Source organism: Miniopterus schreibersii (genome assembly GCF_964146895.1).
Source record: "Miniopterus schreibersii genome assembly, chromosome: 19".
In the NCBI taxonomy this organism is placed as follows: Eukaryota; Metazoa; Chordata; class Mammalia; order Chiroptera; family Miniopteridae; genus Miniopterus; species Miniopterus schreibersii.
The window spans coordinates 14,068,907-14,177,412 of record NC_138119.1 but is presented as its reverse complement, the minus strand read 5'-3'; the positions used below and the strand labels follow the sequence as shown (position 1 = coordinate 14,177,412).

The 108,506-nt window shown below is 47.6% G+C and overlaps 9 protein-coding genes across 17 annotated transcripts; 4 read left to right on the top strand and 5 right to left on the bottom strand.

Annotated features, from left to right (window-relative positions):
* Positions 1–5,519: 5,519 nt before the first annotated feature.
* TSACC (TSSK6 activating cochaperone) lies at positions 5,520–10,532 on the bottom strand. The gene is made up of 4 exons (XM_081121437.1): positions 10,295–10,532; positions 9,354–9,413; positions 6,804–6,926; positions 5,520–5,743 (listed from the first exon to the last, which is right to left on the bottom strand). Exons 1-4 carry the CDS (start codon positions 10,467–10,469, stop codon positions 5,538–5,540), a joined length of 564 nt encoding a protein of 187 aa, XP_080977563.1. The 5' UTR covers positions 10,470–10,532; the 3' UTR covers positions 5,520–5,537.
* A 30-nt stretch (positions 10,533–10,562) lies between these two features.
* CCT3 (chaperonin containing TCP1 subunit 3) lies at positions 10,563–24,876 on the top strand. Its single transcript, XM_081120400.1, has 14 exons — positions 10,563–10,742; positions 13,118–13,179; positions 13,888–13,938; positions 14,030–14,092; positions 15,065–15,161; positions 17,619–17,736; positions 18,230–18,416; positions 19,125–19,274; positions 20,471–20,603; positions 20,808–20,889; positions 22,148–22,328; positions 23,125–23,370; positions 23,650–23,781; positions 24,545–24,876. The coding sequence occupies exons 1-14, from the start codon at positions 10,712–10,714 to the stop codon at positions 24,647–24,649; spliced, it is 1,638 nt and encodes a 545-aa protein (XP_080976526.1). The 5' UTR covers positions 10,563–10,711; the 3' UTR covers positions 24,650–24,876.
* A 4,006-nt stretch (positions 24,877–28,882) lies between these two features.
* GLMP (glycosylated lysosomal membrane protein) lies at positions 28,883–34,611 on the top strand. Of its 2 annotated transcripts, XM_081121664.1 has the most exons (6): positions 28,883–29,054; positions 29,501–29,758; positions 29,955–30,155; positions 30,280–30,498; positions 30,991–31,247; positions 31,353–31,846. In XM_081121664.1, the coding sequence occupies exons 1-6, from the start codon at positions 28,938–28,940 to the stop codon at positions 31,516–31,518; spliced, it is 1,218 nt and encodes a 405-aa protein (XP_080977790.1). In that variant the 5' UTR covers positions 28,883–28,937; the 3' UTR covers positions 31,519–31,846. The 2 variants fall into 2 exon arrangements, with proteins under 2 accessions (XP_080977790.1, XP_080977791.1); XM_081121665.1 differs by lacking the exon at positions 30,991–31,247 and having other exon boundaries at positions 28,902–29,054; positions 31,353–34,611.
* Positions 32,100–38,595, bottom strand: TMEM79 (transmembrane protein 79). 2 transcript variants are annotated; one of them, XM_081121667.1, is made up of 4 exons: positions 38,490–38,595; positions 36,909–37,700; positions 36,407–36,620; positions 32,100–33,124 (listed from the first exon to the last, which is right to left on the bottom strand). In XM_081121667.1, the coding sequence occupies exons 2-4, from the start codon at positions 37,657–37,659 to the stop codon at positions 32,917–32,919; spliced, it is 1,173 nt and encodes a 390-aa protein (XP_080977793.1). In that variant the 5' UTR covers positions 37,660–37,700; positions 38,490–38,595; the 3' UTR covers positions 32,100–32,916. The 2 variants fall into 2 exon arrangements, with proteins under 2 accessions (XP_080977793.1, XP_080977792.1); XM_081121666.1 differs by having other exon boundaries at positions 36,909–37,822; positions 38,490–38,592.
* Positions 38,596–39,979: 1,384 nt separating this feature from the next.
* SMG5 (SMG5 nonsense mediated mRNA decay factor) lies at positions 39,980–67,301 on the top strand. 4 transcript variants are annotated; one of them, XR_013997709.1, is made up of 23 exons: positions 39,999–40,214; positions 44,190–44,288; positions 44,812–44,935; positions 45,308–45,464; positions 47,169–47,258; positions 48,843–48,932; positions 49,627–49,705; positions 52,361–52,486; positions 52,593–52,661; positions 53,116–53,324; positions 53,951–54,088; positions 54,243–54,836; positions 56,377–56,552; positions 57,650–57,725; positions 58,433–58,608; positions 59,623–59,781; positions 63,202–63,261; positions 63,633–63,792; positions 64,218–64,308; positions 65,124–65,198; positions 65,599–65,737; positions 65,913–67,023; positions 67,139–67,291. XR_013997709.1 is itself a non-coding variant. In XM_081121327.1 (22 exons), exons 1-22 carry the CDS (start codon positions 40,141–40,143, stop codon positions 65,994–65,996), a joined length of 3,045 nt encoding a protein of 1,014 aa, XP_080977453.1. In that variant the 5' UTR covers positions 39,980–40,140; the 3' UTR covers positions 65,997–67,301. The 4 variants fall into 4 exon arrangements, 3 of the variants coding, with proteins under 3 accessions (XP_080977453.1, XP_080977455.1, XP_080977454.1); XM_081121327.1 differs by having other exon boundaries at positions 39,980–40,214; positions 65,913–67,301; XM_081121329.1 differs by lacking the exon at positions 59,623–59,781 and having other exon boundaries at positions 39,980–40,214; positions 65,913–67,291.
* A 1,399-nt stretch (positions 67,302–68,700) lies between these two features.
* Positions 68,701–72,646, top strand: PAQR6 (progestin and adipoQ receptor family member 6). The gene is made up of 8 exons (XM_081121172.1): positions 68,701–68,778; positions 69,315–69,387; positions 69,800–69,927; positions 70,029–70,234; positions 70,364–70,490; positions 70,839–70,935; positions 71,161–71,311; positions 71,676–72,646. The coding sequence occupies exons 2-8, from the start codon at positions 69,337–69,339 to the stop codon at positions 71,948–71,950; spliced, it is 1,035 nt and encodes a 344-aa protein (XP_080977298.1). The 5' UTR covers positions 68,701–68,778; positions 69,315–69,336; the 3' UTR covers positions 71,951–72,646.
* A 92-nt stretch (positions 72,647–72,738) lies between these two features.
* Positions 72,739–74,168, bottom strand: BGLAP (bone gamma-carboxyglutamate protein). Its single transcript, XM_081121185.1, has 4 exons — positions 73,638–74,168; positions 73,373–73,411; positions 73,118–73,187; positions 72,739–72,994 (listed from the first exon to the last, which is right to left on the bottom strand). The coding sequence occupies exons 1-4, from the start codon at positions 73,699–73,701 to the stop codon at positions 72,865–72,867; spliced, it is 303 nt and encodes a 100-aa protein (XP_080977311.1). The 5' UTR covers positions 73,702–74,168; the 3' UTR covers positions 72,739–72,864.
* A 1,137-nt stretch (positions 74,169–75,305) lies between these two features.
* On the bottom strand, positions 75,306–89,388 carry LOC308548980 (polyamine-modulated factor 1-like). The gene is made up of 5 exons (XM_081121184.1): positions 89,178–89,388; positions 78,790–78,895; positions 77,835–77,935; positions 76,152–76,347; positions 75,306–75,807 (listed from the first exon to the last, which is right to left on the bottom strand). The coding sequence occupies exons 1-5, from the start codon at positions 89,336–89,338 to the stop codon at positions 75,754–75,756; spliced, it is 618 nt and encodes a 205-aa protein (XP_080977310.1). The 5' UTR covers positions 89,339–89,388; the 3' UTR covers positions 75,306–75,753.
* A 186-nt stretch (positions 89,389–89,574) lies between these two features.
* Positions 89,575–106,780, bottom strand: SLC25A44 (solute carrier family 25 member 44). 4 transcript variants are annotated; one of them, XM_081121174.1, is made up of 5 exons: positions 106,495–106,639; positions 104,535–105,600; positions 99,982–100,619; positions 95,277–95,404; positions 89,575–92,362 (listed from the first exon to the last, which is right to left on the bottom strand). In XM_081121174.1, the coding sequence occupies exons 3-5, from the start codon at positions 100,604–100,606 to the stop codon at positions 92,171–92,173; spliced, it is 945 nt and encodes a 314-aa protein (XP_080977300.1). In that variant the 5' UTR covers positions 100,607–100,619; positions 104,535–105,600; positions 106,495–106,639; the 3' UTR covers positions 89,575–92,170. The 4 variants fall into 4 exon arrangements, 3 of the variants coding, with proteins under 3 accessions (XP_080977300.1, XP_080977299.1, XP_080977301.1); XM_081121175.1 differs by lacking the exon at positions 104,535–105,600 and adding an exon at positions 92,515–92,560 and having other exon boundaries at positions 92,275–92,362; positions 106,495–106,630; XM_081121173.1 differs by lacking the exon at positions 104,535–105,600 and having other exon boundaries at positions 106,495–106,780.
* Positions 106,781–108,506: the final 1,726 nt, after the last annotated feature.

Sequence of the window (108,506 nt, the reverse complement as noted above, 5' to 3'; positions counted from 1 at the left end):
CCAGCTGTGACCAGCTGAGTACCTGAAGGGTAGCCAAGGGGAACCGGCGTCTGCTGCCTGCCCTGGCCCAGCCTGGCCAGACCATCCATGGGGACCAGGGCTCGGGTTACTGAGTAACTCGGGGTTGCTCAGAGCTGCTCTTTATCAGGGTCACCTCCTCCCTGCTCTTTTAGCTTAGAAATCCCAAACCCACTTGACTCCCTTAGCTCCAATGAACAATCTTCAGTGTTATGGGGAACAAAAGAGAAAAGTAGCAAAGCACCAGAGTTGCTAAAACATTTGTTCATTCATTCATTCATTCATTCACCACATTTTTACTGGATGACCTTGAGCAAGTCATTGGGACCTTTTTGAGTCTGTTTCCTTACATATAGGAGTAATAATATTCCCTTTGTGGCAATGCTATGAGGATTCCAAATAACTGATGTAGAGTTCTAGCGTTTTGTAAGCATTCAACAGATGTGATTATTAATGTTCTTAATGGCCGAGCAGACAGGAAAAATGGGTCACTAACTGGAACACACAATGGGCACATGCCTCTGAGGACAAGGACAGATGGAGGGGGCAGACAATCTCAAAGCATTCTCCTGTCATTGACCAGAGGGGGTGAGCAACAGGGGACAGGGGCTTAGGATAAGCACATTCAAAAAGGGCCATCAGACCAACAGCTCCAGTGACATAACAGCTCTTAAGTAGAGGAGATTTGGGACAGGCAGAGCCTTCCTTCATTCGACAAACATATACTATGTGCCAGGCACTGTGCCAGGTACTGGAAATCCAGTGAAACAAGATAAAACCCCAGTTCTGGGTGGGTGGAGCTTCATCTGGGGGATATAAATGAATAGGTAGGCAGTCATTCTGCAGAGGACTACAATGGGGATACAGGTTCTGTGGGGCCTTAACCCATGGTAGGGGAGGTCAGGGGAGGCTTCTCAGAGGAAGTGATGCATACATTGAGACCTGGCTTAATTTTACAACTGGGATGGCAAAGAGGGATTCCTTTTTGTCTGACACTCTGGTGTGAAAATAGAAAAGAGATTATAGTAGAGAGCTCTTCGATGCCCATTTTTGGGGGGTAGACAAACCCCAGATCTCAATTTCTCCTGAAAGCCACTGCAGCACTATGCAAAATATTGTTGTATTTACATACATGACATGGTAAAAATAAAATGTGATTTTTTTCCTCCCCAGAGGTTCACCATATTAGTCTCCACATAAAAGATTGTCAGAATCAGATTATTTATGTAAAATAAAAATGACAGTACATTGAAAAAAGTTTGTCAGATGGCAATGATCTCAAACCAAAAATTTCATTCATTTAACACATTCCGTTTGCATTCCGGCTGTGTGCTAGGTGTTGTGCTAGTTTCGGGGGGGGGGGGGTGTCCTTCATGATCTGTCTGTCACCATCAAACGAAATAGGACTGCACTCTGTTCTCAGGATGTCAAACTGGATGAGATGTAGTCTCAGATCCTGAAGATTGACAGCACCCTGCTTCAGCTTCTTGCCTGTCCTGTTGGGGCTCTGTGGTCAATTCCTGAGCACTAAAATTTTGAAGCACAGCAAAGTGCAGAAGGTAAGAGCATGGCCTTAAATAGAGAGGGCAACAGGTGAGATTCCCAGCTTTGTCCAAAAACGATTTTGGATAAGTTACTCAGCATGCCTTGAACCAAAGTTTTCTCATCTGTTACATGGATATAATAATAGTATTTACCTTACCCCACAACCCCACAGGGGTTGTTGTGAAGACTAATGCCCACCAAAGCTCATGATGTATAGTACTATCTTCAGTAGTATAAGTCATGGCTATAATAAGGAAATTTGTAAATAAATGGTATGGCGCTTGGCCAGAGTGTCTCAGTTGGTTGGGTTTGATTCCCTGTCAGGGCACATACCTGGGTTGCAGGTTCAATTCCCAGTCGGGGAGCATATGGAAGGCAACCGATCAATGTTTCTCTCCCCCTCTCCTTCCCCCTTTCCTCTCTCTAACCATGTCCTCAGGTGGGGATTTAAAAAGCAAACAAGCAAATAAATAAATAAATGGTATCACCATTTATTTCTTTCCCTTCCGTTCATCCTGCTACTGGCCTTAGGAGAACTTTCGTTAACTGTAGAGACATGGGGAAACTGGCCCTCAGGTCTTAGTTTTGGAAATAAAAAGAAGTGTGTTCAGTTAACTCTCAAGTGCCTTGCTGGGCCCCTTAAGAGAAAAGGCCAGGAGGAAATCCAAGGTGTGGTGGGCTTGCTTCTAGGAACGGGCCATATGGATGTGACTGCAGTTAAAGGGAGTAGGGAAATAAAAAGCTACATGCCCACCCCAGCTTCCCTTCTTCAGTTCTTCCAAGGATCCTGCCACCACCACTGAGCCAACCAAAACCACACTGCACCTTGGACAAGCCAAGAGAGCTGTCTCATGCCCTACTGCTCTCCTCTGCCAGGAGCTGTTTGTTCAGGCATCCAGGGATTAGACCCTTGCTCCCTCCCTGCTTTCCCCAAACATGAGTGACACTTTTTGATGAACACTTCTCTGGAAAGGGAGCAGCTGAGCAAAAATGTTCTTCACATATGACCAGGGACAGGACAGTTATAAAGGCTGAAAGCCCATCTTCTCTTCCCAGGGCCTTGTGAGGGACCTGGCACAGCAGGGCAGGAGGACCTGGGATGAAGGTGGTGAGATGGGTCCTTGGGTCTGACAAGAGGTGCTGGCTCCAAGCAGTTCCTGGATGCAGAAAGGGACTGAACTGGACTGTGAACACAGGAGAACTTGGCTCCCTCTAGCGCACATTTAGGGAAGTGGGCTGTCTGCTCCAGCTCTCCTTCCTGCAGCTCTGCCAGCTCCTGAGACACAGGGGAGAATATGAGATCTTAACGTTGTTAAGCAAAGTCCTACCCATTCAGCTGTTCATTTCATAGCTATTTATTGAGCCATCCATTGCGAGGTCAAGCAGGCCCTACTTTCAACCCTGAACAAATAGACATTGTCCTTGCCATCAGGGAGCCACTATTCTAGTGTGGAAGACACACAATAAACACACAAATAGATAAATAGTGTCATAAAAGGTTTAAAGAAGACAAAGCTGAGTGAGAGGACAGAGTGGCAGGGGTGCTATTAGACTGTATTGCTAAGGAAGGCCTCAGGAGAGATGGGGAGGAAGTGAGGGGGGTTCTCACAGACTCTGAGGCAGAGGGAACAGCAATGAGCTGCCCCTGAGGAGGAGGGGGGCAGTCTGGCTAGAGTGAGGTGAGCACACGTAGGACTTAAGGCCTGGTAAGGAGTTTGGACTTTACTGTAAGGATTATGGGGAGAAAGTGAGTGATCAAAAGCAGAGGAATAATGTTATCTGATTAATTATTTTAAAGAATCCCTCTGGCTGCCTGGGGAGCATGGACTGTAGGGGCAAATGGAAGCAGGCAGCCAGTCCAGAGGCCACTGGAACAATCAGGCCAGAGCTGTGGTAGTGGTAACAATAGATTAGGTGAGATGCAGTCAGGTTCTGGATATACTCGGATGGTAGAACCAACAGGGTTTACTGAAGGATTGGATATGGGGATAAGAGAGAAAGGAGCTGTGATGGATTGACTTGTGTTCTCCTTAGATTCATATGTTGAAGCCCTACCCCCCAATGTGATGGTATTTGGAGATGGGGATAGAGGGCCCCCGGTGTACACCCAGTTCAACATACCCAGTCTTGGAGTTTGTCTGCTCCCCCAAAACCTGTTTCCTTTCACCAGCCAAATGTTTCAAGTGGCTGAGGCCTTGAGAAGGAGTGCAGGGCAATTCCCCGAGAAAAGCCCCCGCAGCTGCTGGGAAGCCCCCACGGCCCCGCTCTCCCGGCTCAGCCTGCTGCAGGCAGCCAGGACCCCAGCCTGAGCCCTCCAGGACTTACAGAGGTCCACACTGTCCCAGCAGAGTCACCAGAAAGTGTAACCGAACAATAAATGGAGGCTTGGCTGCCTGCCACAATGAAAGCCAAACTCGTGAGACAGGTGCTGTTGCAAGAGGGAGGACGTTTTATGCAGCAGCCACATGACCTGGGAGAATGGCCGACTCCTGTCTCAAAGACCAGTTTCTCTACCTGCTGGAGGCCACCATTCTTATAGGGATAGAGAGGGGAGGGCTTTTTTTTTTTTTTTCCTATTCAATTACCTTTCTAGCTTTTGGCACATTCAGTGTAAGAACCTTCCCCCACTGCTGTCTTGGCAAATGGGGGAGACTCCCCAGCTGTGATAACAGGTGTGACTCTAGGATGACATGTGTGAAGTGACCAGCACAGAAAAAAACAATAAAAAGAGCTATTGCTACTATATTATGACATAGTATTGTAACAAATTGTTGATGTAGCTTTCTGGGTAGGCTGTGAACTCCTCCAGGGCAGGGTCGTGCGTAACTTCCCTCTATCTGGTCCCTAGCAGGTACCAGATAGATGTTCAGTGAATGCTTGTGGAATGAATGAATGAAGAAAGAAAGAAGTAACTAAAAGGAATGCATAACTGTACAATCAGGTCCCTTGTTCTTTCATGAGCAGCCTGGAGTGTCTGTTACCAAACTCAAGAGGTTCACTGCTTGGGGTGCTCTATCCAAAGGAGATGTGGTTGGCGCAACGTTGTTTTGTTTGTAGCAAGTAAAAGGGACAGAGAATTTCATATCCAAAGCTCTGTCTCTGGGAAGGGGGGCTTAACCATTGCTTATATACACTATTTGGTCATTTACCCTTTGATTTCTTCTTTGCACTTGGCTACATTTATCCCTTGAGTTCCTGTTTACAGCTGGTCTGCAAAATACTGTGCTAAGTTTTGCCAGTTAGCAAGAATAGCATTTAGTAAGAATAGCCCAGATCTTGAGACCCTTTGACCTATCAACCTTTGACCTCCCATTCCTGAGGAACTCACCTGTGGTCAAGGAAATGCCAGAGACACACACACCACCTCTAGCTGCCAAACCTCTTCTCCAGCAGGGCATGGGAAGACCCTTGCCCACATGCAGCCAGTTTCTTCCTCCAAACTGACAGATTCCCTTCCCAAACTCTACTGCAGTTAGTACGGTTACCTGCCATACCTAAGATGAGTAATAAACAGAGAGGCAGGTTCAGATGAAAACCACAGGAGGCTATCAGAAAAACTGGGGCTGTTTTACCTGGAGAATGGAGGTCTTATTCTCAGAGATGGGGGCACAATTGGTCCCCGTTGTCACAGTGGAATTAGTTTACTAAAGGCCTACGGAAAGCTGTAGAAGTCAGGCTCAGGGTTAGGGACAAGAAGAGCTTTCTAGCACTCTAAGAGCACTTATTATGAACTTGTGAACTAACCAACCATATGTAGAATATACAGGGTGGGTCAAAAGTAGGTTTAGTTGTTCGTATGGACAGTAATACAAGAATTAATAAATAATAATACAAAAATAAACTCTGTTTCACATACAACTATAAGCCTACTTTTGACCCACCTTGTATATGCCCAAATTCCACCGAGGGTATACTTGGAAGAAAGAGGGGGGAAAACATACACAATAACTTTGTTTCACAATTCATTTACTGAATTAAGGCAGGTGATTTAACAACAGATTGCGATTTAAGGCTGGGAGAAAAGAGTTCTTGCTTTTCTTCCCAGGAGCCAGTTGTGTCATAGATGCTTGTAAATTTTCCAAAATATCCATCTGTTGTTGGGCAAGTTGTGTCTGAAGCTGGAGATTGGCATAAATACATTCTAGGAGTCCTGGGCATTCCTTGGGCTTGTGGTCAGCTCCTGAAGGAAGAGCAATGGAGATAAAAAGGAGACAAAAGAGAGATTTTGTCATTGTGAGAAGGGCTCCAATAAGATGATCCTCTCTAATCTTTCTAGGCACAAATCAACCCAAACACACTTTTGCCCAGCTGTCACCTTCTCAGTGAGGCCCACCTGACAATTCAATTTTAATTTGAAACCAATCACTGGAATTTATTACCTTTCCCCTTGTGTTATTTACCCCATAGTATTCACGATCATATGGCATATTTTGTAATTACTTTATTGTCTAAGTCCCCCTTCTAGAATGTAAGCTCCTGGAAGGTAGGGATTTTTGTCTGATATGTTCATTGCTGTATCCCCAGCACCTAGAAGAGTGCCTAGTGAGTGAATGAAATGATCTGGAAGTGAGGCCTAACTTCCCTTTCAAGAACTCTGTGAGCCTCAGCCTTCTTCTCTTGCCTGACATAGTGTCTCATTAGTAGAGACTTGAAGTTCTTCTTGTTATCTAACTTCAACCAATCTTGCTGCATCAGTCCATTTTCTTCCTAATGTTTCAACTACATTATACGCAGCCAGCTTCTCTTAAACCTTGGTAGTTATTATCTATTGTTATTGTGTTTTTTGTTAAACTCTGAGGTCCTCAAAAACAGGGATCATGACTGTCTAGTGCCCTGTTAGACACCCCACAGGTATGGTAAATACTCACCGATTTCTCCAGGGGACGATGAATAACTGAAATTCAAAGAAACTGAGCTAATAGTTACTATTTCCTTCCCTGGCTACCTTCAAACAAACATTACTAGCAAGCAATAAAATTTTCATTTCAGTCTCCTGCTTAGTCTAATAAAGGTGCTAATAAGCAAGAAAGTAACACAATCAGTAGAATCAGGAAGAAAATGAAGTCAGTTGAACTGAATAATCAATAAGCTACCAATAAAAAATCTAAAGGTGCCTTGACCCAGAGTTGGCACTAGGACATTAGGAGAAAGCTCAGGCCACCTCCTCCATTCACTGCTTCCCCACCCCCACCCTCACCCCTGAGCTGAGTCTATTTGGGAAACCCTCCCTGCATCCTTACCTGAGGGCAGCTTTGTTGCCTGGATGTTCAGGAAAGTAGGTGGTGGGGAACTTGCTTGAAGATTAATAAAGCTGGGGGAGGGTTTGGCTCGATAAAGAAGCACAGCATTACCTCCCTCTTTGGCTAAAACAAAAGCAGAGGCACTTATCAGAGCTCATTCGAACAAGGGATGGTCTTTCTAATTAAATTTTATTATTATTATTTTTTATTAATCCTCCCCCAAGGATATTTTTTCTAGTGATTTTTAGAGAGAGTGGAAGGGAGGAAGGAAGAGAGAAAAAAAAAATTGATGTGAGAGAGACACATCGATTGGCTGCCTCCCACATGCACTGCAACTGGGGCCAGGGATCCAACCTGCAACCCAGGGACATGCCTTGACCAGGAATCGGACCCGAGACCCTTCAGTGCGGGGCGGACGCTCTAACCACTGAGCAAAACCAGCTAGGGGCTGGCCTTTCTAATTAGATCCCTGCAGCTGGTCTATGAATGCAGATACTGAGGCCCTGGTCCTGAATAGCTTCAAGGAAAGATCTATAAGACACACCAAAAAGAAACCATAGTAGGCCTAAGAGAAACCAAGCAGGGATGGGGTGAACTAAAATCTAATTTGCTTACCGTTTACAAGTTCTTATTAATATCTAGTTAGGAAAACAAATCAGATGCTGAGGAAATGGTGATATAACAACACAAGGACATAAACAATGAGTCTGACACTCTGGTATGAAAATTAGGCCTTTTATCTTTCAGTTATATGAAATATGTGAGTAAATGTAAAAATGAATGTTTTTGAAAAGGGGGAAGAGATCAATATGAGTACAATAGTTAGAGATGACTCCAGGCAGGTGGAGTATATTTATTAAACTTTGAAAACAGGAAACTTTCGATGAGTGGAAAAGATATTTTAAGTGAGAGAAAAAAGGAGAGCAAGAGCAAAGGCAAGGGAGCAAGAATATTGCTGGAATGACGAGCCCTGGGAAACTGGCCAGAATTAGGGTTAGGGAGAGTGGGAAGGCAAGATGGGTCACAGAAGGCCCTTTAGGCTTTCTCTTGAACACAATGGAAAGCCATCGAACCTTTTAGGATTAGGAAATATGATTAAAATTGTATTTCAGTTAATCTACAGGCATTAAAATGAGCTGGACATTGGAAGAAATACTTAAATGGGAAAAGAGATAACCTTGGGCAAAAATAGTTAAAGTAGAAGGAAAAACTGATTTGTAGGAAGACGACGAGTCCTATAGAAGACATATGTTATTTTTGTCTACCTAGCAACTCTTCCTCTAGGATACTGTTCTTTCCCTAGATTTCAGGCCATACTAGGGGGACTGCATCAGGTCCCTCTCCCCAACAGGAAAGGGCATGTGAACTAGTTATGATATCCTGTTCCCCTTGGCAACTGTGATTGATCCAAGGGGTAAGCACATAAGGCAAGTTGGGCCAGAGTCATTCTCTATGTCAAAGAATCTTGCTTTCTTCTGATTTGCTATGCTGGGAAGATGTAAAGTTGGGGCCAGTGAAAGCTATTGAATTTGGCCAGCATGTCATGGTAAGCAGATACAAGCAAAAGATTAAAGACACGGAGAGAGATGGATAGACAGATACATACAGGCACTGAATCCCGTTTCAGTCCCCGAGGCCCTGGTTTTTGCAGCTCTTCTTCCTATTCCGTGCAGCAAAAGGTGGCAGAAAATTCCAAAGGGTGCTTTACATACCTTATCTTTTTTTAAAAAATATGCTTTTATTGATTTCAGAGAGAAGAAGGGAGAGGGAGAGATAGAAACATCTGTGATGAGAGAGTCATTGATCGCCTGCCCCTGCACGCCTCCTACTGGGGACAAGCGGGCAAGCCAGGCATGTGCCTTGACCGGAGTCCAAACTGTGACCTCCTGGTTCATGGGTTGATGCTCAACCACTGAGCCATGACAGCCGGGCTACATATATTATCTTATATATTTTTCACAATAACCCTCTGAAGTAGGTAGCTTTATCCACATTTTATTTGAAAAAACTTAAGTTAGGAAATCTGCTCAAGATTCCACCATTAGTATGTGGCAGTGATGGAATCAAATCCAAGCCTATAAACTCTGCGAAAAGAGCTAGTTCATTGATGCCCATACTATGACATAGTAGGCCTCTCAGCTGAAGTAATCTGCTCCACACAGTTAAGTGGATAGTCAGATGGCCTCAAGCATTTCCCTGGCCACCAGTGGTACTGTCCTACTCAAACTGAGTGTTCATTCCAGTCAACACTATGTGTTCTGGGATCCCTGTAAAAATCTTGTTCAAAGTATTAAGAGGAGGTACAAAGGAGAAATATTATATTCATTTGACATATATTTATTGAGCATTTATTATCTAACAGATCCAGTCCTAGGCACTGGGAATACAGTAACGTTCCCATTTAATGGGAAATGCAGAAGAAAGAAAAATACTTTCCAACTAATCAAGTAACAGGAAAAAAACATACATACAACTAGAATCAGTTTCCCAAATGCTGAGCAATTAAGGTCTGGCTTTTAAGGAAAGGGAAGCAGGGCCTCCAACACACACCTTTTCTGTTAGTAGGATGACTAGTATGTTGCTCCATCTGAACACCAACGGGTGTGGTGCCTGGGAAAGAATCATAGGATTACATGATCAACAACCTGGGCTATTATTTTACTATTGACAATTTCATAAGTTCTCTCTAGCAGATCTCAGGCTGTTCCAATTTGGGGAGGAAAAAGTGTGAAAGGGTGTGCGTTTCTATTTCATGGCCAAATATAAGTGATTCCTGAATTGTTTGTGCTCTTATGGTCCCTTCACTAGTTTGAAAAACAGCTGTTTCCATTATTATTGCTTCCGTTTTTTTCTGGAAAACACACACACACACACACACACACACACACACACACACACACAGAAACTAAACCCAAACCTTAACAGTCTCCTACGAACGGGCAATTACTCTGTGTTCTGTCCACGTTTAGCTTCTGTAGTATCAGGCCTTTTCCTTTCGTATAAGGAATCTAAAAGCTCTGGCTCCAGCCATCTCCAACGGACCAGCAGTTGAGTGGATGAAGAGGGTAGGGAAGGCAATGATCATGGAGAAAGAAAACCTCAAAGCCCTACAGGGAACTTGAGAAAATATTTTGGATAGAATAATTCGGGGGGCCAATAAGCCATCACCCTCTGGTACCACTCACAGCCTCGGTATAAAACATTTGCCTAAGAAGGGTAAGGTCCACGCACAGCAACGAGTGCAGAGGAAATAAACCACAACTCCCAGGGTGCCCACAGGAAAAGCTGGTTACCGCCTACCCCAGTCGGAGAACTGCAACTACCATCACCCCCCGCAGCCAACCAGGGAGGTCTTCCCTCAAGGGCTACTGAAGTCCCGCCCCTTGATTCCTTCACGTTGCAAAGGCTGGAAAGATTGTGAAAACTGTCACGCCTTTCTCGACTTTTGCGGCCCGAGAGAAACTGAGACGCAAGCCAGTCCACTGACCTACCTGCGTACTTTATTGAAAGCCTCCACCCCAGCACCCACCCTGTAGTTGAAATACATGCGCAGTGGCGTGCAGGCCGAGTGCCGGAGCCTTGGCGCTTGCGCCGACGTTCGCGCCGCACGCGGACGGGAGCGGCCACCTTATTGCGCAAGCGCCAGGGCTCTCCCGCTACCATCATCGCGCTCTCTCTACCTAGCTTCCCCTGCCGTTCTAGCGTAGGAGGCGGGGCTAAGGATGTCAATTGGCCTATTTTCGTGTCGGTCAATGAGGTGGGTGCGGTGATTGGTGGTGACCCGGAGAGTAGCATTTTAGGTGTAAGCCCTGAGAAGGCAACGTTTTCTGGTCTTCTCTCAGGTTCCCTCTCCAGAAGCTTCTGCCTGTTTCTTCGGCTCCGGGTACCGGGCTCCACATCGCGCCGCCATGATGGGCCATCGTCCCGTGCTCGTGCTCAGTGAGTTTTGGGGAAGCCGGGGAAGAAACCCCACTTCTTCCCCTCTCGGGCCACACTTTTCAGGGTTGCCACAGTCCAGTCCCGCCGTTGTCCGGCTACTGTGCCTTCCAGTCATCCTCCTCATTTGGGATGCCCCTTCTCCCGCTTTCCTGTCATCCCTTAACCCAGTCCCGTCATCCCAAACGCAAACTGCCCTTCCCCTCGCCCAGCTCCTTGTCTTTACCGCTGCTCGCCCCGGGATCCTTCCCGCTCGGCCTTCGTTCTTCACCCCCCCTCTCCCCTGCACTCTTCCTTACGTGATTTCCAGTGTGTATGTAAATGAATAATGGTGTTTTTAGTTTGGCCTAGCTTTATAGCCTTGGTCCATCCCTTGGTAGCCGGTGTGGCCACGGCCATATTGCTTAAGTGTTTCCGTCTTTATTATTGGGGTTAACAGCATTTCCCCGTAGGATCGCGAGGATCAAATGAATAAATAGGTGAACTGCTTAAAAGAGTGCCTGGCAAATAGCAAGTGGTATCTTTGGTCATTTTTCAGTAACAGCCCTCTTGAATTTCCGCTCAGCAATCCCTCCCTCCCTGTTCCTGAAGTAACTCTGCTTCCCTCTCGTCTGTCTGAGATGAGATGTAATTACTCCCTCAGTGTCCCCTGCGTTGTAATCGTTCCCATTAACCAACTCGAGTTTTCCCAAATTTCTTGGCTGGTTCTCTTTACCCTTTGGGAACATCCCAAATTTCATTATGACTAATAAGTACCTCCTTCATTGTCTTCCCCCGGTGTGTTTCCATTCTGTGTGTAACTTCTGTGTGACATCTGCAAGACCATCTGAGATGGCCAACTAGCCATTTTCCCTTGCTTGCCATCTTCTGTATACTGAATGCCGTTCAGAGATTTTATCCATTTTCTCTATACCTGGGAAATAACTGTTTTCAGAAAAAACTTCACTTAACCCAGAGAAAAACCTTTCTGATGAATCCATAAGAAGGGTTCACGCAGGATTTTACTTACTACTACTGCCTGAAATGGGAATCTAAGTCCTGAGAATTGTGAACGTTTAGATTTGATGGGACTGGATTGAAATTTTTACAGGTTTAAATTGTAGGGAATGTATAATTTGGGGAGAGGAGGGAAACGAGGGTATGTTGGTTTGGTTATAACCACTGGATTGTCTCCACTGAGAGGGCCCTGGGGTGAGTGGTGCTGCATTGTGAAGGCCTTTTCGGGTCTGCATTAATCCCTGGCATTAGTGACTATAACTGATTTGGCTCCCTATTAAAATATGTACACAGCTCTTAACTGATAGTGAATGGGTTACTGAGGCATTCTTCTTATATCCAAGCATTGAGTGACTGTATCTTGCAAACTGGGACACTTTAAAAGAGTGTATTCTCATTCCACAGCACAGTGGGGAGGCACTATCAATAATTGTCAGGAATGTGATTCTCCTTATCCAAGTAGGAAAGTATGAACCCCCAAACTCTTTTTACATAAAGCAGTGATTGTTTTTTGGTGTGTTTTTTTTTTAATATATCTTTATTGATTTCAGAGAGAGGAAAGGAGAGGGAGAGAGAGAGAGAAACATCGATGATGAGAGGGTCATTGATCAAGTAATATATCTTTATTGATTTCAGAGAGAGGAAAGGAGAGGGAGAGAGAGATAGAAACATTGATGATGAGAGGGTCATTGGTCAAGCCTGCAGCCGGGTATGTGCCCTGACCGGGAATTGAACCCCGATCGCCTGGATCCTAGGTCAATGCTCAACCGCTGAGCCACGCCTGGCTGGGCAGTGATTGGTATTTTTTTAGGCTCACTAGCCCTTTGAGAATTCAATGATAGCTATAGATCCTTTTTCCAGACAAAAATGCAGTATCTCCCATTTTCTCATATAATCGCAGGGATTTCACTTTCCTACTGGGGCCCATTCATGGATCTTAGGTTATGAATCCTTGCTGTAAATACATGAATGTTTGGTTAGAGGGAAAGTGATGACCATGATTCCAAAGTTGAGGGTCTATGGGTTGTTTCTTAGTATACCAGGGGTTGAAGTACAGTTTAAAAATATATATTTTTAAATTTATTGATTTTAGAGAGAGAGGAAGGGAGAGAGACAGAGAAAAACATTATTATTCCACTTATTCATTCATTCATTGGTTGATTCTTGTGTGTTCCCTGACTGGGGATCTTTGATATATCGGGACCACGTTCTAAGCACCTGAGCTACCCGGCCAGGGCTTAAAATATACAATTTCTGTAAACTTTAATCTACATATGCACCCATGAAACCTGTGTGTTTTTATTTTCAAAGGTTGGGGAATAAATAGCTTATATACAATGGGACAATCCTGGGCTGTTGTCTTTTGTTTTTACCTATTCTAGGCCAGAACACAAAGCGTGAATCTGGAAGAAAAGTTCAATCTGGAAACATCAATGCCGCCAAGGTAGCATATCTTTGAAGTTATTTAAAGTGTAGTAGTTTTTCCTCCAGCTGCCTTCCCTATTATTCTGTATCTGTTTGCAATTAGGCAGAGGAAAAATTGACTTCCCTTCCTTCAGGACAGTTCCTTGATGGAGGTAGGGAGAAGGAAGCCCTCCCATTCTGAATTAGGCCTAATAGTTTTCTCATGTTAACTTACGCATAATTCCATTGTTGTATATTGTTTTATATTCTATATGTGTTTGTCTCCCATACTGGAATAAGTTACTTGAGGGGAAGGGCTGTATTAATTCCCTTTTGTATTCTTAGTGCCACTGTAGATCCCAAATAGGTATTTAATATCTTTTGAATGAAATAGCCCTAAATCTGATTTAGTATGGTGTGGAGGCCACTATTATGGAAAGAAATACTAAGACATGGATTTCCATTTATGTGGACTACTGGAAAACTAAAGCTGTGGAAAGCATGTCTTCTTTTTTCTTGTGAAAAGTCATTTCTTTCTATATCTACCCTGAAAGCATTCCCAAAAGGGAAAAACAAGGTCTAGAATCTAGCCATAGGCATACTATATTTAAAAGGCTGCCAACCCTACTTTAGATGGGATGTTGCTAAAACACTGACTCTGTGGGTCACTGATGCCCCTTTTCTGAGCATACACACTCACATCATCCTCTGATTTGTGCTTACATATTTTTTATTTTCTTCCCAATAGACTATTGCAGATATCATCCGAACATGTTTGGGACCCAAGTCCATGATGAAGGTAGGCTTATTTCTTATTGAAACTCTTCGACTACAGATTTTCCCTTTCTGTTATCTGGAACACTGAAATATAACTTCTGCTTTTGTCCTAGATGCTTTTAGACCCAATGGGAGGCATCGTGATGACTAATGATGGCAATGCCATTCTTCGAGAGGTATGACTTTTCATTATGCTTTCTAACAATTCGATATAAAATATCCATAAAGATATATGTAGATGATTAGTTTTCTTAGGGCTGCCTGAACAAATTAACACAAACTGTGAGGCTTTAAGTAATAGAAACTTACTCTTTCATAGCCTAGAGGCTAGAAATCTGAAATCAAGGTGTCATGCTCCTTCTGAAGGCTCTAGGGAAGAATCCTTCTTTCCTTTTGTAGCTTCTGATGGTTGACCACATTCCTTGGTTTGTAAACTCAGTCTCCTCCTTAGTTGTCATATGACATTCTTCTGTGTCTCTCATTATAAGGACACCAATGGTTGGATTTAGAGCCTACACTAATATTCCTATGACCTCATCTTGTTTATATTTGCAATGACCCTATTTCCAAATATAGTCACATTTATAGTTTCCAGAGGGTAGAGCTTCCACATGTCCTTTTGGAGGACATAATTCAACCACAACAGTGGTGCTCCCAGTAAATAAGCTAAAAGATACTGTTCTCAAAAAACTTTAGTAGTTCAGTTGGCATAATACATTTTTGCCTAAAAAGAAAGGAAGTTAGAAAGGTGGTTTACTTAGATATTTGAGGGACCATTTTTAATATTTCACACTATGGTACAACAAAGGAAAGGGGAGGAAGTATGGAAGCAAGAAGCTTAAGAGTTAGGGCCAAGCCCGGCCTGGCATAGCTCAGCAGTTGAGCATCCACCTTGGATCCAGGAGATTGCAGTTCAAATCCTGGTCAGGGCACATGCCCAGGTTGCAGGCTCGATCCCCAGTTGGGGTCGTGCAGGAGGCAGCCAATCAATGACAACTCTCATCATTGATGTTTCTATCTCTCTCTCCTCTCCCTTCCTCTCTCTGAAATCTATATATTTTTAAAAAAAGAGTTAGGGTCAAGCAGAATGGATTAAAAAGTCTTTGAGTAGTGTTGTTTCTACTGGCAGTCTGCATTTTTCTTTTCAGATTCAAGTTCAGCATCCAGCAGCCAAGTCCATGATTGAAATTAGCCGGACGCAGGATGAAGAGGTTGGGGATGGGACCACATCAGTAATTATTCTTGGTAAGAGGAGAATGGAAGATTGGTTAGGAAAATTGGATTGAAATGGGAAGATTTTTGCCAGGAATAATGTCTGTGTCATATTTTAAGAAATAAATTGTTACCAATCTAATTACATATATTTAAATAACTTGATGCTAATTATGTATTCTCTCCAGCTGAGTATAAAATATTCGTCAATAGTATAGGATGAGCTGTGTAAATCTGGTTGAGTAAAATACAGTCAGTTCTCATCAGTCACAGTAAGTTGTATTCTATAAAGTCACCACAAACTGAATTAGTGAATACTAAACCATCACTCCTGGGGGAAGTAAGGGATTAGATTCCTGCGAGACATTCAGCTGATAAATATATACCTTATTTTATGTGTTTCTTGTTTTGTTTTAAAGACATTTTATCTAATGTTGACTTATTAACATTGAACTCAAGGTCAATAGCATTATAGCTCATGCCTAAACAAAGCTAATATTTTTTTTTTATAAGACACATCACACAGCCTTCTTGCATTTAAAACCTAAACAGCATTTTAGTGCTCTGCTTGGGGGCCATTCTAAACTGAATTCACCAACAAAATGCACAAAAATGTGAAAAACATGGTACTAAATATATCACATAAAAGATACTTGTTTACAGTGAGAGCTAAAACAAGGCAGAATGTTGTCTTATTCAGCCTCACCTGGGAATGAATTCATTGGGTGACTCACATTTTTCATCTCTGCACATGTCTGTGAGTGACCATTAAAGTGATGTAAATACCTATTTTGGTGTTATAAATTTTAGTGAGTAGTCAAATTGACAAATATGGAATCTTGAAAATGAATCTTGATTGTTCAACTTTTAATGACTAATCTTTCCACTTCTTAAGGGATCACTTCTGAAGACTTGGCGTATTGCTTTTACTTATTGTATAAATTTTAAGTTGGTGAAATTTTTATAACATATTTAAATATTTCTAATTGATTTTTGGAGAGAGAGACACACACAGAGAGGAACATCGACGTGAGAGAGAAACATCAACAGGCTGCCTCCTGCATATGCCCTGACTGGGGATCAAACCCAAAACCTGGGTATGTACCCTGACCGGGAATTGAACCTGCCACCATTTGGTTTACCAGATGATACTCCAGCCAACTTAGCCACACTGGCCAGGGCCAGAAGCATTCATTTTTCAAAATCTGATTGCAGCAACAATGTTAGGAAATGAGAAAAGAACTATATATTAGAGATGCCAATTTATAGCGTTGGCCTACATCCCTGAAAAATAAGAGTTCTTACAACAAAATTATTATATAAACTTTTAAAGGGGGGGACATTTTAAATTATTTCTAGAATGCCTTTGTACTGCATTTTGAGAATGGTGAGTTAAGTGGGAAATTTACTTCACCACCAACTAATCACATCTTTATTATTATTATTATTATTATTATTATTATTATTATTTTGTTTTGTTAATCCTAACCCAAGAATATTTTTCCATTGATTTCTTGGGGGTGGGGGAGAGAAACATCAATGTGTGAGAGACATTGGTTGGTTTGGTTGCCTCCTGCACATACCCCGACGGGCCAGGGATTGAACCTACAACCCAAGTACGTGCCCTTGACTGGGAATCAAACCCACAACCCTTGGGTGAGCAGACCAACGCTCTAACCACTGAGAAACACTGGCCATGGCTCTAATAAGTTAACTTATTTGAGCATCTTGTTAAATATTTTATTATCTTTCAGTATACATGGTGGTCACTTAGGAATTAGTTATAAAGTATTGAATTCAAAAATTGGAGCATATAACAAGGAGTATACATACGAACTTTGGCACATTTGTGTAAGTTTTAAAAACTAGTGCCTGTGGGCAGGTAGTATAAGCAATTTGTGAAAAGGGCTTTTTGACCAAAAATATTTACATTTCTTTTGTGAAATTTTTTTTTTTTAGAAACAAGCTTGTGTGTTTATGTATTATTTTGTGTTTCTATTACAAAGTAAAGACACATTAAAAGAAAGGGACATTTTACCAATAATTCCTCTTCCAGAGGGTAAATTTTGTACATTTTTTTTAGGTATTCTTCCAGGTGTAAGGTTTTTGTGTTTTGTTTTTATTTTTAGTATTAGCAGTTTTCATCCTAGGTGTTGAGATAGGAAGTCAATTTTTTGTTATGTATTTTTCTTTCTGTTTTAGAGTCTTTGGAAAAATGTTTTCCTTTTGTTTAGAAAATGGGTAACATATTTAGTTAGATCAAGAGAATAAGTAAATCCTAGGATCAATCTTTGATCATTTAAAATATGTATGATAAAGGTATTTTCTTTCTGAATTATCTTGTACAAAGTGTAAAATTTGGGATAGTATTAACAGCCAAATGGCCTGTCTATTTTAGGAAGAAAGGCGAGATATCTCTAGAAGCATAATGAAGTTGCCTTTATATTCAGGTACTTTTTAAAACGTTATGGTGTTTGTATCCTTTTTCAGCAGGGGAGATGCTCTCTGTGGCTGAGCACTTCCTAGAGCAGCAGATGCACCCAACAGTGGTGATCAGTGCTTACCGAAAGGCATTGGATGACATGATCAGCACCCTTAAGAAAATCAGGTATTGGGAAAGGACCAAAAACAGGTAGTATCAAATATGGGAGTCCTGAGAGAATGATCTGCCATACCAGCCAGGGCCAGTGCTGATTAATAAGAGGAACTCTCAGAATTTGCTAGGGGTCAGGTTTCAAGGACCAAACATGTCTTGACCCAAGTTCTAAAAGTTCTAGAATTTTTATTTGGTTGAAGCAGAAGGTGAAGAACAAAGTATTTTACTGTAAGGTCTATATGTAAGAGTGGAAGAGTTGTCAGAGGAGGGAACAGATTACTTGGGGATTTGATACACCTTCCAGGGATGGGTTAGTTGTAATCTTGCTGAAAAGGCAAAGGGATGGACAGGATTTCTTGATGTCACTTTCACTTTCTTACAAAGAAACAGATACTCCTGATTCTGCCTATTGGCCCATTATTATAGTTACTGAGATGTAGATGAGGGACTTTCATAAATATCCAAGGCCCTTGTTGAGCATATTACCTGTTTTTCTTTTCTCCAGTACTCCGGTCGACACCAATAACCGAGATATGATGCTGAACATTATCAACAGCTCCATTACTACCAAAGCAATCAGTCGGTGGTCCTCTTTGGCTTGCAACATTGCCCTGGATGCTGTCAAAACTGTGCAGTTTGAGGAGAATGGTCGGAAGGAGATTGACATCAAGAAATATGCAAGGGTAGAAAAGGTAAACCCTTCGAATCAGTACTTTGGAGACAAATTGTTTACTAGCATGAGTCATCCCACTTGTGGAGGAAATAGCTTTAAATCAGAGCAAGATACCTCTATAGTTAGAACTAGGAAGAAGAATATTTGCTGCCTGAAAAACTAAAACTTGGGGGTGGGGAGGGAGTATTCGTAAAATAGTTCTATTACCTTGACTGCTGTCTCAGTACAAGGTTTATAGGGGCTAGGGAAAGGTTTATTGGTTTTCACATGTTTGTGCATTTGTATACACTTGATCAGGACATAAAGAAGGGCTCTACAATATACACTGTTAATAAACCCCAGAATGCTTTCTTTGTCTACCTACTAATTTAAGGTCAAAAAGTAGCATTAAGATCTTGTGACCAGAAGATGGAGCCCCAAGCCTAAAATTCTGTTGGAATATCTTTCAGGAAGTAGAAGAGATCTGAGCCCCTTTATTAAATCTTTGTCAGTCTTTGAGTATCTGTGAATCTCAACTGATTTTCATATTAGGTGTCGTAGTCCAAGATTGATGTGCGTCCTAGAGGGGGGAAAAATGTGATTATGACAGTATTTGTTTTTGAGGTTCATGAAAGAAAGATACTTTAGAAACCCAAAATAGTGGTCCTTTGGGAAAGATGAGCTTTTGGGAAGAGAGTTGAAAAATTGTCTCGTCCTGGTTGTGGATTAAAGTGGATCTTTTGCTCAGATACCTGGGGGTATTATTGAAGACTCGTGTGTCTTACGTGGAGTCATGATTAACAAAGATGTGACCCATCCACGAATGCGGCGCTATATCAAGAACCCTCGCATTGTGCTGCTGGATTCTTCCCTGGAATACAAGAAAGGAGAAAGCCAGGTAAGGTTCCTGGTTCTATTCCTTAAAGGTGATCTAAGAACCTGACTATTAATATGTACTGGGGGAATAAAGGTATGTTTATTACATACCTACTGCGTGTCAATTACTGACCTTTACATGTAATTTCTGATTCTTACCACAACCCTTTAAAACGGTTGGTATTGACTTCCATTTTACAGATGAGGAATCTAAAGCTCAGAGAAGTTGGATTAATTGATTGAGGAATGCAGCCGATACTGGCCAAATCAGGATTTGAATCCAGCTGTGTTTGGCCTCATATCCACACTACCATGCCACCTTTCCTAATGCATCAGTGGAACATATAATAGGAATTAATTTAGTTTTCAAGTACTAAAGAAGAAATACAAGAGGGCAGGAGGCTCATAAGGCTCCATTGCTCTTGTAGAAAACAACATAGTTGGAGGTTATTAAACAAGGATTTCAAATAAGAATCAGTTCATTGATGGAAGAGTTCAGACCCAGAATTACTGTGCACACTGACAGGATAGAGGTAACATTGAACTGAGTGGTCAGAGACATTAGGCCACACTCTCCACTAATTGCCTTATGTCTTTGGATTTTATTTGCTTTATATTTAAATGAAGGAGTTAAACTAAATGATCGCTAGAGCAGTTTAGCTTATAGAAGTATCAGGTTATGGCTTTAACATTATTCTGTGATACTTGAGAGAGGTGGGTGGAGGGAGCATAGTAGCTGGAATGACCCTGATTGATCCTTAGCTGCTGTTAATGCAACTTTAGATTGCACTGATGCCTGTGCTTAGATACCAATAATTTTTAATGCTAATTATAAAGATAAGTCTGCCCCAACATCACAGAATGTATCGTAGATCCAAATAGAATTTTATACTTCAGCTTACTCTGAAATGTCATGGGCATATACTTTGTTGACTATCTACATGCCCATGAGTGGGGGGAAAGAGGGACAAATAAGAAATTAGTCCTACGTTTATTAAAATTGGGTCAGAGATATACTTATGTTCTTATTCACCATCCTCTTTGCTTGCCTTTGCATTATCTTTAGTAGAGTCCTATTATTGGCCTTGAAATCTAACTGGGTAGTACAGAATGAATTCTATCTAGAAATGGCCATTATGTGGTACGTACATTTAGATGTGTGTAAGAACTCATTTGGCCAAGATTTTTAAATCAGATTGACTTTTCTTCACCACACAGACTGACATTGAGATCACACGAGAGGAAGACTTCACCCGAATCCTCCAAATGGAAGAAGAATACATTCAACAGCTCTGTGAGGACATTATTCATATGAAGCCTGATGTGGTCATCACTGAAAAGGGCATCTCAGGTAGGACTCAATTCGTTTTTTTAGCCTACTGTTGATGTAGAAGAGGGTGGGTGATCACCCCCCCCCCCACACACACACACACACCCTATATTGGCATAGAATTAAACATGATGGTTAGGGTACATTGAGGATTTGAGAATAAAACCAGTTCAGAACCCAGGAGTTCTGGTTTTGAGCTTGACATCTCTGCTCTTGGGTTTGCAGATTTAGCTCAGCACTACCTCATGAGGGCCAATATCACAGCCATCCGCAGAGTTCGGAAGACAGACAATAATCGCATTGCCAGGTGAGTAGGCCAGGTAAAAATAAGGTTCTTCCTTTCCATTCATTTCTATTTTGTAGCTTCATAATGCTGTCATCTTACCTGAAAAGGTCTAATATAGAATATAGTCAGCCAAATCAATTATAGGTGGGAGTACCTGGGTTTAGCTGTCTGCTGTTTTCCAAAATCCTTTATCTGGTTCAACAACTGTCTACTGCATGAGTCTCTTCTATACTGCTCCTTACCAGTAGTGACCAGCTTATACTTAGACGTGTGTGATTGCTACCTTGGTAGGGGTCCATTACAGAGTACCCTGTTTTTAATTAGCTCAAAATATAGCAGAACCGTCAGTTTCCTTGATTGGTCCTCAGCGGCTGTTAATGCAACTTTAGATTGCACTCACTACTTCTGCACTGATGCCTGTGCTCAGATACCAATAATTTTTAATGCTAATTTATAAGAAAGAAAAAAAGATAAGCCTGCCCCAACATCACAGAATATATCATAGATCCAAATCAAATTTTATATTTCAGCTTGCTCTGAAATGACTCTGGGAATATGTGCACATACTTAGTCGATTCTTATCTACATGCCCATGAGTGGGGACCTACATTTATTAAAATTGGGTCAAACATATACTTATGTACTTATTCACCATCCTCCTTGCTTGCTTTTGTATCGTCTTTAGTAGAGTCCTATTATTGGCCTTGAAACCTAACTGGGTGGTACAAAATGAATCCTACCTAGAAATGGCCATTATGTGGCATGTACATGTTAGATGTGTGTAAGAACTCATTTGTCCAAACTATATCTGGTTATAGTAGTTGCCTTAGGTGTGCACACTTTTATTTATTTTAATTTTTAAAAAAATATGTCTTTATTGATTTTAGAGAGAGGTAGAGAGAGAGAAACATCAATGATGAGAGAGTCATTGATCCGCTGCCTCCTGCACACTCCCTACTGGGGATCGAGCCTGCAACCGGGGCATGTGCCCTGACTGGGAATCGAACTATGATCTGGATCATAGGTCGATGCTCAACCACTGAGCCATGCTGATCTGGCCACACTTTTATTTATAAAGCCATATTAGTTTAAGGAAACTGCTCCTATAGAGGTTTGAAAATCTATTTCATGAGGTAGCCAAGACCCCTTTAGTTAGGTAGCATTGTTTCTAGCGATCTACTTTTGCCCATATCCCCAGCCACAGACCCTAGGGACTAGGGGAATGAGTAAAAGTATCTGAAATCATCTGGTTCCTCCTTCTCCCCCATCTAATCAATAGAGCCTGTGGGGCCCGGATAGTCAGCCGACCAGAGGAACTGAGAGAGGATGATGTTGGGACAGGAGCAGGCCTGTTGGAAATCAAGAAAATTGGAGATGAGTACTTCACATTTATCACTGAGTGTAAAGACCCCAAGGCCTGTACCATTCTCCTTCGGGGGGCCAGCAAAGAGATTCTCTCGGTGAGTCACCCTTGGAAGACTGAATATCTTAAGTTTCTCAGAGGGCTTAAAATCACCCTGTTGTCCATGTATAGCTATTTAATTTTGATCTGTAGCCAAACATATCTGTCGTATTTTTTAAGTATGTTCACATTCTTGTAAAACAGATCTCCATAACTTTTCCTGGTTCACATCTTGCAAAATTGAGACAATATCCATTGAACAGTGACTCATTATTCCCCAGCCTCTGGCAACCACTGCTTTCCTATTTTTTAAGTTGAAATTTTTATAACTGTTACTTTCTTTTCTTTTGTTAATCCTCACCCGAGGATATTTTTCCCACTGCTTTTTAGAGAGAGTGAGAGTGGGAGGGAGAGAGAGAAACATCAATGTGAGAGAGACACATCAATTGGTTGCCTCCCCCACATGCCCCGACCAGGGCTGGGGATCAAACCTGCAACCCTTCGGTGCGTGGGCCGATGCGCTAGCCACTGAGCCACACCAGCCAGGGCATAAATACTATTATTTTTTTTCCCTCAGTGAGGTTAAGTAACTTACCCAAAGGAACATAGCTAGTAAGAAGCCTAACTTCACAGAGTTACATCTCCTTCCCCACTCCAGTCATTTTGCAGTTGTAGTTACTATGTTTGTCCAAGATAAATAGCATCTGCCTTGCACAGTAGGGACTCCAAGGATCTCTCTTAGTTGCCCTTCATGGTGGTTTACTGAACTTGGCAGTCAGGAAGTCCTTTGGTGCCTCTGGTTTGTCCCTGAGTCATCAAACTTTTGCTTCATGCTATCTGTTTGCTTTCCCAAGGAAGTAGAACGCAACCTCCAGGATGCCATGCAGGTGTGCCGTAATGTTCTCCTGGACCCTCAGCTGGTGCCAGGGGGTGGGGCCTGTGAGATGGCTGTGGCCCATGCCTTGACAGAAAAATCCAAGGCCATGACTGGCGTGGAGCAATGGCCATACAGGGCTGTTGCCCAAGCCTTAGAGGTCATTCCTCGTACGCTTATCCAGAACTGTGGTGCCAGCACGATTCGTCTACTTACCTCCCTTCGGGTGAGTTCCCTTCCATGCTGTTTATTCTCTTGATGGGGTAGAGAAAGCTGTGTTTGGCTTAAGGGGATGATTGACATCTGTCTATCCAAGTTCTTTATAGCTTATTTCCTTAATACCTCTGCTTCTAAATTTTGCCTTGTTTGTTGTTATTGCCATTTCCTCTTATCCCTTCCTTACCAATCCAGTGTTTTTGGTTTAGTTTTATACCTAATGTTCCCTGTTAGCTTATTTATTCCCAGTGTTTTCCTCTCTAACTGTTTATGCTTTTTCCAACTATAGGCCAAGCATACCCAGGAAAACTGTGAGACCTGGGGTGTAAATGGTGAGACAGGTACTTTGGTGGACATGAAAGAACTGGGCATCTGGGAGCCATTGGCTGTGAAACTGCAAACATATAAGACAGCAGTGGAGGTGAGGCACCCTAAGGCATATGCTATACCGTTTATTCCTAGATAACCGGAAACCATTGTGTTCGATCCCATCTTGAAGTGGCAGTGGGGTATGTGGGGTATGGAAGGCAGAGTATTCCCCCAAAAATCTCCCGAGGAATTCCATTCTCCTACTAAGCTTTAGCTCATATAAGTAGCAAGGTCCCCTGGCCACTGTGTCTCAGTGGTTAGAGCATTGGCCCATGCACCAAAGGATCACAGGTTTGATTCCCCGCCAAGGGCACATACCTGGGTTGCAGGTTCTATTCCTGTGTGGGAGGCAACCAGTCAATGTGTCTTCTCTCACATCGATGTGTCTCTCCCTTTCCCTCTCTCTCCTTCTCCCCCTACCCCCAACCCTCCTTTCCTTCCACTCTAAAAATCAGTGGAAACCTGTTACAGTGTGGGTCAGGTGTATATATTCTTTATCACATCAGAAAGACTGCTAATGTGTCAGTCTTGTGAGAGTCCTAGTAAAGAAATATATTCATACTCCACTATAATAAACAAAAACAAATATCAATGGAAAAAATATCCTCGAATAAGGATTAACAACAACAAAAAAGCAAGGTAACATCACAAGCTGCATTCCTAGCTTAGGAAGAACTGCATTTTACATTCAAAACTCTGAAAAGGTAGCTTTCAGATAAAATGGTAATTGTGTAGGAGGAGCTAGGTGATAGTGTCTAAAAGAAAACAAATGTCTTTCTCTGCTGATCTTTTTGGGGCTGTGGTTTTTCTCCTAGACTGCAGTTCTGCTGCTTCGGATTGATGACATCGTCTCAGGCCACAAAAAGAAGGGCGATGACCAGGGCCGGCAAGGTGGGGCTCCTGATGCTGGCCAGGAGTGAGTGGTGGGCAAGACGACCTCAACACACAGAGCCAACAGTCTCTCCCTTCCCTGAGCCAGACCGCCGGGGACACTGTGGATGTCTTTGTTTGGAAAGGATCAGGTTGAGGGGCAGCCCCAGTCCCTTTCTGTCCCAGCTCAGTTTGCAAAAGGCACTGACATGTAATTCTTCTCTATTGTAAGCTTTCCATTTAGTTTGCTTCCGATGATTAAATCTAAGTCATTTGAGATGGTTGTTATGTGTTTTTCAACCTTGGGTCATATCTCTGCCTCCGGGCAAAGAGGGAAGAGGCAGAACACCTTATTGGGGAGGAAGGGAGATGGGAATAGGGTCGTTAAGTGTTTTTATTTGCCTGTTGAAGGGATATTCTTCAGGCTTCTCAGTAGATGCTGGTTGGAAAGACTTGAAGTTCAAAGGATGATACTGTAAAGTTTAAAGAAGCATCACTTTGCATTCACCACCCAAAGAACAGGAGGAACCTGTCTGAACCATGAATGTTCCTCATCTGTGGTTGTATGTAGAGCAACACCCAGTTCATTCTAGGGCTCAGGCATGTGTCCTAAAGCATGTAGAGCGTCTGTTTTTCATATTGTAACCTGTAGCTTTCAGAATCTTTTCTATCTTAACCTGGAATTCTTTTTTTCTGCCTTCTCCCAATATTCTTACTGATTCTAATCTATATTTCGACCTGTTGGCTCATTGTCAGGGCATGCTTTGTCACGGTAGGACGACTCTGCCCTCCTTGCTAGCAGAAACAAAAGAATTTAAAACTCATTTTGTGCTTTGTTTTTTGTGTTTTGTTTTTAAGATTTTTAAAATTGGTTTTTGAGAGAGAGGGAGAATGGGAGAGAAACATTGATGTGAGAGCAAAACATCTTAACAGCTGCCTCCTGCAGGCCCCCTACCAGGGATCAAGCCTGCAACCTGGACATGTGCCCTGACCAGGAATTGAACTGGCAACCTTTCGGTGCATGGAACGATGCCCAACCAACTGAGCCAGACTGGCCAGGACTGTGCTTTGTTTTTATCAAGGAAAAAACTTGAGTAGTGGCCCTGGGCCTAGCCTTTGGTTTCTTCAATGTCCTTCCTCTTGGCTATTGGGCCTTCCACCCTTTGGCCTTAGAATTCATACAATCAGCCTTTATCTCCTTCCTGACCTCAGGACTTAGTTGTGTTAAGTTGAATACTAGATAGAATAATCATGTCTACTATGTAATAGGCATGTTCTAGTCACTTTGCATATATAATCCTCACACAGACGCTATAGGATATATAGGCAGTATTCCCCATATTATGATGGGGAATCTAAAGCATGGATAAAGAAGGTTGTCCAAGGGTCACAAAGCTGGTGAGTGGCAGACCTAGACTTTCTAGGTAGGCAATATGGCTGTAGAAGCCATCTGATTACAGCTGGCTGGATTGAGGTGTAAGGTGGAAAATGGCTTGTGAGAGGGCACCTCGGGTGCAGGCTTGATTCCCGGCCCCAGTTGGGGTTCATGTAGGAGGCAACGAATCATTGTGTCTGTGTCACATTGATGTTTCCCTCTTTCTCTTTCCCATCTATTCTTTCTGAAAAGCAGTGGAAAAAAATATCCTCCAGTGAGAATTTAAAAAAATTAAGTCCTCACTTAGACTTTCTTCTTCTAGCCTACCTAACCTTTTGTTGAAATCCCTGCCTCTTGTGGTGTTAATAGTTCCCTCAAGAGTTTTAAGATCTTAGATTAATTCTCAAGTAAGTAAAAAAGATCTTGAAGAAATATTGCTCGTAAGACCTGAGAAATTCTAGAGGGAGGAAGCTAGTCACACTGTGTGGATTCTTTTCCTTCCACTTGTCCCTTTACTCCTCTAGGTTTATTCTGGTTTCAATTCTTAATGGTTAAACACTTAGATAATTATACACAGTAATCTTCCTTTTAAGCACCTACAATATCTCCTAAACCTATGGAAATCACTTCTGGTATGTTAGATCAATCTGTACTCTTCAGCCTGGCTGTCAAAAAGCTCCTTTGTGCTTTCCAAAACCTAAATTTAACATAGTGATTAAATTTTGCTATCTCTGATTTTGCTTGTGGTTCTTCCTACTGTCACACTCCTAGATTCAGCCAAATTCTATTCCCCCCCATAAAAGCAGTATCTTTTGGATTGTGTGGAGATTTGAATTCCTGACTACTAGACCCTAGGCTTGTTTTTATTCTTCCTCACTGGGTCCTAGGGTTGATACCTACCTCAGAGGATACAAGTACTACTATTCCCCCCCCCCCAAGATTAAAACTTTTGAGGACACAAGTTCATCTTAGTTACTTGGGGGGGAAAATGAAATTGGATCCCTACTTTATTCATTATAGCAAAATTAGTCCCAGGCATCTGAAAGATTTAAATACATGAAAGTGAAGCCATAAGAGAGTTCTAGAAGAAAACATGATTTAAAAATAACATTAGAGTGGGGAAACATAATAAATGCAACTGCATTTTAAAAATCTGCATGGTGTCTGGCAGGCGTGGCTCAGCGGTTGGACATTGACCTAGGATCCAGGAGATCCTGGTTTGATTCCCAGCCAGGGCTCATGCCCAGGTTGCAGGCTTGATCCCCAGTGAGGGCTGTGCAAGAAGCAACCAGTCAATGATTCATCATTGATGTTTCTATCTCTCCTCCTCCCTTCCTCTCCCTCAAATCAATAAAGACATATTTTTTTAAAAAAGAACAAGATAGGGCCTAGCCCTGGCCTGGCCTGTGTGGTTTAGTTGGGCATCATCCCATGCACCAAAAAGTTACTACTTCGATTCCTGGTTAGTGCACATGCCTGGGTTGTGGGCTCGATCCCCAGGAGGGGGCATGCAGGAGGCAGCCAATTGATGTTCTGCTCCCACTTCTTCCTCTCCCTCTCTCTCTAAAAATAAATTTAAAAAAAAAATCATATATATATGTATATACATATATATATATGCAAGACGTGTAAATAGCTCCAGAAAAACAAGTTACTGTAAAATATGAGATGCTTAACCTTATTTTTAGGAAAATGCAAATTAAGTGTGATAAACACTTTCAAGGGTGTGGGGAAATGGGCCTTCTACACGTGGTATGAGCAGCAATTGATGTCTCATGGGGCAGTTTGACCCGGCAGTTCCGCTCCTGGGTATTTATCCTATGGACTTGGTTACAAATATATATGAAATGTGGCCCTGGCCGAGTAGCTCAGTTGGTTAGAGCATCATCCCAAAATGCCAAGGTTGTGGGTTCGATTTCCTATTAGGGCACGTACAAAAAGCATCCGATGAATGCATAAATAAGTGGAATAAATTGATGTTTCTCTCAAATCAATTTTTTAACATTAAAAAAACACTAATATATATGAAATGCTGTGTGTACAGGGACATTCCTTTCAGCATTGTTTGCCATAGCGAAATGTTGGAACTGAAGGTTCTGGCTAAATATACCATGGAACATCCCCCCGCAATGAAATGCTTACATCGGAAAGTGAGACTGTTCATGTGCACCGATACAGAACAGTGTTCAATGTACAAGTGAAAAAGCAAACTGAGAACAGTGGATGCCATTTTATGGTATTTTACAGATACGTATATAACATGTATTACATATTTTGAGTATGCATAGAATATCTTGGGACGGACACAAACTGGTAATGGTTGTCTCAGGAAAGGAACCAAGTTGCTAGGGAATAGGGGTGATACCCTTGGTACCTCGAGAATTTTGTGCCATATGCGTTTATTAGTGAAATTAACTTTAGGATTAAGAAAAAAGAACAACAGCACCCAAGTACAACACAAAGTGCATTCATTCAGCCAGACATGACAACGTTTTGTTCTCATATCCTATGTTCAGTTATCTTTTTTCTTCATTTCCACCTGGGGGATCAATAAATAATAATGACAAAAAGAAACTTCTAGAGTGTGCTATCTCCCCCACATAATTCCTTCAAGTTCCTCTCTGCGCCTTCCCTACCAGAGTTATTTTGGGGGATCCCATTTGGATCTTGAATCTAGACATCATGCCCACTTAGAGGTAACTAACTGTTCAGTGGGACCAGCTGGGTAGGAGAGTCGGGAATATGTCTACCTATCTATCTAGTCTGGGACGTCTTTCTTGCCAGCCCAGCCAGGGATGACAAATCTCTAACCATTCTGACTATTCTCCCTCAAGCCTAAAGCTGGGTTAAGTGAGGCGGTCTCTTTAAGAACTGCTGTGATGGCTCCTCCCTTTAAAAGAGATCAGCTGAGTCTGTAAGTCACATGACTCAGGTGTCTCTTCCGCAGTCCGAAGCTGAGCTGCATGTGCAGCTGTGAGGAACCCCGCTGGGGTTGGGGGCGCTGTGCCCCCAGCCCCATTCTCCTCCTGAGTCTTCTGTTTGCAGTTCCATTTGGCCTGCTGGGGGAGGAGACCCGCCAGGTGAGGGGCTAGAGCAGTAGAGGTTTCAGGAAATGCTACCCTTGAAGGGCGGTTGGAATCTAGGCCAACCAGGGAGTGGAGGGTGGAGGGGGGCTTGCATAAAGAAGAATTATTCAACTTGGGGGCGGGGGCAGCCGTGGGGCCGGGCGAGTATGAGGGCTTCCTGACTTAGCCCTGAGTGACACAGGTCCAGGCAATGTTAATTTTTTTTTTCCTCCTCTTAGCTCTATGCCATGATCTTTTAACCAGGGTCAGGGCAGTTCTGGCTCTTCACTCTACCTCTGCTCTTACACCAAGATTCCCTTAGCTCCCACACAAACTCTTGTCTAGGCCCCACCCTGTCCCCGGCATTGCCCAAGTCCCCTGACTCTACCCCCAAGCTTCTCCTTTGTCTTGTGTCTTTCCCTAATCCCGTTCTCTTGACCTACCCCTACTCCATGTTCCAGGTATCTCTGGAGGTCATCCATGACTCAATGGGCACCCCCCAGAACCTGCTGCATATCCGGGCAGTGGGCACCAATTCCACGTTGCACTATGTGTGGAGCAGCCTCGGGCCTCCAGCAGTACTGCTGGTGGCTACCAATACCCCCCACAGCGTCCTGAGTGTCAACTGGAGCCGTTTGCTATCTCCTGAGCCTAATGGGGGCCTGATGGTGCTCCCCAAGGACAGCATCCAGTTTTCTTCTGCCCTTGTCTTTACCAGGGTGAGGAGGTTGGGGGAGAACCAAGGGAAAGAGGAGAGGGTTCATCAAGTTAGAAAAAGAAACTGAACACTGGGTGGGTGAAGTAGAGTCAGGTATAAGAGCCTGGGCCTGGGATCTAGTGAGTGGTGGGGGCGGCGGTGATTCAGGAGAAAACTGGACTCAGGCAAGCCCAGTCCCATCCCACCCCACCCACCAGCTGTTCGAGTTTGACAGTATCAACACATCTGATGCGGCAGCAAAGCCTCCAGGAAAACCGTATCCCCCATACTCCTTGGGTGAGTTCTCCTGGAACAACATCACTGACTCACTGGATCCTGCCACCCTGAGTGCCACATTTCGAGGCCACCCCAGTCATGATGCCACTGGGGCTTTTGCCAATGGCAGCCTGGCCTTCAGGGTAAGAGTATGGGAATCAGGACTCAAAAGGCTGGTTTATGAGGGTGGGAGTTAATGATGGGGGTGGCCTTCAAGTACAGGCATCCATTTGCTTCCCACGCCCCCCCATGCCTCCTCCATCCTAGGTGCAGGCCTTCTCCAGATCCGGCCGACCAGCCCAACCACCTCGCCTCCTGCACACGATGGACACCTGCCAGCTAGAGGTGGCCCTGGTTGGGGCCTCTCCCCGAGGAAACCGCTCCCTTTTTGGGCTGGAGGTAGCCACCTTGAGCCAGGGCCCTGACTGCCCCTCAATGCAGGAGCAGCACTCCATCGATGATGAATATGCACCTGCCGTCTTCCAGGTCAGGCTTCCAGCAGAGAGACAGATAAGTGGGGGAATGTAGATGGAACCCCAATTAGTACCTCAGACAATCATTCAACCATTTACTATTTAGCAACACTTTATTCAACTCCTTTAAGTGCTGGGCACCATGCTAATAAGTTTGGCCCAGTCTCTGCCTTCAGGGGAAGACAGAAGGAAGGCAGAAGACAGTGCAGTGTGACTCAGTGCTCTGGCAAGTAGGATGTGCAAGGGCCTAGGGACCCAGAGGAGGGAGCTAAGTGTAGACGTGCAAAGAGCCAGGGTGGAAAAGCACCTAGTGTGCATCCAATCCAGCTCCCCTCTCTACAGAGGAAATATTGAAGTCCCAGTGCAAACAGCCTGTGAGTTCTAGAACCAGGCCTAGGTCTCAGGACGACTAGTGACAGATGAAGTCTGAGAAAGCATGGGGGTAACAGAAGGGTCAGGCACAGGTTGGTTCTCCTCACCCTGCATTGTCTGCCTTTCTCCACAGTTGGACCAGCTGCTCTGGGGCTCTCTCCCATCAGGTTTTGTGCAGTGGCGACCAGTGGCTTTCTCCCAGAAGCAGGGGAGCCGAGAATCAGCCCTTCCCTGCCAAGCTTCCCCTCTTCATCCCACCTTGGCATACCTTCTCCCCCAGTCACCCATTGTCCGAGCCTTCTTTGGGTCCCAGAACAACTTCTGTGCCTTCAATCTGACATTTGGGGCTTCTACAGGCCCTGGCTACTGGGACCAACACTACCTCAGCTGGTGAGTCGGGTTGTGGGCCAAGGGTTTGGGAGGTTGAAGTAGAGGAGGACTGGGCCTCTCTGTCCTAAGTGTGGTTACCTCTCTTTCTCACTCTGCTTGCTCTAGGTCGATGCTCCTTGGTGTGGGTACCCCTCCTGTGGATGCCTTGTCCCCACTAGTTCTAGGCATCATGGCGGTGGCCCTGGGTGCTCCAGTGTTCATGCTGCTGGCAGGAGGCCTGTTTCTGTTGCTGGGCCCCAAGAGGTACTCAGAGTACCAGTCCATGAATTGAGGCTCACTCTCCAGATGGAACGACATTACTGGACCTGCCATGCTGTGCCTGAAACCTCTGCGAGTTTGAGGGTCAATGTTCCCATCCAGTTACTCCTTTCTCCCATCTTGCTTTTCTGCAGAACCTCAACTCCTGGGAACCACCAGGTGGGGCTTCCTTCATACTTTGGAGAGGGACCGGGACAAGAGTTACTGCTAGAGGGAGGGTGCCCTTGGAGCCTCCCCACCCCTCCAGCCCTCATTTCTTGGATGGGATTCAGAGGCCGAAATGAAAGGCTTTCTGACTGGTTGCTGCCTTGCGGGCATGAAATAGACTTATTTTTTCCACAGGGCTTGTCTCTCTGTATGCGAGTATTGTTGGCTTGGTTCAAGGAATGAGAGGGCTAAGAGATGTGCGTGGAAGGCAGCTTTCTGTGAATGGCCCCATATTTCCCAGGTCTGGTTCTGTCTCTTGACATGAGACCAGAGTTCCTGCTAGCCATTCTCCATCATGTGAAGCAGGGAGGTTTCAGGTGCAGTATGAATCAAACAAGAAAGGGACACTTGAGACTAGGGTACCAACAGAAAGAAAGAACCAAGTAAGACTGTAGTAGTCATTTATTGTTATACCTGTCCAACCCCACACACACATATTCACATGGGGTTAACAGCAGCCATTGTATCTTCCAACCACTCCCCAGCTGCCACATACGTGAACATGGACGGACGTACACACACACATACACACACACACACACACACCTCTTGGGAGGCAGGTTTCCCTGTCCGCTTCTCTCTTCTGGGCAGGTTGGAGGTGGGAAGTTACAGGGGCCTAATTGGTCAGAAGGGAGGAGGCAGCAGCTCTGTGCTGGGGCAGTTGTAATAGTCTTGATTGAGGCTAAAGGGCTTGTGAGGGTCAGTCACGGAGGGTCCTCAACCCAGGCCCCCAGGACAGTTTTGCCCAACGTGAAAGTCCTATTTGATGCCAAGCCTTTATCTTTAGGCATGAACAATATTTCCAGTCTCCTTGAGGCCCTCGGCTTAGACAACTGGCACAGAAAAGGCCATTGTTTTTGCTGTGGCTCTGCCCCACTGCCTCACAGGAGGCTGGAGAGTCCAGCAGAGTCCAGCAGTGGTGGGTGGCTGCTCAGGAAGGAACCATGCTTCTCCTGGTCCTGGCCCCATGCCCTCTGCACCCTTAAAGAACATGACTGCCTACCTCGTTCCCTGCAAGAAAACATCTGCTCTACCTCCCTCCCTCATAACTATCCTGGGCTTCGAAGGTAAAGGGCAGCCCTGACTGGGAGACAGCGGGAGTGGGAGGGGCAGCCCAAGCTCTGATTGGATGGGACCCTGTTGGGTCAGAAGTGGGGTACATCTCACCGAGGTACCCAGGCTGGGGGCAAGAGGATAGAGCAGCTCAGCCCCAGGGGCGGGGCCTGTAGTCTGAGCGGGCGTAGTCGGGGTAGTCCAGGCGGCTCTCGGTGGCAGTGAACATGCGCTCAGGCTCCACCAGGAACATGTAATAGAGGTTCCACACTAGCATGGACAGCAGGGGCAGGAATGTCAAGCCGTAGCCAAAGCCTCGGAAGGAGCGGCCCACGGCAAAGGTCAGCCAATATATCAACCTGCAGGGTGAGAAAAGGTCAGGCTACCCCCAGGGTAGCTAACTCAAGGAGATGGGGGTTGGTGGATACAACTGATACTTCTAAAGACAGTAAATGTTTATGTACTATGTGCCAGGCACACTGCTAGGGGCACTATTTAATTTAGACTTCCCCACATTGCTATGAGGTGACTTTATTATTTCCTTCCCTCTTTTATTTTTTACTTTTCAAATTTTAATTAAAATTTTTGAGTAGGTAGCATACAGTCACATGGTTCAAAATTCAAAGGTACCAATGCATATAGTAAAATGTCTTCCTCTACTGATCCCCAGCCACCCTATTTTATATATATATATATCTTTTATTGATTTCAAAGAGGGGAAGGGAGAGGGGGAGAGAGAGATAGGAACATCAATGATGAGAGAGTCATCATTGATCGGCTACCTCCTGCATGGCCCTGACTGGGCATTGAGCCCGCAATTGAACCTTGATCTCCTGGACCCTAGCTGGGCCCCAGCTACCCTATTTGTTCTCTTCTCTCACCTCCCCACCTTTACTCTACTCCCACCATAGGCATCCTATATTATGGTTTCTTATGCAACAGTGATTTTTTTATGTATATATGAGCAAAAAGATTTATGTTTTCCTCCCCATCCCCTTTTGAAGTTTGGTAGCGTAGTATTTAGACTGTTCTGCACATTGATTTTTTCCCCCATTTTATTATACTTTGGAGGTTATTTTTATCAGTATATAAACAGTTTCCTCATTCTTTTCTAACTGTAGTACATTCCATTGTCTTTATCTCCCCTTTTGCAGATGAAGAAACTAAGATTCCAAAGAGATTAAGTAAGACTGGTCCAAGGTCAAGGTCACATATCTGGGAAATAGTAAAACTGATTTGAACCCATGCCTGTTCATTACCCCTTCTCCTGCCATTTCAGAGAGGCAGAGGAAAAGGAGAATAAGGAAGGCAGCTTCCGGAGGGCCTGAAGCACAGAGGGAGGGGTAAGCTACAACCAAAGTTCTTTTGGAAGATCTACTAAAAATATGTATCCCTCCATGGGGGAAACAGCTTCCTCTTAATATATAAAGGACAACTTATAAAGTTGACGTGCCTTTATGTTTTTACCTGTTAAACAGAAGGAAGAGTAACCGCTGCTTCTCTACTGCACCAGGAGGCAACATGTTATAATAATAAAAGTTCACATTTAGCAAACCCTTACCAAGTGCCAGGCTGTTCTACATACTCTATATGAATTAACTCATTTAATCCTCACAACAACTCCATTTTATAGATGAAATGGGTGATGAAACTGAGATAAAAATGCTTGCCCAGCCGGGTGTGGCTCAGTGGTTAAGCATCGACCTAGGATCCAGGCGATCAGGGTTCGATTCCCGGTCAGGGCACATGCCCGGGTTGTGGGCTGCAGCCGATCAATGACTCTCTCATCATTGATGTTTCTACCTCTCTCTCCCTCTCCTTTCCTCTCTCTGAAATCAATAAAGATATATTTTAAAAAGAAAAAGAAAAAAAGAAATAAAATGCTTAACTGGCCCTGGCCAGGTGGTTCAGTTGGTTGGAGCATTGCCCTGTACCCCAAAAGGTTGTGGGTTTGACCCCTGGTCAGGACATATGCCTTTGTTTCAGGTTTGATCCCCAGCTGGCGCGCATGTGGAAAGAAACAGATCGATATTTCTCACATCCATGTCTATCTCTCTCCCCCTCCCTTTCTATCTCTCTCAAATCAATAAAAACATATCCTCACGTGAGGATAAAAAAAAAAAAGTTTAAGTCACTTGCCCATGGTAAAAAAGAAAGGACCTTAGGTGAGGGAGGGGAAGGGACATGGATTCTAGTCATGCCACTTCTGCTGACTGACCTGAGTGGCTCTTCTCCCCCAATCTGTTGTGATTTCCTCTGTATAAAATGGGTCAGATGGCCTGGCCGGGCGTGGCTCAGCGGTTGAGCATCAACCTAGGATCCAGGAGATCTCGGTTCGATTTCCGGTCTGGGCACATGCCCAGGTTGTGGGCTCGATCCCCAGTTGCGGGTATGCGGGAGGCAGCTGATCAATGACAGCTCTTTCATCATTGATGTTTCAACTCTCTCTCTCTCTCTCTCTCTCCCTTCCTCTCTCTGAAATCAATAAAGATATATTGGGGAAAAAAAGTGGGTCAGATGGACCAGACAATCACTGAGTCTTCTTTAGCTCCCTGATTGTTCTTACTGCTTAAGCCAACTTGTATCTGAAACCAGCATCCCCCTAGAAGGAGGTGGGAGGTACAGTTACATGAGTGGGAACATTTATCTTAGGAAACATCTACTGGGAGAAAATGCAGGACTGTGTCATGGGAGGCTGGTGGGACAGCTGACCTCTGGGCTACAATCAGAGGTAACAGGAAGACAAATTTTAGCTCAATAGGAATAATGTTTTAGCAGTTAAAGCAACCTGGAATCATACATTGAAACTGACAAAAGGAAATGTATTAGGGAAAAAAATGTAAAGACCTGCATTTATTTGGTTTCAGAAATTCAAAGGTGCCTTCTGGGTTAACGGTAGTTCACATGAAAGCACCCCGTAGGATTTCAGGTGACTAAATTCTAAATGAGAGTAATGAGGCTGCCATGAGAACTAATGTGGCCTTGGTTTGTATGAATAGGACAATACCCTTGACTAGCCCCCCCCCCCATATGACAAGCAGGAGAATTTCCTGCCCAGAGTGAAGGACCCACGACAGTATAGGGATCAGAGCCACTTAGCAAGTAAACACGAGGCAAGCAGGGTGTTGGAGTGGGGGAATTGAGAGCTGTTGTCAAATATCGAAATTTGTCCTAGGTAATTCCTGAGATTAGAGCTAGGGCAGCAATTCCTAGCACAACATAAGGAACTTTGTAATAATTGGGACCTTTGAAAAATGAAACAGACTGCCTTATAAAGAACTGACTGAGTACTTGGTTATAGGGGGGGTTCAACTAGAGGCTACCGGCTCCTTGGCCAGAGTGTCAGAGGAGTGGCTGCAATGGGTGGGAGGTTGGGTCTCCATGACACCTGAAAGTCCTTCCAGTTCTAGATGGTATAAGGGTCTCTGAAATCAGCTTCTCGTGAGAAGATATACGAGCTGATCACCTGCCACCAAGTGAGGGAAGGTGCAAGGGAGAAAGTAGACTCATCACCTTTCCAGGGCACACATTTGGGCTGATGCAGGATCCAGAAAGCTCCTGTCCCTGCTCTCCAGACATTCAGACCTGGGTCCCTCTAGCACCATTACCTGCCTTGTGCCCCACCTCCAGCCCCAACTCACCGGGAGACTGCGAAGAGGCCAGTGAGCAGAGGGAGCAGCTTGAGGGTATCTTGGGGCAGGTAGGTGGAAAGCACAGCCAGGTTGAAGAAGTAGAGAATGAAGAGCTGGACCGACTGGGACACGTACTGCCGGTGGATCTCCACCTCCCGCCGTGGCTCCCCAAAGGGCCGCAGGGCAGAAAAGCACAACAGGCTCAGCCCGTACACGAGGAGCCCTGGGCGGGGGGCGAGGGGTGGGATGGGGGGGTAGAGAACACAAGGTCAGAGTAGAACCGTAGGCAGGAAGCAGGGGCAGGGTCTGTAGTGGACAGCTCACAGGCAGGGGCTCTCCACAGTGGGACTCGGGGGCCTGGGAGGGGACGGGCACACAGGGCGGCAGGGTGTGTGAGGCCCTGAGGGTCCAGGCTGAGTGAAGGGAAACCCCTGCTCCCCAGGCCAGGCAGGCCCTGACCTCAAGTGCGGCTCCCAGATACCCCCTTCATTCTCACAGGGCCCCGGCTCACCCAGCACGATGGGGAAGGTGGCGAAGACTCCGCAGCGCAGCGTGTAGACGAGGCGGGAACTCATGGTGGGCAGCCGAGGGGCATCGAAGGGCAGGAAGGTGTACGCCCCGTACAGCAGGCAGGGGAAGAGAATGAGAGCGGCTCCCACCGAGGCCACGGCCTTTAACCCCTCGTGGCCCCCACAGCTCCCGCAGGAGTGGCCGGGTGGCCGCGCCACGGCCTCGGCCCACTTGCACTCGGAAGGCTCAGGCTGGATGGTCCGGGCGGGCAGGAAGGCCCGGCGGCGCTCCCCCTCGGCCGCCTCACAGCGCACAACAACGTCCTCCTGGGGCCGCCGCTCGATGCACTGTGGGTCGATGGGCACGAAGGTCCGGGCCGCCTTCTCGGGCAGCAGGTTGGCATCATCTTCAGGCAACTCCTCTAGCTTGCTGAGTGGCTCCGACTCAAGGGGCTCGGGCTCAATGTCCCGCCAGCCAGGGGGATCCGGGAACTGGGCACCTGGCTGGGGGCCAGTCCCCCAGGGCAAGGTGGCAGCCTCGCTTACTGTGCTGTCTAGACCGTCTTCAGCCCCCTCTTCAGCTGTGGGAGACCCAACTGAAGAGCCCACTCTAGAGGACTCAGCACCGGGGGACTCGGCCCCACCTTCCCCTTCCGGCTGCCTGCCATTGGGGACCAAGGCCTGGGGTGGGCTCTTTTCCAGGGCCTCGGGCCTCTTCACTTCCAGCAGGACCAGGGTTTCGGGTTCTGTCATCCTGGGGCCTCAGTTCTGGAATCTACCCTGAGGTCATGTCACTGTGGAGGTTAGCAGAGGAAAGCTCTGTCAGAAGCTCCTGTCCTCTGGCCCTTAGGATGGGTTGACAGAACTGGAATGCTCCAGGGCAGCTGACCTCATGGGCTTTCGCCCCTCCTGGGACCTTAGGGAGAACATTGTACAGAGGACAGTGTTGAAAGAGAGGGAGGCAGGAGGGAAGTGAGCAGCTAAAATGGAGGAACCCTTTTGACATCAAATTCAGTCCAGCAGGAAAGGGTGAGTCAGGGGGCACAGGCCCTGTCAGCTATGGCCTAGCCAGTCCCCACCCACGCCTTCTACCGGCCTCCACCAAAACCCCTGGGGTCATTGCCACCCTAATGCAGGAATGGGAGGTACCTAGAATTTTGTTAAGACCTTCCTAACCACTAAGAATCTCCTTGTGGACAGAGAGGCTGCCCCTTCACCTTCAAACCTTCCCTTCTCTCTGCAGATCCCTGCTTGGAACTCTACTAGCAACTAATACCAGCGATTTACTGACAAATATGTTCAAAGGAACTGGCAGTAGCAGTGCACCCTGTCTTTAGTCTCCAGTCTGGGTACTTGGGCAACTTCTAAACACCTCACTAGCACACCTCATCCATCTCCGGAGGGTCTATGTGCATTCTGATTTCTAGGTCCAATCATGGCTGTTTTCTGTGACTCTTCCCCTGTCTTTCTCCTCTCCCTGCCATCCTTCCTGTCTGACTGCTTCTTGATGGGGCTGATCCCCTCCCTTCACCTCCTCAAGGGCCTCCTACCCCTTGCCATTTGGACCCATGACACCCTCTTACTTTCCATCTGGAGAGACGTGGAGGGTCCCCAGCTTCCGAGAAGGAGCTGTTCAGCTCCCTGCTGGCTCTGCAAGTATTCCTTTCTCTCTCTCCCTTTACCTGTGTCTCCAAACCAGTCTGACCAGAGCAGGTGGGGCCCAGATTAAAGGGGCAGGCCCTGCTCTGCTGAATCTGCCTGCCGACAGAAAAAGCATTAGAGGACGTCATCCTTCCTGAAAGTTGGGGTGCGGTTGGGCATAGAATTGTGTGTTCTAGGCAAATGGGATGTACAGGAGCTCAGGGCAACAGAGGGGGACCATCGGGTTTGTGCATCAAAGGGTTCTTGGAGGAGGTTGGAATACCCAGAAGAGAGGTGGAATTTGTGCACTTATTCATTCAATATTTATTGAGCACCTATTATTAGCTAGGCACTATTCTAGGCACAGATAGGGAAGAGAAAAAGATGACAGGCAAGGTCTCTGCTCTTGAGGAGCTTGTTCTATTGGAGTAACAGATAATGAAGTCTAGCAAATAAATCAATAAGGCAATTTCATTACTGAAAACCTCTTTGCCAAGGTGCCATTTGAGCTGAGACCTGAAGGGAAATGAGGAGTATGAATGTTCCAGGCAGAGGAATAGAAAGTGAAAGATGAATGAATGGGAAAGACTTAGGCTGTTTCAGGAACAGAAAGGTCAGTGATTGGAACCAGGATCATAGTGGTTGAAGGGGAATTTGTTCCCATTACAACGTGTACACAGCTCCCCCTCCCCCCCAATCCTTTGCTTTTTAGCTTAGGTTTAAGGTAAAGAAAGCAGTAGGGATCCAAGGTGATACTTCCAGTGGGAGGACCAGGGGGGCAGAAACGTGAGGGAGTGGTTTATCATTCCTGTGGGACCTTACCTCTAAAGTAATTTGAGCTTTGTGAGGGAGGGAGTGTCTGGGTTGCTCATTTTTGTGTCCCCAGAACCCAGCATTGCTGCTGGAAAACAGCGGTGTGCAATAAATGTTTGCGGGACTGGAAATCTTTGGGAGGGAGAGCTGAAGGGCCGAGGCGTTTGTACAAGAGTCATGTTCTGGAAGGCCTCACTCTTACAAGAACACTGTCATGTACACTTTTTTTGTTTAAACCATGGAAAAAAGGGAGGCTTGGAATCACTCTAACCAGCGATCTGAAAGAGACTTGGTTCAAATGGGGGGGAGGGGGAGGAGCAGAATGATGGACTAAATAACCACTGTAGGACAAAGCAAAGTCACGTTCCTAGCTCCCAGCTCCCAGCATGAGCCCATCTGCCCCATCCAGCTTAGCTTCAGCCCGCTGTCTGGGTCCACTGTCCGTTTTCCAATAGCTTTATCAATAAAGTTTTTCTTAAGGGCTTGAAGAAGCCTGAAAGAGGTTACACCGCCCAGAGTTAGTTCGGGCAACTTCCCGGGAGGGAAAACAAGTCTCGCGAGATTTGGTAGCAGTAGGTCACTGGCGTGCAAATGTGCAGCTGCTATCGCGAGATTTGGCAGGCGGAGGAGGAGCTGTCGCGGGCAGCCGCCTCACAGCGATGGCGGCCGAGCAGGGCCGACCGTGGTGGTGGCTGCGGCTACGGTCGGAGGCTGCAGTTGTGGCTGTAGCGGTGGGCGGCGGGGGCCTGTGACCGGGAACCATCCCCGGATCCGGGCACCATGAGCCAAGGCCCTGCCGCAGGGGAGAGCAGCGAACCCGAAGCAAAAGTCCTTCACACTAAGCGGCTTTACCGGTGAGAGGGGCCGGGGCGTGAGTGCAGCTGCGGAGGGAAGTAGGGGTCAGCGAGGGGTGGGGCCTCTGGGCGGGCGGTCCCGGGTGCGGGGCTGGGGTGCGGGCGAAGGAGGAGGTGCAGTTTTGGAGGGAGCTGGGGGCGGGGGCGGGGCCCCAACTGGGTTTGGAGCTGAAAGAAGGAATTGGGTGGGTGGGAGGTTTGATGGAAACACGTGGAGGAATCCCCTCCGCGGTGCGCGGCGAGCTCGGGGCGGGCACCCAGCCTTGCGAATTTGGAGTAAGAAGGTGGGAATGGAGGGGTTGGGAAGGTAAAGGGTGAGGTCAGAGATGGAGAAAAACCCAGAGGAGTGTGGTGCTAAAAACTCTGTAGGACTTACTGGGAAGAGCCCTGAACTGAAATCAAGAGAACCAGGTTCTCTTGCCATCTCTCACTGTGTGACCTTGGGCGTGAGCTTCCTCATCCTTAAAAGGAGAGATTTGGATTTGATATTCTCTGAAGCCCCTTATGGCTCTAATTTTGGGGAATCTGAATGAAAAGAAAGGCCGGAATACTGTGTTGGACTGGAAGAGCCATGAAGGACTTTGAGTTCAGAGTGTTCTTAGGTCATGAGAGCCCATTTTGGGGCACCTGATTCCTGCCTTCCTCCCAACCTCATGACTACAGTCTTTGGCCAGGCAGCTTACATTCTTGGTTTCTGATTTCCACAGTGCCACTCATACTCCTCAACATCTTCAGCCCTCTGTTGGGAACAGGCCGGTATGAACTTTTCCCACCCTGGGTCCAGGATTTTTTGTGTGGGGCAGCTGGAACATGGGCTCTAGAACTGGATCGAAATAGAGTGAAGCATAGAGATCAAGTTGAGTTTTCTGCTTTCTAGTAGGGAGTGCAGTTTTCATTTGACTCAGGCTCTACTGAACAGAACTGTTTGCATGAGAAGACTACCCTCAGAGCCCTTGGCCCCATCTTCACAGTGAAAGAGTCAAGAGCATGTTGTCTTTTCCTTCTTTGAGTAGGCAAACTGTCTGCTCTGGCTTTATAAGTCAGAAGATGAGGGAGTATAGGCTACTTTCAGAATAGAAAAGTGATCCAATCCAGCAACCCCTGGGCTCCCACTATGAGCTGCCCCAAGCAGTCCTGGCTGGGGGGTGGCACATGTGCCTTGTCATGCTGCTGATCGTCAGCATTGCCTGTCAGTGTTTGCAGGATTCCTTGTCTCCAGCTTTTGGTATTGGCTCTGGTCATCCTTTTAATCATTCTCAAATGTAGTTCTTTCTCAAGTCAGTACCTTCACAGGACTGACTGATTTGATTTAATGTGTTGGCATGTGTGCTTATATGTGTGCATATGGGTATCTCTGCCTATAATTGTGTGTTTTTGGCTTTGAGCAGGGTGGAAATGTGGGCAGCAGATCTGTTTTTATTCTTTATTACAGCAATGGTGATTGGTAGAAGGAAGTGGAAGAGGAAGGTCTGATTTCTCTGCCCACTATAAATGTGTTGTTAGACTATGAAATTGTCACTTTGAGCTTTAGTAAATTTGGGGCATTCCCATAGTGTAACTGTTTACAGAAATGAATTTCTGAAATGTTTTAAGCCCCTCAGAAGAAAAGGCAGCTAGAGAAGAGATGCTGGAAGGGATACAAGCACCAATTAATTAATTAGGCCAATTAACTTTATTTTTAATTATTTTTTAAAAGTATCTTTATTGATTTCAGAGAGAGGAAGGGAGACGGAGAGAGAGAGATAGAAACATCAATGATGAGAGAGTTGTCATGGATCGGCTGCCTCCTGCAGACCCCCCAACTGGGAATTGAGCCCGCTGCCCAGACATGTGCCCTCACCAGGAATCGAACTGTGATCTCCTGGATCCTAGGTTGATGCTCAATTGCTGAGCCACGCCCGGCTGGGTGCCAATTAACTTTTTAAAATATTTTTTTCCCTTTTTATTGATTTTAGAGAGAGGAAGGGAGAGGGAGAGAGAAACATCAATGATGAGAGAATCATTGATTGGCTGCCTCCTGCACTCCCCCTACTGGGGGGGATTGGAGCCCACAACCCAGGCATGTTCCTTGACCCAGAATCAAACCCTGACCTCCTGGTTCACACTTGTCAACGCTAAACCACTGTGAGCCACACTGGTCAGGGTGTTTTTATTTTTTAACACTGTGTTTGGCCTGGGATTACAATAGTGAATGAGACACAGGACAGTTTTTGTGATTTTGTTCTAAAGGAGATTACAATTTAGTGGAAGAGTCTGTGGTCTGATGGAGAATGGAGAAGAAAGTCCTGAGTCCTTTCAGGTTTTATAATTTGCAATTAGAACTTGTTAGAGTAGTGGTTATTAACCTTTTTTGGATTGAGAATCTAAGGAGAGCTCTGGAACCTGTCCATAAAAATGCCCACACATATATACACTCCTTACATCTGCTTATGGCACTTAAGTTAAAAGCCCTGCCCCTGGGGACTGAGCTGGTGTAGAATAACGGTTGCCTGATGCTGCCCTGGCATCAAGGGCCAGGCTGGCTAAAAGGGTTTGGCTCCCATCTCTAGGCAGCCCAGAAGGTGTTTGGAGAAATGCTGAGCTCTCGAGGTTGCCTGTTAGAAGGCCTTGATTACCATCCCACTCATTCATCTGGGTTCTGGTGATCACTTTTCCCTGGAAAAGGCAGCTTTTGGTGGTGTATCACCTGAGCCACCACAGGGTGCTCACCTGCTGTGGCCCACTTTCCTCAGCCCAGGAGCATGTTTCAGTATTCTGAAACAATCTTGGTTTTAGGAATCATCACTCCTTGGTTTTGGTTGCTTTTGTGTCCAGAGCTATGCCTGATTTATCTGTTCTCACAGCTGCTGTTTGTCATCCTCTGGGTTTTACCCTTCCAGAGATGACACCTACCTCTGATACTTCTTAGCCATCCATAGAGTTTCCTTGGCCTTTTCTGTTAGTGTCTGCAGTCTCCTCCTCAGCCTCATATCAAGAAGGATGGGGATTCATACTTACCTAACACAACTATGTGTGAGGCACTGTTATGAATGTTTTCTGTATTAACTAATTTAATCCTCACAAAGTAGGTGATAATGTTATTTCCATTTTATAGATGAGAGAACTGAGACATAAGGAAGTTAGGTATTTTGCCCAGGACCACATAGCTGGTAAGGATTAGAGCCAGGATTTGAACCCAGGCAGTCTGGTTCCAGAGCCTACATTCTTTATTAAATAATTCCTTCAGCAGAATCCAGGAGACCTTAAGACAACCCTCCACCCTACTTTTACATACCCCACTATTCCAAAGCAGAATTTTATACTAGGAATGCCTTTCCTTTGTGTCAGAGATAGTAAGCCCGTACATAATAATTTATTCATTCCTCCATTATTTATTGAATGCCCACCATGTACCGATACTGTATATAAATTATTTTATTTAGTTCTCACAACAGTTCTCTGAGGTAGCTGCTGTTATTTTCTCCATTTTTATGGATGTGGTAACAGAGGCTTAAAGAAGTCAGGTAATTTGCTGCCCAAAGTTACAGAATTAGTAAGGCACAGCCTGGGTTCAAACCCTAGATTTTCTGCCTGGGATCACAACCTATGCTCTTTCCATGGAGAGGGTCTACCTTTCCATATCACAGGATTTCTCTTCCTTGACACTGTTGACATTTTGGGTGGGATAGTTATTGTGGTGGACTGTCCTGTGTATTATGGGGTATCTAGCAACACCCACTAAATGATGCTAGCAACTCCTGTCCCTCCTACCCTGAGCTGTGACAATCAGAAATGTCTCTGTCATTTCCAGATATCCCCTGGGCAGGCTGCTGTATCAGGATGGAGACTGTTCATCTTGTTTTGTACAGAGCCCAACCTGCAGCCTTCTCATTTCCCCACCCCTAATTCTTTAGCTTTTCCTCTAGGTCAGTGCCTTAGCATCCTAGGTGGACGATACACATGACTCAGGGGCTGTTCACCTGTATGTCTCTGCAGGGCTGTGGTGGAGGCTGTGCATCGACTTGACCTCATCCTTTGCAACAAAACCGCTTATCAAGAAGTGTTCAAACCAGAGAACATTAGCCTGAGGAACAAGTAAGCTGGAGACTCTAAATCACAGATCCTTACAGTTTCTCTATCTCCTGAAACCCTGTCACACAGACACATGTTATCTCTTACCTCATGTCCTCCTCATGGTACAGTAATGGACTCTGAAGTCTCTGGCCCTCCTAAGAGAGGAGATGGGGTCCCTCACTCTGTTTTCAGCTTCTACATCTAATACACTGGGGCCATAGAGTGGCATTTGAGTTGGGGAATTGGCCGTACTGCACAGTGAAAGGAAAAAAGGGGGAGACAGAAAAGCAGAGAATAAAGGAGAGATGGATGCAGGGAAAGAGAATGAAGCTTATTAAAATTCTTACTGCTCCTGTGTATCTTTTGGGGCTCCTACTGCCTTCTAGCACTGCTATTGTCCTGGGTATTACTGACTGAACCTGGATGTCTCTTGGGGGGCAGAGATTTGTCAGTAGGGTGTTGACAAATGCCTCCTTGCCCTCAGTTCTTGTGCCCTTCACCAAGGAATGGGCAGTCTCTCTCATGCTCCTGTGCACCCTTCCAGGCTGCGTGAGCTCTGCGTCAAGCTTATGTTCCTGCACCCGGTGGACTATGGGAGGAAGGCTGAGGAGCTGCTATGGAGAAAGGTATACTACGAAGTTATCCAGCTTATCAAGACTAACAAAAAGGTAAGGGAAGATCCTCGGTCTTGGGAAGAAATTTGTCTAAAGAGGGGAAGCTAAGGAAGGAAGAGACAGATAGGAATGTGGGCCAGAGCATGGTTGGAGATGGGGGAGCCAAGGAAGAGATGTCAAAATGAGGAAGGGCATTAGATAGAATTAGGATTGGGGAAGGAGGAAAGTCTGATCCCAGATGGGGAGACCTCAGGGAGAAGTAGATGTAAGGGTGTGGGGGTAATTTGTGATTGAGAGGAGATGTGGATAAAGTTCCAGAGCTAAGAAGAGACGTTTATTTTCTCAGTGCGATGAAAAAGGTTATGGGGGTGGAGTGGTACTCTGAGCTTGTTGCTTAGCCAGCCCCTTCTCTTTCCAAATCTCTAGCATATCCACAGCCGGAGCACCTTGGAATGTGCCTACCGGACACACCTGGTTGCTGGTATTGGCTTCTACCAGCATCTCCTTCTCTACATCCAGTCCCACTACCAGCTTGAACTGCAATGCTGCATCGACTGGACTCATGTCACCGACCCCCTCATAGGTTAGTGATGTCTGCAAGGTGGACTTCCGGAGCAAGTTCATATGCCTCCACCTCTGTTCTTATCCCTCAGGGTTCATGTAGCTTGTGACCCAGCCAGACAGAAAGCATTTTGGCAAGACTTACAAATGGTTCATGAAGTTTGAATTTATCCAAAGAAGCATATGGATTAGGGTGAAGATCTTAAGAAAAAAGAGAGATCTCTCTTGGTCTGGGATTGTAGACTGAGGCAGAGTCAGGAGGAGGGAGGGGATGATCTAGCACTGGAAGATGGTATTAATAGAATTTGTTTTTTCCTCACAGTTGGATTTGGCTGTTACTGTTTCTTTGAATTTCAGAGATTGTTTCCCAGTGTTTGATGAAAGTATTGAAATTTTTAGAAATGTTGGGGATATTGTGGACATTCTTTCAACATAATGCAAATCCTTTTCAGCTGTCTCAGGTACCAGCAGCTGTAGTTTACCGCCTTTTCTAGCAGTTTTCTCTTCAGTCCGGCCACCCTGTAGTGCTCCTTCCCTCCTCCTCCAACTCCCTTGGTTTTTCTATACGCCCTTCTTTCCCCTAGCCCTACGCCCCTGTCCTCACCAGGACATAGACATTGCATGCCAGAGATGGAGACTGTTCCTGCCTCCATATGGAAGCATTTTCTGGTTAGAAGCACAGCATAGTGCTGTATTTTGTGCATTTGAAACCATCATTTAAAAACAACATTCATCTGAGACAGCATGCATAGGCTTTACGCCAGATGGCCGGAGGGTTTATAGCCTAAAAAAGATTAAGAGCCCTACTTCAAAAGGTTGGTTCCCCACATCACTTTAGTTTTTCTTTTTATTGATATTTTCTCCGTTCAGGCGACTAAGAGATGTCTCTGTAGATAACATTAGGAAGGGCTTTTCAGAATGGGAACTGCACACTCACGAGAGTGGTTGCAAGGTGGAGTAGATAAGAGGATGGTCTCTGGAGCCAGACTGCCCTTTGAATCTTGGCTCTGTCACTTACCCACTATGTGACTGTGATTTCCTTAGCTATAAAGTGGGAATAAGTAAGAGGACTAACCACCTTGTGGGGTTGCTGTGAAGCTCAGCTGAATTAATATGTGAGACACTTAGACCAGTACCCAGCACTTGAGAAACTACCTCCCAAGGAGCTCAGGCTCTCTGAACTGAAGTTACAAGGTGGTGACAGCCTGGCCACTACCATCCTCAGGCAAGGCAGGTGTACATTGTCTCCCAATCTGCTGCCATCTCCTCTGTGGTCCTCTTCTCCTAGGCAGAAGCCAGGAGCGTTTACCTTGATCTCATTCACATTCCATTCTTCCTGGGCAAGTTTCCCTTTTTTACCCAAACCTTTTGCCTTTATGTGGGGATCTCCTATCCAAGGCACCCATGACTGTCCTGACACTTGAGCCTCACCTCTTTGTCCTTTCTAGAAGTCTTCCTATGATGACCTTTTATATAACCTTCCCCCAGGGAGCTATCCTGGGTTGAGGACCCTAGCCCTTCTCTTCCAGTTTCTTCCTGTCCCGTGAATGAGTCTTACCTGCAAACCTTTGTGTCTCTGTGTCCAGGATGAGTGTCTTCTCTGTCCCGTAAGACAATGTTCTAAGACTAGCCCTGGATTCTTGAGTTCCTTTCTCACCCTAGGAAAGGTATTTCCCTGTAGGTAGGGGAAAAGGGATGGGCTCATAAATTTCTCTTTCTCTCTCAGGATGCAAGAAGCCAGTGTCTGCTTCAGGGAAGGAGATGGATTGGGCACAGATGGCATGCCACCGATGTCTAGTGTACCTGGGGGATTTGTGTAAGAATACAAACCTTTCATTTTCTCTGTTTAGGCTACAAGCCGGGCTCAGGCTGCTTCAGTTGTTAGTACCACCCTTTACATGATTAGAGAGCAGTAGTAGTTTGGCTCTGACAACTCTCCTTTTTGTCTGTTTACAATGTTCCCTTCTTTTCACTGCTCCTCTGTGAGTTGGAGAGGATCAGTGAACACGGGAAGAAGGAAAATGTTTTTGAACTTTGAGAAAGGGTGATAACTCAGTTTCAGTAGTGTTAGGAAGTTTTAAATTTCTCCTTTGGTTTTTTTTAAATCTCCATGGACTCCTAGAGGAATTGAAGTCAGGCCTCAGGGAGGACTTACTTGCCTGACAAATGTTTCTCAGAATGGAAAAGTACTCTCTTTATGGCTTCTGGGTCTCTAGTCCTAATAGACAAAGGGTCCTCATTAGGCTGCTGGTATGTGGCTGTTGGGGACATTATCTTTTGTTGACCAGCGTCTCCTCTTCCTCTTCCTGCCCCAAGCCCACCCTGGAACCCTCAGAATCAGCTGTTTCATGTGAGACTGACCAAGTGTCGTTAGTAATGTCTTCTCTCTAGAATTGAGCAGGTTGCATTCCAGAACCAAGTAAGAGAGGTCTTTCCAAGTAATCATGTATGCTGCAGCTTCTCTTCATTGGGAAGAGATCATCAAAAAGGCCTGTTTATGCCTGGCTGGTGCTCAGAGGTTGAGCATTGACCTATGATGCAGGAAATCAAGGTTCGATTCCCGGTCAGGGCACATGCCCAGGTTGAGGGCTCGATCCCCAGCAGGGGTGTGCAGGAGGCAGCCGATCAGTGACTCTCTCATCATTGATGTTTCTGTCTCTCTCCCTCTCCCTCTCTCTGAAATCAATAAAAATATATTTTTTTAAATAAAAATTTTAAAAAAGGCCTGTTTACTTTACAAACACTAAATTGTCTTTACATTTTGAACTTAGCAGTGAGGAGGATAGAGTTGAACAGTTTGCCCATAGACATGCACATTTAGACTGTGCCAAGGAGCCCTGGCTGGTGTGGCTCAGTTGAGAGAGCATCATCCTGTGCACTGAAGGGTCACCTGTGGGACTCTGGGTTGGGGCACATGCCCAGGTTGAGGGTTTGGTCCCTGGTTGGGGTGCTTACCAGGGGCAACTGATTGATGTTTTTCTCTCTTTCTCGCCCCCTCTCCCTTTCTCTAATATCAGTTTTTTTTTAAAAAAAAGATTGTGCCAGAGAGCCCTGGTCGGGTAGCTCAGTTGGTTAGAGCGTTGTCCTGATACACCAAGGTTGTGGCTTTGGTCTCCAGTCAGGGCACATAAAAGACAACCAATGAATGCATAAATGAGTAGAACTACAAATGTCTCTCTCCCCCTCCCTCCGTCCCTCCATTCCTCCCTCCCTTCCTCCTCCTCTCTGTCTCGCAAATCAGTAAATTAAAAAGAGAGAAAGATTCAAGTAGCCGGCCTCCTAGCTCAGGTGTCTTCCTCCCAGGCTCTTATTACAACTCCTCAAAGTGGGCTCCCAGATGAGGGAGGTTTTTCTGAAATATGGAATCAATGCGTTTCTCTTCCCTCCTGTCTCTCTGCAGCACGATATCAGAATGAATTAGCTGGCGTAGACACCGAACTGCTAGCTGAGAGATTTTACTACCAAGCCCTGTCAGTAGCTCCCCAGATTGGTAAGTGGACCCTTGCTTGGGCCCCTCAACCCAGCATCATTTTCCAGGAGGAAGACAATGTTGAGATGGCAGGTAGGCCATGCTCACTTTCCCCTGGGTCCTTCTCTCACTCTTAAGTTCTTTTGTACTTCACCTTGGTTATGCATTTTCCCCCTTGTAATGTGAACTCAGAAGATGGTAGAAGGGGAAGAGAAATGGAAAAGTCTTAAACTAAGAAGGAGGGAGGCAGGAGAGAAGGAAGAGAGAAGATGGCTTTCCTTTCCCTGAGGTCTGTGTAGAAAGAGGAGACTACTTCATCTGCCCCATGGGAGACACAGTGAAAGAAGGGGTTAGTCTCCATTACAGGGAGAAATGGGGATTGGAGGAAGGAGAGATCAGAGGTGAGAAACTGAGTTGGGTTAGGGGAGAGGACTCCATGGAGTTCTGTCAACCTTGGAAGAGTCACAGCTACCGCTGAAGGAATGACACCCATTAATGCTGAAATCCTTGGCCTGCCAGGCAGGAATAGGCTAATGGGAAGACAGTCTATAATCAATAATCCCCTGGAGGAATAAGATTAAGCTGCTCATCACCTGGACACCTGCAGACCCAACTCTTCCCCCCCCCTGAGTTCTCTAATCTTAGCTTTGGTTGGGCCTGGCAACTTTGGGTGAATGTTGTGGCTACAGGCTGTGTGACTTTTCTCTCTCCCCAGGAATGCCCTTCAACCAGCTGGGCACCCTTGCAGGCAGCAAGTACTATAATGTGGAAGCCATGTATTGCTACCTGCGCTGGTGAGTATTTGCCACTGTTTCCCCAGCCCTGTTTTCTTGTCCATGCCATTCCTGCTTTGTTTTCTCTCTTTCCTTCTCCCTTCTCTAGCTCTGGCTGAATTGGGGGAATGCTAAGATTGAAAGATTCCTCCTGTCGAGGCACCCTGGCACAGTCCTGCTGCTTTTTACATAGCCACCTGAATTTGTAGATACAGGGCAGCTAAAATAGCTGTCCACTATATTATGCAAAATGTAGGACTGCTGTCTTGAAGAAGGAAATACATTTGACAGAGTTGATGAAATTTTACCAAAGTAGCCTCGGGCAAGAACCTCAGAATTATAGAGTTGTAGTGTTTTGAGATGACAGTGATGATAGTGTGGGGGACCAGTTTCTCCTGATCTGACACAGCTCTTATGATAACATTTTTAAAAATAATTTTTAAAAATTTAACCCTCACCCAAGGATATTTTTAACATTGTTTTTTAGAGAGAGGGAAAGGGGAGGAAGGAGAGAGAGAAAGAGAAGCATTGATGTGAGAGAGACATCAATTGGTTGCCTCCCATATGTGCCTGGACCAGGGCTGAGTATTAAACTTGCAACCCAGGCATGTGCCCTTGATCTGGGAATCTAACCCATGACCCTTCCATGCTTGGGCCAATGCTCTAAACACTAAGCCACACCAGCCAGGACTTAAAAATAATTTTTTATTTTTAATTACAGTTGAGGTACAATATTATTAGTTTCAGGTAAACATTTTTTTTCAAGGCACCCAAAGTTGATTAGGCTTAGGTTTTACTGAGTCATCACCAAAATGCACATGAGAATGATAGGGAAATCAGAATGTCATTGATTATGTTATAGTGAGAAATAAACTGCCAGGGAAACTGGGAAACTCAAGGTTGCCACCTAATTAGGGCCAAAGTTTACTTATGGACCCAGTTATTCTAGAAGAGGTTATAGTGAATTAGGCTTTAAAGTAAAGGGGATAAGGTGATTTTCATAGCTTAGATGGTCAAATACTAAAGTGTAAGGAAAAATAGCTAATACTGCCTTATAATTCCATGTGCCACGATCCTGGGTTCACTTGGTCAAGGTAACCTATTCCCCATATCAACAAAGTATTTGCTCTTGCATGCCCCTCCTCCTTTTCAGAACAGACTGGCCTATACCATTGTATTTATCCTTAAATATGATTGTCCTAGATCCCTGATCATACTCATGATCACGATTTAGGGTGAGTCGCTTCCAAAGAGAGCCAAGCACATCCAGGTTTGGGAGGTGCCCACAAAGATCCTACCCTGCTATGCTAAAACAATTATATTTCATGGTCTAGGGGTTAGGCATCGGGGAGGGCTCAGTTGGGCAATTCTCCTGGTGTCACTGTCTAGGGTTAACATTGGTATTCAGGTGACCTGGAGGTCTAATATGTCTGAAGGGTTGGCTCAGCTGGGCCTCTCTCCCTCTCCGTGTAGTCTCGGGGTTTCTCCATGTGGTTTCTTCCTCAGGATAGAATGTGGTTTCTTCCTCAGGATAGACGGACTTCTTACATGGTGGCTCAAGGTGCCGACAGTGAGTAATGACCCAAGAGACCTGGAAGTAGAATCTGCCAATCTTTTAAGGCCTGGACCTAGAAACTGGCAGAGTTACTTCTACAAAGTTCTGTTGATCAAAGCAGTGTATAGTCATTTCTTCCCCCAATAACTCCCCCACCCCCTGAGATTTAAAGGGCCAAGGAGGCCCTGGCCGGTGTGGTTCAGTTGGTTGCTACACTGAAAGGTTGCTGGTTTGATTCCCAGTCAGGGCACATGCCTCAGTTGCTATTGATCCCTGGTAGGGGGCATGCAGGAGGCAGCCGATCAATGTTTCCCTCTGACATCGATATTTCTCTCTTCAAAAATTAAAATTTTTTTTTTAAATAAAGGGCCAAGGAGATGTAAAATCCACTTCTCAATGGAAGGAGTATCAAAGAATTTGTAACTATCTTTAATTCACCACAGACATATATTTTTTCTTTTCTGTACCTTGTTTTTTATAATTAAAAGGTTTTCTTCAAAAGAGACTTAAAAATATAGCACACTGTTAAGGTCATAGACTTTGTAGTGAGATAGAGTTGGGTTGGGGACTCAGCTCTACCATGTATTAGCTGTGTGACCTTGGCAATATACGTGTTCTCTCAGGCTTCATTTCCTCATTTGTACATATGGACAGTATTAGGGTACAGTATCTGACAATAGTTTGATGCTCAGTATATATTTGCATTTGAATGAGCGTTATGAGGCTCAGCTGAAATGTTGTATGTAAATATCCTTGCACATAGTAAATACTTGCTAAATGCTATCTGTTAAGTGCCTGTGCTTTAAAACAGACTAAGGATAATGTATTTCAGGGATGGTAACTAAGTTAAGTTTGTAACATAGAATAGGATTGTCTCATTTTTAGATATAGAGGATGTGTAGACATCATCTTTACTCTGATTAATCTGGAAGTGTGTGTGTGTGTGTGTGTGTGTTATCAGGAGAAATAGCTTTTACTCTGAGTGTATATGGAAAGGGAGGCTGCCTGTATTTACTAGAAACATTGTTTAGGAAAGCCCTGGCAGAGTGATGTTCTCTCCCCACCCCCTACCTCCTGTGTCCCTGCCAACACTCAGTAGCTTGCCTCTGTGTCTCCTTCAGCATCCAATCAGAAGTGTCCTTTGAGGGGGCCTATGGGAACCTCAAGAGGCTGTATGACAAGGCAGCCAAAATGTACCACCAGCTGAAGAAGTGTGAGACTCGGAAACTCTCTCCCAGCAAGAAGCGGTGAGTGAGGCCTGTGGGAAGGAAGCGCTCTTTCTACATTTGGTGCTGTAGCACGATAAGGACTCTGGAGCCACTCACCATTTACCCTGGGCTCCTCTCATTTCAGATGTAAAGACATTAAGAGGTTGCTGGTAAACTTTATGTATCTGCAAAGCCTCCTGCAGCCCAAAAGCAGGTGAGTGGAAGGGAGGATAAGCAAGAACTGTGTCCTGTGAGCCCGTCTCTGTGGCAGCTCCTTACAGAGGATGCTTGAGGGGGGAGTGGGCTGCTGAACTCTGCTTCTCAGGTGGATATGCTCTAGCCAGTTAGCCTTTTCTCAGCATCCCTCACTGTTTTGCCCAAGAGTTCTGTGCCCATTCTCTGGGCAGCTCTTCCTCTGGCACAGAATGGGCTCTTACTAGATGTTGAAGGAGCAGCTGAATGGAAGCCCTCTCACATCCCTTCTACTTTGTGCCTGTCCTTCACATGTTATTTTGTCTGCTTTAGAGATCAGCCCAGCACCAAGTCCCCCTGCTCTGCTCTGAAGCGTTCCCTGAAGGACTCCTTAGTCTTTGACTCCGTTCCCAACTCTTTTTACCTGCTCCAGCCTCCATCACTAACCTCCCCTATTATTCCTGCCCTTTCCGTAGCTCTGTGGACTCCGAGCTGACGTCGCTTTGCCAGTCAGTCCTGGAGGACTTCAACCTCTGTCTCTTCTACCTCCCCTCCTCACCCAACCTCAGTCTGGCCAGTGAGGATGAGGAGGAGTATGAGAGTGGATATGCTTTCCTCCCGGACCTTCTGATCTTTCAAATGGTCATCATATGCCTTATGGGTGTGCACAGCTTGAAGAGAGCAGGTAACTTCTGGGGTCCCTCTTTTCTCCCCCACTGGCTTCTGGTATCCTTGCTACCCTTTTCTGCAGCTTCTTCTTTGTAAACTTCCTTCCACAAGCTGCCCCTTCACTACTGTGTCACTGCTTGTCTGTGGGAGAGTAAGGGACAAGGCGCCTTACCCTAAAGGACCTCCTCCTGATGAATGAACAAGGCAGCAGCATATTCCCTTCCCCTCCTCCTCACTCCCTTCCACAAACACACCCCCCCTGGCTAGGACCCAGGCGGACACCAGGGTCAGTTCTGCAAACTTCCCTGGCAGAGTTGTATATAGAACAAGGTTGGAAGGAAGGAAAGGAGAGGCAGGGCTGGATGTGAAGGTGTTTGGGGAGAAGCCTGTGTGAAGGCATCAAAGCCAGGGAGGAGGGGATGGGATGAGGAGACGCTTATGTGAGGAAGCGCTGGGTGAGCTGGCACATTTTAGATGACAGGATAATAGTGCAGAGACCTGAGAAATTTTTTTTACCTTAGAAGAAGCTTTGAGAGGTAGGTAGATCCTTGGATTGAGAGTAGGTGATACGGGGTTGGAATTAATGGTTCCTCCTCCTCCTCAGGGCCCTGGGCCCCTAATGCCTGACTTTCTTGGCTTTAGGATCCAAGCAGTACAGTGCAGCCATTGCCTTTACCCTGGCTCTCTTCTCTCACCTCGTCAATCATGTCAACATACGGCTGCAGGCTGAGCTGGAAGAGGGTGAAAATCCTGTCCCGGCGTTCCAGAGTGATGGCACAGGTACAGGCATGGCAGAGGGTGTGGCTGGAAATGTGAGCGTGCAGATTGAGGAAGCAGAACACAGGCTTGGCGGGGTGGTGTTGCCCAAGGGCACCTTCCAGCTTTCAGCCTCCAGTTTGTCCCTAGGCCCCACCTGACCGACCTCTTTCCACAGATGAACCAGAGTCCAAGGAACCCTTGGAGAAGGAGGAGGAGCCTCCCCCCATAGCACCTCAAGTGGGCGAGGTCAGAAAGAACCGGAAGTTCTCCCGCCTCTCCTGCCTCCGCCGCCGCCGCCACCGCCACCTGCCCAAAGCTGGTGATGACAGTGACCTGAGTGAAGGCTTTGAGTCTGACTCAAGCCGTGACTCAGCCCGGGCCAGTGAGGGCTCGGACAGTGGCTCCGACAAGAGTCTTGAAGGTGGGGGAACAGCCTTTGATGCTGAGACAGACTCAGAAATGAACAGCCAAGAGTCCCGATCAGACCTGGAAGACATGGAGGATGAGGAGGGGACACGGTCCCCGGCCCTGGAACCCCCTCAGGCCAGGTCAGAGGCTCCTGAGTCCCTCAATGGCCCTCTGGGCCCCAGTGAGGCTAGCATTGCCAGCAATCTACAAGCCATGTCCACCCAGATGTTCCAGACCAAGCGCTGCTTCCGACTGGCCCCCACCTTCAGCAACCTGCTCCTCCAGCCCACCACCGAACCCCACACCGTGGCCAGCCGCAGGCCCTGTGTCAATGGGGATGTGGATAAGCCCTCAGAGCCAGGTATTTGGTCCACTGTTCATCATTCTGCTCTTCCATACCATGTCTGCACCCCCATGCCATGAGCACTCACCCCCGCCTTTGCTGCCTTACCTTTGGTCCTCTGCGTAGCCAGGTGTTTTCCTGAGAACCCCCTCTCCTCACTTCCTCATTCCCAGCTCCCAGTCTACTTCATAGTTTTATTCCTTTCTCCCTTCACCCTGCCCTGTGGGTTTGGGGTTTGCCTCTCCACATGACAAGTTCAGCTATGATTTCTTCCCCTGGCGCCATCCCAGGTCCTGCCAGGGTTCCTGGAAGTTAGAAAAATCAGCACCCACCAGGGCAGGTTAGAGTGAGACTTACCTTCTGGGGATCTTCCCTGCAGAGGGAGCATCTAATCAGCAGCAGTAGTGGGCACTACTTGAGGTTACTGTCTACTCTATGCCAAGCACTAAGCTGGACTTCTTTCGGGTATTGTCTTATTTAACTTTTATAGCAATCTGGTGGTGGAATAGTTACCATCCTTCATTTAAATGCTTTACCTCCAAGTTGCTGTGCATGGTGTTCTCTTGGTCTAGAGCATATTTTTCCTCTCTTGTCCTGAGATTGTCACTAATTTTTACTTGCTATATAGATTTTAGATTAAAAGTTATATGATCTGGGATTCCAAAGTTAGGTTAGATTTTCTTCCTGTGGGCTCCTGTAGCCTCTGCATTTCTGCAACTTTCAGCCCTTTCTCACTCGGGCGAAATTATCTATTGACTTGTCTGTCTCTCCACTAGCCTGTGAGCCTCTTGAGGGCAGGATAGTCTATGTTTTATTCTCAGTACCTAACACAGTACCTGGCACGTGAGTGGGACTTAGTACATATTGAATGAATAAGAGAAATGAGGAAACATGCTCAGAGGTGGAGTGACCTGCTCAGTGTTCTGACCTACAGAGTTGAAGATGTAAGAGCTAGAAGTAGTTATTTTAATTCTGTGCCCCTGTTCTCCCTCCCTGCAGCTTCTTTCTGTCTGCCCTGCCTTCTAGCTCAGAGTAGGCACTTCATAAATCCTGTTTGAGTAGAGCTGTAGACCAGACTCAGATTAGCTTGAGTCAGAAAAAATATTTTAAAAGGCACCAGGCTCTTGGTTTAAAAGCAACCAGTTAAGTTAATGGACCCCACCCTGGCCGGTGTGGCTTAGTTGGTTGGGCGTTGTCCTGTGCACGGAAAGGTTGCTGGTGTGATTCCTGGTTTGACTCCCTGTCAGAGCATATACCTGGGTTGTGGGCTCGATCCCCAATAGGGGGTGTGCAGGAGGCAGCTGATTGATATGCTCTCACATTGATGTTTCTCTCCCTCCCCCCCCCCCCCTCTCTCTCTCTCTTCCTCTAAAAAAAAATAAAATAGTTATTGGGTCTTGAAAAATTAGGCAGGAGTCTATAAGTGAATTCCCTATCTTTCATGTCAAAATTCTTTGAAAGAGTCCAGGCAAGGTCTCCCCCTCTCCCCCCCAAGCTAAAACCTTTTGTCATGTACCTATTAGTCATCCCAGTTTTCTTCACACCCCCTCCCCCCCAGCCTCTGAGGAGGGCTCTGAGTCAGAGGGGAGTGAGTCCAGTGGGCACTCCTGTCGGAATGAGCGCAGCATCCAGGAGAAGCTTCAAGTCCTGATGGTTGAAGGCCTGCTTCCTGCTGTGAAAGTCTTCCTGGACTGGCTTCGGACCAACTCCGACCTCATCATTGTGTGTGCACAGGTGTGTCACTCCACTGCCCTTTTTCAGGCCTCAGGACATTGGGGGAGGGCGTCAGTCAGGATGGGGCCTAGGAATCCCATCCAGTGGTCTGGTAAGAATTGTTGCCAAGCATTCCTTCTCTGCTGGGCTCTTACACATTCTATGGACCTGACCTTTGCCCTGGAGGAGCCTGTGACCTGGAATACAAATTGTGTGGATGGAAAAGTGAGAGAGCTGCTTAGTCTGCTTTGTATCTCCAATGCCAGATGTGGTGCCTGTTATTAGGATTAATGTTGACGAGAGTATTTGTTCAGAGAGTCTCAAGAAAGGAGAGCATACTGAGTAGTGACAGAAGAGATAGGACCTAGGGAATGGTGGGATTTTCATACAAGGGTTGAGAAGGTGCTTGTAGTAGGGGGAACAGCTTAGGGCATAATCCTGCAGCCAGAGCGAATGATGTCAGGGACTGGCTTGGAGGCTGGCGGGGGCAGTGGTGGCCTTCTTCTCAGGTTCAGAATCTCAATCTTGACAAGAGCCTCTAGTACCTGGAGTCTTTTATTTGATGTTACTTTACCCTACTGACACACCTGCCCTGTGTGGAGGTCCCTTCTCCCTGCAGGTTGCCCTAGGTGAGACAGTGATCAGGGCGCAGCACACCCTTGGGTGTGTGCTTCTGTCTGATGACAGCTTAGTTACTTAGTCACTGTTTGTCATGGAGGAAGGTGTGGTAAGACAGAGATGTGGGGTCACATCCCTGAGCTATGTCCCAGTGGGCATGGTGAGGGGATGTTAGATGGGAGAAGCTTCCTCCAATGCTCTGGCTTTTCCCACCACCAAGAGCCAGAAAGTCCTTCTGGTCTCATGCCTTTTTTTTTTTCGTGAAGCCTTCAGCTGCTGGTGAAGTTCAGCAAGGCTCCGTGCCCCCCTTCATTCCTCACAGGACCAGTTCCTGGTTTCCAAGTCCTCCACAGGCCCCCCTTGGCCTCTCTTCATTGTCTGTCAAATCCCTCTAGGCTTGTGACCACAGCCCTCAGGCCTCTCCAGTGCAGTGCTTTTCTTGCTCGCTGCCACCCCCCACACTGCCCTGGCTGAGGGCCTCTTCTGCCTTCTCTCCCCAGAGTTCTCAAAGTCTGTGGAACCGCCTCTCTGTGTTGCTGAATCTGTTGCCAGCTGCTGGCGAACTCCAAGAGTCTGGTGAGTGAGTCCCTGGCACTGCTCTCCTTGCCCCTCTCCCTCATTGGCCCCATGAAACCCATCCCCCTTCCTGGTAACCTGGCCCTTGGGGTAAACAGGTTAATGGGATTCACTGCCAAGCCTCCCTTACACATAGCAGTCATTGTGGTCTTGGCCTCTCTGGTTTCTCACCCCAACACTGCCCTACTGTGGGCAGGTGGCTTGGTCTGCCAGGGAGTATACTCCCCGGGGATGGCAGTAGAGGGCAAGAGCAGAGTGAGGGGAGCCTGTAGGCTAGCCCCAGGCACTGGTGTCATACTTGTGCCTTGGTCATTGAGAATCGACCTTGACCTCCAGAGTTCATCTGCCTGGCTTATTCCTTCCTACCATCTTCCAACTGGCAATCTCCACCTCTCCTTCCATTGGAGCCTCTCCTCTCATTTCATCCTAATATAATTGCCCTGTGGTCAGGGAGCCTCAATCTGAGGTATCCTGGTTCTCCCCACCTGCTCTGTCCCTCCAACCCTTCCAGCTTTGGGCTTCTAGAGCTCTGCCTGACAGCCTCATGTATTTCTCTCTCTTTCCTTTCCTTCTATCTCTCCCCTTAATTCTTTCCCAGGGGTATGTCCTATCTCATTAGCCTGGGAATTCCCATAGGACAAGGCAGTGTCCCTCTGCCTGGGGGCTCCCACAGGACAAGTAGTCTCATGTGTCCTCTTTCTCCCCAGGCCTGGCCCTGTGTCCCGAGGTCCAAGATCTTCTTGAAAGTTGTGAACTGCCTGACTTCCCCTCTAGCCTGCTGCTCCCAGAAGACATGGCACTTCGAAACCTGCCTCCCCTCCGGGCTGCCCACAGACGCTTTAACTTTGACACGGACCGGCCCCTGCTCAGCACCTTAGAGGAGGTGAGGACATCATTTCTTAGGCCACAAGATCTGTTAATCAGACACAGCAGCAAAGCAGGGGCTCAGAGTTGGAGGGGCAGGCAAGCATCCCTCCCATCTAGGCAGGGAGAGTGTCCTGGGGGTTGCAGGCTGTGAGTCCTTTATTCAGGGAGCCGTTTGAGATGCCTTTCCTTCTTGGCAGGATGTCCTTGCACAGGTCTTCTGCTGGTAGTGTCTTCTGTTGTAGAACAAGCCTTCCATCCCTTTATCCGTCTTTTGTAGAGCACAGAACAAGTGAATTACTGGGGCTTTGAAATCTTTTATCAGTCTCATTCTACTGTGGGCCAATCCTCTGAGCCGAACATCAAACAGAGAGAGCTAGAAGGGCATGTGCAGTCCACTTAGTCCGGTGACTTTCACCCTTGAATCTGTGTCACCACATGGGCCATCTGGGGGCAGCAGAGGGAAGCCAAGCAGACAACTCTCCCAGGCTTCCTCCCCGCACCCTAACCCCAACACATACACCTTTTGGTTGCTCCCACTCTCTCCAGAGCAGCTTGGCTTTAGTCTGTTTATATTTTAGGGTTCTAAGTAAGATTTTTGTTCGATGCAGAAGAAGGGTTCTGTTGACAAAAAAAAAGTCGATGCAGAAGAAGGGTTCTGTTGACAAAAAAAAAATAAGTTGGAAATGTTGATCTATTTCAGTCCCCTCATTTTACACCTGAGGAACTGAAACTTGGAGGAAGAGGGATGGCATTAGGAGCCAGATCTCCTCACTCCCAACCAGTGCCCCCGGCCCTCCTCAGCCCGAGTTCTGACTTTGTTCCTGCAAGTCTCCTTGCCCTTCTTGGGTACTCCTTCTCTGGCAGCTAGAGGCTTTGGGCTCTGGTGCTCCTCTTTCCCCCACCCCACAGATCATGAGCCTTTCCAAGGAGCACTTGTTGCTGAGGTCTTGGCACAGTAGGGAGGCAGGAGGGCAGGAGCTCTTGTGGGCAGCCCTGCTCAGCTGGGCTGGGCTCCCATGTCTCCTCACAGACGGTCGTGCGAATCTGCTGCATCCGTAGCTTTGGCCACTTCGTCGCCCGCCTACAAGGCAGCATCCTGCAGTTCAGCTCAGAGGTCGGCATCTTCGTCAGCACTGCCCAATCTGAGCAGGAGAGCCTGCTGCAGCAGGCCCAGGCCCAGTTCCGCATGGTGAGTCAGCCCCCCCGCTCCAGGCCCATTCGGTTCCCATTGGGCTCACTGAGAAGTCATGGTAAGAGCCTCAGACTGGTAGCCCTTGACTGAAGACTGTGGCACATGGGGTTGGGGAACCGAGCCTAGGGAAAGAGGAGGCAGGGGAGGGAACTAAGGGATGGGCTGATGGACAGGAATGAGAGTTGCTTTGAGCAGAGGCAGCATGGACTGGACCAGTATCGAGACTGCCTGGGGGTTGGGGGCCTTCTGTGTCACCTCCTTGTCTGTGAATTGAATGAGTCAGGGAACAGTAGAATCAACTTTAGGGGGTTGTTGTGATGACAGAGTGATAGTACCTGTAAGGTACCTTGCACACTATCGCAGCAAATGCTCCTTTCCCTTCCCTTTCAGAGGGATGAAGACTGAGGAATGGAAGGGAATAGAGGGATCTTGGTATCAGACACCGTGCAGGAGCCCTCCCATTCCAGACTTGAACCCATCCCACAGAGATCCCAAACAGGAGGAAGTAGCCTGTTACCTCTTTTCCATTCAGTAACTCATTCCATGAATGTTTATTGAGAGTCTGCTCTGTGTCAGAGCCATTGGTATTCTGGGCACTAGGGTTACAGCCCTGAACAAGACAGACCTTTCTCTTGTGAGGCTGATACTTTGTGAACAGTCTGGTTCCATGATGGGGCCTGCACAGCCCTGGGTGTGTTGTCCTCCCTGAGCTAAGTGGCACCAGTACATTTGGGATAGTGGTGTGGCGCAGGAGGCATGGCCCACGGGCTCGGCAGTTCCCTCCCCTATGTTCTTCCCTACCTACTTCTCTAAGAACCCCCTTCCTGCAGATGGTCTGCTTGTCTGGGAAGGGGTACAGGCTCCCCAGAGACTCCTTGCTGTTTCAAAAGCAAGGACATTTTGTTAAAAACAAACCCTTTGTGTTAAGGCTTTTATTACTGTTCCATAGGGGAAGACACCGGGGGTTACAAAAATAACTGCGGGGAAATTACACAGTTTCAAAAAATGTTAAAGTTTTTGCAGGCATTTCCTTTAGCCTGAAATTCTTGAAGACTCATCCTGGGGGGCAGGGAGTACCTGAGAGCCCCTCTCATGTGGCATTAGACACCACAGGCCAAGCTGGATATGGGCCACATGCCTGCTGAGGCTGCCTCCTGCTCTGCCTGTCACAGGTTTGCACCCAAGGGTGTATTCCCTAGCAGCAGCAGTGTGGTCATCATTGCCATGCCATCTCCTGTTGTTTCTCGAGAGCTTTTTATGTGCAAAGCCTGATTTGCGTGTGATATCTCATTTAACCCTCGCAGCAGTCCTGTGAGGTGGGTGCTGGGTCCTCATTTTATAGGTGAGGAAGCCCCAGGACTCTGGAATTAGTCTGAAATTGTCTTGTTCTAAGCTGCTTTGGTGCTCAGCTTTTTTGCAGGCCAGGTAGGCACCAGAAGCCGCTGCTCCTACTTTCTTGTGGCTCCAGCATCTATCTGGTTTAGGGACCTCTCTTTTCCTTTTGGGACCTTGGTTTTCCCCTGATGAGCAAGTCAGCCCACATCTCTGAACTGCTTGACCAATTACCGGTAGCAGAGCCTGAGATTCATGTACCTCTGCTCTTCCCGGGTCCAGGTGGATCCCCAGTTACCTGTGCTGGTTCTCTGGGGCGTACTACTTACCCAACTGCCCCCATTTCCGTCTCTGGAACATGGGGTTTCACAACTCCAATTTTAGCCTAAAAGTAAGATTCCTGGACTTGATTTCTATGGTGAGAGGAGGGGAAGTTTGTCTACAGTGCTCCACTTCCTTACCAGTCTGCTGACAGGGCCTGTAAGAGAGTGGCTAGTTAGGCTCTGGTCTTCTTTCCTTCCTCTACTAGCGTTTCCTCTTGGCATTTTGGGCCGGGCCACTCTTTGTTGTGCAGGACTCTGCGGGGGGTGGGAGTGGGGATGGATCTTGCATGACTGTAGTGTAATTATCAAAACTAAGAAGGTAAAGAATGGTACATACTATTAACTGTAGACTTTATTTAGATTTTACTAGTTTTTCCACTAATGTCTATTTTTTCTTCCAGGATCCCACATTACATTTGGTTATGTCTCCTTAGTCTCCTCCAGTCTGTGACAGTTCCTCAGTCTCTCCTTGTCTGTCATGACTCTCACACTGCAGAAAAGTATTGGTCAGTTACTTTGTAGAGTGTCCCTCAGTTGGCTCTGTCTGGTGTCCGCTTATGATCAGAATGAGATGATACATTCCAGACTCATATTTTATTTTATTTTGTATTTATTTGTTTGTTTGTTTAAATGTATCTTTTATTGATTTCGAAGAGAGAGAGAGAGAGAAACATCAATGATGAGAGAGTCATTGATCAGGTGCCTCCTGCACACCCCCGACTAGGGATTGAGCCCATTGTGGGCATGTGCCCTGACCGGGAATCAGACTGTAATCTCCTGGATCCTAGGTTCTGCTGAGCCACTCCAGGCTGGGCCAGACTCAAATATTTTAAAGCACCACTCTGAAGACGCCACTTGATTCATCACAGGGCCTTCAGGCTCCCCATATCTTTTAGGATAAGTTCCCATCTAAAGCCTCATCTTTTAGACCATGTTAAGGAATTTGGACTTCACCCAGAAGACAGGAAAACCATCAAAGGACTTTAGTCAGGGCCGTGATGGAATATCAGATGGTTTTTGGAAGATGCCTTGGTTACAGGCAGAAAAAATGGATTGGGTTAGAGGCAGAGACCAGTAAGGAGGTGGTTATAATAGTCAAGGTCAGAGGTGCTGGCTTAGACTATGATTGTGCAGTGGAGATGGAGGGATGCAGAAGGATTTGAATGATTTCTAGAAGGTACAATCGACAGAACTGGGAAGCCAGTAACTGTTGGGGCTGAGAGAGAAGGAAAAGCCACACCCAACTCAGCTTTCTGACTTGGTTTATTTCCCAAGTTGGGGAGCACTAGAGGAAGAAGAGCAGGTTTTGAGGAATGGGTGGGGCTGCCAAGTAGGCAGTTGGATATGTGGGTCAGGGTGGTAGGTCTGGGCTGAAGCTGCAGCTTTAAAAGAAATGGGCAAATGGATGGTGATTGAAGGCAGGGGCATGAGGGGGCATGGATGGTATCCCCTGGGAGGGAGAATGCGTTGAGAAGAACAGAGGGGCAGAGCTCAGACCCCAAGGTACAGGGGTCCTGTGGGATGACGATGCCCACTGTCTGCTCCATCCCTCCTGGGTGTTGGAAGAGTGAAGAATGTTTTTCTCCCAGGCTTCTCTTCTTTTCACTTAATGGGATCAATAGAGAGCTGACTGTATGAGGACATACCTACTTCAGGCCCCAGAATTCTTCTTGGTCTTGCTTGCTGGAGAAAGGAATGTTGCCCCAACTCCTCGTCGCAAGCCTAGCACTTGGCTCTTAGCACTTGTTTTTTCCCCTCGTAGGCACAGGAAGAAGCTCGGCGGAACAGGCTAATGAGAGACATGGCCCAGCTACGCCTTCAGGTAGGAAACCAGAGCCGGGGTGCTCCTCCTACTCTTGATCTGGTTATTGCCTAAAGCCACCGGCAGATCCTCACCCCTCCAGCTGCACCCTGTTCCCCTGTGGCCGTCCCCTCTGCCCGGATTACCACCTCCTAGCCTCCTAGGTTGCCCTCTCAGGGCCCATTCTTCAGAGCCTTGACTCCTCTTGCTGCCTTCACTTCTGTCTCTTTTTCTTTACTTTAACCCTGTTTCTATTTTTCTTCAAGGCCATTGTAGGAGGAGTCCCCTGTCCCTGGGGCAAAGGAGTCCCCATAAGAGCCCCTTTGAGTAGTTTTCCCCTGCCCAGGCTGCGGAACCCATACAGCTCCACTCACTCTGCCTTCTCTCACCAGCTCGAGGTCTCTCAGCTGGAAGGGAGCCTACAGCAGCCCAAGGCCCAGTCAGCAATGTCACCCTACCTTGTCCCTGACACCCAGGCCCTCTGCCACCACCTCCCCATCATCCGCCAGCTGGCCACAAGTGGACGCTTCATTGTCATCATTCCAAGGACAGGTGAGCATATTGGGAGGTGGGAGGACAGATGAAGTGTGGCTAAAAGAAACTAACTCTGGGCTTGCAATTGAGAGGCCCTTTTTTGGAGCCCAGTTTATACACAGTGGCCTTCGTCAAGTCCTACTACCTCTGAACCTCAGTCATTTCATCTGTGAAATGGGCATGATAATCTGTTAAACCCTGTCTCACAAGATGGTTGGGAGAAACAGATGAGAATATCTAAATGAAAGCACTTGGTAAATTGCCAAGTACATGAGTGGCAGCAGGTCATACTTTGAAAGGACTTCAGGAGCCCTGTCAGAGCCACTGTCCCTTCTTTTCCTGCAGTGTGTGCTGGAGGAGCTCAGACTTCCTGCAGAGAGCCCCATGTCACAGTGCTCTGACTTCATCTCTTTTGTCCTTCCCCTCCCCCTCTTGCCCACTAGTGATTGATGGCCTGGATTTGCTGAAGAAGGAACACCCGGGGGCCCGGGATGGGATCCGATACCTAGAGGCAGAGTTTAAAAAAGGAAACAGGTGAGTGCAGGCCTGCTAGACCTGTGCTGAGCCCCATGTCTGTCTCCCAGACAGGTGTTTGTGTTTTACTCTTACCTGTGGATAAGACACACACTTACAGTCCCTACTCTCAGTTTACTCACCGCTGGAGAGGGAAACCAAAGACATAATAAGTCAAGGTCTTAGGTGCTGAAATAGAGGGTGATGGGAGGAGCCAGGAGCCCTGCAGGGAGCGCTGACCTGCTGTCCATTTGCCTCTGGGGCAAACATGAGATCAGCATCTCGGGGAGAGGGGGGCAAACCCCAGCTTCCAGCTGTAGGCACCTTGGTAAGAGTTTTTCCTGCTTTAGGTTTGGGACTGGTGATCAGGTTTGCTAGGGTGGGAGTGCTTTCCTTGGGGCTGCCTGTGGCTTCCCACCTCCCATTGAAGCCACCCGTAGCATGTAGGTGCTTAGCCCCACAGGCCTTTCCTTCTGGCCTCCCTGCTAGCTGACACCCCATACCTCCCCCCCCCCCCCGCCCCCACATCTGCCAGGAAGCTGCACAAAGCCTATTTGTTTGGACCTTGTCTCCAGAAGCCCTGACTTGAAAAGCATCTGCTGCTTCTCCCCTCCCGGCTCCTCCCCCTGGGAGGAACGGAGGAATTGATGTTATCAGGAGGAAAAGCGAGCCAAACGCCAGGAAACTTCGAAATGGCTCCCAACAGACCTGTGATGGGAGAGATGTGCCCCCTCCCTGCTCCTGTAGAACTGGGCCCCTGAGCCACAATGGTCTGCTTTGTGTGAGGCGCCCTTACTCTTCTGCCCCCAACCTCCACTCTCCTGTGTCCTTTGTAGGTACATTCGCTGCCAGAAAGAGGCGGGGAAGAGCTTTGAGCGACATAAATTAAAGAGACAGGATGCAGATGCCTGGTAAAGTTTCAGCCCCCACCCCTGGAGCCTCAGATAGCCTGCCTGCCTTGTTCCTCTGTGCCACTCCCCAGGGGAGCAGTTCAGGGCCAAGGAATTCTGACACGGGTGGCAGGACCAGCCTGGGGCCTTCTGCAAGTCTACCTTGAAGGAAGACGTTGCTTCAGCACCCAAGTCCCTGGGGCCTTGAAATGCTTAGGCTTGGTGTCCTCAGTGAGCCTTTGCCTGCTCCCCGTAGCACATCCCCCAGTACTAGCTTCCAGAACCTGCTGTCTTGGCTGCCTGGTTGCTCTTGCTTCCTGCTGGTGCCTTCCCTGCCCCTAGCTTCCCCTGTGCCCTGGAAATCCTGGGGTTCAGGCTGTGCTAATGCTGGGGCTTGGCCTCTCTTCCCCCTCCCCACCAGGACTCTCTATAAGATCCTGGACAGCTGCAAACAGCTGACTTTAGCCCAGGGGGCAGGTGAGGAGGACCCAGGTGGCATGGTGACCATCATCACAGGCCTTCCACTGGACAACCCCAGCGTGCTCTCAGGCCCTATGCAGGTGAGTTATGGGGTGAGGTGAGGGGACTGTAATGGGGACGAGGTACCGGAGTAGGCTCCCTCCTCAGACCTGCCAGGCAGTTGCCCTTTCCCTCTTCCATCACCGCTTACCCTCAAAGACTTGTCCCATAGTTCAGGAAGGGACTCACCCATCTCTCTCTTCCCCCCTTCCACAGGCAGCCCTGCAGGCCGCTGCACATGCCAGTGTGGACATCAAGAATGTTCTGGACTTCTACAAGCAGTGGAAGGAGATTGGTTGAGACTGACTCCCAAGCCCTGCAGTGGGGCTGACTCCAGATCTCTCCTGCCCTCCCTGGCTGCCAGGACCACCACCTGTAGTCACCCCACCACACAGACTCACGCACGCACTCAGGAAGGAAGCCCAGCTGCACACAGGCTGAGGGAGGGCCCAGGAGCCAGTTGGGAGGGTAGGGTCCCCCTGTTGCCAAGATGACGTCAGGAAAGTGAGGAAAGTATTTGGAGCAGGAGAGGCCTGTGGGCCCCTAGTCAGCCTTCCTGCCTCAACCCTCCTGCTGTCCCTAGAGGCAGGTGGCAGGCATGGGTATCTGCATTTCATCGGAGTGATTCCTGGACCTCTGAGGGGAAGGGACGGCAGAAGAAGCCCTTCCTCACCCAAGACATGGGTTGGTTGGGGTTAGGAGTTTGGACCCTCCAGCCCTGGGAAAAGAGTGGGTAACACCAGACATCTGGGTGGTTTTCTGCAGGCCCTTCCCCTCCTCAAAGACTACCCATTCTCATTTCCCCTTGTGGGCTGGGCAGCTCTGGAGCTTTGGAGACTCTTAAAGAAGAGGGGCCAGGGGCTGGCTGCACTGATAGCAGGACCCGGGCTCGCATCCCCTCCTCGTGCTGCTGGGGCTGTACACCCAGTTGCCCCACTTCTGCTTTCCGTCTCCCTCTGTCTAGCTTCCAGGGCAGGGAGCAGGCCTCGCCAACGGCTGCAGGCAGTTTGGCCTGTATGCCAGTGAGGGGTCTTGTGCCCACCAGCCCCACAGTCACCATGCTTTGTGCTCTTGGTTGCTGTGCTGTGACAGAGTGGGATGCCAGTAAGAGGAGGGGGGTGCAGTCTGAGGCCACCACCCCCTTGACTAGAGAAAGGAGAGGCTGCCTGAAGCTGCCCGGTCAGGGGCCCTAATCCTGATGGGCTTCCTACTTCGCCCTTCCCCAGGGCTGAAGGCCTGGTGGGGCTGAGTATGGGGCTAGCTTTTGGAATGTGGAGGTGACTGTGGGAGCAGAGATCATGAATAGCTCAGGACAATGAATGGAGCAGCAAGAGCTGGGCTGTGGGTGGGTGAGTTTGGCCAGGATTGCCTTGGCCCCTCCCCCTGGGTGTGGAGGGTGGGGGATCTCAGCTCAGCTGTCCCTCACCCCAGAGCTAGCCCAGCTTCCCAGGCTGTTCTCAGAGGAGAGCAGGTTTCCTGCTTCCTTCCTCCAAGATAGCAAGTTTGGGACAACCTGGGGGGAATAGGGTCACCCCCACTCCCAATCCCTGACAGACTGAGACTAAAGCATCACTTAATAAAGACCCCTGAAGCCCACTCCCTGTCTCCTGGTGCGTTTCTGTACAGGTTTATTGGGGTGTTGGAGATGGCATGCTAAAAGTGGCATTTTGGAAAGGTTTCTTCAAGGTGGACCCATTGAAGCAAGAAGTTGGCAATTCCAGCAAAAGCTCCTGACATAGTTTTGTGACATTGTTAAGTTCATTGATCCTGTGAACTGAGCTGGTGCCTTTGTAAGGGTGATGGGTGAAAACAGTATTTAGAAGGACACAGCACTGCCTGGGGCTGGTTTGCTGTCTCCAGCTGGGTCCTATGAATCAGAGAAACTTCCTCAAGGGGAAAGGGGGATGAGCCTTGAAACCAAACTCATCCCTGTCCATCTGCAAGGGCTGGCACCTCAAGTGTGTCTGGGGAGGAAGCCTGGCGAATCCCTTGTAGTTGAACCAACATTTGCTAAAGGCATTTACTCTGGACTCCGCCCAGCACCAGGTGCTCAGAGGCAGTGAAGCACAGTGAGGTGGTTTCTGATGCCCAAGGCCAGGATTTGGAATTCTCTGCCCAGCCTATGGCAGAGCCCACCCTCAACTCCTAGGAGAATTGGAACAGCCAGGTCTGAGGGCGCCTGCATCACACTGGCCGCATCCTGGCTAGGCCTCCAGCCTATTCTGGCCAGTGTGATCTCAGTGGGTTTGAGTCAGGCTGGAGGGGCTGGCTGTGTGCAGAAGGCCCAGTGAGCTGCCTGCTAATGGGATTGGGCCACCCTGCGCTGCTCCCTGGAGGCCGGACAAGGCTGGGATTGTTCCCTGGCTCCCCTTTGTCTCCCACTCCCTGACCAGGCCTGGCCTGCTGGCCTGCCACTCTCCTCTCCCTCCCGTTGGCCTGGCTGGCAGGAGCACCCCAGCTTTGCTGACCCACCTGCTTAGGAGCGCCAATCTCTGGGTAAGGAAGCTCACCTGGGACTGTCACCCATTCTGGGGAATTGGGGCCTGCTCCAGCCCCCTCCCTCATCTCCAAGGCTACAGCACAGACTCTGTCTACATAGACCTCTAAACCCTGAGGGAAGCTAGAGCCCAGCCAGCATCTTGCTTTCCCACCCCTCCCCCGGGCACTGGGCAGCACTCTGGATGGGTCAGACCACCCCCATCCTGCTCCTGGGCAAGGGATACCTTTGCGGCCTCTATTTTAAAGCTCAGCTGGAGTGCAGGGACTAGGAACCAGGTTTATCTTGTGCCCAGGCAGCTCAGGGGAAGAGAGCCCCCAAACTGTTGGGGAACAGACTGGTGGTGTGAGGCCCACTGTGCACCAGTGAAGCTGGCGGAAGGAAGAGGGGCGGGGCTAGGCTGTTGAGTTGCTGGAAAGTTTTGGTCCTGGGAGATGGGGGAGTGTCCTATTCCCCCTCCTCCTGGGGCGGTTCCACCCGCCTAGCTGGCCCAGCCCCACCACTTGTGCCAAGGAATGTGCCTGGGAGAGGCGGTCTGAGGCGGGCGGGGCAGCAGAGCCACGGCCACCCGGAGGCAGCGCACAGGTCTGGGGCTGAGGGGCATGGGGCTCAGGAGGGACAGGGACCCCAACTGTTCTCAGGGGCACAAGTGTCCTCAGAGAAGAGCCAGGCATCTCCCTAATTCCCTGCCCTGGCATCTGGCCTCTCCAAGAACTCTCGTGCTCAGCCTACACACTGTGGGCCAAGGGCTTTCGGTGGTGGTGGGTGGCTTGGGGTCTCTCCGGGCTGACCTCCATGAGTTAGGCTTCTCCTGAGAGAGCTGGAGGGCTGGAGGCAGCACTCCAGCTGGGGAGAGGCCTCTCCACTCTGTGCTGGGTTAAGGCTGACCAGACCCCCAGTTGGGTAGTGAATGCCCGAGGCCAGGATGGGGAGGGGTCAGGGAAGCTGGGCCAGCCTCCCCTGGCCTGAAGGAGCAGCTGGGAGGCCAGCTACCATCCACACGCACGTAAGCACAGCCTACCCTGGGACTCAGTGACCAGGCCCAGCCTGGACCCAGGTGATAAGGAGTCTGTGGATGGGAGCAGATACCTGATTTCCTCCCCCCCACCCTCTGTCTCTAGGTCAACGTGGAGGTGCCAGGCCATGCTCAGTCTCAAGCTACCCCAACTCCTCCGAGTCCACCAGGTCCCCCGGGTGAGGGGCTACACTGGCCAACTCCTACTCCCTAGGGACTGGGGCTGAGGTTCTCTTTGAGCAATGAAGGAAGTTCCTCCTGCAAGCTAACTCTCAGGCTCCCATTCCAGTGCGAGACTCTTCCTCTGTTCTCTAAGGAACAGGCTGTGACCACAGGCCCAGAATGCTCCTTCAGAGTCCGCTTTCCCAATGCGCCCTGTCTGCCACCAACTCCCCCATCCTATCTTGTCCCCTTTCCCTGGCTCTCCTGTTTCTCATCTGCTTTCTGGTATTGGAACATGTGATAAGAGGGAAGTCGGATTTAGTTTGGCTTTGGGGCCACTGTGACCTCCAGCCCATTCTCTTCAGTCCTGCTTCCCCAGCTCTCCCACGGAGAGGATCCAGCATAGTGCCCCCCCACCCCCACCCCCAGGTGTTCTGGGAAGACGGCATCATGTCTGGCTACCGCCGCCCCACCAGCTCGGCCCTGGACTGTGTCCTCAGCTCCTTCCAGATGACCAACGAGACTGTCAACATCTGGACTCACTTCCTGCCCACCTGGTGAGGCGGGCTGTCCCCGGCCTCGCGCTCTGAGGGGTCCCCGGGCAGGCGGCGGGCGGGACGGCGGGGCTCGGCGGCCGCCTGAGCACGTGCCGCCGCAGGTATTTCCTCTGGCGCCTGCTGGCGCTCGCCGGGGGCCCGGGCTTCCGGGCGGAGCCCTACCACTGGCCGCTGCTCGTCTTCCTGCTGCTCACCTGCCTCTACCCCTTCGCGTCGTGCTGCGCACACACCTTCAGTTCCATGTCGCCCCGCGCGCGGCACATCTGCTACTTCCTGGACTACGGCGCGCTCAGCCTCTACAGCTTGGGTGAGCCCGGCGGGGGGCGGAGGCGGGGGGGGGGGCGGGGGGAGAGGCGGGGCGGGGCGGGGCCCACAGGGGCAGGGGGGGCGGATGGCGCGCTGCGTCCGGCCCCAGCTCCTGCCCTGCGCCCCCCAGGCTGCGCCTTCTCCTACGCCGCCTACTCCATGCCGGCCTCCTGGCTGCACAGCCGCCTGCACCAGCTCTTTGTGCCCGCCGCCGCCCTCAATTCTTTCCTGTGCACCGGCCTCTCCTGCTACTCCCGGTGGGTTCTTGGCCAGTGTTGAAGGGGAAGGCAGAGGGACAGGACAGGGCGCTCGCAGCCACACTGACACCTGGGATCGCTCTTGAACAACATTAAGAGCACCCGGACCATTTATTGAGACTTACTGTGTGCCAGAGCCTGTGCGCTAGCACCAAACCTACACTGTTTCCTTTAATTCTCCCAGCCACCTAAAACGTCTTTATCCCCATTTCACAGATCGTGGTCATTTACAGAGGGGTCATGTGTCACTAAGCTACAATGACGGTCTATCTTGGTCAGAGGCCTCCTGCCTTCTGACCCCCACCCTAGCACCAGGATGGTGATCAGCCTTTCCCTCCTGCCTCCCAGGTTCCCTGAGCTGGAAAGCCCTGGACTCAGTAAGATCCTCCGTACAGGCGCCTTTGCCTACCCCTTCCTGTTTGACAACCTCCCACTCTTCTATCGGGTAAGGGTGCCTGGGGCCCCTGGCCTGGCCCCTATTTTCCTGTCCTGACCCTCATAGTGCCACTTCAAGCCCTGCCCCCTCAATCCCTCACCTTGGCCCTGCTGCCCACCCCCCAGGCCCAGCACCCAGCCTGGCTGTGTCCCCTCCCCCCACCCATTAGATTCCAGACACACCTGGGCCCACTTCCCAAGCCCCTCCCGCTCAGCCCTGCTTTTCCTTTCCCAGCTGGGACTGTGCTGGGGTAGGGGCCACAGCTGTGGGCAGGAGGCACTGAGCACCAACCATGGCTACCACCTCTTGTGCGCACTGCTCACTGGTTTTCTCTTCGCCTCTCACCTGCCTGAGCGGCTGGCACCAGGACGATTTGACTACATCGGTGAGAGCAGGCCCGGCCTGGCCCAGGAAAGGGCAAGGGAAGACAGCTTCCCAGAGCACAGAGATTGAACTGAGTAAATGGCGTATTACAACCAGAAGACAGGGTCAGTGGAGGGTCTTCAGAGTCTTGGCCCACCCCCCACTTCTCAGATAACAGCAAAACTGGTAGCATGTATGCTAAAGCATTGTTTTATGCATATCAGCTCATTCACTCCTTCCAATAATTCTTAGAATCAGATTTTCTTATTCCTAATTTTAGGACAGTAGCAGGCCTAGAGGATGGGGTGACTTGCCATGGGTCAGAGGGTGAGTTGGGGCAGCCTGGGAATGGGGTATGTGCCCTGACCTGCCCACCCTCCCCACAGGCCACAGCCACCAGCTATTCCACATCTGTGCAGTGCTGGGCACCCACTTCCAGCTGGAGGCGGTGCTAGCCGATATGGAATCTCGCAAAGCCTGGCTGGCCACACAGGACCTGCCCCTGGGCCTGGCGGGCATAGTGGCCACACTAGGCTTGGCAGTGGCCGGGAACCTGCTCATCATTGCTGCCTTCACAGCCTCCCTATTTCGGGCCCCCAGTACATGCCCCCTGCTGCAGAGTGGCCTGCTGGAGGAGGGTACTAACACCAAACAACAGTGAGGCCCCATCTCTGAGCCTGCCCTGGAAGGAGGCAAACGCCAGGCCTTGGTGCTGGGGAGGAGCCCAGACCCAGACCTGAAAAGGTGGGGGGCACATCCGAGCCTGAAACCAGAAGTGACTGAGAGTGCAGAGGAGAAAAGGTAGAGGACAGGAGAGGAGCTGGTGGGGCTGGCAGAGAGCAGGAGGGTCAGTGAGGATGCTCTTGATGGGACTGGGGAAGTGCTGAGGGTCTGAGAAGGGAGGTGTGTGTGTCCAGACTGGAGCGCACCCCCCCAGGCAGAGGCTGGGAAGGGTAGGTGTTGGGGCCCTTTCATCTGGTCCCATTTCTGGTGCTCCTGGAAGTCTATGCTCAGCCCAAGGAAGAACTAACATGACTAACCTAGGCCTGCCCTGAATGCTTGTTAACCAGGCTGGGAGGCCCACTCTTGCTCCACCAACCCCCAAACCAGGCAGTACCGTCTGCCGGCAGCTTTTTGCCTATAGTGAGGAGCCTGTCCTGGTCACAGTCATGTACTCAAGATGTCCAGGTCTTTAGGGTCTGGGTCTACTTGAGTGTGTTATGGATGGTGCAGTGGGTTGGGGTGGGGGGGAGGGTGCTGGGCTAGAGAGGGAGCCCTAGTTGGACTTTAGAAAGCCACCTCTAATGCTTCTGGAATGAAGTGGTACAAATAAAAAAATCAACAGACTTTGGGAAGCACTTTTTGGTACTGAAGGTAAAATCTCTTTGCCTCTCCCCATCCTCCCAGTACCCCCCTGACAAAGAGTCAGAACCCACCAATTCCTTTTTTGGAGTTTATTCTGGAGCAGCTGGGCAGATAGTGACCCCACACTTGTAGGGCAGGGAGGTCAGCGCAGGGGGTCCTAGAGAGGAGCCAGAGCAGGGAGCCGCCAGCAGGCTAGCAGGGCTGCAAGCTCTAGACTGTGCCGTAGAAGCGTGAGTAGGCCTCCTGGAAGCCAATGTGGTCAGCCAGCTCGTCGCAATCCGGGTTGAGCTCACACACTTCCCTCTTGGGCTCCAGGGGATCTGGGTAGGGGGCTGGGGCTCTGAGAGCCCAACACAGTGGCATCAGCCTCCATGCAAACTGCTCCCCTCCCCTCCTACTGCACATGGGACTCTGGAGTCCTCACCAGTGGCCCTCCCTGGCCTCCCAGCACCTTTTATCTCACCCCAGCCCGGGACCCAGGTAGCGCCGGAGTCTCTTCACCACCTCACTGCCCTCTTGCTTGGACATGAAGGCTGTGGAGCAGAGGGGCAGAGGTCAGGTTGCTGAGTTTGGGAGGATAAGGTGGGGAGTAGGCTGGCCTTCTGATAGCCAGACAGGAGCCAGCAGGAGGGCGGAATGGGACTGAGGGGACCAGGGTGAGGGAGTGCTGGGCAGCTGGGTGATATGGCAGAAAGCCCCCATCAGGCCTGTCTCCTACCTGCACCTCTGTTAGACTCTGCACCACTGGGCTTTGCATCTGCAAAGGAAAGGAGCCTGGTTTACTTCTGCTAACCCGTAGGCCCCCCTCCTCCCCTGCCTCTCTGGCAGCATGCTCTTCGCTTCTCCTTCCACAAGGACAGACCTGGGGGCAAATGGATTGAGCCTGCAGGGGGGTGATTATCCAGCCAAAGGAACTGCCAGTGGAGGGATGAGAAGTGAGTGCTCCCCTCCTCATTGGCTGGGGCAGAGTTGGGGACACTCACCTGTCTGGCCAGCGAGGCAGAGTGCAGCCAGGGCCAGTAGGGTGAGGAGCACGAGGGGCCTCATGGTGTGTCTCAGACGCTGCGTTGGGTCTGTTGCTGGGACTCAGCTGGCCTGTTTCCACCAGCCTCCAAGCACCATTTATAGTCTCCGGGCTGTGCCCTGGAGGCCAGGGTGGGGGCGCCTGGTCATGGTGCGGTCGGGTCACAGGGGACTCTGCCAGGGCTATTTGGGAGTCATCCGCTCCAGATCTATAGGCCAAACCCCAAAGGATGTTGTGGTTGGAGCCTGGGCAGGCCCCTGGGAGTGAAGGAGGAGGGTGGGTAGTAATCTGAGACTGCCAGCCTCTGGATGCCCCCAACTCTTCCCTAAGGGGGCCACCCCGGGTCCCCCAGCCTCTACTCTCTTGGAGACCCAACCTCATCCTGTTTGAGCACCAACTGAACAGGCCAGAAGAGGTGTAGGGGGACACAGAGAGGAAGGGGCCCAGAGGTCCAAAATAGAAGGGCGCAGAGCTGGGCTATAGCTCTCTCACAGATTGTGATTTCCACTGTCAGCCATGGGCAGGAGCCAAACCCCAGGGAGGGAGTGCCCGGCGATGGCCTCATTCACCCTTTGAGACACCAAAGGCAGGGCTGGTGTGGGGGCGGCTTGACTGGTCAGGCCCTGTGCAGCAGGACAGGAGAAATGGTCAGGTGGCACAGGGCCACAAGCCAAGAGCCAACACAACCAGGGCTGGGCATGAGATTAAGTATAGCTCTCTGTCTGGGGCAGGCCAGGTGGTCAGTGTGGCAGGGACCACCTTCCCTGTGCCCCTCACAGGGCCTTTGAGGAACAGGGAGATGGAGAACACATCTGGGCTCCTGACCCTCTGATTCTCTTCCTGTCCTTGCAGCTCCCCAGTATGAAAAACCTTGAGGACATACCCTCCAGGGGACAGAACATCCAGCCTGAAAAACCTCATCCCACACCTGAGCTCTGCTTCTGCCTCAGCTCAACCTGGAGAGGAGGAGCATGTGCCCCCCCCCCCCGGGCCTGTGGCTGGGCAGATGGGGACAAGGGGACATCTGGATGGCTGAATGCTGCAGCTCCAGGGGGAGAGAAGAGCCATGGGCTCAAATTAGGGGGTCGGAGTGGGGGTGGCAAGCAGGAGCCACCTGATATCTTCCTGAGTGTCCCAGTGCTCCTACACAGATCCAACCAAGCCTCTCTCCAGTGTTAGGCTGAGACCCTCACCAGGGAAAACAGTTTGCCCCACCCACCCTCTCCCCTCCACCCTCTGGTCTCTCCTGCCTTTGCTGCGCCCCTCCTGATGCCCTGTGAGGCGTGAGAAACTAGGACAAAGCGTGCAGCCGTGTGCGCTCATCAGACCGGACACTGAGGCCCACCGTGCAGCCTTTCTCAGAATTAACCCAAGCCGGCAAAGAGAAGAGTGGGCTGGGCTGGTTAGAGTGACACTCCCCTGAAAGCTTATCCTGGCCTCAAGGAACCCAGGGTCCTGGTTTCTGTGACAAGAGGCTTCACTGCCGGTCTGCACACCCCTGCCAACCCACTTGAGACCGGAGGCTCTCAGTGAACTGCAACTAAGGCTTTGAGGAGCCAAAACTCAGGAGCCAAGGAGGGGGTCTTGGCCCACAAGTGCCCCAGACAGAGGAAGCACCCTCAAGATTACAGTGTAGTAGAGGAAGTTTATTTAAGGATGTGGAGAGAACATGGCATAGGCCCTCGGCTGGCCAGCAAAGGGGCAATCAGTGGAGATTGAAAACAGATCCCCCAGCCAGGACCTAGGGAGGGATAAGGAACTGGGAGGCGAGTGTGGAGTGGGGTGGAGGTGTTGGTCAGAACCCAGAGGAGAGAAGGCACGGTGCCTGATTCCCAGGTGGGACCTGGGCTAAGAATCCTCAAGTTAGAAGGAAACAGGGAGGAATCAGGGTAGTGTGTGTGTGACCTCAAGGAAGCCCCAAGGCACAGTGGCAGTGGGGACTGCTCAGGCCTCACCCCCAGCAAATTCCATCACTGCTTAGGGACTGGGCAACATTTTAGCTGTTCTCAAAAGGCAGCTTGCCACAGGCCCTTGACCTTGACCACCTTCTGCTCCTGGGCCTGGCCATCTTCCCTTTACTCAGGCTCCCTCAGCATGGCCACCAGCTCCTTCTGTCCTCTGTGTAGAGCCTGCCATCAATGGGAGAGAAGAGACAAACTGGGAGAGGAGAAAATCCAAACCCTTTCCGTCTACTGTCCTTGCCCCCAGGCCTAGATTCCCCAGAATGGTATGAATCTGTGGCTCATTTCACAGGCACAGCGGGGCATGTAAGGAGGTCCCTTCCCCCTACACTCAGCAGGTATTTATGGCAGGCTGGGTGCCTTGGCCACTTAGGCTGGGCCTCCCCAGAGCAGAGTCCATCTTCGAAAAGGGCCCCCAAAGTGACCCCCTCATCGTCTGACCTCTCTTGGTCTGTTTTCTCCTCTGCTGCAGCAGGGGACCAGGTGCCTGAGGGCAGGGCCAAGGCACTCACCTGCCAGGCCTGCCACTGGGCCTGGCCCTGCAGCTGCAGCTCCTCCACCTGCCTGCGCCCAGCCAGGACGGCATCTGCCAGCTGCCTGTTCTCAGCCTCCTGTTTCTGCACACGGCGCTGCAGGGCATCCCGCTGCTGCAGGAAGTAGGGCACCATGGTGCTGCGCAGGTCCTTCTCTGGGATCCCACTAGGGCGCCTGGAGAGTGGCAAGCAGCACAGGATGGGGAGGGGGAAGACGTGTGTGGGATGAGGGTTCTAATTCCAGTTCTAATCAGTGATATTCCCACCTCCAATCTCAAATTGGACTAGCTTTCAAGGTTTCTCCTGGGGTCCCTCTCACCTCCTGAGACCCAACCACATGGCTCCTGCTCCTGATGGAAACGCTAACCTGTCCCTCTGTTTCAGTGCCCAGGAATCCCCCTCTCCCCCTTCTCACACAGCCCGTATCTTAGCCTTCCCAGCCATACCCCAGTCTCCTCCTCTTATCTACACACACTCCCCCATCTCTAACACTCCAGGGCTAGAGGTGACTTTCCAGCCTTTGCCTCTGTCCTTCTGAACATGTGCCCTGATGGTGCACTCACTCTAGACTGAGCTGGAGAGGTGTGCGGATGGTGGTGGCAGGGCGAGCCCTCCCAGATGGAGTGGCTGCCTGAGAGGGGGCCCAGCCCTGGAGAGGTCCTGGTATTAGCTAACAAGGGAAGATAAGGAAAGACAGGTCCGGGCAGGCAAGATTATAGGGAGTTCTGGATGCCCAGAGTGAGAAGATGCATCAATTCTAATAGACACTGAGGTGGAAGCCACTACAGACTCTTTTAAAATTTCTTTTTCAGTTATAAAACTTAATTATTTTAAGTGGTCTTGGTGACCTCAATTCTCCACTCCTTGTCGCAGGGCCCCGTTCTCCATCCTGCACAGGATGTACCAGGCAGCAGGGTTGCCCACTGACATGTGAGCTCCACGGGAAGCAGGTCTTTTGTGTCTTAGTCACTGCTGAATATCTGGCATCTAAAACACTACTGAGTGTACAGTCCATGATCCCTAAATGTTTGCTGAATGAACAAATGAATAAAAACCAGATGCAAACCTACGATTCTGCCTTCTCCCACACCCCCATCCCTTCTCCCATAGGCTAGATTCTGAAATGAGCTCCCAGGAAGGTTTCCCTCTGTCAGCCTCAAACCTCTGGACAGCAAGCACTTGCCCGGGGCTCTCTTCCCCCAAAGGGAGCCATACATTTCACTGTTTTGGGTTACTGTTTGGTGTCTGTCCTCTCCACCTGTCCCTGTCACAGGGTCCTCTCCCTGAGAGCCCACAGTCTCATGCATATGGGTCCATCATAAGAGCTCCTTCAAGCCCTGTCTGGTGTGACTAATTGGTTAGAGCATCAGCAGCACCAAAGGGTTGTGGGTTCGATTCTGGTCAAGGGCACATACCTGGGTTGCAGGTTCGATCCCTGGTGTGTGTGGGAGGCAACCAATTGATGTGTCTCTCTCACATCAATGTTGCTCTATCTCTCTCCTCCTCTCTCCCTTCCACTCTGTCTAAAAAATATCAATGGAAAAAATATCCTTGGGCGAAGATTAACAAAACAAACAAACAAACAAACAAACAAACAAAAGCTCCTTCAAGATTCTGAAATGCTGCCTCTTTCTCCACGAGCCCTCCCATGGTCCTTCTCACCAGGCGGGCTCCTTTCGGTCTTTGCCTTCTTCCACAATTTTATCCAAGGCATTCAAGACAGCTTCCAGGTTTCCCTCTGCTTTGATTTCAGAGATTTCCTCCTGAAGAGAAAGGAAGAAAGAGCTATAATGATACTAGACAAGCCTATAGTACAAACATGCTAAACTAACAGCATTTAGTAAGATTTGGGCTAAATTCTGTTGTGTCTTTATATGAACATTCCAGTTTTCCTACATGTGACTTTTACATTAAGAAAACGAGGGCTAGGCCCCGGCAGGTAGATCAGTCGGTCAGAGTGTTGTCCCCACACACCAAGGTTGTGGGCGGTGAGTAAGTGGAACAACAAATCAATGTTTCTCTCAAATCAATAAATAAAAAAGAATAGGATGAAGTAGAAAACATTTAAAAAGAGCCCGCAGCAAGCCTCTCCTTCTGCCCATCATTTGAGCGCTGCAGGCCTCGCTGTTATCCCCACGCTCTTGCTGATGCCACACGCACGTGGATGCTGAAAGGGCTCATCCTGAAGTGTAACCACAGGACAACTGAATTCTCTAGAGAGATCATGAGTGGAACCCTGTCCTTTTCTCTGTTCCCTCTTGTATGCAGTTCCACTGATTCAATAATTTGGTAAGTGCCGCCTCTGTGCCAGGCATTGCACCGGGTGCTGGAGATACAAAGAAGAGTAAGACCCAGGCACGCCCTCGCTGAACTCCCAGGTCTAGTGGGCAGACAACATATAAACACACAATTACAATACCGGACAATGCCAGAAGGGGCATTTAAGATACCCATGTCATTTGAAGGGAGGGACAACTGCCACTGCAGCCTGACGGGCACAAAGGATATTATAGGGAATGAGGAGAGAAGGTGGAGGTTTGCGTCCTGCCTCCAGGCAGGTGACAGTCTGGAGGCAGGACCCAAGCCAACAGTAGCTGCTGGGCTTCTTGCCACTCACCCAGATAGACGTCTGCAACTGAGTTATAAACTTGTCATAGATTCGCTGTGTCATCTCAGGTTGCAACTGGTAGAAGCGTTTGTAACAGTCAGTGAATCTCTGGTAGCTGGTGGGAAAGAGAGAAGGCAAAGGTGGGGTGGGTCAAACACACAGGCAGTCATCGGTCATCGGCTTTTGCCTGGGCACCCCCGCCTGTTACCACAGGGCTCTAGGCCTTGTCTTCATTGCCCTGGTTAGAAGCAGTGGATGCAAAACGTCTCATCTGCAACCCCGGACAGGGATTGATGGCTCAGCCTCACCAGTCCCCACCAGTCTCCCCTTTTCCAAGTCTCAGCTGAGTTCAGGTGTCTTCCCCCTTAAGGATGAGTCAAAATTGGGTCCTGGAGGCAATAGTAGCTGCTGGGCTTCTTGCCACTCACCCAGATAGATGTCTGCAACAGGTTAGTGTTTTCAGCAGCTTCAGTGTCTTCGGAGACCCCAGAACGTTTTTTGGTTCTTAAACTTTACTAAACATCAAATCACTAGGAGGGTTTTTTAAAACTCAGATTGCAGGCCCTGAGTGCCTGCTATGTGCTGGTCACCCCCTGGGCACTGGGTGGTGTGGCCCCTGGAGCTTCCAGTGGAGATGGCAGCAAACACAGAAACCCACATGTGAATGTGATGACCACTTGTAGAGAGTGCTTCTGGGATTCCAGGGCTGAGAGAGTATATCATGGGGATCATCTTTAAGTTGCGGGGCACAGCGAAGGCCTCTCGAATGAAGAAATGTTCAAGTGACCTGCAGAAAGCAGCAGTCTTTGAAGGCACGAAAGCTCATGTTTATGCTTTACTGTGGGTCCAGATGCTCCTCAGCAGTGTGGGTCAGGTAGGTGGACCAGTGGACAAACAGGGATAGGTACCTGGAACCCAATGCATAGCCCCCACCTCCTTCCCCACCCAAGAGATTACTGCTGGGTCTTCCCTTTCCCATGGCTCTCTAGGCCTCTCCATCCTACACAAAAATTCCTTCCCATACACACCCCAACTGGGGATAGAACCTGCAACCTGAGTTTGTGCCCTGACTGGGAATCAAACCCGCGACCTTTCAGTGTACAAGATGACGCTCTAACCAGCTGAGCCACACCAGCCAGGGCAACATCTTGGTGTTTTGCTGCTGGCCCCACTAGCCACGCAGTCTGTGGCTACATGGAGGAATGTGAAAGGACATATGATGCCCGGCCAAGTGGGGCTGGACTTGAAACCAGGTAATTGTGGCTTGAACCGGGTTTGGCTTAGACATGGGAGATCCTGTTCCTCCTCCCAGTCCACTCGACAGACAGGGTCTGAGCTGGACGCCTCTCTCCTCAGTTCAGGGAGCTGGCGGAGGAGAGGGCCCAGAGAAGGGGTGAGGCAAATTCTGCCCACCAGTGCTGCTCATGAACTCTTCTAGTGTCCTCCTTGGGGTCCGAGAATTCAGTGATAGTGAAGGACCGCAGAAAGATGCGCATTCATCTAAGATGGGGAATATACGCTGCCAACACAAGGAGGCAAGGCAGCCAAATTGGAGGCTAGTGTCAGTAAGTACAGGAGGAAAGTGGTTCCTTTCTGTTTTCCAGCTTTACTGAGCTATAACTGACACACAGCACTGTGTAAGTTTAAGGTGTACAGCACAATGATGACTTAAATGTAGCATGAAACGATTACCACAATAAGTTTCGTTAACACACACTGTCTTTTGTTGATACAAAAAAAGATTTTGACCACCATTCAATTTCCCTCCTCCTATCCCACCAGTGATTCCTTTTTTAAGAGCCAATTCAGACTTGGGAATGGGGTGAATGCCCTTGTGAAGTTCCTGAAAAAATATACGTAGAGAGGAGCAAGAAAAGTGACATTCATGACCATCCACCCACCCTGGTATCTCAAGGGTGCCCAGAACAGTGTTGGATACATAGCAGCAAACAAGACCCTGCAGACCAGGTGACAGGAACTGAGGTGAGGCCTGGGCTGCCTGGCCCCAGGCTGGTCCCACTCCTGGCAATCTCCCCCACCCTGAATCCCAAGGTACCAAGGCCTGGGTTAATATGGGTAGAGGAATTTTCCCATAAGAGCATCCGCAGAGGATTGTTAGCTACAATTACTATTATTAGTCTCAAAAGAACAGTCCTCACCAAGCTCTCCTTGGAAGTGCAGAAGACAGTAACTTGGCTTCCCAGAGTTGAGAAGCCTCCTCCCCTGCAGAAGGCAAGTGCTTAGTAAAATGCAACTTGATTACAATTGCATGTACAGAAACAAACCCAGCTGCAGGAAGAACAGATTTGCTCCCACTAGAGAGAAGAGGTTAAATTGTGGCCCCGTAAAAGTGCTACATTTATCGTCAATGAAAGTAACTTTAAAAAAAAAATTCTTTATTGTTGAAAATATTACAGATCCCCCGCCCCCCATCGATCCGTTCTGCCCTGCATGAAAGTGACTTTTAAAAACAGTATTTACTGCCCTGGCCAGGGTTTCTCAGTGATTAGAGCTCTGCCTGCACACTGGAGGGTCTTGAGTTCCATTCCCAGTCAAGGGCACCTACCTGGGTTGCAGGGTGCGTGTAGGAGGCAACCAATCAATGTGTCTCTCTCACATCAGCGCTTCTCTCTCTCCCTTCCTCTCTCTGTAAAAATCAATGGAAAAAATATCCTCTCCTTGGGTGAAGATTTAAAAAACAAAACACAAAAACAGTATTAGCCAAGTTTTAAAACAGAAATGACTATATTAACTGATTTTAACCTTTTTTATTTTTTCTCTCAAATACTTATTGTGTAATATTTTAGACACCTTCATTGTTTTTTAACTCACCTTGTCAGCATTTTATTTACTGCACTTTTTAAAAACTTACTATAAATTGAGTTTTCACATAAGTTTAACTTAAAAAAAAATTTTGACTTCAAAATATTTAAGCCCAGAATCAAACCCTAGTAATTTGTCTATCTGTCAGTTTATCTATGCAGATAGATGGTGCAGGAATAGAAGGATGAGAGGCACAGGCACAGACGCATAAACCGCTCCTGTCCAGCTCAGGGAGCCCTGGCCTGCCTGCCTTCGCCAGTTACTTGCTTGTTGCCCAACTGAAGGCCTATTTCACAGACTGTCCACCAGAGGGCAGGCAGGGATCGGAGCATCAGTGAGATCAAGACAGAAGCTGGGGATGGATAGAAGCCAGGGATCGTTATGACAGAAATTCATGCTCTCCACCCCCTACCCACCACCTACACAGCTGCCCTTTTCTTTTTCTTTTTTAAAAATATCTTTATTGATTTCACAAAGAGGAAGGGAGAGACAGAGATAGAAACATCAATGATGAGAGAGTATTATGCTGAGTGAAATAAGCCAGTCAGAGAAGGACAAGTACCAAATGATCTCACTTATATGTGGAATATAATAAACAAAATAAACTGATGAACAAAGTGGACCTAGTAACATAGAAGCTTGGAACAAACTGAGGGATCTCAGAGGGAAGGCGGGGAGGGGGGTGTGGGTGGGGGGAGATTAATCAGGGAACTTGTATGTTTATGGGCATGGCCCATGGCCGGGGACAATGGTGTGGGGAGGGCCTGGGGGTGGGATGGATGCGGGGTGGAGGGGATCAGTGGGGTTATAAAGGGGACATCTGTCATGGTCTCAACAATAGATAGGCTGCCTCCGGCACGCCCCCGACTAGGGATCAAGCCCGCAACCCAGGCATGTGCCCTGACTGGGAATCGAACCTCGATCTCCTGGATCCTAGGTTAATGCTCAACTGCTGAGCCACGCCCAGCTAGGCACAGCTGCCCTTTTCATTAAGAAATGTTTCTCTGGTCTTCTTCCCTTCTCTCCTTTCCCATTCTGTGTACACTAGGCAGTCCCAGAACTGAGAAGGGGGGGGGGGAACAACAACAAATGTCTCCTGATGAAAATAAGAGGTCAGTGATTTATGATGAAGACTGTATTTAAAAATGTCTTTTAAAAATTAATCTCAATTATATCATTAGGTTATTAGGTCTCTTGGGCTAATTTAACCTTTTATTGCTTGGATTCTTTGGAAACTGCTAGAAACTTACTGAGAGTTTGAAATTAGGATACTTTTTCTGAAAAAGAAGAAAAAAACTTCTGATTTGATAAATATGAGCATGAAGATAAAAATACCATCATGATAATTGTATTCATTTATTCATTTGACAAACACTAAGCACTGACCTAGCTCAGTGGTATAAACTCAAAGATGAGAAAGTCAAATCCCTGCCCTCAAAGGGGGTACAGTTTACAAGGAAAGACATCAATCGCCAGGAAAGTTAGGATGGAATAGCACAGGGGACAGGGCCCTAGCTGGGGGCTCAGGAAGAAATAGGAGTCAACCAGAGGACAGGAGAGGCCCAGGCTGTGTAACTGAAGAGTAGTGGACATATGCACCGTGTGAAGAAGTACAAACAGGAAATAGTTATTGAGCACCGACTAGAGCCAGGCACTATTCTAAGGACTCTACATGGAATAACTTTTTTAAAAAATAATATTTCCCTTCTTTTAAAAATTTTTATTTATTTATTTATTTATTTATTTATTTATTTATTTATTTATTTATTTATATTGATCTTAGAGAGAGGGGAAGGGAGAGGGAGGGAGGGAGGGAGGGAGGGAGGGAGGGAGGGAGGGAGGGAGGGAGGGAGGGGCATCAATGTGAGAGAGAAACATCGCATCGATTGGGTGCCTCCCACCTGCACCCCAACCAGAATCAAGCCTGCAACCTGGGCATGCCCTGGCCAGGAATTAAACCGGCGACCTTTCAGGGCACAGGACAACACTAAACAGAGCCACACCGGCCAGGGCTGGAGTAACTCATTTAATCCTCACAACAACTCTATGACGTAGTTTCTATTACCATTATCCCCATTTTCAGAAGAAAAAGCTGAGCAGAGAGAAGCTTGCCCAAGGTCACACAGCTGGGACACGGTAGAGCCATCTGGCTCTGGATCAGGGGCCCTTGGCCTCCATGGCACATAGCCTACAGGCTGGCGAGGCAAGCAGGGAAGGGCCAGACACATAGAGTCTGGACTGTATTATGCCAGAAGAAGCTAGAAAAGGGTTCTAAGTAGGGATGGAACTTCAGATGCGTACTTGAGAAAGCTCCCTCAGGCTGCTGTGTGAGGATGGACTCGAGAGGCACAGCTGGGATGATGGCAGACTCAAGCAAAGCAGACACAGTGGGGACAGAGAGAGGGGATGGACTGGAAATATAAGAACAGAATAAACATGATGGGGCTGAAGCCGCAAATCACAGTCTGATGAATCATGCCCACACTTCAGAAACAAATCACTGACAGTACGTGCACCACCTGCACATTCAAAGAGGGTGAGATATTTCTGAGGCATTTACGGAGAATAACCTATATATTAAACCACTCTTTTTCCTGTGAAAAACCGTTTCCTGTGAACACCAATAGTCTTTGCCACCAGTTTAAAACTCTACCAGTTCACGTACAAGTGCAGTTAGCTCTCTTTCCTTGGTTGCTGTCAGACATAGGCTTTAATCAATTTATTATACAAATCATACCCTGCACAGCACATCCCAGGCTGGAATTCAGGACCAGGACAGGCACTGGACACAGCCTGGCATCGAAGAACGTAAGAACTGTCAATCACCTCTCGCTCCCTCAGCCCCATGGACTGACACCGCTTATGGCACAGCTGCTGAGGTGCCATGGGTACCTGTAGCAGACCCAGCTTTCCTCTGAACAGTGCTCACGGGTTTTCAACCAGGGCCCCACCAATACCACCTCTAACCAACGGCCTCTCTTGGAGGGTCCTGATTTGTAACAAAACATAACTTTAGCTAAACAGAAGAATGGCTGTTTCTCAGAAGGTCCAGGAGGCTGCGAGGACAGAAAAGAACCCTTCATTTTTGCAGAACAAGGCAGAGGTCACAAATGGTAAGCTCCAATAGGGCCATATTTCTATGTTCTGAAGCCTGAGAGAGGACAGATGAGGGAGTCTTTGCCTTAGCTGGTCCAATGAAAGGAAGATGCCCTAACTGAAGTCAGTAAGGTATGAGGTCTGTGGGATCTGAGAGCCTAGCGAGGTCAACCATCTTCCAGTCACTCTTAGGTGCATCATATACTTTGCCTTCCTAGTCAAGCTAATATTTACATGAAAAATATGCTAAGTTATGGACAAAGTCAATCTAGGGTTTAAACTATCCCCTTGGATCACTGACATGTGAATAAATTAGCTTTTATTACATATAGACTTCTGTCCTGGATATAAGTACTTGGTCTTTGAGAACTTTTAACTTAATGACTTGGGAGAGGGTCAAGTATTTGCATATATCTTAGAAGTCTGTAGTCATACATGTCATGTATTGAGCCCTTTCTACATGGAAACCAGTTCTAGCAAGGAAACGCAGGTAAGTGGAAGAAGCAGGTGGCAAGGACAGGGGGATAGTGGCAGCACTCAATGCAGAGGAGCTTATGTGCATGTGTGTGCTTGCAGTGCATGCAAGTGTGCATGTGTTGTATGCCCATGGCCCTGACCACAGCTGGAGAGATACGGAGGAGCCAAGGAACGAATGGCCTTGAATTCTGAGCTAAGGAGCTTACATTTGATTTTTAGAAGCAACTCTGAACCAATTAAACATTTTAAGCAGAAGGGCCTGCTCAAATTTGAGCTTAGATTAGAGGGAGGGGGCAAGACTGAGGCTGGGCGGTCTGTCTAGAGGCTGGTGCAACAATCCAGTGAGAGATGGTGAGTCTATGAACTAAAGCACTGGCAGAAGGGTGGAAAGGAGGAGATTGAGGGGAACGGCTGGAACCAACAGGCTTGGTGGTTGACTGGAAGTGAGAGGGAAGGAGGGGTCAATGAGGATTCCCAAATCTCTGGCCTAGAGAATGGGTAGACAGTGGTCTTTTCAACTAAGTTAGGGATCACAGAGGGAGGAGAAATCCTGCTTCCGCCACACTGAGCTTGATGGTTCTGAAGGATACCACATGGAGATTTCTAGTTTCTGTTTACAATCCCAACCACAATTTTGCAGCTGAATGTTTTGAGGAACCAGAAAAATTCACTTTAAAGTTTACAAGGGAAAATCAAGGTCCCCAAATAGCTGGCCAATTTTAAAGAGAAGAGAAGTGAGGGGGATTCATTTGCACCAGACTTAAGGTTTCTACAAAGGCCTGGTGTTAAGAACCCATATGCACTGGCACTAAGATAAGCAAATAAATCAGTGGTGCAGAAGAGAGACCCAGGAGCACAGTAGGCAGAGGGACTTGCAACATGATAAAGGGAGCTCCATAAAACAATGGGGACAGCTAAACTGTTTTGTTGACAATGACTGGGAAAACTAGAAAAATGAGACTGGCTAAGACCACCACCTTATACCTTAATCCAGACAGATTAAAGATTTTAAGTAGAGAGTAAAATGATAAAATAGCTAACAGAAAAAAACATTGGAGATTATCTTTGTGACCTAGGTATGAGTATAGCCTCTACAAACAAGACTCCAAAAGCAAAAAAACATAGGGGGGAAATGTAATCACATGAAAATAAGGGTTTAAAAAATAGATTAAACAATACTTAATTTATTATGACTGTTTAGGGATGCTGAGTTAGTCTGGGGCTGAGAAAGGCGAGTCATGAGGATCCATACAGCTTGTGAGGGGGTCATCTGGGATTACTGCATTTCTCTTTCTGCGTCATCCTCCTGAGTAAAGTCTAAACTATGATCTGTGGGGGTTTTTATTTGATTAAAGATTCCTGTCCCTCAAAGGACATTATAGACAAAGTTAGCATCTAACAGAGAAAAACATTTCCGTCTTCAGTCTAAAACTGACAAGAGTGATTTCAATGCTATACCAGGAAATCAAGATAAAAACCCCAATTTAAAATTAAAAGAAGGTTCTGAAAAAAAAAGCTGGAGGAAATGAGTAGGCAGTTTGCAGAAGAGGAAGCCAAATGACTAACAAGTATATGAGGAAATGCCCAAACCGATGAGGAAATCAATGATATGCAAATTCAAATAATAGTAAGATATCACTTGCACAGGTTTGGAATAGCAAATGTTAGAATGGTGGACACCCAACGATGGTAAGGATGTAGGAAATAGGAACAATATTTCGGGAAAGCAATTTGACAAAACACAGGTAGGTGTAAACCCTTACACCCAGTGATCCCTCTGGAATTCTGGCACTATTCCATGAGGGACATTCACCCTGGCATAATTTGTGGAGGCAGGAGTTCGAGGCAAGGTGGTGTCCATGAGAGGCAAAGGGTAAGAGCTGGATGCTTATCATGGAATGACAAACAGCACTGAAAAGCTCTGAACCATATGCACCTAAAGGACATGGTTAGGTCATTTAAAAAATGGTGTTGACACTACAGTGTCTTTCAAACTAGATGTGTGTTCACTGTGTGTTATATAACTTGTGGTTCCTTTACCCAGCATGCCTAGTCCAACTTTTTTCTCCAATCAATCACATCCTGGGATCCAATGTATAAATCCAATATTGCATGTCTTGTGCATAATTATTCTAAAGGATCTTATTTTGTGTACTATATGCATCAGAATAGTGTACATTGTCATATAACGTAAAAAGAAAAGTCCACATATGAATAATGCAGCCAATTATCCAAATGCCATACCAACTAAAACACCAAATAAATCTTGAACAGTGAAAAAAAATGGTGTTTAGTGAAAAAGATATGTAGCACAATTATCATTTAACTTAAAACAACTTATTTTAAGAGAAAACAAACATATTCAAGTGTTACTTCCTTGTACTCACACTAACCCAGACCCCTCTCCCCACTGCTCTCTATTCTTTTGCATGGATTCATTTTTCTTTATGGCACTAGAATGTCTACTCCATGAGAGCAGCAACCTTTCTGTTTGATCACTGTTATCTCTCCAGCTTCTAGAAGAGCCTGGGACATTGCAGGTGGTTGATAAATATTTGTACCTGAATAAATGAATAAATGGAGGACCAACAGAAAGCAGGGCCTATGGAGAGGGGAGAAGAGGGCAAAAATGAGTAGGTGAAAAAAAACAATCAAAGGAAGGACCTTGCCTGGACATATAACAGTATGTCATGAATGGTCCATAAAAGTAACTACAATTATTTTATCAAATTCATTACTGTATGATAAGGCTATCACCTGCCTGTCCAGCCTCCTCTGATTTTACTCTCCCTCTGATCACTATGCTATAGCCAAGCAGGCCTCTCCCAGTTCCCAGTATGCCCTGGCCATCTCAGGGCCTTTGCATAGCTGTCCCCTTTGCCTAAATGCCTTTTCTCTAGTTCTTCCTCTCATTCTTCCAGTTTCAGTTTAATGTCACTTCCTCAGAGTGGGCTCCCCTAACCATCCTAGCTAGTCTTTTTCTTTCCCCTAAGTTGCTCTTATCACATCACCTGTTCATTATCTTACCAAGCTCTGTGATTACTTTGTTTACTGAAAGTCTCTACCCACTGAATGTAAGCTCCAAGACGGGGGCCTTGTCTGCTTTACCAGCACTGACACAATGCCTGGCAGAACAGGCACTCAAATATTTGCTGAGTGAATCAATGTGTGAAGAGGTGGATCATAAGGCCTGCGTAGGAGAGGAGGGAGGGAAAAACGAGAGGGAAAGAGGTTGGGAGAAGATGGGAGTATTTTCGATGTGGTCAAAGAGCAGGTTTGGAGACAGACATGGCTGGATGGAGAACAGGCTTTGGTCAAACCCCTTTAAATTCTCATAACAGTGTTTCAGCATTAATATGCTGGGTAGTGGGATCATGAGCAAAACTCTTCCTTTAGAGTGGCCGATATTGTTACACTGTTCATATAAAATAAAAATCAAGACAGGAAAAGTGTTTCTATGGCAATACATTTAGTCCTCACAACCACGCAGTGGAGGTAATATTATTCCCGTAACAACTAAAATTCTAATGCTTTCTATGTGGCAGGCACTGTCTAAGCGCCTTTCGTGTATCTACTCATTTAAATAATTCTCAAGGTCCTATTGTTGCCATTTTACTGATGAGAAACCGAGGCACCGAGTGGTTTAAGTCTTGCTCACTGTACGTTGGGCCATGATTTGAACCCTGACCTAATTCCAAAGCCTGTATCTTTCCCCTCAGCCACCAGAAGTTTTGGTAAAACTAAACTGGCTGGAGGACACGGCCGGGTCAGCCAAGTAACCGGGGTTAGCACGCACCACGTGAGCCGCTGTGCCCCTTTAGACTGGCTCAATAACCCTCCAAGCCCGGACCCACGTGACTGACCGTCCACGCCCAGGACCACGTGATACCCCCCACCCCCGTCTCGCGGGATTTACATTCTGGCGGGCGAAACTCGCTCCTCAGCCTCTCACGCCTCAACCTACTGCGAGATTTGTCCTCAGCGCACTTCCTCCACCTTACCTCCCAGCGGCGACCAGCTTCTGTAGAAAAGTGTCCACTGTGGTGTCGAGGAGCTTGATCCTCGAAATGGTAGTGCCATGGGGCGCGGATTCGGGGGACGGCCCCTCAGGCCCTTTTTCCTCACAGCCGCTGCCATCATTGGCGTTGCTTGCTTCGGCCATGTTGAAGTGGAACCGCCAAATCTAACTGCCCCGGGTGCCCCGCCCACCGAAGTCCCCGATTGGCCGCTCCCGGCGTTGGGCGCCTCCGATTGGAAGCAGCGGAATGTCTATCACCGAGCTGCCGACTGGGGAGGGGAAACTGCTGGAGGCTGAGCGCGGCACACAGGTAAGAGTAGTGGTGTAATGCACTTCCGTCCTTTCTCCGCTAGCCTGCAGAAGAAGCGCCAGCCAAAGCTCAGGGGCTCAATACAAACTTTTAATTACAGTTCAGAGACTTTGTATAGTTCAACAGTGAATGAATGTTCGCAGTTAGTATTCACAAGAGTCCGCTTAACCAAATGTTAACCGCATCATTTTCATCCCATCCCTCAATACTCCCCGCCCATCAGGTTTCCCGTCTTGCCCGGTCTCCCAAGTTTCTTCCAGTTTTGGCTATGGGCCAGTACATCAGACTTCAGCTGGTCCAGTCTATGGTCCTGGGAAAACGGAAGCCCACTGTCCCATTCCCACCAAGACATATTTTAATCGAACCCAATTAGATGGGAAAGTAGGGGCTGGGGGTTTTCATTATAAAAAAAAAAGCTCATCATCCTTTGAAACTCGTGTATGCAGGGGGCAGCACACAAAATGGGTGAATGGCTATGAAATACTGTACAAGAAAATAAGAGGGAAAGGAGTCTGGGAAGGAGAAACATCCTAAGGCATGAGAGGCAGGAAACTATACCTCCTGTCTATGACACTTAACCCACTTTGCCATTGTGGGGACAAGTTTCGAGGGAGGGGAAGGTGTGGGGCTGGAAAACAATCTCCAAAGGTGTCACTAGAATGAGTTTAAAGAGAGAAGGCTGGCTTCCATTATGTTGGTAGTTCTTTGTTTTTTTAATCCTCACCTTGATTGGTTGCCTCCCACATGCACCCTAACTGGTGCCGGGAATAGAGCCTGCGACATAGGTACCTGTCCTTGGCTGAAATTGAGCCGGGGACTCTTCGGTCCTTAGGCTGATGCTCTAACCACTGAGAAAACTGGCTAGGCCATATTATGTTGGTGGTTCTTAGGGTAAAGGGGTAACTGAGGGGCAGGAAGACTCAGAATGATCTGTGGACCCAACCCTTTGGATGACCATTTGTGGGTAGAAATTGAAGGACTCTAGACAAAGTGCAAGAAAAGGCAAACCAAAATAAAGATTAAAAGTTAAAGGGAAAACAACTCTCAAAGATAAAAAACCAAGATGGGCAGTGGCAGTGGTGAAGGTAGAAAAATGTTTTCAGATTCTGATTTGGCCTCGGTGATAGAATGTGGGGCAGCCATAAGAAACAGCAAGGCTTCAGAAGGTAGCTAGCACCTTTCAAACTGGCACCATGGCCCTTCCCAGGGGGTGGGACCAATAAGAAGGTCTGAAGGATCATCCTGGCTGTGTCTCAAGTTGAAGTGTGGGGTTTGATATGCCTTCTTTTCATCCTGTTCGTTGCACCTCTCTTCACCTGCAACACAGGCTTGGTAGACAAAGTAGGGAGGATGAAGCAGGGAAGGAACACTCATCATCTAGCTCCTGAGAGCATCGACAGATAATCTCGGCAGTATCAGGCTGGTATGCAGTGGTCCTGGTATTGGGTGACTTCCTGACCCACTCTTTACTCTCTTCCAGACATCCCGCTAGAGAGGGTACTGTGACTGGTATGACTTCACATTGGGGAGAAGAAAACAACAAACAATTCCACATAATCAGAGATTTCCATTGTGAGACAACATCCGTTTCCATGAGTATAAGTGACTGGGATGTGTATGTGTTATAACTGCCTGGGGCTGAGAACCTACATTGCCCTCTCCTAGGCTTGGCTCAGCTGGACTGGGGAGATGGGCTAGGGCACACATATCCTCTTGTTACTTTCCAAACCCACTACTCTCTAAATCTGACTTTTCAGGGTAGTGCTCCAAGTCCTATGTGCCTCAGACAGCCTGATCTACTTAAAACTGTGCCTACCACTGTAGTCATCTGGGCCAGGGGAAGCCAACAGCTTATATATCCTGAGGTGGCAGGGACTAAAGGGACATGGAAGGGATAGGGAACTGAGATTGAGGGAAAAGCTACATTACATTTTTCTGAGGAAGGGGTGGGCTCTGACTGCAGGACTGGATTGGTGCTTTAGCAGGACAAAGACAGTAACCTGGTTCACAGACGTTAAAAAAATATAAACACACAAAATAAAGTATTAACATTTCTCCCCAACCTAATAACTCCAAAGAGAGGATGAGTGCTCTGAAGTTTCTGCTGTACCTACTCCCTGTGCAAAAGTGCCTGGCACCTTGCCCCTAGAGGCAGAAAAAAGCATAGTAGTCTAGTGGGCAAATTAGTCCCAGAATAAAAATAAACCTAAGAGCTGAAGCAGGAAAGGACTGATGGCAGCTGCTTGGAATCTGGGCTGAAGGCCCAAGTGGAAGAACCAGTGGTAGTAAGCAAGCTCTTTGTACAGCTCTTATCAGGATCTTAAGAGACGCAGATGAAAAAGGAAACCAGAAGAAGGGTTAGCAGGGGAGGGGTAGAGTGGGATTAGTGGGGAGGATGGGTTTCTTTAGGGCAGGACTGAGTACAGGAACTGAGTGAGGAAGCCCAGTTTGGCAAGAAAACTAAAAAATAATGGGGGCAGGGGATGCAGGTGTGGAGCCTCTTCAGCAAGAGCAGTTCAAAGTCTCTGTTCCTGTCCCAGACCGGGCACCTGGCCCAGGGCAGGGCTAGGTATGTGGTAGGGGCACTTGGAGAGGGTGCTATCCTCCCTACTCTGCCCCTAACCCAGAGTAGTGTGGGAAACAGCAGTCTTCTCTTCCACCACTGGTTACCAGTGTCTCGAGTCCACCAGCTCAGGTCGGAGGCTGAGTTTCTTGAGGCTCTCATAGCCCACCACAATGACAATGGTAGAGGGCGTGGCTGAGATGATTCTGGCTGAGAGGCCCTTCATGAGGCCCCAAGGCCCCTCCTCTGCCATCAGCTGTCTGAAGGTCAGGATAATGGAGTTCTTGCCCTCAACCTGTCAAAGTCAACACAGTGAAGGGTCATGGTCTGCAGTCAAAACTTCTCTGCTCATTCTCTGCCTTAGGCAAAAGTGAATTTGAATTCTGCCCTGCAATGTACTAATAGCATAACCTCAGTAATTTACTTAACTCTTTGCATTTCAGTTACCTTGAATATAAAACAGTGAGAGGAGTTCCTATGCCATGTGGCTGTTCTGAGTGGTAAACAAAAGAATACTTGTAAATGTTGAGAACATGGCCTAGTAGACAGTAAGTAAGCATTAGTCATTCATATCATTAGATAAGCTACACAGCTATGAGTCTTTGGATTGGGTGCTTCTCTCCAGTCTCAGGGAGTCCGGATTAAATCACCTCTAAGGTCCTCTGCAGCTCCGCCAGTCTGATTTTGACTGTGGTCATCTCAATCCCTCCCCTCTGACTCTGTTATCTCCCAGGCCTATCTTCCCTATCACATTGGAAGCCTGGCTAAGGCAGGAATCTCTTTCTTTCTCAACAGTTCTGCCCCCTCCCCCAACACCCATACCCTGGCACCAAACTACACCTTTAGAGACCTCCCACTCATACCCTCAGTCACAGCAGGACAGATGCACTCCCTGTTATATCTCCTCCTGTCCTGTATGACTTCACAAGGTGATCCCATCTATGGCTAAAAACATCTCCCCACTCGACCTGCCTCCTTTAGCACCCTCCTCCGCACTCCCTTCGTCCTTAGTCCTCTCATCTGACCACCTCTGCTCCCCTAACCCTCGCACTTGCCACAGCCATGTCAAGGGCTTTTTAGCTATACCTCTGGGCCTCATATGCACTTTATCTCCTCTGGCTTGGAAGCACCTCAAAGTAGAGACCTATCCTTTCCCTGGATCTCCTTGTGGAACAAGGCTCAGGAGAGAATGAAGGTGAATCCTATGTAATTTATTATTTACAAACCTATTAGATGCCAATTAACTCATTTTCATATGTGTGGTAAGCAGAGGACATTCTTTCTTGAGACAAAAATACCTAGATGTTCCCAGACAAGAAAAAGTTAAAGGAGTTCATCACAAAGGCTGTAACAAGAGACAAAGAAGGGCCCAGCAATGCCACTTCTGGGTATTTATTGGAAGAAACCCAAACACTAATTTGAAAAGACATATGCATCCCTACGTTAACTGCAGCATTATTTACAATAGCCAAGATATGGAAGCAACCTAAGTGTCCACCGACAGAGGAATGGATAAAGATTTGGTACATATATACAATGGAATGTTACTCAACTATAAAAAAGATTGGAATCTTGCCACTTGCAACAACATGGATGGACCAAGAGGGAATTAAGCTAAATGAAATAAGTCAGACAGAGAAAGACAAATGCCATATGATTTCACTTATATGTGGAATCTAAAACACAAAATAAATGAACAAAACAGAAACAGACTCATAGATACAGAGAACATTTTGATGGTTGCCAGATGAGAGGGGACTTGGGGGGGGCAGGTGGTAAAAAGGGGGAAAGGATTAAGATGTGCAAATTGCCAGTTAGAAAAACAGTGCCAGGATGTAAAGTACAGCAAGGGAATATAGTTATAACTATGAATGGTGTCAAATGGGTACTAGACTTATTGGGGTAATCATTTTGTAATTTATATAAATGTCTAATCATTATGCTATACACCTGAAACTAATACAATATTGTATGTCAAGTGTAATTGAATAAAAAATTATTTAAAAAAAAAAATCTAGATTTACCAGCCACCTCCATCCTAACATCCTGGTATCAGGGAAGCTGACTGCACCCCCAACCTAGTAAGGTTATTTTTCTTTCCTCCCCTCCTCAGCTTTCCTCTTAAGCTACCCAAATCAGACATTAACCCCCCCCTCCCCCAATCTCTTGACTTAAAGTTTTATAAAGCAAAATCGGCCATATATATATTGTATCTCATCATCCAAATTCTATTTCCTTGGACTAGGTAGTGTGAAATTGTTTTTGAGCTGACTGAAGACAGGAACTATAACTTCTGGACAGTACCACCTAGGGCTTTGTCAGTGTTTTTGCTGAGTCCACACAGTACAATCTGTAAAACCTATTCAAGAACAGTCACTCTCTTGCCCTGGCCGGTGTGGCTCAGTTAGTTGGGCGTCATCCTGTGCACTGAAAGGTTGCCCATTCCCAGTCAGGGCACATGCCCATACTGCAGGCTTGATTCTTGGTAGGGGGCATGCAAGAGGCAGCCAATTGATGTTTCGCTCTCACATCGATGTTTCTCTAAAAATCAATTAAAAAATCTTAAAACAAAAAAAGAACAGTCACTCTCACTGTGGCTGGTGTGGATCAGCTGGTTGGAGTGTCGTCCTGTACACAAAAAAGTTGTGGGTTCGAGTCCTAGTCAGGGCACACGCCCAAGTTGTAGGTTTGATCCGTGGTCAGGGCATATATGGGAGGCAACTGCTGGATGTTTCTCTCTTACATCGATGTTTCTCTCTCTCTCTCTCTAAAATCAATAAAAACATATCCTCAAGTGAGGGTAAAAGGAAAAAAACAATCTCACTGCCTGTAGAGAGCTCACAGAAACCAGACAGACTTATGAAATTAACTGAAATCGATATTTCTAATGCTAGTAAGGAAAATGTGGTTGATAGTCTGTGCTAATAGGATAAAAGGCTGTAAGAAACGAGTAAGAAGGACTAGAGGCATGGGCAAGTAAAGGAATAGAGGCAGACAGGATGAGAAAAACATTCTAGGTGTTTCAAAGTGCTCAGCTGGTTTCTGTACATGGTAAGTCATAACCACAAGGAAGAGGCTTGGATGAGCAGGAGAAGGCTGGCTGGACTAGAGAGCCATGACAAAAAGAGGTCAGGGGAATGCTGGAGGGCCTAGAGATCATTCTTCTAATGGCTTGTGTAAGAGGAGGGTGGGCGTGAGGCTGGTCTTACCTGCACTCGGGTTCGGATGACATCCATGGGATTGGTGAGGATGGAAGCAGTAGCAGCAGCCAGGGGCCCTGAGATGGCTTGAAAGACAATGTGAGGGCACTCCTTAGGACAGAGGTGTGAGAGCTGCTCTGGAAGGGAGGGAAAGACAATGCCTTAAGATATGAGGTACCACCGTCTGCCCTCACACTGCTGCTACCAGTTGGCCCAATGATGACAAACCCTCCATTCTTAGCCACCTTAACCCCCCCATCCCCATAACTCCCATCTTTTTTCTCTTTGCTTCCTTTTGAAACGCCCTGACCGGGAATCAAACTCATGACTTTCTGGTGCATGGGCTGATGCTTCAACCAACTGAGCCACACCAGCCAGGGCCCTACCTTTTGAATTTTGAACCATGTGAATGTTTTTACAAATAACAAATTACAATTGAAAGAGAAAGTCATATCCTACATTGAGAACTTTTTTCCAGCCTCTATTAAGAAACAAAAATTCATTTTTCAAAATGCTGATGAAGAACACTGAAAATAGCCCGGGTTGGTGTGGCTCAGTAGAGTGTCAGTCTGCGCACTGAAAGGTTGCATGTTTGATTCCTGGTCAAGGGCATGTTCCTGGGTTGCAGGTTAGATCCCCGGCTCCGGTTGGGCACGTTAGTGAGGCAACCAATCAATGTGTCTCTCTCACATCGATGTTTCTGTCTCTCTCCCTCTCTCTTTGTCTCCCCCCCCACCATTCCTCCCTTCCACTCTCTAAAAATCAATGGGAAACTATCCTTGGGTGAGGATTAACAACAACAACAAAAGACAAAGAAGATTGATAATACCCAGATTCACCCATTCCAGTATCACTGGAAAGTTCACCTGCAACTGAATTTTCTGCTTTACCCTCCGTTTTTATTCAACAAAGATGTATTGAGTGGCTACCATGAGCCAGTCACTGTGGGTTCTGAGGATGTAACAGTGAATAAAAGAGCCTCAAAAGCCCTGCTCCTGTGAAATTTACATTCTAATGGGGTAGACAATAAACAAATAAAAAGCAATATATAGCTATGTCAGAAGATGTGTGCTAGCTGCAGATAAAACAGGAAAGGGAGGCAGGAAATGCCAAGAGTGGGGGTGAGTGCATTGCCATTTTAAACAAGGTAGTCATGAAAGCCCTCTCTAAGGTGAAGTTTGAGCGAAGTCCTAAAGAAGAGTGCAAGCCATGTGGCTCCGTGGAAAGAACTTTCCAAGCAAGTAACATCCTATGTAAAGGCCCTGAGGCAGGAGCACACCTTAAGTCTTCAAAGGGCAGCAAGGCCAGTAGGCCTGGAGTAGAATGAGGGAAAGAACAGTAGAAGGTCCAAGGGGTAAGTTGTTTAGGCCCTTGAAGCTATTGCAAGAACTCTGGCTTTTACTCTAAGCGAGACTGGACGTAAAATAGATTCATCATCTCAAAGATTCCCTCTCAATTTTCTCTCTACAATTTAGTCACCATAATACCTTTAAGGTTTTTTTTTCATGCTCTTAGTATGGGTGATTTATGGCCAGGCAACTAAATATTAGGGGACAAGTAGGATAGTAGGGGTTGGCAGGGCAGAAGTGAGAGCTTCTAAGTCCCGGTAGCATGGCAGAATTCCTTAAGCCCTACCAGAACCACCTCTCCCTGGTTTCTAATCGCTTTCTTCCCCAGGGTCAGCATACAAACAGAAACTAAGTGAACTGGTGGCTCCACCTCATGAGTGTCCTGTTTCTCTTGACAAGAAAGCATTTCATAACCATTTGAAGGTAACATCTGGGCTGGCACTGCCAACCTCCTTGGGCCTGTCTGCACTAGTCCCTAGGCCTGTAAGCTGCAGTGGGATCCAGATGCGATTCTAGTCTTGCATATATGCCATTTTCCTGAGGCTTAGGGAGAAGATGGAAAAACAAAGGCAAGAAGGTGGGGGAAAGAGCCTCATGTCTTTCCGTCTCCATTCATTCAACAAGTGTTTATTGGGCATCTATTATCTGACTTGGTTTAAGTCTCCCCTGGCTAAATGACTTTGGACAAGTAATATAAATCATTATTTGTTTAATGCTTACTAGATGCCAGGCACTGAGATAAGCACTAGACATAAAACAGAGAAATGGACAGGGAAATGCCTTCATGGAACTTACAGTCTAATTAAGGAGCTGGGAGTTAGAGATAAAATAACTGCAAATTATAACAAGTGCTCTGAAGGAAACATGGTGCTGAAAAAGAAAACAAAGAGCCCTCTTTCCAACTGGGTAGTTAAAGAAGTCCACTTGCAAAAGTGGCATGGAAGTTAAGGCTTGAAGCATGAGAAGGACCCAGCCATACAGAGAACGGGGGAAAGGGTATTCCAGGCAGAAAGAACATTATTTGCAAGAGCTCTGAGGTGAGAACAGAGCTTGGTGTCTCAGGAACTGAGAGGCAATGAGGATGGACCAGAGTGTGGAAAGGAGATTAGCACAAGATGGGGCTGAAGAAGCAGACAGGAGCCAGATCATGTAGACCAGTGGGAAGCATTAGATTTTATTCTAAATGCCCACAAGTCAGCACTGTTAGATTTTAAGCAAAAGTGAATAACAAGAACCAATCTACTCATTCAACAAATATTTACTGAGCACTTTGATTTACCAGATCCTGAGAGAGTGGGTCACAGAGCCTGGCACATAGTGGATATTCAACAAATGTTAGTTTCCTCCCCCTTCCAAGAACCTTTCCAGTCAATTATATCTCAATATAGCTGGAAAATATGCATCAGAAAATTAAAGAACCTTTCCACATTGTAGAAGAGATAAGGCACACACAAATAACATCAAGGCAAATGTTATAACTGCCTTAAGAAAGATTCAAGCAATATAATGGAGGTTGAAAGGAGGGAAAGATCACTTCTGGGTTAAGGGCTACATGGAGAGAATGGATTAGGAAGCATAAGGAGCACTTAAGTCATGATTTCATCAGGGTAAGTGTCCCTGGAATGCATTTAGGCAGAAGAATGATACGAACAAAGCAAAGGCAGGAGAGATGACACATGGTTGATGAACTGTACATTAGCTGGCCTGGTTGCAGCATAGACTATACACAGGGGAGCAGCAAGAAGTTTCATTATAAAGGGAGGTTAAAGCCATGTTGAAGAGTTTGGATTTTACTCAGCAAGCAGTGGATCCACTGAACATCACAGACTGGGTTTAAAAAATTAATCCATTAGGGAGGTGAGTGATGCATAGGAAAGAAGAGGCTTGGATAGAACAGGCTGAAGCTGCTGTCCTGGAGGGTGGTAACAGTGGCATGGTTTCCAGGAAAGGCAGTAGGAGTGGAGAAAAAGTTGGGAAAGACATTCTGGGGTCATAAGGACTACATGTGGGGACAAGGAAGAGGGCATGGCCAAGCCAATCCCCAAGGCTTCAGTCTCAGTGATTTGGAGAATAACCTGACCACTGACACATAAAAATAAGTCAGGAGGGAAAGCCAGCTTGGGATGAAGAATAGTTCACAGAATAAAATTTCAGATGTAAATACATGCATCCAAGTTGAGAGGTCAGACAGGACTTTTGTCCAGAGCTCTGGACAAGTTAGTCTGGGAATGGAAAGAGATTTTTGGACATATTAGAAAAGTACAACTCAATTGTAAATGAAATCAAATGAAGATAGAAGGGCAAAGATAGACTCTAGAGAAAATGCTCATGTTTCCTAGGAAGGTTTTTTAACATTAAGATTGCCAGGATCCATTCCCAAAGAATCTGATACAAAGGATCAGGGGTAGAGTCCAGGTATGTGAATTTTACCAAATATTTTAGATGAAATATTTTCATCTAAATGAAATATTTTCATCTTCTGTGTTAAACAGAAGAAAGAAAGAAAAAGAAGTATAGAAGAAGGGGGGGAGGGGGAGGAGGAGGAGGGAGAAGTACAATCAGAAAAACAGAACTAGGAAAGTATAGTGCCATAGAAACAAAATATTATAGGTTAGGATGTCCTTATAAAATCTGGTTAGAAAAGTTCCAAATGGGAAGAGAAAGAATGCCTACTGCCAAGGGTTAGGAGCCAGGATTAGGGAGGCTGCAAGCATAGACTGCCTTAACTGGATTTTGGTAATTACCCAAAACTGGATGTCGCAGGGAAGGGGGCACACTCAGGCCCTGTTCTTGGCAATGTGTTCTGCCCTTTCAGAAGGAAAAATCTGGCAATATGTTTATTGAGGCCCTTGAAAATCTTACCTTTTGACACAGCAATCCCATTTCTGGGAAATACTTAAAAAGTAAAATGTGTTATGAACAAAAAATACATTATAGGAGTAGAGAGGTTCACGATTATATCACATCTTGAATTTAACAATGCTGAGGAAAGGCATCCAACTCAAAACCTCACTATTATTTATTAATTTTATCTCCAAATCCCAAATACCCCTAAACTCTGTCCCTTTCCATCTTCTAATTCTCTGCCAATATTCTACTAACCGTAGCCGATGCCCATGCACCCAGAGCACACGCTATGTTCTAAAATCATCTACTGTACTTGTCTGATTCCCCTCACTCTGATATAAGCTCCTTGAAGGCAAGAACTATATATTATTCATTTTTGAGTCCTCCTGAATCAAATGTTTGCTGACTGAATGGCCCATTCTCCCATTAAATCTCTCACTGTCACATGTACAGAACAATGGAAGCTTAGCCGCATTAGTAAACCCACCTCCACCCCACTCTCCTGGGTCCCTGCTTACCTGCATAGAAGTGATAGAAGGGCCACCAGACAGCACTGTTTGGGATGTAGGTAAGCAGTGAAGCCACATAGCCTCGGTAGAAGCCTCGAACCCCATCAACCCGCAGGATCTGCCTGATGATGTCCTTGGTTTGGCCAAAGGCAATTACCCCTTGTCCCTCTGGGTTCCCTCGCACTTGGAAGCGGCCCGTTTTCTCACCCTTACGCTGCATCATCAGGTGCTGGGAGACCACATCAATGGGCACTGTGATGCTCTGGGCCACGAGAGAGGCCGAGCCACCAGCCACCAGCGATTTGACTGTGTTGCTCTGGCTGTAGTCAGATACGAACTTCCGGGTGAGCTCGTACGTGGTGACATAGCACTGGCCTGAGATGAGGGTGAAGGTGTTGACCAGGAACCCCCGGTATAGGCCAGTCACACCATCTGCTCGCAGGATCTTGATGAAGGCATCAAAGGTCCCATGGTAGAGGCTCTTGCCCTTCTGAACCTGCAGCCGAGTGCGGATGAGGGTGAATGGGTAGACGCTGACACGGATCATCATTGTCATTGCCACACCAAGCACATAGAACTTCTTCTTGTCCAGGTGTTCCCACTCGATGATCTGGATGTTGCGTTTGTCTTCCATTGTGCCCAAAGTCCTGGGGATTTGAGCAGGGTGGAGCGATGTAAGGAAGGAGCTCAGAACTTTGCACTTTCCCCTCCTGGCTAGGCTCTGAAATCCCCCTCAGGCTCTATCTCCCAGGTACTTCACGCAGTCTGGCTCTGGGCATTCCTTCACAGATTAGGAGACTTCCCCTTCTCTCTCCTTTATCAGTCCTTCCCAATTCCAGAAACCATTCCTTACTTCAGTGACCTGCCCTGGCTTCAGTCCCACCTCAGCTCCCTACCCCAAGCCTATCATCTGTTCTGGTCTCTCTGCCCCTGCCTGGGCCTTGGCATTATGGCCCATTCTCCTCATTCTCTGGCTCACCCACACAGAGCTCAGGATGCTAAGAACAAACCAACCACCTAGCAGGATGCAAGGCCTTTCAGTGGGCTAATGGGACATCACTAAGTGACATTTAGGAGGTTCCTAAAGGCTGGAGGGAAGTGCTTCATTTTTGATGCTCTAGGTCCACTGAAGAGGCACAGCCTTTGATCTGCATCCTCAGCAGGGTGCCTCTTTTATAACCATTTACCAGCTGACTCACCTGACTTTATTTCTGGCTTCTGTGCGGGGCCCCTCTGAGCTCCCCTGGCCCACACTCTCTACACTTATATTATTTGCTCCAGTCTGCATTAGAAGAAAGCATGGGGAAGAAGCTAAATGGGGCTTTCACAGCACAGGCACCCTCACACACACACCTCGCCTCCCTCCAATGAGAGTAGAACATTAGGAACAGGGCAAAGGTCAGAGTCCTCTCTGGTTATTAGATAACTCACTCTGGAGAAAGAAAAGAACCACTCGAAGAGTCTTGAGAACTACAGGGTAAAAATCATGTTTGGCCCCTTGTATCCCTAAGCATATAAATCATAACTTTAGTCCCAGATAATGAAGGGAGATTCAAGTAACAAAGATACAGACTCTGCCTTCCAGAAACTCACAGTCTGTTCAGAGACACAGTATCTCTCTGGGGAATGGATGTCAGATAAAGAGATAAAGAATACAGGGCAACCCTGGCTGAGGAGCTCAGTTGGTTAGCATTGTCCCAATATGCCAAGGTTGTGGGTTCAATCCCCAGTCAGGGCACATACGAGAATCAACTAATGCATAGATAAGTGGAACAGCAAAGTAATGTTTCTCTCTCTCTCAAAATCAATAAGTAGTTATATAGGACAAATTAATGTACACATGACCCTCATGTTAAGTGTATCCACTACCTAAAGTTTCAAACATAACTAAAAATGTAATAATTGCATAAAATCAGGAACTTCCAACTGAAGAACTGTCAAATGAGAGGATGTCATATAATAGACATATTCTTAGTAAAGTGTAATGTGCTCCTGTGTAGGACACTGGACATTTTCAGCCAGAAGGGGAGAGTGGGAAGTTCAATTCCAGAAGTGAGAAGTGAGGGGCTCCCCAGGCTCTGAGAGAAATCTCTAAGGGCTGGGAAAGGAGGTGGCCACATCAAAGGGAGAAATCTAGAGGGTTGAAATGTTCTACAGAAGCAGTCCCAGTGCTAATGCCTTGGCAAGCCTCATGTCAAATGTTTAACCAGAGTCCACCTTCAACCACTTTCCTCAACCAAAGGTCCTAACTAGCCTACGTAGTTTCTTGGTGTACCATGGAATTCAGTGGGGAAGCAAGGCTAGCTTTTCAGTATTCCCTGAGCTGGACTGTATCACTTTCATTAAAGCACAGGGTTCCTGCAGTGCACACTGAGTGCATGAGAGCTGAGGGACAACCTCCCTTCAAGGTGAGGCATAGGTGAGGTACATGTAACCAAGACGGGCTTCCTGGAGGAGGACAAGGCAGTTTGAATGAAGAAGGAATACAGGTAGACAGTGAAAGGGAAAGAACAATAGCTTGGAACAACTAGGTTGGCCAGAGAATCTAGGCTGTGGAAAGTAAGGTAGAGGCGGGTTCTAGGAGGAGAACCCCTGAAAAACTGATGTGCCATTTGCTGTGGACAAAAGTGGCCCTCCTTCCCCACCAAGTCCAGAAGGGTAATCTTCTCTTTTGAGGCCATTCAAGAGGAAGAGGTGGTCACTGTCTCCCTGACCCAGGTGTTTGTCATTCAGGGTACCAAGGTCATGTTTCCATTACCACCAAGAGTTGAAGAGAGACACTAGGATTTACTGAATACCTATTACCCCATGCAACCCTTACAACCTAACCTGTGCACGATGGATACTTCTGCTAAATAGGGGAACAGAGGGTCAGATATATTAAAAGGAACAGGCCCAAGGTCACATAGCGGGTGAGTGGTGGAGGCATAATATGAGCCAAGATTTCTTCTTATTCCACCACGCCTTCTACCCCTGGGAGTTGAAGAGTTCCAACACAAATCACTGTTTCGTCTAAAGCCAAGTCAGTCCCACTGTGGGAAGCAGAATGAATGCCCTCATGACTGCCGATCACCCAAGGGTTAAGCACAAGCTCCTGGCCCTGCAGATGCCCAAGGATTTCTCTCAGCTTTGTTCTAGAGAAACCAAGAGCTGCCTCTGCTTTCTCAGTGTGCTTGTGGAGTGACTGGGCTGAGTGGCTGGGCAGTCCCATTGTTGTCACAAGAAAAATACAGCAGGGCTCAAGCAGGAGGGACTCCTACAGGGATCATGCAAATAATGTGCTAAGCAGGGCAGAGAGGCAGAGCAACACAGGATTCTGTTCCAGGACCCGGTTTTGTGGGCACCATCTCAATTTGTCAAGCTGAATCACAAACTACCAACATCTCCAGATGAGAAATCCTAAGGTAGGACCCAGTGCCTCCTTTCCTCCATCTCTGACATGTGCCAGTCTATTTTAAATTCCCAGAAGGAAAGAGGGACTCCCCAAGGCTGAAGCAGGTAACTTCTACTATTGCCATGGTGACTGAAGAAGCCACTAAGAGTCATGCCTCAGAGAGATAGGCCTCTACAGTTGAGAGAGTCATTACATCTACCCTGTTCCCTTCAAAAAGTGGGACTGCTCCTAAAAGGTGGGATCTCAATCTGCTCTTTATTATGTAACTTCCAAATTTCCTGCTGAAATAACCAGTACCTCTTGTTTTATCCTCTGGAAAATCCTCCTTGCAGATACCTGTATGCAGACTTCCTTTTTAGTCTTCCCTTCTCCCAATTCAATCAGCCCAACTTCATTATGGCTCTTCCTAGACCCTTCTTTGTGTACATGACTCCAATTCTGAATTCCCCCCATCTTTTCACACTGCTTGGAAACAAAGGTTGAAGTGCTTCCTATGGAGACTAAACAAATGACCCAAGATGTTCTGAAATAAATCATCAATGAGATGTCAGAGGCAGAACCCTCACTACCAAGCCTACCAGTGGAACGGAACAAACTGGTGGGCTCAGTACACGTCCTCTCCACTTCCACTTTCCTTTTTAGAAATATCACATTAGACTATTCACTAGATTCTGAGATGAGATTCTGCTTCAGGATAAGACAGTGTCACCTGGAAGGCAAGGTCATGCTGTAGAAAGAACACTAGTAGTCAGGAGGTCCAAGTTTGAGCTCCACTTCATTACTTCCTAGTAGGACTGGAACCAAGTCACTTCACTAAAATTCAGTTTCCTCATCAGTGAAATGAGGATAATAAAGCCTGCTATACCTATGCAGTCATGCACCACTTAACGACAGGAATACATTCTGAGAAATGTGTTATTAGGCGATTTCGTTGTTCGAACACCATAAAGTTCACTTACACAAATCTAGATTGTATAGCCTACTATATACTCAGGCTGTATGGTATAGCCTATGGCTCCTAGGTTACAAACATTTACATTATTACTGTAATGAATACTGTAGGCAACTGTAACACAATGGTAAGTATTTGTGTATCTAGACATAGAAAATGTACAGTCTAAATATGGTATAAGAGATAAAAAATGGTTCGCCTGTATAGGGCACTTACCATGAATGGAGCTTGCAGGACTGGAAGTTGCTCTGGGTGAGTCAGTGAGTGGGGTGAATGTGAAGGCCTAGGACATTACTACTGTGGACTTTATAAACACTGTACACTTAGGCTACACTAAATTTATAAAACAACACTAGATTAAATCAAGCACAAGAGAAAATGATGCAATCAAGAGATTTGGTAAACATAAGATGGGAAAGGCTGTTAGTGTGACACGGCACACTGCTTACAGCAAACTTTATTAATCTTCACCCGAGGATATGATTTTTTATTGATTTTTAGAGAAAGGGAGAGAAAGAAAACAATGTGAGAGAAACATGAATCCGCTGCCTCTCGTATGCGCCCTGATCAGGAATTGAACCCACCACCTCTTGGTGTACAGGACAACACTCCATCCAACTGAGTCACCTGGCCAGGATGCAAACTTTTTTATAAGTAGAAAGAGTATACTGTGAAATAATGATTAAAAGTATAGTATAACAAGCCCTGAACCTTGTGGCTCAGTGGTTAGAGCGTGGGCCCAAGCATGGAAGGGTCGCAGGTTTGATCCCAGCTGGGTTGGGGCGTGTGGGGGAGGCAACCAATCAATGTGTCTCTCTCACATGAATGTTTTTTTCTCTCTCTCTCTCTCCCCCCGCTCTTGCACTCGCTCTAAAAATCAATGGAAAAATATCCTCTGGTGAGGATTAACAATAAAGTGTAACATAGCAAATACATAAACCAGTAACAATTTTTCATTAGCAACGATTATGGATTGTATGTATGTGCTATATTTTTATACAACTGGCAGTGCAGGTTTGTTTACACCAGCATCACCTCAAACGTGAGTAATGTGCTACATTACGACTACAGCTTCACTAGGCAATAAAAAATTTCAGCTCCATTATAATCTTATGGGACCACTGTCCCACTGTCGCATATGTGGTGTGTTAATACGTGAGAAAGCATTGTGTTAACAGCAAAGCATTTCTACCATTGCAGAAAGCTCTATTGGACAGTGTTGCTCTAAATCCTTGCTGTTCAAAGTGGTACACAGATCAGCAGCATGGACATCACCTGGGAGCTTGTGAGAAATACAGAATTTCAGAATGCACCCTAGATCTGCTGAATAACAGCCAACATTTTAAGAAGATCTGGAGTGATTAACATATGTTAGAATTTGAGAGACATTACTTTAAATATTAAGGATTACCAGCATTATAAAATAATAACAATGCTCTAAAAGTCCAGGACCACTACGACTAGGTTAGAAGCCCTGACTACATCCTGACTTGTCACCAGAACTTGGCCCAATAATGTCTCCTAGACTTATTCAGATCCTTTCAGTCAACCACCCCCATCAAATTAAATCACCTCCTATAACTCCTGATAAGACACCCATGGGGTTGGATCCTCACTTCTCAACTGGAAACAAGATTTTTGCTTCCTCCTTCTGTTCCTGTTCTCCCTACTGCGTCTACATCGGCGCTCTGCATGTGGGAGCTATCCACACGAACGTGAATGTATTTACATGCTTGACCACCTGTCTTGTTAATGAATATGCATTTCCTTAGAGGACATCCCTGGTGATACCTCGACGCCTCCCTTCAGAAAATCTCCCTTGGATTAGGTGCGATTCCCACCAAGCCTTCTTTTGGTCTTCAAGAGGTGGTCTCGTGATCCCTTACCACAGACACCACATGACAACCCATCACCTGCTCTACAGGACACCCTTTTTATACGCTTTCGTCCTGGCGGCCGCACAGCCGCCTCTGGGTGCTCCGCCATGCCGCTCGCCGTGCCTCTCGTCCCGCCTCCATGGCTGTCAGCGAGCCTCCTGCTCCTCGGACGGGAGAAAATGCCTCGTCCTTCATCCCCCAAACCGCGTGGCGGGCTCCCACGGAACTGCAGCGGGCACTGCAGACACCCTTTGCCTCCTTGACAGGTCTTTGGACCCTCCAAACCCGTGCTTTCTTACCTGCTCAGATCAGAGCGGCCCCGCCGCGTCTGAGGCGACCTCCAAGCCCGGCCCGCTAGGCCGCAGCGGCCACTCTGCCCGCGGTTCCCGGCGACGGCCAGCTTCGGCGAACATCTTCCTCCATCTCGACCCGGCTCCGGGTACTACCGGAACCGGAACACGGGACGCTGTCATTCCCGCCCCCTGGGGGCGGGGGTGAGCGGTGGGCAAGTCCACCAATGGTGTTCTGAGTCCGGGGCGAGGGGGGTCGGTCCTGGCGACCTTCTTGAATTCGGGCAGAAGCCACGCCTCTCCGGCTTCTCGCGCCCTCAGCTCCACGGCGCCTGCGTGCCCTTTCCAGCTCGCGAAGATCGAGTCACCCGGCGCTCCCTGCAGATCCAGGGCTAAATGTGTCACCTAGTGTTGGGGATCTATTGGAATCCTTAAATTAAAATCTAATCTGTAATTTTTGTGTAGCTTTTCTCATCTATGGAGCCAAAACAGTAGAGACCAAACTGTCTCTCTCCAGCTCTTCCACTCTCTGAAAAGCAATGGAAAAAATATCCTTGGGTGAAGATTAAAAAAAAAAAAAGAAAAAGAGCCCCGTGAGCATCAGCCTATGATCCAGGAGATCGAGGTTCAATTCCCCGTCAGGGCACATGCGGGGGTTGCAGGCTCATCCCCAGTAGGAGGTGTGCTGCAGGCAGCCAATCAATGACTCATCATTGATGTTTCTCTCTCTCTCTCCCCCTCCCCCTTTCTCTCTCGGAAATCAATAAAGACACATTTTTTAAAAAAAGAAAGCTTCCTGCATTCCTTCCTTCCAAGAAGTGAAGAAATTGAGGTACAGACTGAAAAGGCTGGCTGAGTCTATTAAGAGCAGATGGAGGCCCCAGGAGCCCAATATCAGCCCAGTGACCTTTTCATCACCCCACACTGTCCCACTGCCCTTGGCCTCCCTCCAGGTCATCAGGGAGCCACGGGAGAAGTCTGGAAAGGGTGCTTAGAAAGTGAAAGGCCTCAGAGTAAAAGTGTGTTGGGCAATGGAAGGGTGCAAAGGTGCTCGCGGGGAAGAAGAAAGAACTAGAGAAGCCGAATAACTCCAATAAGGGAGCCACAGCAAACGGTCTGGAAGAGAGATTGGCACACCCATGTTCACTAAGGCATATTCACAACAGCAAAGACATGAAACAGCCCACATGTCCATCAGCAGGCGAATGGATTAAAAAAGACGCAGTATATACATACAATGGACTATTATTCAGCCTCCAAAAGAGAATGAAATCCTGTCACATGCTACAATGTGCATAAAACTTGAGGATATTATGGTGAGTGAAATAAGCCAGACCCAGGACAAATACTGTATGATCCCACTTATGTGAAGTGCCTAAAGTGGTCAGATTCATAGAGTAGAATGTTAGTTGTCAGAGGCCTGGAGGAAGGGTAATGGGGAGTTGTTCAATGGATATAGACTTTCAGTTCTGTAAGATGAAAAGTTCTAGAGACCGATTATGCAACAATGTGAATATAGTTAACACTACTGAACTGTACATTTAAAAATTGTTGAGAATACATTTTATAGTATGTGCTTTTTATCACAATTAGAAAATTAAAACAAACAACAAAAAACACACCAAAAAAGAAGAAACCATAGAAGAAAGTTGTGAGAACATTAGGGTGGCCAAGGTGTGAAGACTACATAAAGTCAAGGTCAGTTGCTAATGGGTAATTGTGGCGAGTCATTGGGGGGGGGGACAGACCAAAAGGGATTAAAGAGAGGGTGACATTGGGGGTGGAGTCGTGGAGGCAGCCAGCATGGACCCTCTTTGGTGTTTGGTGGTAACAGGAAAGAGAGAGCCAGTAGCGGTGGAGGGCATAGATTCAAAGGTTGGAGCTGGGGATGGTTATTGTTTCGTTTTTTCCTATGGTGTGTGGGAGAGGGGAGATTAAGCTGAAGGAGAGGTAAAGTGAGGAGGCCATGCTGCGGGTCTCTTCAGAGAGAAGGGGGCACAGGCCTTGGTTAGCCTTAGTTG

Bases quoted from the DNA above. Each gene is read 5' to 3' on its own strand.
- TSACC (XM_081121437.1), bottom strand. From the start codon at position 10,469: ATGATGGTAGCGGGAGAGCCCTGGCGCTTGCGCAATAAGGTGGCCGCT. The intron at 6,927-9,353 runs GTGTGTGTTGGA...CTTTTGTTTTAG, and splicing joins TCATCCTACTAACAGAAAAG to CCAAAGAGGGAGGTAATGCT. The intron at 5,744-6,803 runs GTAAGGATGCAG...CTCTTCCTTCAG, and splicing joins GGCAACAAAGCTGCCCTCAG to GAGCTGACCACAAGCCCAAG.
- CCT3 (XM_081120400.1), top strand. From the start codon at position 10,712: ATGATGGGCCATCGTCCCGTGCTCGTGCTCA. The intron at 17,737-18,229 runs GTATTGGGAAAG...TCTTTTCTCCAG, and splicing joins AGCACCCTTAAGAAAATCAG to TACTCCGGTCGACACCAATA. The intron at 20,604-20,807 runs GTAGGACTCAAT...TTGGGTTTGCAG, and splicing joins CACTGAAAAGGGCATCTCAG to ATTTAGCTCAGCACTACCTC.
- GLMP (XM_081121665.1), top strand. From the start codon at position 28,938: ATGTGCAGCTGTGAGGAACCCCGCTGGGGTTGGGGGCGCTGTGCCCCC. The intron at 29,055-29,500 runs GTGAGGGGCTAG...TCCATGTTCCAG, and splicing joins TGGGGGAGGAGACCCGCCAG to GTATCTCTGGAGGTCATCCA. The intron at 30,499-31,352 runs GTCAGGCTTCCA...TGCTTGCTCTAG, and splicing joins ATGCACCTGCCGTCTTCCAG to GTCGATGCTCCTTGGTGTGG.
- TMEM79 (XM_081121667.1), bottom strand. From the start codon at position 37,659: ATGACAGAACCCGAAACCCTGGTCCTGCTGGAAGTGAAGAGGCCCGAG. The intron at 36,621-36,908 runs GTGAGCCGGGGC...CCCCCCGCCCAG, and splicing joins CACCTTCCCCATCGTGCTGG to GGCTCCTCGTGTACGGGCTG. The intron at 33,125-36,406 runs GTGAGTTGGGGC...CTCACCCTGCAG, and splicing joins GGCCTCTTCGCAGTCTCCCG to GTTGATATATTGGCTGACCT.
- SMG5 (XM_081121327.1), top strand. From the start codon at position 40,141: ATGAGCCAAGGCCCTGCCGCAGGGGAGAGCAGCGAACCCGAAGCAAAA. The intron at 58,609-59,622 runs GTGAGGACATCA...GTCTCCTCACAG, and splicing joins TGCTCAGCACCTTAGAGGAG to ACGGTCGTGCGAATCTGCTG. The intron at 65,738-65,912 runs GTGAGTTATGGG...CCCCTTCCACAG, and splicing joins TGCTCTCAGGCCCTATGCAG to GCAGCCCTGCAGGCCGCTGC.
- PAQR6 (XM_081121172.1), top strand. From the start codon at position 69,337: ATGCTCAGTCTCAAGCTACCCCAACTCCTCCGAGTCCACCAGGTCCCC. The intron at 70,235-70,363 runs GTGAGCCCGGCG...TGCGCCCCCCAG, and splicing joins GCTCAGCCTCTACAGCTTGG to GCTGCGCCTTCTCCTACGCC. The intron at 71,312-71,675 runs GTGAGAGCAGGC...CCCTCCCCACAG, and splicing joins AGGACGATTTGACTACATCG to GCCACAGCCACCAGCTATTC.
- BGLAP (XM_081121185.1), bottom strand. From the start codon at position 73,701: ATGAGGCCCCTCGTGCTCCTCACCCTACTGGCCCTGGCTGCACTCTGC. The intron at 73,412-73,637 runs GTGAGTGTCCCC...TTTCCTTTGCAG, and splicing joins CTGCCTCGCTGGCCAGACAG to ATGCAAAGCCCAGTGGTGCA. The intron at 72,995-73,117 runs GTGAGATAAAAG...TTGGGCTCTCAG, and splicing joins TACCTGGGTCCCGGGCTGGG to AGCCCCAGCCCCCTACCCAG.
- LOC308548980 (XM_081121184.1), bottom strand. From the start codon at position 89,338: ATGGCCGAAGCAAGCAACGCCAATGATGGCAGCGGCTGTGAGGAAAAA. The intron at 78,896-89,177 runs GTAAGGTGGAGG...CTTTCCCACCAG, and splicing joins AAGCTGGTCGCCGCTGGGAG to CTACCAGAGATTCACTGACT. The intron at 76,348-77,834 runs GTGAGAAGGACC...GCCACTCTCCAG, and splicing joins GACCGAAAGGAGCCCGCCTG to GCGCCCTAGTGGGATCCCAG.
- SLC25A44 (XM_081121173.1), bottom strand. From the start codon at position 100,606: ATGGAAGACAAACGCAACATCCAGATCATCGAGTGGGAACACCTGGAC. The intron at 95,405-99,981 runs GTAAGCAGGGAC...CCTCCCTTCCAG, and splicing joins CTTCTATCACTTCTATGCAG to AGCAGCTCTCACACCTCTGT. The intron at 92,363-95,276 runs GTAAGACCAGCC...TGACTTTGACAG, and splicing joins TCATCCGAACCCGAGTGCAG to GTTGAGGGCAAGAACTCCAT.